Source organism: Martes martes (genome assembly GCF_963455335.1).
Source record: "Martes martes genome assembly, chromosome: 7".
NCBI lineage: Eukaryota > Metazoa > Chordata > Mammalia > Carnivora > Mustelidae > Martes > Martes martes.
The window spans coordinates 43,774,646-43,918,824 of record NC_137894.1 but is presented as its reverse complement, the minus strand read 5'-3'; the positions used below and the strand labels follow the sequence as shown (position 1 = coordinate 43,918,824).

General features: G+C 44.4%; 2 protein-coding genes across 3 annotated transcripts; one reads left to right on the top strand and one right to left on the bottom strand.

Moving 5' to 3' along the window:
* Positions 1-30,284: 30,284 nt before the first annotated feature.
* On the top strand, positions 30,285-83,289 carry CA12 (carbonic anhydrase 12; the record flags this gene model as incomplete). Its single annotated transcript, XM_080807699.1, is given in 12 exon segments — positions 30,285-30,342; positions 30,345-30,554; positions 35,689-35,709; positions 61,984-62,163; positions 63,009-63,151; positions 66,354-66,449; positions 67,321-67,384; positions 67,564-67,721; positions 69,029-69,155; positions 79,009-79,041; positions 79,882-79,969; positions 80,729-83,289. Coding segments are annotated over 12 exon segments (1,248 nt in total). The 3' UTR covers positions 80,799-83,289.
* Positions 73,767-139,575, bottom strand: APH1B (aph-1 homolog B, gamma-secretase subunit). 2 transcript variants are annotated; one of them, XM_080807700.1, is made up of 7 exons: positions 139,450-139,575; positions 137,571-137,741; positions 130,634-130,704; positions 129,434-129,556; positions 110,682-110,809; positions 103,422-103,616; positions 73,767-74,036 (listed from the first exon to the last, which is right to left on the bottom strand). In XM_080807700.1, the coding sequence occupies exons 1-6, from the start codon at positions 139,560-139,562 to the stop codon at positions 103,449-103,451; spliced, it is 774 nt and encodes a 257-aa protein (XP_080663826.1). In that variant the 5' UTR covers positions 139,563-139,575; the 3' UTR covers positions 73,767-74,036; positions 103,422-103,448. The 2 variants fall into 2 exon arrangements, with proteins under 2 accessions (XP_080663826.1, XP_080663827.1); XM_080807701.1 differs by lacking the exon at positions 73,767-74,036 and adding an exon at positions 97,967-99,169.
* Positions 139,576-144,179: the final 4,604 nt, after the last annotated feature.

Below are 144,179 nucleotides of genomic sequence, written 5' to 3'. Positions count from 1 at the left end.
TTTTCTTTCATAGTCAAGAACCTGAGACTCAGAGTTGTTAAGTGACTTAAGTGGCAGGTTTTGAGACCTGTTTCTGCACAATTCCCTCACCCACTAAATCCCAGGTCTGTAAACACCTTTGCCCGGGTACTATCCTCAGGAATAGAAGCAGGGGCCAAGCCCCTATTTTTCTCGTCTGTTCTTCTGTCTGGTCTTTGAGCTGATCTTCTCTCTGGTTAGTTAGTCTTGTCGGTTCTGCATGCTTGGTGGGGCCTCCTGGGTTAAGTCTCTTGCCGTAGCTGCTTTGGGCCTAGATCCTGTTACCTCGGGGAGGTTACTCCGTTATTGGAAACACGCTGGGAGTAAGTTGGGTGCAGTGAGTCGAGGTCAGCTTGAGGAGACTTTTTAGGAGGAGAGGGCATCCAGTCCGTCTCAGTTCCACTCTGGGAACTTCCAGGGGGTCCAGGGATATGCTTATTAGTCCTCTGGGGCCAGGACAGCCGATGCTTCTCCCCTTGTCTCCCAGCTGGGCTGGCATTGGCACGAAGTACTAAATATCACCCTTGGATCAGGCAGTCAGGGTTCCTGTCCTATAGATCTGCTTTACAGGACGATCTGCTCAGGCCTCTCTACGCCTGAGCTCTTCCCCACAGGGTGAGGAGGAGCCAAGGGGGCCGGAAATATTCAAAGAACATACAAGAATCACGCAACTGGGGCGCTTGGGTGGCTCAGTGGGTTAAAGCCTGCCTCTGCCTTCGACTCAGGTCATGATCCCAGGGTCCTGGGATTGGGCTCTCTGCTCATCGGGGAGCCTGCTTCCTCCTCTCTCTCTCTGCCTACTTGTGATCTCTGTCAAATAAATTAAATTTTTTTTAAATCTTAAAAAAAAAAAAAAAGAATCACGCAACCAACACACCTACCAGAACTTGTGTTTTGGAAGAGGGAGAAAGGTATCCCCATGGCTTTCCTAAACGTGGACAGAAAGCTTCATTTATTTTTCATTGTCAAAAACAGATAAAATATGGTTATTCCAAGAGCGGAGATTCATTTGTTTCAAAATGGCAATAATAGGTCCCGCCATTATCGTCAGGATAAAGGGAGAATATAGACAGTATCTAGTCGAGGGGAACACTGAACACATGCTAATGGGATTGTTCTTTTTTAATTTTCCTCCAGCTGGTCCCTAAGATAATGTTCAAAGCTTTACCTTTTCCTTCATTTGTCTTACGCTGTCTGGTGGGATATAGTTAATAGAAAACAGATACTGAGATGTTTTTGAACATCAAGTTAAGACACGTTACTAATTACTCTCCCACAATAGGAGAGCAAACTGTAGGCCAGGATCAAAAGCAACTGTTTTTCTACTTTTCGGAGCTGCCAGAATTCCCTTAGGTGTGTGCGCCAGGTAAGTGGGGGGACAAGCTTGGAATCCGAATGATCTCATCAACGCGGCTTCCGCCAGACCCCAGCTGGGGGCATCTATCCAGAGTGATGAGGATATGATTTAATCTGCCCCATCGGAAAAGAAAGGGAGTGCTGAAAAACCATGCAATCTGCTTAAATATCACAGCCTGCGGCCTGCAGGGAGTCTCCTGAGGTCGGTGAAGCCTTAGGGGCGTGGCTCACACCAGAACATACAGTTGGGATCCCTACACTCGTGTGGCTCCTTGTTGTTCTCACGGCCTTGCCACAGACATGATTTCACACCCTCCTCCAAGACAGACCAGTGCTTGTCCACACAGAGTATCTGGGGCACAGAGCCCTCGGCATTGCCCCTCCTGTTTGGAGAGCACCAGGAGAGAATGACATTGGCTTTGTGGGTTGAACAGAGCACCCTGTGCTATGCAGCCCGTCAGTAACCCCTGAGATTCAGCTGTGCCATGTGCCACAAGACACCTAACCGGTGTGGAAGCCCAGATGCCCTCAGGGAAACCCCCACCTCGGGCCCTTGGGGGCAGCCCCTCCCATCAAGGCCCAGCTAATGGGAGGGTTGTCGCACTTGTGCCCGTGGGCTTGGTTTTGTCTCTTCTCTGCCTGCCCTGAAGAACGGTTACTACTAACATGGGCGGGCATCTGTAGACCCACATTTGACCCACCATGGGTGACTGAAAGGAAGCTCTGGTCTACAGATCTGGTTGAAGGGAATGGCCCCGAGCGAGGGGTATATCCGAGGACTTGAGGCCAGAGGCTTGACAACATCATCAAGGGTGTTGACGCTGGTGCACTCAGAAGAAGCTCAGAGGCAGGCAGCTGACCAAATCAACCCGAATTACTGTGACTACCATTTAGGGAGTGTCTCTAGGCTTTAAGGCCTCTATACACATTAGTCCATATAATCCTCACAAGATCTGGCATTGGTTTTATTAGTCCCATTTCACAGATGTGGAGACTGAAGCTTAGTGGGGTGAAGAAGGTTCCCAGAGGCATGCAGCTGGAAGTCGTGGAACCAAGGGCTTTCTATCAAAAAGACTGCTTACAGAAAGTCAGAAGTGCAAACCTTGGGTCAGAAGGTGCTCCCAGGCCACTGTCTAGGGAGCCTTATTTCACATCTGGGATTTTGCAAACACTATCACATAAGGTTCCACCCGGCACTTGGGTGGCTTAATTGGTTAAGTGTCTGCCTTTCCCTCAGGTCATGGTCTTGGGTCCTGGGATAGAGCCTCACACTGGGCTCCCTGCTGAGCAGGGAGTCTGCTTCTCCCTGTCCCTCTGCTTCTTCCCCTGCTTGCACGCATGCTCTTTCTCTCTCTCGGTCTCAAATAAGTAAATAAAATCTTAAAAAAAAAAATTCCACAAAACTCAGGAACAAAGGCCTAGGTGTTTTTTCAAAGGATGACACTCTCTTTTCCATAGTTCTGTTTCAGGCTGCCCAGTTTTCCTGGTGAAAGACACTGAAGATGCCTTTTTCCCAGTCTGGTGGTTTTTAACCCGCTTGCAGGACAGAGAGACCATGTACCCGAAGGGACCAGGATGGTCGCAGCAGGATTGCAGAACTGGGGACCCAATGCTCAGGACTGATGCTGGCTGCTGGGCTGGGTCAGGTGGATAGAGCCCGCATCAGAAGTAGCTGTGAGCCACGCCCTGCACTAGAGGGAGTGTGGGACTGCCCCGGAGGAGGCCAGGGTTCCCGGAGGGTGAAGCTGGAGGAGGTGAGGCAGGAAGGCCTGAGCAAGGGAACCAGCAGATCCCAGGTGCAAAAAAAGGGAGAGGGCAAGACTTTATTTGACTAGAGGTGACAGGGGCCCATGGAACTGGCTGTTCTGGATGCCAGGCCCATGGAGAGATATCCCAACTGTTTGCTCCTATAAAGTATTTTGTACAAATGAGACTTAAAAACCCCACAGGATTCAAAGGGAACTTTTGCACACGCTGGCCTTCACTTTCCTTTCTAGCCTCACCTCCACCAGTTCTTGTTTTGGTCTACCTTACACCCCCCACAGAACGGTCTGTGCCTTCCTTCTACCTCTGTGCCCGCCTGAGCTGTGTGCTTTCCCCAAGCGGACCCATTCACCCGCTCTCTGCCCGCAGAACCCCTCTCACCAGACCTGAGCAGGAAGTCACTAAGAGATACAACCAGCAAGGATATGAAACAGAGTTATCAAGAAATGTGAATTATAATAACAATGAGGCATCAAGGCATAGCTATGAAATCAGCAGATTAAAAAAAAAAAACAAAAAAACAAATAAAATCACCCAAAGGTTGACACATTGGTGAAACAGGTTGCTGGTGACATTGTAAATGGGTCCACCTTTTATGGGGGAAAGGTGGGGGACAACAGAGCAGTATATTTCCAAGAGAGAGAGAGAAAAACGTTCATGCTCCTTGACCTCCATCAATCCTACTTTGCAGACCTAAGCTTAAGAAAAATGATACCAAAGAAGAAAAAAAGCTACATGCATAAAGATACCCTTTACATCATAAATTTTAACTCTGAATAAAACTGGAAACAGCCCAACTATCCTACAGTGGGGGACGACGGTAAAGGAAATTACTTTCACCAACAGATGGGAATTGTGATGGAAACTATTTAGCAAAAGGAAATGCATATAACTTGATGCTTAGGAGAGCACAAAACTGTTTTGTGAATATATTATAAAAATCACAAAAATGGGTGCCTGGGTGGCTCAGTGGGTTAAGCCGCTGCCTTCGGCTCGGGTCATGATCTCAGGATCCTGGGATCGAGTCCCGAGTCGGGCTCTCTGCTCAGCGGGGAGCCTGCTCCCCTCTCTCTCTCTGCCTGCCTCTCTGCCTACTTGTGATCTCTGTCAAATAAATAAATAAAATCTTAAAAAAAAAAAAGAATTGATAAAAAAAATCACAAAAATGTTTGAATTAAGGATGTGTAAGGGAACACAGAGGAATTCCGGAAAACCACTACTTAATAGGGCATTATTTTTTTTTTAAGATTTTATTTATTTATTTGACAGACAGATCACAAATAGGCGGAGAGGCAGGCAGAGAGAGAGGAGGAAGTAGGCTCCCCGCTGAGCAGAGAGCCTGACCTGGGATCATGACCTGAGCCGAAGGCAGAGGCTTTAACCCACTGAGCCACCCAGGCACCCCAATAGGGCATTATTTTTTATGACAGTGTTGTTCATCTGATAAAAATCTAGAGAAGACGCTACCCTTCCCTCAGAACCCCGGGCTTACCTTGTTCCTATTTGGTAGATGGTCCTTGAGTGTGACTGTGTCCTAGATATAGCTCCCTCAGGACCAGAAACTCTCCAATGACAAGAACTGTGTTCTACTCTTCTTTGTCTCACCTGAGCACTTGTATTTGCCTGCACATAGTAAATGTTCAGTAAGTATTTTTTTTAAGTTTTTTTTTTAAGTTAATTCAAGGATGATAATATGCTTAAAAGTAAAACTCAACATATTGTTTATTTTCTGGTCTTCTGGCAAAAGGCGCTCAGAGAAATAGATAATCTGTATTACTTTTAAAGGTTCCGTGGGAAGGAAAATCCACATTAAAAAAGTTGGCATTTTACATCTGGTGTGACGCAGATGCTGAAACGCAGGCATCAGGTGGAAATCTACTTAGGCTCTCAGGAAGTACTTACCTTTGCCTTTCTTTCTTTCTTTCTTTCTTTCTTTTTTAAAGAGAGGGAGAGGGTGGGGGATGGGCAGAGGGAGAGCAAGAATTTCAAGCAAGCTCCACCCCCAGCCTGGACCCTGAGAAGGTGACCTGAGCGGAAATCAAGAGTTGGACCCTTAACTGAGGGAGCCGCCCAGGAGCCCCAACCTTTGCCTCTTAAAAGGCAATAAGATGTTTAAAAACTGAGGAAGGCGGAGGTTTTCCCCTCTGCAGCCACTGAATCCTGGTCAGAAGAGAATTATTCACCACTCCTGCAGGGTCCCCCTGAGCTGCTGTGCCTGAGTCAAGGCCTGTCTAGAAGGAGCTTAAATGGCGAGGAGGCAGGAAGTGTGACAAAATGGCAGAGCTGAGCCCTCCCCAACCCCCCCCACCCCCAAGAGAATAATGGGAATTTACGGTGGAACAAGTTTCAAGCACCCAGGCTATAATGCGTGCCTGGCACACTAGGCACATCACCTTAGGCTCCGGTTTTTACAGACTAGAACCCTGAAGTTCAGAGACAAGACTCACTCAAGGTCAAATGGCTGCGGGGGTCGGGGGCTCAGGACCCCACAGCTGCCAACATGCTCTAACCAACTTCTCTATCCCGCAGGCCTCTCGGCCTACTCTGAACAGCCCCGTGGTGGCTGTTGGTCCTGGCTGCTGATGTCTTGGGGTCTTCTTTGGCTTCTCTTTCTCCTTTTTCTCATTTTTAGAACGCCAGTTCACATGGTGCAGAATCACGGCGGGGAGGAAGCGAGCAGATTCTTGCACAAACAGCGATCTGGCTTTCCGGGAGCCTTTAACTCAGCCGGTTCTCACCTGCCTCAGGTTTTCTCTCCTGTTTTTTCAGCCCGGCTCCCCGGCCCTTGGTTTTACTCCATACTCTACGAATCGCCCTGGTCACTGGTCATTTCTCCCCAAGAAAATCGCCCACTCCCTTCTGCCAGTGACTTTCCCTGAGGCCTGAGCGTGTAAATCATTTCCGGGACACATTTTAATTAAATTTAACTGAATACAGTCTCCCATATTGAGGGGACGGTTTGGAAAGGAAAACCAGTGTTTTTTCAAAACAGTTTCTTCCAAAGTTAAATTTTCTTTTCTCTTGGAAATAAAGCTTTTTCACAAACTGAACATTTCAACATTTAAGATTCTCCTCTGGCTATGACCCCTTCCCTCTTTTCTTTCCGTACATTTTGCCTATGGGGCAAACCTGATAGCCTCTCTTATGGTAACAACCCATCTCATGAATACCCACCCCTCTACACTCAGGGAGAGGTCAAGCCCCTCCCACCTGCTGCCTCCCCTTTGCTCATTTATATTCCTCTTGGCTTTATTTTGGGCCATTCAAATTGTCTTCCTAGGGCGCCTGAGCGGTTTGATTGGTTAAGAGCCTTTGGTGCTGGGACTTGGGCCTCCCTGCTCAGCGGGGAGCCTGCTTCCCCCTCTGCTGCCGCTGCGCTCTCTCTGTCAAACAAATAAATAAAATCTATCAAGCTGTCTTCCTAAAATACAGAATTCCACATTAACTAAAAACGAGTGTAGCAGATCGACAGTGCTTGGTAAGATCCTTAGTATGAAATCCCACCCATCGTCATTGTCTGGTCTTACACAGTTAAATATTAAGTGGTAGCAGCTGTTCCTACTGGGGACTCAACTTGCAAGCCTGAATTTCATCATCCTCTCTAAAAGACATTCCCTAGCCACCCCCTCCTTTTATTTTTCCACTAAAAAAAGAACATTATTTTTTTTTAAAAAGAATATTATCTAGGTTTAAATAGAACTAAAACTTTTGTGCTTGGATAGTTTTGTGGCAGATGCTTTTTCTTTTAACCAGTAAAGGGAAATGGTGGAAATTCAGCCTATGCTGTCTAGGTGTGCTGCGTAACATGTATATTTCAAAATAGTAAATGAATATTTTAATACAGGTGTGTGGTGATGAAATCCGGCCATAGATCTTTTGCAGCTCCTCCCACCAAGAGGTGGAATCTGTTTTCCTGTCTTTTAACTGGGGCAGTGACTTGATTTGACCAATATTAGCTGGCGTGCTGTGAGTTCAGGGCCTAGACCTCAAAAGGACTTATAGCGTCTGCCTTGTCACTCGGAATGCCCTCAGAATGCCATAAAAGGAAGCCAGTCTGCCCTCCTGGAGGGTGAGAGACCACCTGGAGGGCAGCCCAGCAGCACTGCCAGACATGAGTGAGGCCATTTTGGACCTTCCAAGTTCAGCTGAGCTCCAGCAGAAAGCAGCTGCTTGCATAAGCCCAGGTGAGACCAGTAGAACCCACCAGCTCACAATAGTAGGAGAAATAAATCATTTTGTTTGAAGCCATTAAATTCTGGGTTGGTTTGTTCTGTAGCAATTGATAAGTGAAACACAGTGGCATCCCCACGTCACTGTGGGTGTGTACATAATCCGCATACGTGTACTCTACAGGAAAAGTAGTTTAAAGACAATTGCTTTCTTTGGAAGTTCCCCATGTAAGAAATGGGCTTCTTAGGGAATAAATAGTGGATAGCCTAGGAATTTGCACTAACAACATTAAGCAAATAAAACACATACACACCACAAATATATGTTGCCTCTACCAGTATCTCACTAGTCTGTGAAAAGTATGCACTTTAAGCATTTTTGTTCTGAAATATTTCTGGTCTACACAAAGGATAGAAAATAAATATCAAACAATGCATACCACCACCTGGCTAAAGAAAGACTACTGTAGGTACAATGAAAGCCCCTCCCCAGTCACATTCTCCTTCCTCCCTTCCTAGAGGGACTCACATGGTCCCTAATGGGTATTTATCATTCCCATGCATGTCTATATGTGATATGTTGCTTTGCAGTTTTACAATTTTATGTAAAGGGAATTTAGGCACCTACAACAGTGTCAGATTCTTGAGCTTTATCCCTGTTGGTGCAGGTGGAAAAACACTGGGCTCTATTCTTGGAAAAGTGTCAGGTGCTCACCCAATGGGAGTCAAGCATGGGAACTGGGACCCCAGTGTGACACAAAGTCACCTGCTTTTTTCCCTCTGTCTCTCTTCCTCTAGTGTTAGTATGTTAAATGTGTGTGTACACCAAGTGATTCTACCTGAATATCAAATGAATGCAAAGCAGAAGGCAGGGTCTATATTGTGCAACAGAAATGTAATGTGAACCATGTATGTCATTTTAAATCTTCTAGCAGCCATATTTTAAAGAATAAAAAGAAACACGTCCATAAATTATAATAGCACATTAAATAACACCCAATGTATCTAAAATATTATTTCAATACGTAATCAGTATGAAAAATTACTGAACAGTTTTTTTCATATCAGCTATTGAAACCCTGACGTGCATTTTAGAGTCAGAGCCCATGTTAACTTACAAGAGCTCCATTTCAAGAGCCCAGTAGCCACACGGGGCCAGTTGCTACATTATTAGACAGCACAGATGTATGTTTAAAATCTGACCTGGGGGCGCTTGAGTGGCTCAGTTGGTAGAATATCTGACTCTTGATTTCGGTTCAGGTCATGATCTCAGGGTGGTGGGAACAAGCTCCCATGTCAGGCTCTGTGCTCAGCAGGGAGTCTGCTTGAGCTTCTCTCTCTCTCTCCCTCTGCCCCTCTCTCCTCCCCCGTCCCTGCCGACACATGTGCATGCTCTCTCTCTCTCTTTTGCTCAAATCTTTTAAAAAATAATAATAAATAAAGTAAAATCTGACCTGCAAACACATGCCAAGTAATCCTCAGCGTGTCAATCTTCATATTAAGGAGCAGACACCATGAAGGGTTAATATCTTTCCATGAGGCTAGAGGACATCTTTGCACGGAGGGCTTCAGGGACACTGGAATGGTGCGGGCAAAGCAGACTAAGTGGTTGGGGAGGCCTGGTGGGAGGCTACAGCGCTGTGCTCCCCTTATATAATCTTAGGAAGGTCACTCGACCTTCCCATCTTTTGGGGCCTCAGTTTACAGCTCCATAAAATGAAGGATGGACTGGGAGTGTTTTAAAGGCTTTTGTAGCACTGATGATCTAGAGTTTTCTATTTCCCATGACCAGACTGCCTTGGGATAAGGACCATGCTGGTCCTGCGCTGAAGGGATGGGAGGCTGTCTTTCCTACACAGAGCACCATTAGAAAGGGACTCCTGCATGTCCCACGGAGCCAACACATAAACCTCTGTTCTTTCAGGACGACCACGATTCCACCCCAGGCCAGGCTGGCTCCACAGAAGTCCAGTCAGAAAGAACCACAAACCAGCCCCCCTGAGTGGCACAGGCCAGGCGGCTCTTTATTTAGAGGAGTCCACACAGAGATGTTACAGTTTGGTCTGGGAATATGATTATACGGTTTTGATGTGAGTTGGCTTACGGGAAGTCAAAAGTACTGGCTGCAAATCCCAGCTCACATCGCATTTACTGTGCTCTGCCTCAGTTTCCCTTTTTCTCACATTGCCAGAAGAGCTATTATTTATCTTATAGGTATGCCGGCTGTCCTGCTCCCCAAATCCTTTTTTAAAGAAATACAAGTCTTGAGGCGCCTAGGGGGCTCAGTCGGTTAAGGGCCTGACTCTCGGTTTCGGCTCAGGTCACGATCTGGGGCTCATGGACTCCAGCCCCACGTGGGGCTCTGTGCTCAACATGGAGTCTGCTGGAGACTCTCTCTCTTCCTCTCCCTCTGCCCCTCTCCCTGCTCACGTGTGCTCTCTCTCTCTCTAAATGAATAAATAAAATCTTTAAAAAAAAAAAAAAAAGAGAGAGAGAGAGATACAAGTCTTTACCTAAATCCTACATAAATCCAGGTTTTGAAGTAGTTTCCGGCAGAAGCCAGATGTGAAGTCAGGGAAGATCTCAAGCTTCATCTCCTTTTCTTCCTCGAAATCCAGTGGTTGTAAGGAGGACAGGTGGCCATACCTAGCCAGGGGAGCAGAGGAAAACAAAGACAGATGGTAGCTTTTACTCTGTTCATCAAGCCCTCAGTGAGAGAGGGGTGGGGATCTGAGCGGTTAGCATTTTCCAAGGTCCCTTTTGAGGTGGGTTGCCAAGGGGACCGGCTCTCAGTCCCTCCTCTCTAATTAGGGGCTGGAAGGAAAAGGAAGGCTCTCTTCCTAATGTAAATTTCTATCAACAGTCAAGAGGTCCACCGGTCAGGGCCTTCTGATTCTAGGCGATCTGCCATTAAACAGAAATCTAAAGTTAATGCAGTGTTACATCCCTCCCCACCTTCCTTATTTCTGTAAAGTGGTGCATCACCGTCCAGACATTGCAGGCTCATTCAGAAATCACCTTCTCTCCAAGAGCTCATTTCTCCTGGAAAGTCTCTGGTTTGATCCTCTCAGGCCAGTGACATTTATTTTCAGACATGATTTTTAAATTTCAAAAGTAAGGGGCACCTGGCTTAGTGAGTTAAAGCCTCTGCCTTCGGCTCAGGTCATGATCTCAGGGTCCTGGGATTGAGCCCCGAATCGGGCTCTCTGCTCAGCGAGGAGCCTGCTTCCCTCTCTCTCTCTGCCTGCCTCTCTGCCTGCTTGTGATCTCTGTCTGTCAAATGAATAAATAAAATCTTTAAAAAATTTTTTTCAAGAGTAATCTAGAATTCAATTTAATTTAAAAAGTTATACATGGAAATAAATACATACACAGATACATATATACAAACTCGCATAAAAATCTGGTAAAAATTAAAATATTATAAAAGAGTATTCAACAAAAAGTTTCCTGTGTATTATTTCAAAGCTGTTCTATGCATAAAAAGGTATTTTTTTCAGGGTGCTTGGCTGGCTCAGTTGGTAGAGCACGGGACTCTTGATCTCAGGGTTGTGAGTTCGAGCCCCACACTGGGTATAGAGATTACTTAAAAATAAATTCTTTTTTTAAAAGATTTTATTTATTTATTTGACAGGGAGAGAGAGATCACAAGTAGGCAGAGAGGCAGGCAGAGAGAAAAGGGGAAGAAGGCTCCCCGCTGAGCAGAGAGCCTGATGCGGGACTCGATCCCAGAACCCTGAGATCCTGACCTGAGCTGAAGGCAGAGGCTTTAACCCACTGAGCCACCCAGATGCCCCTAAAAATAAATTACCAAAAAATATTTTTTCAGGCTTAAAAATAAAGATGTCCTGTTTAATTTTAAAGCTTCTTTAGCTCAAGACAAAGTAGAAAGGCAGAAACTGTGGATTTAGAAAACAGAAAAGAAAAAAAAAAAAGCCTGGGCTATAATTGTTTTAAATGATGTGTTGATGTGTTGAGTTTAAAAATATTTTGATGTGTTCCAATGCATGGAAAACAAGATGCTGTGAATCACTGACTGTCCTGAATAAACTATCCAATATGATTATATATTTTTGTGTTCACTTGGCAAGGTCACCTTGACGAGTTTACACAATATTATACAGAAAACAGAAAGCTACCACATAAACTGGAGTGAGCAGGGAGGGAGGAGAAGGAGCAGAATCCTTGCTTGGAGAAGAAGCCTCAAGAATGGAAAGCGATGGCAGATGAGAGAGGTAGGTAAGCAAGCTCCAGGCCCGAGCTTTCCTGTAGGGCTTTCTGCAACAATGGAGAAGCCCACGGTTTGTCTGAATACCATGATCGCTAGAGCTATTGAGCACCTGAAATGCAAGGGACCAAATTTTTCATTTCATTTCGTTTTAATTTGTTGGAATTTAAATAGCCACATGGGTTGGTTATTTTGGCAACGGACAAATAGAAGAAGCAAGGGAAGGAGCTGGGAAAAGAGTAAGACACAAGTGGAAAAGTCGAGAACAATTGTCTTAAGAGACAGTGAGGGAGCCTGGACCCCTGGGAGGGATCTTCCTACCACTCTGGGCTTTATTGTGAGGTCTCTGTGACAGCAGCGCTGGAACGGCCTCTCCAGGGCTAGATTCTGGAACAGTGAGCATCCCACCTGTGCTGACCATGGGAGGCCTTTGGGCCTCAACTGCCTAATCTGTTAATGGAACAGGAGTCTACCATCCCAAATATTCCTCTACTCTAAGGTGTAAAATAAGAGTTTACTCCAAGGAAAATCCACAGTTTTGATGCGCCACTAGGTGTCACCATTAACCAGAATGAATTTTTATTATTTTTTTTTAACCTGCAACATTTGGTTAAAGTTTTTTCTATGAATCTGTATCTGATCTACACAATTTATTTGGCTATTTTCCCACTTTTTCATACAAAAAGCAAAGTGGTTTTTCATTCTGGGACCCCACTAAATAGGGATAGTCATTATAATTTGATTTTTCTTTCCAGTTAAAACTCTGCTAGATGCCACAAACATAATGTGTATGCATGCCACACATGCTCACTTGCTTGCTCATTCATTCACTAAACATTTACTATGTGCCAGGCAGGGGCCTTCTGTACAGCTGTGTATGTTGTTTACTGCACAATCTGGGGGCACCATTCACATAGGTCTCAATGTGAATGGTGCTCCCCAAAGTTATTCGGCTCAGTGGCTCTGCTAGAGTCTGTTTTGTGCCATGTGGACAAAACCATGGCCCTTGCTTTTTCCTTCCTTTCTGTTTTCTTAGGATAGTTAGTCTAAAACCTTCTCTGTACCTGGAAATATCTGTGCCGTATATAAGTTTTGAGAGTCATACACACCACATGTAGCTTTCACCTTCTATCCTCAAAAGAATTCCCTTTCAGAAAAGAAATTCTCTGTAGTGAGCATATTTTATGAATAAAGCAATGCACTTAGCCAACTGGAAAAATAAAGTCATTGCCTTTGCCCTAGAGGAATTCAAGAAGAGGCTTGATCATACCTAAGATACAGCAGTTTTGCATATCTCAATCTGAGCTTTGACTACAAAAGCAGTAACAACAATTAAGCATGAGCCTGGGGACCAAGACTTCTAGATCTTAGCCTGAATAGGGTTTCTTGGGGAATGTATTCATTAGGCTTCCCTGGGTCACGAACCACCTTGAAACTTAGTGGCTTAAAACAACACCATTGATTACTTTTCATGATTCTGTGAGTCATTTGCACAGTTCTGATCCAGCTGATGTGATGGATCTCTGAGGTTGGTAGGCGGCTCCTCTGGGGTGGGGTGACCTTGCTCGCCTACCCTGAGATTGAGAGGCTTGTTTGTTGAGGAGGGTTCTGCTGGGATGGCTTGTCTCAGTTCCGCATGCCCTCTCACCGTCTAGCCCAGGTCTCACATGGCAATCTCATCGTGGCGTTCTCAGGCACCCAAGGGCCACAAGAGAGGGGAAACTTCAATATGCAAGCACTTCAGAATTTCTGCTTGGGTCATATTTGCCCTTTTCTCTAGCCAAAGCAAGTTACATGGCCACACCTGGAGTCAGTGTGACAGGTACCACCCGAGGATGTGGCTCTAGGGAGGTGGGAACAAACTGAGGGCCTCGGCTGCAACAATCCACAGAAGAAAATGACTTTAATTCCTTCTTTCTTCAGCTTTTGTATAATAACAATATTTTTTATGTAATAATGGTATGTGTATTTCTCAGCTTTTATATGTAGATAGATAATAATACCTTCTCTGCCTATTGCCCAGACTTGCAAAAAGAATAAAGACACAGACAAAAGCGCTACATATCACTCAAAGAAAAGCAACAATACAAACATTATTAATTTTACTCCAGTTTCTTCATTTACCTTTGCCATGTCTCCTCGACAACATGACAAATCTCTCCCACTTACTGGAAATTTCTATCGAAAGCAAAGGCCATATTTCAAAAGAAATGCCATTTATTTTACAATCTTCACCTATAAATAGGTACACTTAGGGGCTGTGTGTAATGCACGGTGTAAGTAGGAGTATCATTCAGGAGCAGAGACCCAGGAATGTCTAGCCACATGCCACATTCCACAATTGCCCCGAATGTTGGACTTTACAGGTACAATTTGTTTTTTTGTGTTTTTGTTGTTGTTGTTGTTTTTGAGAGAACGTGCATGAGTGGGGGAAGGGGCAGAGGGAGAGGGAGAGAGAATTTTCAGCAAGTTCCACGCTCAGCATGGAGCCCAACTCAGGGCTCGATCCCATGACTCTGAGATCATGACTTGAGCTGAAATCAAGAGTCGCATGCTTAACCAACTGAGCCACCCTGGTGCCCCAGTGCAATTTGTTCTAAACAGTTGCTTCGCACCGCATAGGCTGAGCACCTGTTACTACAGCACCCAAAGGGTTTATCCCATAATAATGAGAATGACAAGGTGTTGTCCATGTCCGTTCTTGTTCCTATCCGCATATTGCTGAGTGTTACTGCAGATTAACAACATCTCTGCAAATGCACATTCAATCTTGCTGGAACAAAGATTAGGCAAGAGCATTACTTCATCTTTACTAATGACTTATTTTTCCTATAATTTGGATCTCCATCCTTTAATTTGATGAATAAGCATTAACTGAGCATTTACTAGGTGCAAAGAATTGCTGCGGAGATAGGAATAAGACACAGTCCTTGCCCTCCTCAAGGTCTCTATGTAATGGGACAGCGGAGATAACTAAGAACAAATTGTAAGACAAATATGACAGATAAGTGCTCGGGGAAGCATGAGGGAAGGAGTGATTTATGCCAATAAGATAAACTTGGGAGGACATCATAAGACTGACGACTTTTGTTCTGAGACTTGATGAATGATTAGGCTTTCTCATTATGTAAAAAGGGTGGGAGAATTCCATGCCGAGGGAATTGTAAAGTAAACAGATAAGGTGTCATGGACACACATTTCAAAAAAGATCACCCAGTATGGTCTCAGTGTGAGGTATGTTGTGGTAAGTGGAAAAGGAGGTGACTTGTCAAGTCCTTGAATGCTCTCATTAAAGAGTTTACAAGAGGGCCTTCAATGGCCTATGATTAAAGCATTCTCATGATGGTAATTATTTTAGAAATGTCACCCTGGCTTCTGGAAGGCAGCTATGCTCACCACTATGCTACCAACGGCACTCTGGCTTCTGGATCCCGATAAAATGGCAACCCATTTTAGGCTATTGGCTATCTTATGCAACCCAGTGCTGGGAGTGCCTCGGAAAAGGGACAGCTGGTGAATCTGAGTCTCTAATGTAGTAACTCTGAGGAGCTTCTAGAGGACAGCAAATAATTGGGTCCTAGGTTATGTGTGTGTGTGTGTGACTATAGTCTATGGGAGAAGGGGAAAGATGCTACGGGGTGGGGGGAGCTTTTATCTTGAGCCCTTTCTTTCCACCCTTTTTCCATGGACAGATTATGGTTTATTCCAACTCCACTACAAGACAAAACGGAATCACTAGTTCTGCACCACTAGGAAATAGAGCTTGTGGCTACATGAGGGCAGGCTTAATCCCTGGAGATAGGAAGAACCTAACAGGAGCAGGTAGACCCACATTCCCTCTAAGAAGAGGAACTGTCACTACTCTGCAGAGTGCTGGAGGTCTTGGCCAAGGTGTTAAGAAGCAATAGGTAAAAGGATTTGAAAGCAAGTGACAGGTGCCTGGTGGGCTCAGTTGGTAGAGCACGTGGCCCTTGATCTTAGAGTCATGAGGTCAAGCCCCACGTTGTGTGTAAAGCCTACTTAAAAAAGGAAAGGAAAGAAAAAACAAGAAAAGTAGTGACAAAACCGTCATTCTTTAAGGTGATCTGATCATCTATATAGGAAACCCTACAGAATTAATAGAATCCTGGCAAGGATGTCAGGAACAAGATCTGCTTACAAAAATCAGAAGTGTTCTCCTATATCAGCAATATTTAACCAGAAAATGTAATAGAAAATAACATACCTTTCGTGAGAGCAACAAAATTACAAAGTACCTAATAATTAGCTTCATGAAAAGCTAAAAATGATTTTTGGAGAAAAAAATGAAAAACTATTAAAGGACATAGAATAAGACTTGACTAAGCAGGGAGAGAGAGAAAGGTTGTAGTGATGGACAAGACTCCCTAACATGTAAAGATGCCAATGCTCCCAAAGTTAATCTAAAAATGTAAGGCAATTCCAATACATTCCCCTAATTTCTTTGGTGGCATGAAAAGGCATATTCAGACATTTATACAGAAGAATAAAATTGAGGTCCACAATTAGTTACTTTTGAGAAAAGAGCAAAGAGAAGGGACTCACCCCACTACATTTTGATGCCACATGATAAACACCACAGTAGAAAACATGCACATAGACCTAGGACCACAAAGTGCCCAGAAATAGGTACATGTGCATTTGTGCTTCTGGGTGTGATGGATGGGAAACAAGCCACCACAGAGCAATAAGGATAGGGTAACTTGCTTAGTAGACAGTACAGGGAAACTGACCACTACATGGAGGAAAATGAAGTTGAATCTTCGATACCCATCAACAAAGGTGAACTTCAGATGCATTAAAGATATGAACGTGAAAGGCAACCGTACAAAAAAAAATACATAGAAATATATATAGGAGAATATATTTATGATTTTAAAGTGGGGAAGAGTACTTTTAAAAAACAAGACCCTGGTTGGCTGAGTTGGTTAAATATCTGCCTTTGGCTCAGCTCAAGATCCCAGGGTCCTGGGATGGAGCCCTGTGTCAGGCTCCCTGCTTAGCGGGGAGCCTGCTTCTCCCTCTTCCTTAGCCCTTTTCCGTGCTTGTGCTCTCTCTCTCTCAAATAAATAAATAAAATCTCAAAAAAAAAAAAACAAAAAACAAAACAAAACCCACCCCAAAACACAAAAAACCCAAGACCTAAAAAGTACAACCAGAGGCCAAAAAAATGGAGGGATTTCACTATTTCAGAATTAATGGTAATGGTGGATATTGTTACCAGAATTAGCTGACACGTAATAGACCGAGAAAAAAAAATATTTGAGACTTCTAAAACCAACTGGGATTATTACCTAAAATATAAAAGAAAATCCTACCAGTCAGTCAGTAAAAGACAAGAGAACCCAAGAGAAAAACAGACAAAGTATACGAATATATGACTCACACAAGAAAGTCTACTAATTCTGCTCAATTCCACCAGTTACAGATACATGAAAATGAAAACAAGAGCAAGAGAACTTTTTATCCAGAAGGTTGGTAAAAATCAGGAAACCGGATAACACCAACTTGTGCCAAAGTCTGAAACTTCTGCTCGCTGGCTGGCAGAGGACATGGCTAGCACAATGATCAAGGATACACAATGCGGGACACTAGTTCAAGCGTGGCGACAGGTTCTACTCAGTAACTATGTTGCAAGATGGAAAAAGAATCCAGGGAGAACAGGACTCCACTTCCTCAAAACAAAAGGCTGGCAACATTTGAAGGCGGGGAGATACTTAAAGGATGTACAAAAAGGAAAGGTATGCCAGCAGGTATTAAAAAAGGCTCAGTCTATGTGATGAGGCCGTCCTAGATTTGTTCATCAGTGCGTATCTAGAGGAGAAGCAAATTCTCCTGTGTCTGGGACAGGAGCCGGGGCTCCAGGCGGCAATGAGGTGACGGCTCAAGGTGGGCCCGGGAAGCAGAGGAGAGGAAACGGTTTGGGGTGGTAGACTGACATTTCAAAGAGCAGAGAAAGTATTTATCACTGCAAGCTTTCTCAAATCCTTGCTCTAAGAGGACGTGTTCGGGAGCCTACCTGCAAGAACAAAGAGCCATTTCTCCTGGCCACATTGAGCTGCCGCTGCTCGGAAGGCAAACACTTCCCCGGGGCTGAGGTCATTCTAGGGACGACCTTACAGCACCAAAGTGGTGTTAGCGTGCCGTCGAGTCTCTCCGTGGAGCGGTTTGGACGGAGTCTCTAGGAGCCAAGAACTCGTAGTTCTCAGGGGTAACTTGGCAGTACCTTGTCAGGGTCCACTGTCATAGACATCGTAACTCAGCGATTCCCCTCCTGGGCCTCTGCTTCAGAGAAACCCTTGCTCGGGTCCTAAAGGACCATCAGCAGAGACGCTCATCTCACTGGAGGGCTGGCAGCAGGGAGTGGAGGGGATCTGCCAGGGGAACAGTGGGTTCACACACAGCAACCACACACAGCAACATCGTGTATTTTATAAGGTCACATGTGTGTCCAAGAACATGTTATCCAAAATACAAGAGTGAAGGCCTGTGGGAAGGAGGGAAACAGAAGTATCAGGGATGGAGAGAGGAAAAAAGAAAATGAGAAAAAGAAAAGAGCAGTACCTTACCCAGCTGGATGATGAGTGGGACATAAACCGCACGGGCTACACTTAGAGAGAGGCGGGGGTGGGGGTGGGGGGGTTGGTGCGGAGAAAGGCTGTCATTCGCAGGGTGGATGGAGAGCCAGAGGCTGGGGGCAGAGGCTGGCGGAGTCGCTGGGTGGTGCGGAGTTGTGGGTGTGTGTGTGTGAGAGAGCACGGTTAGGAGAGCAGAGGCCATGGCAGTGAAGCCAAACCCTCAGCGTCCATGAAAGACCTGCTGTGTACCAGGCCCTGTCGGGTTCTTCCATCTTGTTTGGGATCCTGGAAGCTCCCCGAAGGAGGGAACCCTTAGAATAGCTGCTGCACGGAGGTGACCCCCGAGGTTTCTAACTTGGACACCTGCGGGGGGAGTGTGGTGTCCTTAACCACACTGAGAAATAAGTGAGGTGGGAAACGCACAAATTCATGGCCTGGGGTGGCCCAATCCATCCATCACTTTGACATCGAGATATAAGAAGGCATTCCTGCTCAGGCGGAAGAGAAGTGACAGTCACCGTGCTCCTCATAGTAATTGGTATTTTCGTAACAACAGAAAATTTGAGTGTTATTGCACATCAGATGCCATGCTTGAGATGTCTGCACCTATTAGCTCGTTCACAACCCTCTAAATACTATTTTTTTAAAAAAGCGTCTATTTGTTTATTTGAAAGAGAGAGACGGAGCAAGAGTGAGTGGGGAGAGGGGTGGAGAGACAGCATCTTTGAGAAGACTCCCTGCTGAGCACGGAGCCCTCTTCGGGGCTCGATCTCAGGATCCCAAGACAATGACCTGAGCCAAAACCAAGAGTCGGACACTCAACTGATTGAGCTACCCAGGCGCTCCTAAAATACTATTTTTATCTCCATTTAATTGATTAGGAAACTGGAGCTCAGAGAATTACATGCCTCTGGTCCCAAGGTCACAACCCACATCTTCTGATTCCTCGGCCCAACCATGTATCAGGTCCCATGCCCCCCACAGGCTTCCTTTTCATATAATTCTCAGCAGTCTCCCATGAGATAGGCTTATCCTCTTCATTTTACAAATGAGGCATGTGAGCCACAGAGCCCTTCAATGATGGGTCCAGCCTCTAATTCAAACCCAAGGGCCATGGTCTTTTCACAGCCACAGCTGCACATCTGCCTGTGCAACTCCTCAAAGCCCTTCATGCTACCGATTCAAACCCTGCCCAGAGGTCAGAGTTGCTGAAGGAGATGCAGGGACCAAGTGCAATGCTTGGACCTTTTGGGAGCACAAATCGCAGAAGTGGTTAGCAGAACCACAGAGAGGACCGCTGAGAAAACATGATGGTGAGGAATTACTCTAGATTCTTGCGAGTGGTAGTAACACTGTGATTATGTTTTCAATAAGGGGGTCCTTTCCAAGAGAGATGTATGCCTAGATGACATCATATAGTGGTTGCCAAAGTGTGGGGCCTGGATCTGCAGCACCAATATCATCCTGGAACTTGTCAGAAAGGCAGATTCTCAGTCTCACCCCAGACCTGCTGAATCAGAAACCCCAGCCGGGGTCTAGCAATCTGTGCTTGAACCAGCACTCTAGGGGGTTTTGATGCTTAGGAAAGATTAAGAACGCTGAGTCTTGAATTTGTTTCAAACCAGTGCCGGGGGAGGGGTGCCGATTGGTGAAGGTGTAGACGGAGCAAGGCTGGACATGAGCTGCTGATTGTTGAAGCTGGGTGATGGGTACATGGGGCTTCATTCTAACTATACTCTCTGGGGTTTTTGTTTGTTTGTTTGTTTTTAAGATTTATTTATTTATTTGAGAAAGAGAAAATGAGATAGAGAGAGCATGACCAGGGGGAAGGGTAGAGAGAGAAGCAGACTTCCCACTGAGCAAGGAGCCCGATGCGGGGCTCGATCCAAAGACCCTGGGATCATGACCCGAGCCAAAGGCAAATGCTTAACTGCCTGAGCCACCCAGGTGCCTGTGCTCTCTGTTTTCATACCTGTTTGGAAGCTTGCCCTAGGACAAAGTTTTCAAAACTCTGAATTGTTTTTCTGCAGTGACCCCTCTCCCCCCCTCCCCCCACAACTGCTCTCTCCTTGCTCCTCTTGGTCCTTTTTCTCCAACTTTCTACTGTCGGGAGTGTTCCCTCTTGGCTTCAGAAATGGTAGCTCCTCTTACTCCCCTTATTTGCCTTAAGTTTTCCAAATCTTAGAGGCTCCGTCTGCTCTGGTGCCGTCTCCTTGTCCTCCCTGCTGACATTTTCAAATGGCCCATCTCTTCTCAGTTGTCATTTCTCTCTTACTTGGCTCACTCTTGTGTTCGCAGAACCGGATTTCTCCGAGGCATGGACCGGGACCGCCTATCGTCCAAGACCTTTTCTCCGCACTTGCCACTTGGGATCTTTCTGCTGCTTTTGTTGGCACTATTGACTCTTCCCTGGGTAGTGTGACAAAGAACCACAGGCTCAACATGGCGTCACTGAGCCCAAGTCTTGAAACAGGGACTTAACACCTAACCTAACTGTAGTTTCAACCTCTCCTAGAAAGATAGTCTTTGGTGGTCCGTCAGGGAGATGCAATCTGTCCCGTGGGTCCTCTCCATCCCCCGCAAGGGAAGATAAAGTACTCGGCAGAGGAAACCCCTGCCCCGGCCCCTGAGGGAAGGTGTTCTTGCCTGGACCAATCCTTTCTTTTTTTAATAACCTCTTTGTCCCACTCTTTTCCCTATAAAAATCTTCCATTTGGTACAACTGCTCTGGGGAGCTCCCTTCCATTTGCAAGAAGGGATGCTGCCAGGTTCTCTAATTGCTTAATGAAGCCACTTAGATCTTCAAATTCGCTCCAGGGAATTTTTGTTCTTTGACACTGGTCTATTGCTTCTTTCATTTAAAAAAAAAGAAAACATTTGCCTCTTGCGATGTTTTTAACATTTAACTTGTGTAACACTCAGTTTGTAACAGATTTGCTTTAAAAAAAAAAAAAAGAATTAACCTCAAACAACACAGAAGTGTAACAAGTAAAATTGTCACCTTGTTTCTTGGGACACTGTTTTCAAAATTTTTACTTCCTGCTGCCCTAGCTAATCCCTCCTCCAGGTCTGAGTTCCTCCCTCCCCTCTCTCTGCCTTAGCTTCCCCAGGACAGCTCGTCATCTATGGAACTGGAAGACCACAGCCCATTGCTTTTTCAGACTGAAAGATGGAGAAAGTTCAAGGGGGAGGAAGAAGTGAAATAGAGAAGAGGAGAGCAAAAGCAGAACCAGTGAGAGGGAGGAGGGTGGTTGGCAGCCTGGAAGTGGGACAAGGAATGAAATGTCTGCCCTGGATGTCTGACTCTGATGACTCCCTGAACTTTTGCCTTCATTGAGTGTCCTTGGGTCTGAGTCTTGTCTCTTGGGTTCTTCTAGGAGCTCTGAGGCCCAGAAGCTTCTTTAGAGGGCCAGGTGATGAAACACTGAGCACCAAGTGAACTTAGAATGAAGACTCATGGTCATGCACCGTGGCAGCTCCTGGCTGTGAACTTGGACCCCTCCTTGTGCGCCCGCTTCCGGGCCAGTGCTAGGTATATAATCACTTCCCCTTGTCCCCAAAGTCATCAAGCCACTGACTTACAATCTACCCATTGTCTTATTTTTCTGAATCCCTCAAACTGTAACTTTGTTGCTCTTCCAGGAATTTCTTGACCCTCTTGAGGAAGTCCCTCAAGAAACCTGACTCCCTGTTTTAAATTGCTAGTCTTCCCAGGTTTCAGGACTTCCTGAAACTCGTCTTAAGATGTTGTCAGTGTAGGGACACCTGGGTGGCTTGGTCAGTTGAGCGTCCGTCCGACTCTTGGTTTCAGCTCAGGTCCTGATCTCAGGGTCATGAGACTGAGTCCCACGTTGGGCTCCATGCTCAGCACACAGTCTGCCTAAGACTCTCTCCCTCTCTCTAACCCTCCCTCCTGCTTGCTCTCTTTCCCTCTATCTGTCTTTAAAAAAACAAATAAATCTTTAAAAAAAAGATATTGTTGATGTAAAAATTATTAAGATCATGTAGAAATGTAGAAAAGGGCTGTGATCCAATGCTAGTTTTTTAATTAAAAAGTTGTATATACAATATGGCATATTTACTTGATGGTAACTGGATAAATATTTTTGTTGTCATGGACAAGAACAAGAATGGAATGTGCAAGAAGTTATCGTCAGCTAGGATAGATTAGTGGACAATTTTTTTTCCTTTTATGAATTCCCTCTAAGCAATTTTTGAAAAGATTTAATTATTTGAGAGAAAGTGAGAGCTAGAGAGAGAGAGAGAGAGCACACACAGAGGGAGAGGGAGAGAGATAAGCAGGCTCCCTGCTGAGTGGGGAGCCCAATGCGGGACTCGATCCTAGGCCCCCCAGGATCATGACCTGATCATGAGGGGATCATGATGACAGAGCCACCCAGGTATCCCCATCCAAATAATTTTGTTTGTAAAAACCATTTGGCCAATATGTTTCCCTGTTCTAGCTTGATGTTGAGAGTTCTGTTTCCTGTCCTGGCGGGGCCTGCTTTCCCCAGCTTTGGACTCTTGACTCTTCACAGAATCACCATGCTGCCCATCCCCCAGGTGGAAGACCACGGAGTTATCTTCTACTTCCCTGGACTTCCCCTTTAGTTGGGACAATGGCTACAAGGTAGCACTGTTCCTTCCCTTACTTTTCTCTGCCTCCTTCTTCCCCACTGCCCTTCTGTGGGGGGCTAGTTATAGATTTATTATGATGGCATTTCTTTTACTCACGATCTCTCAATTGATTTCTTTCCTTTGAACTGTGTTAACATGGCTTTTCTCTCAGAGGTGTAGTGACCTCTGAGATCTTTCTTATCACAGATCAGATGCCTTCGCTAAAGACACACAGCTTTACAGTTGCAAGCATCAATATACTTTGTAATTACAGCATATGGAGTCCTCCCTAAATGTCGCAAAAGAATTTTACAAATTCTCACTGAAATTAAGTGACATAGTCTCTGTTATAAAAGTGGAATGACTGAGGTATCTGAAGTATTTCTCTTTCCTGTGCCCCACCTCCAAGGGAACAGAATTTGAAGGGAGAGAAACCCCAAGTTTCCGGGTTCTAGTTTTCTAATTCTCTGAACATCCTTTAAGGACTCTGTCTCTTGCCATCATTTCTACCCATCACGAAACCCTGTTGAGTAGAGAAAACACAGCTGTGTCTATCAAAAATAACTTTTGCAGGGGTGCCTGGTGGCACAGTCAGTTAAGTGTCTGACACTTGGTTTCGTCTCAGGTCATGATCTCGGGGGTCAGGAGATCGAGCCCTGAGTCCAGCTTCATGCTCAGTGGAGAGTCTGCTTGTCCCTCTCTCTCCCCCTCTGCCCCGCCCTCTGCTCTCTGTCCCTCTTTCTCAAATAAATAAATAAAATATTTGGAAAAAAACTAACATTTGCATATCATTGTTAAAAAACTGAAATGCAGATGTACAGAATCTAGTTATAATTTATTCCACTGCAAAGTGAGCCTCAAACTCTTTTTTTTTTTTCCCCCTAGCTCATCCTTTTATTACAAGAGGGTATAACTCAGGACCAGATGGAAGAACGGCACAGGGTGAGGTTTGTGGAAGGGGTGCCGTGCCTCTCCAGGGCCCACCATCCCCACATCTCCACATGCTCACCAACCCATAAGCTCTCCAAACCCCGTCTTTTTGGTTTTTTAATGGAGGCTTCATTACATGGGCACGAGTGATGAAATCATTTGCGATTGGTGACTGATTCAACCTCCAGCCCCTCTCCTCTCCCCTGAGCCCCACACTCTTAATTTTAAGGATGGGGGATGGGGCAGGCATAAAGGAGTGAGCTCCTTAGGTAAGACTTCTTTACTCTCTGAGGTCACCACGCAGCCTCTCCTCAGGGGAGTCTCTCTAGTTCACTGGCTGTGCTGTCCTGGGTGAGAGAACTCTGATGCCTTGGCTGCCTGTCCACTCTCCTGGCCACTGGGTACACCTGAGCCCTTTCTTGGGGCTTGAGAGGCAGCTGGATCCTTGCCACGGCTGGGCTCTGGCCAGACAAGCAACTCAACTTGAAAGATTTGGAAGGAAGCTCCCTGGCCTCCGCCCGTCCATGCCTCGAAACCAGCAATGTTAACTGCACCAGGGTCCCAGCCCACCCAGCTCTCGGTCAGGCACTGGGGCCAAAGGAAGTTGGGGGCAGCTTGCCAGTTTTCTTTGAAAGGAAAGGAAATGAGGGATCAGGTTATCGATTCCTGCGATTTTACCGAACAAGAGTATCTAAGCAAGGGGAAATTACCAGCTTATTCTAATAGCATGCACTATCTCTGAGCTCAGGAATACCTCCCAACTCCAAGATCCTAGTGTTCAGGCATTTCCTGTGATAAAGTAATTCGGAGTCTACTTGATTAAAAGGCATTATTGCCTCAGTAGGAAGACTGGTTTGTTAGGGCAAAAGTGACATTCTTTGAGAGGCTGATGTGTAGAATTCGGGGAAAAGAGATGTCTGGAAATCATCATTCATTCTTCTCTTAGGGTTCATGGAAGTTGGTGTGGTTGCCCAAATGAGGGAAGTTGATGGGGTTGCCTAACCTAGGAACTATGGGTGAGACAGTCCCCCTTCAGCCATTCGAGGCCTTTCTTTTTTTTTTTTTTCCTAAGATTTTATTTATTTATTTGACAAACAGAGATCACAAGTAGGCAGAGAGAGAGGCGGAGGAGGAAGCAGGCTCCCCGCCAAGCAGAGGGCCCAATGCGGGACTCAATCCCAGGACCCTGAGATCATGACCTGAGCCGAAGGCAGAGGCTTTAACCCACTGAGCCACCCAGGCGCCCCATCGAGACCTTTCTATACCAGAGAACTACCATTAATATCACACTCCTAATGTGCCACTGGGCTAAGTTCTTTACAGGCCTAGCTTATCATATTTATTTCTCCCTATTGCTCTTTGGGGAGTATACTTAGTCTAGGGCCCTCACCTCTTTAAAAAGGAAAATAGGAAATTGAAACTCAGAGAGGTTAAGTGACTTGCCCAATTTCCCAGGAGTAGTGAGTGGTGGGCTAATTTTCACAACCCAGGTTCATGTGACGCCAAACGCTTTCCCCCTTGTCCCTGGTCCTTCCTAACCTCAGGCAGAAGTTGTCAGAATTGCTATCAGGTGGACTCACTGGAGGTTGGCACCATGTGCTTGCTGGGATGTGCTCTATGTCTGTTGGTTTTAAAGACAGCGGTGAGGGAAGACAGTGCTTCACACTGAGAACAAGACCAGGATCTGGACCAAACCCCCAAGGTTAGAGAAGAGTGGATCCAACCAGCAGCAGTGAAAAGAGATGTGAGAAAACTTACGCTATTGTAGTCTCATTACATCTCTTAAAGGGTCTCTTGTCAGCCGACCATGGTCTTCAGAATAGTTGACCTGGAAAGAGGAAACATATTGCACTGATGTTTATTTTCACTTAAAATGCTAAGTGAACTTAGTCCCTGGGCAGAGAATTTTAAATTATTGTCATTTTTTTAATTAATCACGAAGAGGGCTTTATAAAAATCCTGATGGTGAGCCACAATTCCCCACTCAGCGGAAGCAATCGTGACAGGAGTCAGTGGACAAGTGGTTGGACCAGAGTCACAAGCTGCCATGGTACCTGGGGACAGGGGCTGAATAAGAACTTACAGTCTCTTGTTGGAATCTGGCTTTTTGTTTCCTTCGATTGGTAAACCAAGGCTGAGATCAAAACCACCTTTAGTTTTCAGCCCTCTCTCTCAGCAATATCTTGTCTGTGTCAAGTTCTTTCATTTGGTTTTCCAAAGCACTTCCATGTCTACGGTCTCGCCCCACACTCACAACCCAGTGTGGGGTCGGACATTCTTATTTCGACTTAGGGATCAGAAAGCCGAGGCCGATGCTAGCCAGGAGATTTGCTATGGGCCTAGAGATCGCTCCTGGCAGAGTCACAAGTTCAGCATTCTCTCCTGCGGGTCACTTTGCCATGCAGCTGATCCTGCCTGAAACCGAGCAGGGCACCCAGGGTTCACACAGAGGTGATGACTCCAGGCCACGGCTGCACAAGCACAGGAGCGGATATGGATAAAGCTATAAAAGTGACTGCATTTTCAGACCTAGACATTTGCGCTAGGATCAACGGGTCCATGCGAGACCTGTCACTACCTAGTCAAAGGAAATCCCTTGGCTTTTTCCTTCCTTCTTCTTTTCCCTTCCCCTCTACTTCCCTTTCCTTCCTTCCTCCCTCCCTTCCTCCCTCCCCCTCCCTCTCCCTCCCTCTCTGCTTTCCTCCATACCCCCTTTCCTTGGTCAAAGCAGAGTTCACAGACAAAACCAGGAACAATGCAGTCAGGCTCATGTTCTCACTGGCTGAAGAACTGTGCAGAATCAGAGCTCTGTGGTCTCAGGTTCCTAGTCCCACACTTTGGCAGGTGTGCTCTCCATTGATCAGGGGCAGAGGCTTTCAGTCACCCCATGGGGACTGGGGAGGAGGACACAGCCGTGTCCCATGCTGAGCATGATTTCATAGAACTGGTGCACTGTGTCCCTCATCATCAAATAAATGATCTGAGCAACCTCGTCTCAGCAGGTTCCAGAAGCAGAACAGCTCCATCTAAGGTAACTGCTAGGAGAGTTGTGAGAAGAGCTTTCCTGGGCAGCGGAGACAGAGAATCATCTGGTCGAGGACTCAGTCTCTGCCACTCGAAAGCCTCACTCAAGGAAAGGACTGAACTTCTCCAAGCCTCAGATACCTGATCTGTAAAACGGCAAACCTAACACCCTCCCCACAGGTTGTTGGAAGAATGAAGTCGCAAGCACAGTGTCAGAGGTAAACAGCAGGTACTGAATGAATGTTAGTTCTCTTCCTACCAGTCCTTTCTTTAGGATTCCCAATTGAGTGACCCCATTTTGAAGGATTAACTCTTATCCTGAGAAATCGAAGTCTCTCTACGGGCTTTGTTATGTCTGACAGGCCAATGACTAGCCTGAGTGTGGGCAAGTGGGGCCAGCTTTGAGAAAGAGGAGCCCGGTATTAACTGTGCATTTCAAAGGTTTTATGAAGTCACAGAATCGAATTCTTACATGGGTGATGTCTCCCCTCACTGAACCCGGACAGAGGAGATCTCTTCTGGCTATAAATCAACTTTGTATCACACTTAATCTGATCATAATTATATAATTGTTCATGAGACTGTTTTACATCTACAAACTCTCCAAGAGCAAGGATGAAGCCTAGCACAGTGCCTGGCACACCCAGGGTGAATAATGAACAGAAAAGTTCCCACTTCCCTTATCTGCTTCCAGCCAGATCTCAATTCTGTTAGCGACCCAAGGGCTGGGATGACAATCTGCACTTTAGAGATGAGGAAACTGAAGTTTCGAGAGGTGGTACCACTGTCAAGGCCATTCAGTAAGTAGTGGGGGGACAGGCCCTTCGGCCCAGACCTCCAGACACCACATCTTGGGCTCCTTTCCTCTGCACTCCTCTGCCCTTTGAGTCGTCAGCCTTGCCCTCTTGTCGATTCCAGTGGTGACACTGTATAGGAGCTCCTCTCCCTGGAGCCTTCTGTCTGGGCATGTCATTTGGTGGCCAGCTGCCACAGTTTGAGTGCTGAAGGTCTCCTTTCCACCTTAGCCCATTGAGCAATGGCTTAGTTATTGGTTGACGAGCACCCCATCTGATGATGGCAAACCAAGCCCAGACGTGTCTGGCTACACGGGCCTCAGGCAGCAGAGCCTCTGGCAGGAAAGATTCCCAGAGCTGGGAACTTAAGCCGGTTAGGTTTGTGCTGTTTGTTGCGGGGCGAGGGGGGGGGGGTGCTTGACATTCAGCTTCAAGATTGGTCATTCCATCCATTCCTGTTTGCTTTTCCTCCCTTCTGATCCCCTGCAAAAACAAAAAAACAAAACAACAACAACAAAACCAAAGCACTTAGGGCAATTGAATCTCAGTTTATATCCTCAATTTTCTCTTTTTTTCTCAATTCTCTTTTAATTGCTACTCATTCTTTACTAATTAACCACATCTCTGATTCAGACAAGTAGTAAACATCCAACCCTCTCCTTTTCCCCCATCAAACCCAGTTCACAATCTTGCCTTACTGTTCTATTACATCCATTCCCCCCCCCTCCCCTTTTATATACTCTCCCCCCATCCCTGGGGATTCTTTTTTTTTTTTTTTTAAAGATTTTATTTATTTATTTGACAGACAGAGATCACAAGTAGGCAGAGAGGCAGGCAGAGAGAGAGGGGGAAGTGGGCTCCCTGCCGAGCAGAGACCCTGACATGGCGCTCCATCCCAGGACCCTGGGATCATGACCCGAGCTGAAGGCAGAGGCTTAACCCACTGAGCCACCCAGGCGCCCCTCTCTGGGGATTCTTGAAGAACACTTGGAGATGCATGTTCCAGGACAAACTGAACTTAATGTTTACCAGACATAATGGGAAAACACGTGAACTGAGAGTAACCAAATGTGTGTACGTGGCCCAGTTTCCCTGTGTCTTGTCGTGAGCTGGGGGATGAATGATTTCATCTGCTTGGGGTTAGTCTGTGCATCTCCAAAGCCGCAGGGGCTCTTCTCTATCTCTTGTGTCCTTCAAGTACATTTCCTTAAGCCCTTGATGACAAATCAGAGACAGGAATGTCTTAAGAGCCACAAGTGAACAGCTCACTCACTGCTCTGGAGCTCATTCAAGGTTCTTTATCAAGAGTTGCAGGCAGAAAAGGTCATCCTTAAGTCTGCTGTGGTCTGGAAGTGCTGGTAACAAGATTGTCTTTGTAACTACTTCCTTAAAAAGACTTCAGAGCTCTTTATGAACACAAACAATCATTGAGCTGATAGGGACAGAACAGTAGCACCCCTTCTAATGCGGATGGCATGTTCTTCCTGGTGATTCTCTCACGGAAGCTGCTCTATCCCTCCAAAACCTGCTTGGACAAGTGGTTTCCCTGGGCGCTGAGGCCGGCTTGAGAGTCCGAGTAGGCTGAGAGTCAGCACAGATAGGAGAGAGCTGAGGCTGGTCAGGCTGCGGTGGCCAAGAGAATAGGGCAGGATGGGCCAAGTGGCAAAATCAGGGGTCACCTGCCAGGGCTGGGTGAGTACCCTTCCTCAGACCATGTGGTCGAGCAAGTCTATAGGCATGTCTATAGGTCAAGCAAGTCAAGCATGTCTATAGGCAGCAAGGAGCCAAGAGAATAGGCAAGATCGCAGAGCAGGAAGGAAACGGAGCCCAGCATGGGGAGCAGAGCAGACACTGGGAGGCCCAGGGAAGCCAGAAGCACAAGTGACAAGGACAATGGGAACAGTAAGTGGCAGTAGCAGCAGGAGGAAGGTTTGTCAGTAGGTTAATAAAACCTCTGACTTAACAAGTGAACATGGACTGAATACACAGGGGGATCAGAGCCACATGTGTTTGACTCCATGTATGCATACGTATACTTAATACACAAATGTGTGAAAAGCGGGCAGAAATGAGCAACAGGTGATGATAATATGCACTGGAAGCCGAACCCAGACCCCAATGCAAAACGCCTAGCACAGTGCCTGACCCATCCTAGGTACTCAATAAACAGGTATTTTTCTTCCACTGCTAACCCTCAGAAGGGTACCCCTCCCCCATCTTCCTAGAGAACGGACTGATATTGTGAAGCAGCTTATGTGTTACTAGGGTCAGTTTAATTTCTTCGGAAAGCTGTTCACCGCGTACCCACGCTGTGCTATTTACCTATTCTAAATGAATTTCTTTGTGTCCAAAGGAAAATGCAAGACCTTATCAGGCTGCACTGTACCATCTGCAGAGTTTGAGCTGGAACGCACCCTCTCTGCTCTCCTTTCCAGTCCCTAATGTGGGCCTGGCACACGACTGGGGTGGGGGGACTGAAGGAGGCTCTTTTCCACGTGGCATTATACTTAGGGGGCTTGTCAGTAAGGGCTGCGACAGACCAAGGCAGCGACCCCGGGAGCCAGTCTCTAGACGCACCCTTCCTGGGGTGGGGGGTGGGGGAGGATAGGCGGCTCTCCCCCAGCCCTGCCCGCCGCTCCCACGGAGAGACCCGGGTTCCCAGGTGAGCGCGGTCCCGCGGAGCGCGGCTGAAGTCAGGCTACAACTCACCTCGCAACCGGGGCTCGGGACCTGCTGCGGGCAGGGCGTTCTCCACCCACCCTTCCCGCCCCCCGCACACGATGACATCATGTGTTTAGGGCTGAGTAGCTCTATAAAAGCGGCCCGCGCGGCGCCGGGCGCCCAAAGAGCAGACGCGCTCGCACTGCCGGGCTGCGCACAAGGTCTCCTGCGCTGGAACAGACGCAGCGGGAACCCCCGCGACGCGCCGGCCCTGGCCGCGGCCGGGCCCCTGCCCCGCCCCCGCCACGCGCGATGTCCCGCAGCCTGTACGCCGCCGCAGCCGTCCTCCTGCTCCTCTGCTTACGGGAACAGCCGGCCTCCCCGGCCCCGCTCCACGGTAAAGTGTCCGCCTCCTCCTCCCTCGGTCCCGAGCGCGCAACCATACCTGGCCGGAGGACTGCCTGCGGGGCTCACTAATGCTAAAGCAAAATCATCTCGGGGAGGCATACTCTCCAGGGGCGTATTTTTGGACAATTTGGAAAAGGCGTTTTGGAAAATTCGTTTTCCTTGGGCAGGCACGACCTGTTGCGGTGGGCGGAAGCACGTTGTCTTGGGATGAAAGCATGCTCGTGCGTTCTTGGAGCTCTCCCCAGGTCTGGAGGGGTGGTGGGGAGCTCGCTAAAGAGGAAGAGAAAGGGAACCAAGATTTAAAATGTGTCCCATCCACGATCCATGTGCAGGTGGTCGAGGATTGAATGTGGCGTCAGAGCCGCCTGATTAGCCCCAAGGGTTTGCCGTGCCCCAGCTGCAGCAGCTTCCCACAGTGGTGGATGCTTTTCTTTAACATTTTTACCTCCAAGTCAAGGGGATGATGCATCCCATTTTTAATCATTGTTTTTCTCCAGAAGGGCTCTACTATCTTGACCGTGAGTGTGTGTGCACTCAGAAAAGCATACACACCTCACTTCTGAGTGTAATTAGGGCTCTTAACCCTGACAGGCTGGAGGCTGAGGGTGCCCAAGGGGATGGCAGGAGGAGGTGTGGGGACCTGAACCGGAGGCTCCGGTCATGGCAGTGAGTTTGGGTGCGTGGCCAAGGTCAAGGTTAGTTAATCCCAGTGAATTTGGGTGCGTGGCCAAAGTCAAGGGTAGTTAATCCTTAGGAGCAATAAGAGGATGCCAAGCTTTTGCCTGCCTCTCCAACTGCTGGGGGAGCACTTTTCTGGGAGTAGGTAGTGACTTTTGTGGAAACGTCCCGGGTAACTAATGGTAGCTCCTGCCCTTGATGGAGTTTGTTTCAAGCTGTGAGGACATTTGTAGGTTCTGCCATTCCTGGATGGAGGTCCTGGGCCGAGGTTAGGCTGAAACATTTGTAGGAGGGCTGAAAGTGACTGTGACGGCTGGAAAGGGATCTGCCCTTGCTGGACAGTGGTGTGGGAAATTGATCCTGCTCTGTAGCATGAAAACTCAGAGCCTCCTTCTCTGCTGGAGGTCACTGTGTCCACGGGGCTGGGTAGGAGGGAGGTGGGGGAGCTGGCCTGTCGCAGTGTTGGCATTACTCTTAATTCAACTTAAATCCACTGGCTGGCAAGATTTGGTTGATATTATTTCCCTTGTCTGGCCCGGAAGAAAGAGAAGGTTGGGGGACACCTGGGTGGCTCAGTTTGTTAAGCGCCAGACTCTTGATCTCAGCTCAGGTCTTGACCCCAGGATCGTGAGTTCAGACCTTATGCTGGGCTCAATGCTGGCTCCATGCCAGCCAAAAAAAATTGGTGGGAGAAAGTGGTTATATGAAAGTGGAAATTAATTTTTAAAACTGTAGACTTTGACATATATTCCCCTTTTGAGAAAGCTGCACAGGGAGCTGAAGTTTTGCTAGAAATCTCTCTTGTAGTTCCAAGGTGCTCGGAGACTGGAGAGAAACAGCCATTCATTGGCTCTTTCCAGAAAGCCTGTTACTCCCTTCACTCTGGGGCAGCTCCTCCTCCCTTCCCTCTCTACCCCTGCCTTCCCTGCCATTCCCTCCCTCTACTCCTCCCTCTCTCCCTAGGCCCTGCCTTTGCCCCTGCCCTTTCTCATTCCCCCTCCTCCTTTGCCTTCCTTTCCTCCCCATTCTCCAAGTTGGGGTGGGGGACCTTGCAGACAAAAAGCCACTTTCACTCCACACCGTTTTTATTCTGTTATTCCTCCTGTAGTTTTCTTGGCTGCTTAACTGCCTCAGGGGACAAGGTCAAAGCAAAGGTCACCAAGATGTAGAGTGTCAGTATTAACCCAAGGTGGGGAGTGGAGGGGGTTAAGCTAAGTAATGAGGCCAAAGTGTAGTCTGCCCTCCCCGAGCATTTAAACTCCCAACATTTGGCACTGGGGAATGTCTGAAAAAAATGACTGGAGTGGGGAGGAGGGAGCATAAGAAGGTGAGGTCACGTGTCTTCTGGAGAAAACCTTGGAATGCTTAGTTGCTGTGGGAAACATTTCAGTGATTTCTGTGGAGCCTGCTCTGCCTGAACCTGGTTGGAGAGCTGGGCAATCTCTGGCTGCCCCAGTGACGGTTACTCAGAGAAGGTTCTAGCATCCAGAGCAGGAAGCAGGCAGGGCCCTGAACCCCTGGCCTGGATCCTTGTCTGTCCCAACTCCTAAGTGCGCACTCAGGCGTTCTCCCTGCCCGGTACAGAGTAGGCCTGCAGGTTCTAACAGGCATCGAGCTGGGCCTCCCAGGTCTCCCACACAGAAGAGGCAAAATGTACCTCCTGGAAAAGCCTGTTCCCTCAGGAAGCCTCCAAGGTGTAGCCCCAGGGGCCTTGGCCTGGCCTGCCTCCTGCGTGTGGTCAGGACTCCTGCCCTAAACAGGAGGCGGGGAACTGTGAGGCGCTACTTCCAAATAAAACAAACACGCGTGCACGCATATTCCTTAGGGAGTCTTCCTCGGTCAGTTCTGAGCTGAAGAGGGACCAGGCTGGGCCCTGACCTTCATCTGATGACCACCCTCCCCCTTCTTCTCCCCCTGCTTCTCCCCAGCCTCCAGCTCCTGAGTCCTTCCAGACACTGTCATTTATACCCAAAGCACCAAGGCTTGAGGACCAGGTGGGCTTGCTCAGAGAGAGGAAGGCAGGAAAGTTTACGCCAGATGCTGCAACTTTTAAAGAATGCGTTCCCGGTCCTGTTTCAGCACCAGAGGTCTCAGTCCCCGATGTCCACTCTGTGGCCCTGTCCCCGAGCTTCCTGCAGTATCACCTGGATGCCACATCTGAGGATGAGCCAAGACTGACAGGGGAGACAGCTTAGCAAGCTTTGGTAGGGAGAGCTCGGAAGAGGTGGGATCGTAAAGGCGATGATTTGATTTGGAGGCAGGTGCAGTTAAAGTCCTGGCCCAGGCCAGACTGCTGGGAGGCAGCAGCTGTGTTTCTGGTGGCCTCCAGGATCCCGGGAGTGGCCCATCTCTCCAGGTTAGCCGTGAGGATGAACTCCCTGATTACTTGTGAACGTTTGTGTGCTGAGCTTCCAAGTGCTCTGCCCAGCTAAGTGGCAATGGTGTGGATTCTTCTACCTCTGAAATCCAGAACTGTATTTCAGACAAAAATGCCTGGAGAGATTCAGAAAAGACGTTGGAGCTTGGTTCCAAGGCAATGCCTTCTTTGTTCCGTTTCAGCGTCGTTTCAGGCAAAGGGCTGGCAGTTCGTTCGCTGGGGGGTTTGGTTCTGCCTGTCTTCATCTAATTGCTAATTCCAGGGAGGTTAATCTTGGGACTCTTAACTCTCATGGGTCCATAGCAGGTTTTAAGGGGTTCTGTGGACCTCCTGAAATTAATTGTACATGAAATTTTGTGTGTCCAAGCCTGTGGGCACTTTTGTGGGGAAGAGGTCTGGAAGTACTCACAGATATTCTAAGGTGTTTGGACACCAGCCCCCTCACTCCTTGCACTACCCTAAAGACTGAGAAGGAGACTCAGAGAGTTCCCGAGTTTACTGGAGGGCCTGGCAAATGTGCAGAGACACTTCTTAGCAGACACTGATCTTCTACTGCATGGCAGGGGACTTTCATTTCCTTATGGATAAAGCAAGGTGATAGGCTGCAGGTGGCCCCTGGGGACCTCACTGCTTCTCTTCTGGGGAGGAGGTCGGTAATACCTCAATCTACACAAATCATGGAGGAACCATACAGGCCTCTTTTATTGGGATCTGGAGATACTGCCCAAATTGAAAAAGGCTTCAAAATGCTCCACGGACCAGGAAACTAGCGAGGGGTGCCAGGGGACTGCTTTATTAAAAAGCCTTGTAGAACCATCTGATGCTTTAAACCATGTCCAAGTGTAACTGGATGTTACCATTTTCAAAATTACCATTTTGAAAATTAAAAACAAAATTAATTAAAAGCACGGAGGCAAAGAAAGGAACCAGAACTACAGAAAACCATGAGATTAAACTAGCTTTGCAAAAGCAGCAAAATCCTCTTTTCGCTTTTAAAAATCACCATTGACTCGAATAGGAAATGCTCAGTTGTGGTTAAGGTTGCAGGTTGCTGGTTAGGTTTTACTGCAAATCAGTTCCCAGGAGAGAAAGGGGAGGTGAGAACCTTCCACTTCTGACTGTACCCCGTGGGCCAGGCATTGTGGTGGCATCAGGAGAAGCCAGGAGAGGCAATTGGAATTTGAAGAGTCCCTCTCACTGGGTGTGTCCTCTGAGACACCCTGAGTCTCAGGGTCTCTGTGAGGTGAAGAGGGAGGTTTCAGGCAGGGTACCAAGCATGCAACTCTGCAACATTTTTTTTTTTCTAAGTATGTTTGGATGTAGGAACGGGGGACTTCTGTGCGTGAAGGGTGTGGAGTGGGAGGTGGTAGGTGACTTCCGTGATATTCCTGGCAGAACCTCTCCTACACATTCTCTCCACCTCTGGAATTCTAAGTCAGGGGAGGGTGGCAGCTTCCTCAAAGAAAAACTTTCCTTTGAAGGAGAGTTTTCTCCTCTTTAAGGACTGGTGTGAACGGCTCTCCAGGGTGTGGTGTTTGGTGGGAGAACGCAAGAGGCCTAACAGTGTTTCCAGTATGCTGACATCTGTGTGCAGAAATGGGCAGAAAGAATGTGATTATGTACATGTGAGTAGTCACACTGTGAAAATGCTCCCAGCAGCTCATAAAACTGGCTCACTCTCTCGCTCTCCTGGAAGCAGGGAGATTAGGTGGGAGGAAGAGCTTTTACTGTGTACCCTTTGGGAGTTTTTGGGTTTTGCAACTTGCAAATTTTTTTTTTTTTTACATATTCAGAAGATAAAATTTGGCTTCTCTAGGATCTGAAAGGCTTCTAATCAAGAAGCCCCCTCCTTCACCCACGAGTCCCGGCTCCCAGTCGCTGCCCCGTGCCCCCCTCTGGTGCGCAGCGGCTCTGGGAAGCGGCTGATCTGACGCAGACTCTGATAAAGTCTGCCATCTGGGCATCCGCCTCCTTTCCAGCCGCACCCATTTCAAAATCCGATCTATAGTGTTTCTCTCACTGGCTCAAGCTCTGTGGTACTTACTTTACTTTGTTTTGTTCTTTGCAGGATCCAAGTGGAGCTATTTTGGTAAGTAGAGATCTTAAATACTTTTTTCTTTCTTTCTTTCTTTTTTTTTTTTTTTAAAGATTGATTTACTTTAGAGAGCCCGAGCGGGGCGGGGGAGGGGCAGAGAGAAAGAGAATCTCAAGTGGACTCCGCATAGAGCACGTGCCTGACATGGGGTTCGATCTCATGATCCTGAGATCATAACCTGAGTCGAAAATTGAGAGTCGCACCCTTCACCAAATGCGCCAGCCAGGCTTCCCCTTAGATACTTTTTGGAGGAGACCGTTGTATTTAATGAAAAAGCCTGAAATGCTGTGATCTGCGGAGGTTATCGCGGGGGTCGAGAAGAGCAACTCTGGTATCATAAAGAGAGTACGAAGGCTTCTCTAAAGAACTGTTCCGCACGGGCTGTGTGTGGTACTTTCTCCAAGCACAGGAGCCTGCCCTGTGCACTCAGACTGTGAATCCTAGCGTTCCGCTTTCCAGAGTCCTGCAAGGATTTCTACCAAACCTCCCAGGTGACTGTGCCTCAGTTACCTCCAGACTGCAGGGGCCTTGGGTGGGACAGAGACCTTCTCCTCCATAGGACATTTATTTTACAATAAACAAAGAATAAAGGGCTCCTTTCTGGAAGTTTGGCTCAGGCCCCAGAATTTCAGCTGTCCGTGTGTCTAGAATTAACATCTTGTTGCCATGTTTGTCAGTACGTGGAGTTCAGAGGTGGTGCTGGCCTGACCTTACTGGGACATCACGTATGCAGTGGGTTTTGGGGGGATTGGGTCAAGAATGACATTTGCCATCTCCGGCAGGCCGGCCAGATAAGCAGCTTGCAATCAGCTCAGCTGGTGTATGAAATGAACTGGGAATCTGGTCATCAGCTGGGGTGGGAACGGGAGGCGGAGCACCAGGTGCACAGAGAAGTGCGAGGACATTCATGTCTTGTGAAGGGCAGTCAGGAGTACTGGGCAAGACTGACTGTTCCAGAAAGAGGAGGCTGGAACTGGCCTCCTTGGCATGGGAGGAGGGGTGACCAGCAGAGGAGTTGATCCCCGCAGAAGCAGAATCCACAGAAAGGTCTGGCTTAGATTTTCAAAAGCTAGGCTTTGGCTGTTTGTTAGCCCGGGAGGCACAGAAAATTCACTGTGCTAATTCACCAACCACCTACAGGCCAAGGTCTCCTCGGCTCCGGCGTTGCATGGCTTCATCGTTACTAATATCCCTTATGTACTTGTGCAAGAAATGCCACTACGTGGGTGGGTGATGAGAAGGGATGTGCTCTGTAGCTGGAAGAACTTGCAGCTCCCGGTTCAAAGCTGAAAATGGCAGGTAGGGAATAAAGGTTCAGTGCTCTGGATGGTTCCGGGGAAAGAGAGTGCTCGGGCTGGATGGCCAAGGAGGGCTCCCTGGAGGGGGAGGGCTTTCATCTGGACCTTGGAGGATGGAGAGGATTCAGTGGGGGTAGGAAGGAAGTGCTGATGGCCAAGATGATGACGGCATCCCATGAGTCGAGGCAAGAAACAACAAGATGGTATTTCGGGGGTGTGGGGCAACATCCACAGAAAATGTTCCAGGGAAGTGATTAACTCTAAGGTCAGAAAGAGACGTTGGGCCGAAGAGGGGAAGACATGGGCAGTGGGAGGCTAGACCCTTCCCATTTTGTCCCAGGGATGGAGGGGCAGGGCAGGGAGTCATCTGTGTTTTAGGGAGAGTCACGTGGCAGAGAGGAATGGAGAGGGAAGGGTGGGGGGGCAGGAAGAGCCTGGCCTTTGCACAGTTCCTATTTGAAGTCTTCCCATCCAGCTTGGGGATGGCAGGCGGATGGAAGGAGAGGCAGGACAAATACTTGACAAGGGAAGATTCAGCAGAGTCTGGACCATGTCGGGCGTGACAGGAGCAGTGCAGAAGCATTGCTTCGTGACCACCACTCTGGCCGGCCCTCCCTCCCCATGCCCTACACCACTGGAGCCGCGCTCTGCTGAGGAAGCAGAGGGCAGAGTTGAATGGTGTGGGACATGCATAGGCTGAGCGCAGAGAAAATCTGGCTTTTGATGAGTGCACTGAGTACACATGATGTGGGGTCAGCCCTCGGTGGGGCCGGGTGAAGGAGGACAGATGCAGGGAGGGGGAGGCAGACAGGTCCAGGCCGGCAGCTGGCACCAGTGCTCAGAGTCATGCAGGGAAACAGAGGGCCTGGCATAGGTGTTGTGGGGGAAACGGGTTATAAGCTGTGAGGGCGGCACTGGCAAGTCGAGCCAGATGTCACGTGCTGGCTTTCCCAGGGTGCAGACCTCAGCTACTTTGCACGTAGATGCTGCTGAGTCATCCTGATCCAGAGGCCTCCTATGGCCTGGAACACAGGGCAGGACTTCCAGAAGCACATGGAAAGAGAACCCTACTCCCGTTCCCCCTCCACAAGGTCACCAGGCTGACCTGGATGGCCTGCCTGGAGACAGGAGGACCATGTGATGGCCAAGCTGGGGCCCACCCTGCCCCTGTGCACCTCTCTGGGGTGGCTGAAGCAGCAGCTGGCTGTGTCCTGGGTTTAGAATTGCTGAGCAGGCCATCCCCACCGGGAACCAGTTCCAAATCAGTCCTGCTGGGCCCCAGCAGCTCCACCAACCCTGAACCAGGGGGCAGTGGCAAGTCAGGTTGCCCTGTGAGCAAATGATCAACTCCAGCTTGCTGAAGTGAAAGCTCTGCTGTTCGAAGTCAAGGTCGCAGGTGCCCTCCTGCGGTGGGGGTGACAGGAAGGAGGTACGAGGTGGGTGCGAGCTATGTTTTGTTCCTTGGTGTGGGGGCTGTGTTCAGATGGTGAGAAGTCGTCAAGCTGTTCACTGTTCACTGATGACACACTGTTGGGTATGTGTGTTGTAGTCAATAAAAGAGTTAACGGATTCCAGCTGGCAGGGAGAGTCATCCTTACCCTGGAAGGTTTTTTGGCCCTTCCCCACAAAAACCAAAAAAACCCCTAAAAAAGCAAAAAAAAAACCCTAGTGTGTTCAAAACAACAGAGCAACCAAAAAGAATGACTGTGTTGGCACTAAGGACCTAAGAGCACGTCATGTGAGCAGAGAGTGGGCCCCGCGCTCCAACCCTGAGCACACCAGACGTTGCTTTGGGGCTCCCCAGATGTGAGCTCGCTCAGAAGCAGATGTCACTGTCTCTAGAGATCTGGGAGGAATAAGATAAGCCTTCAAAGGAGATGGGATGGATGGGGAACAGGGAAACCAGGCCCTCCTCCTGGAGGCATCCACCTCTCCTGGAGTCCAGGGCACTACCTGCAGGGTATGCTCGGGGCCAGCCCCTCCATCCCCACGCAAGGAACTCAGGAATGATGGTGGCTTGGCCTGGGGATGCCAGACAATGGGCTGCAGCCCCTCACAGGCCCTCCTGCCCAGCTTCTGTGCTGTGGTGGCAAGGTCCTGGGCTCCGGCAGGACTCTGCAGGACCCAGGCACTGCCACTGCGTTCCTCGTGCTGCTCTCTTTCCTTCATTCCAGACCAGAGATTCCCTGTCTTAAAGGATTTCCTTTGAGAATCAGGAAGGGATCCTCCATGGAGCCAAACCCCTCTGGTTCTCCAGGCTCCCGCCTCCACCCACCTTCTGTCCCAAATCTGCTGAAATATTAGGTTGCCACAAACTTTCCCTGGCACGTGACATCTTTCCCAAACCCTTCCCAAACCCTAAGAACTAGACGCGAAATGTGGAGGGAGGCTGGTTGGGGGTGGGGGAACCTCTCTAGTTTCTATTCTGTAGTCGGGATAAAGGTGCCGCGTGGCCTCACACCCAAATGCAGTTCGGAAGGCAGACTCAGAGCTCAAGGGTGAACTTGAGACAGCAGCGAGGGAGCACATGCAATTAAAAGGCTGATTTCATTAAGAACGGGTCTCGGCTTCACCCAAGGTAGAGAGCCTCAGCCAACTCCAATCACCCCCGTGAGCTCTCCCCTGGTCCAGCTGCCATCCTGAGGATGAATGTGAAGAGGCACAGAGCACTCTGAGGAGAGAGGAGAGAAAAGGCCAGAACATGTTTTTCATACCAGGGAACTGAATCCCTATCCCTGTGTGTTGGGGGATTTCCCCTAAGGCTAGCAATCCAACCCACTATCATTTCTGCGATCTGTGCTGTAGTTCCAGTCACTGCTAATTGAAGTTGGGACATCCAGGCTCTGTTAGGATGTGGTGTGGTGTGGTGTGGTCCACCCACTCAGAATTATTTCTCATCTCTTCCGAGCTGCAGAATTGAGGTTTGTGTGTTCTGGGCGCATCTTGGCCTGCATTTCAGTGTTCGCATCTGGCCTTCCCAGCAGGGTCAAACAACAGGGAGGCTAGGATTGATTCCTAGAGGTAGGTATAGAGGCAGGGGAGTGGGGGGAGGCAGACCTGGAGACTGCACAGAGCCCAGAACCAGGCAGACCTCCATGAATATCTGTGAGGCCACTTTCTGGCTGAATGGCCTTAGGAAAGTAACTTAACCTCTCCCCTCTGAACTTCAGGGTTTTCAACTACCAAGTGGAAGTTTGGATCAGCAGCCTCAGTGTCCCCAGGGACTGGGATGCCCTTCCCGAACTCAAAGAACTAGAAGTGAAACAGGTGGGAGGATGCTGGGGAGAAAAGCCCAACCCCTTCACTCCTGTCCTTTAGCAGTCACAAAGGCACCTTGTTTGATTTTGTTAGAAACGCACATTCTTGGGCCCATCCCAGATCTACATACAAATCAAAAACTCTAAGGCTGGGCACCCCTGCAGTCTCTTTGCACAAGCCCAGCAGGGGCTTCTAATGCCCCAGTCCAAGCCTGAGAAGCACCGGGGGCCACTGCAGGGAGGATTAAGTAAGACAACGTAGGCAAAGAGGCTGGTGGTGCTTGGCACAGAGCAAGCACGTAATACAGCTAATCACCGTTTTCTTCCCCCCGCCACACAGTGGGGGATTATAGTAGCTAATATGTGGGAAAATGCCTTGTAAGCTCTGTAGCCCCAGACAAATGTGAGCTGTGTTCAAAAGGGCTGGCTTCTTCATGCTTTGCTGAATTGCCTGAGTTTTTAATAGCAAGGGGGTTACTGAACAAATAGGACATTTCCTTTGTGAGAAAGAAAGGGATTAAGCAAAAAATACAGACTCCTCACAGGCCAGAATGTTCTTTCTAGCCATGTCCTTCAGGCCACAGTGAAGTCAGACCGCATCTTCCTGGTGCTTTTCTGGCCTCTAGGGACCAGTCCCTGAGACATCCTCAGCCTCTAGCCCAGCCCCCGGGGAGCCTCAAGGCTGATCCTTAATTTAGGGAGCCAGGGTAGAGGCCCTGAACCTGGGAAGAAATCGGAGGTTGGACTGTTAGGATTTGGAGCTAAGTAAGCCCAGCCCCAGGCAGGAACCCTCACCCACCAGAGGCAGAGTCAAGCCTTGGGACCGCAGGGTGAGAGCGGGCTGACCAGAGCAAGGAGCGGGTCCTGTCAGCCTCTGGCTCTGCTCAGACTCGTCCCTTCTGCTTTGTGCCCCCAGGCATCCAGGTGAGGGCAGAGCACAGCCCTCCAGGAGCTGGTGAAAGCCCTTGGCAGCCCATCCTTAGCACGTAGAGAGATGAGCTCTGGGGTAAATTAGCTCCAAAGGAAGATTTAAGCCAAAAAGGCTTGACTTCAAAGCAGGTGTGTGAAGGAGGCTCCAGGCAGGGACTGGAAAGTCTGGTTTTCCACGAAGAAGAGACTGGATCAGAGATTGTTCCAGCAATCTCCTGGGGAGGGAGGGAGGGCCCTCTTTCCTGCTCTGCTGCTGTCTTCCTGTGCAGCGGCCACCACAGGGGTGAAGGGTGCAGGCATCACTATGGAGCCCAGAAGCACAGCCAGACTTCTGGGGGCCACACCAGGTGGCCATGGACAAAGATCACAATTCATTGATTCTCAGATACACATTTTTTTCTATATTTTAGCAACTCTGAAATAGGGGTAGATCATCAGTGGTGTCCGGAAGCAATGAAATAGGGTAGTTGATCCACGAATGCTCACTGAGAAGCCCCCTGTCACAGGCCAAGAACACAAGGAAAGGAGCTGAAATGATTAATTTCCACAATTAAGTAGTGAAAACAGTGAGAGCAAAGAGGTCCAAGACTAACGGCCAGTATGTACAGTGTCCAACACAGCACATAGCAATGATGGGGAACCATATTTGATTTTCAACTGTAACTTTTCCCTATTTTCAATTCATGTATATACTTTTGGGTAGTGTTCATTAGTATTACAAGTATATAAACAAAGTGATTTGGGTGCTCTGTGTATGTGTATGTGTGTGTTTCAACAAAAGTACTTCTTTAAGGACCAGGCAAGCTCCCCAATTCCCTGACAAGCACTGGATTTTATGCCAACCAGGAAGGAGCAAATACAAGGACAGCACTTCCTTCTGTCTATAAAGGTTGACTCAGAGCTGGTCTAGCCCTGCACAGTTTGTTAAGCTCCTCTCAACATTTTAAACGATGTTGCAATCATTAACTTGTGACCAGATTCGCGCTGTGACTTCTGGGCAAACTGGATGAGAACCCTCTGGATCTTGGAAGGACACCTGGGCAGTCCGGGCAAAGGGTTCACGCAGTCCCCACTTTCTGGGACAGCTGGCTCAGGAAAGGCTCCTTGGCTATGATGAAAGTGAGATTTACCTAAAGCAGGCAGCGCTGACATTGGCCAGTGGTACAGCAGCCGCTCCCTGGTGGTAGAAAGATTGAGTATCACTCTTCTAAGGTCCCTTAGGAGAAGGGAAGCCCGCGTGTGGAGTGGGGAAGGGAGGAAAGGTGACTGAGGGTTGTAGAACAAAGATACTCTGTAGCAAGTCTGAAAGCAGTCATGCAAGTGCTTGCCTTTTAGTTTTGGCCACCAGGAACCCTGGGGCAAATTGATTAACTGTCTATTGTCCTATGACCCAGAGAGCTAAAGAATCTTCCTCACATTACCCTTCCAGGTTCTAGATTATTGTTCCTGCTCCTGAGCCAAACTGTTAGATCGATTTTGGGAATTTTTAGCTAGAAGGGACCTTAGAAGAGTGATGCTCTGTTTTTCTACCACTCTTTTTTCCACACCCCTCCATGGATACTGTTGTTTCAAAGATTTTCTATAACAAATTAATATGTTAGTGAAATAGTTAATTGTCCCCATTTGTTATTATTCAAAGACAGACACAGAAGCCCATCAAAGTTTTCAGTTACCCCGAGATAATTGGCTCACACTCATGCTACCATACTGATGAATACCGAGGGCCTAGGACTGGACCAGATGCTGAAGAAATGGTGCCTGAGGCATGGCATCTGTCATGCTGGGACTGGGAATCTGGGAGGACACCATGAATTGGATAGGGCCTTCCAGGACAGAGAGAAGTGGCCCGGAAGAGACCCCACCTTGTGTTTGGGGAAAGGACTAGAGAAAACGTCCTAGAGGAGGGGATATCTAAGCTGAGACCTGGAGGACAGATAAAAGCTCACCAGGCGAAGGGCAGGGGGTGGGAGGGCTCTGGGGACCAAGGGACAAATTGTTCCGTGACCACCTAGGTTGGTACGTTCTGGGAACGACCAAGGAACTAGACACGAGGGGCTGGGGCAACAGGCTGGGGCCAGAGTGAGAGGAGCTCCTGAGCCAGCTGAGGAGGTGGGGCCTATTCTGGAGGCAGCTGGGGACTGCTGGAACGTTCCAAGTCGAAACCTGAGGTGATCAGATAAGCATTTTAGAAGGAGGACGTTGGCTGCAGGGTGGAGAGTGAAAGGAGTGTGAAACGCTAGACAGAGTGAGTTCAGAGGGATGTGGGAGAGGGGCTTGGGGGTGCTGAACCAAGGGAGGGGCAATGGGGGTCTTGCCCTGTTGGTAATTCGACTGGAAATGTCGACACCTAATAGAAATGTAGACACAGTGCAGCCTACTTGTGGATGAGTGTCTGTCTGTTCAAACTGGCATCCAGACTGCCGTATTGCCTAGGTGTGACCCTGGGATGTGGGGGTGGGGTTGGGGGACAAAACGGACACAGCCAAATCCCAGCCCTATTTATGAATGAGGCAAGGGAAACTCAGGGTTCCACAGTGGCCCGAACAGAGCATGAGGCGCCGAGCCAGGACCAGAACCTGGGTCTCCAGAGTCCCATCCCACGTGCTTTCCTGGTTGTTCGGCAGATGCTTCTTTCATAGCAGGTGTTGTGTGCCCTACACTACACATCATGACGCTGTGTAAATGCCATTGAGGAAAGACGAGGGTTGTTTTTTTAAAAGTAAATAATTGAATTTGCCAGGAACAAATTATGCCAAATTAACTTGTTTTTCTTCCCCTCATTGGGACAAAAGGCTTAGTGGTTAAGAAAACACAATAGACTTAATACCTTTTGACACAGATAAACATTTGATACGGTTCCTTGTGTCACACTCATGGGAAATATAGATCAAAGACCGGTGTGGTTGCTAGGGGGAAAAAAATTAATAGATTCCAGCCATTGTTACTGTTGGCAACACATGGATGTTACTCTGGTCAGGGTTCCTCTAGGGGCCACCCTGAATCTATTTCCTTCTCAGATTCTTTGGAAGAGGATGGGCGGCTAAAGAAACGTGGGGGTGGGAGTCGGAAGGAACCCCAGTGGATGGGAGAACAGGAAGAAGAGGACAGATGCAGGTGAAGAAGCCGGTCAGACAAGGGGGTCAGAGCGAGCGGGCTGGGCGGCGGGGGCAGAAGGAGCATCCCTGTGAGAATGTGGCCGCTGCGGGGTGAGGGCAGCCTGCAAAGACTGAAGGGATGATGAATGCCAGGCTGCTGTGCTCTGCCGCTCTGGGTGCTGGGGAAGGAGGGCTTGTGTGTCACTCACACACAGACACACACTCGCACACATGCATGCCTGCATCCGTAGTCATGTGCATGGCTACATCCTCAGATACGTCTACACTCGCACACACGCCCACGACCATCCCCTAGCCAGTGAACTGGGCTTCACCTCTCAGCTGGCTTCTGACTTACGGCGTGGGCGTTTCTGTCCGCCTGCTCGGAGAGGTACTCCCCGGGTGAAATCTTCAAGGGACTCCTCAGTCCTTCCTCCTGGCAGCTCCCCAAGAGTCTCCCCGGTTCTCGGCAAACCTTTTGGTGATGCTTCCGCCTGTCCACCAATAAGGATGAGGTAGGGAATGCTCCATCCCTGAGTGAGACTGAGCGTACAAGTCACACTGAGTGTGCAAAGCTGCCTGGTCAGCAAACTTGTTACCCCTTGGAGAAAACTCAACTGTAGGAGCCTAACATTCTTCTCGCACATAACTGCCGCACGAAGCAGATAATTCTTCCGTTAATAGCCAAGGGCTTGCTTCCCAGTGAGGATTAACTTCTCCAGTTACCACTGGAGAAGTTTTTCTCTCAATGGCGGTTTTCCTTTTTGTTTTGTTTTGTTGTGTTGTGAGCATAAGCCCGCTGCAAGCAGGGCAGTGTTCCAGGGCCTCTGCTGGGTACGGGGGGTGAGCAAGGAGCCCTTCCCAGCCTCAGGGTGAGTTATCCAGAAAAAGGATGTAGCCACACGGCGGCTGCTCAGGCAGATGCACAGACCCCAGCCCAGGGAAGGTGATCAGGAAACATTTGTTGAGTGAATGAGGAAGAATGGTTTATCTCTCTGTTTATTTTTGACTCTGGGAGTCAGGGAAGGCACCAGGGAGAGGGTAACACTCGATCTGGGGTGATAAGGTTTCAGAGGTGAAAGCAGGCGGAAAGCAATGCCACATCACCATGCATATCTCATTCCAAGTATAGGGAGACCACAGGGAACCCTGGATCTTTTCCGGTGAGGTGAAGGGGAGGAATTGCTCTAAACGGTTGGCAAACAGCCCTCAAGAGAGAAAGGAAGCATTGAGACAATTTAGCTCAGAAGGACCTGGGGCCCAGCATGCCTTGGGAGCCCTATCACTTCTAGACAGCGATCTGATGCTACCACATGCATTCCTCACTACGGGAATGGGAGGTGGGGGCTGCCACTTTCGTTCTGTGAGCGAAGCTCAAGGCATCTGGGGGATGTACCTGAGGTCGCACAGCTTGTAGGTGGCCGAGCTGTGATGGGCAGCTTGGCCGGACGGCTCCTGAGCCCATGACCTTCCTGCTGTACTTTGTGCCTCTTGGGAGAGGAGATGGGAAGTAGCCTGCAGAAAGATTTCAGGTGAGAGAGACCCATGAAAAAGCCAGTTTTCTCACTAAAAAAAGGAAAACTGGGGGAGTAGCTTTGCAAAAACAGCAAGAGGGCAATAACTCAGCTATTGGAAAGCACTTCCTCCTTGTGAAAGGGGGGAAGTGAAGAACCGAGTCAACACCGGGTCCAGGTTTAGAGGTCAGTCACCCTTCCCTTTAATTCAGGTTCCCCCATGGGTGACTGTACAAAGTTCGAGTCTTTTATCAGATCCCTTTTCTTCATTATTTCCAGACTCCCCAGGGAATACTGACAAGGTCACAGATGCCTCCATCGCTGTTCCTCCCCTCTCGCTCTGGACAGTCACCCAGGGTGTACCTGCGGGTCACCGCTCACCAGCCTGTAACTGCTGCCGCTGCCCGGGCTCCGTGCCCGCTAAGGCACTTTGGGAGCCGCCACAGTGGCCAGTGTGAAGGGCCAGGGTCCGAGGCCAGCCTTGCTGCTTACTGGCACTGTGACTTTGGGCATATCATCCGACCTCTGTGCTCCTGTCATCTCTATTTGTTTATTTGACAGAGAGAGAGAGCACAAGCAAGGAGCAGCAGGGGAGGGGGAGAAGGATCCCCGGGATCATGACCAGAGCCGAAGGCAGACACTTAGCCACCCACTGAGCCAAGAAGGCACCCTCTACCGCCTGTTTTTTTTTTTTAATTTTAATAAACATATAATGTATTTTTATCCCCAGGGGTACAGGTCTGTGAATCGCCAGGTTTACACATTTCACAGCACTCATCATAGCACCTACCCTCCCCAATGTCCGCCTGTTTTTGTAGATAAAATTTTCTTGGCATGCAGCCATACTCACCAGTTCCGTACTCACCCCAGTTCCTGGGAAGCTGTGGTGAAATGAGGCAGGGCTGGCAAGTAGTGACAGAAACTGTACAGCTCACAAATCATAAAATACTGGCGATCTGGCCTTTTGCCAGAACATGGCAGCCAACCTCTGATATAGAATGATGCCTGGCACATAATGAGTGCTCATTACATGGTAGCTTAAAAACCCGAACAAACTCATTCAGCCTTGGAATTGAGCAAAAAAATTCAGTTCAGGCCCTGGGATGACAGACAGTCTAAAAGAAAAATCCTTAACAGATGTCTCTGTGCACAGTACTCCCTGAGGGCAACGATCATCCCTTTGCCCACGGGTCCCCCACCATCACGTAGGCACCAGTCTTGCTCTCCTGGCCCAGAGTCCTCCTGTGTTCCCTCTTCCCTGTCTCCAGGCCTCTATTCCTCTTTCTGGCCCAGGATGATTCACAGTGAGAACACCCAGTCCCTTCAAGAAAAACCTCCACACTGTATGCTCATGCCCAAATGAGGCAGTCCCAACAGTCCAGTCCAGGCCTCCTCAGCCTCCGCACTATGAACATTCTGGGCAGGATAATTCTTTGTTGTGGGGGGCTGTCCTGTGCATGGCAGGATATACAGCCTCATCTCTGGCCTCTACCCCCTAGGTGCCAGTAGCACCTGCCCGCTAGGACTCTAGAATGTCTCTAGACATGGCCAGATGACAATGTTGAGAATACAGACTTGAAGTTTGAAATACCACCACAAGTGGGACAACAACATTCCTGTCTAAGACACCTAAATACATATTTAGAAAAACAGTGTTCTTGGCATGGATGCAGACCTGTTAAAGATGCATCTAGTTTGTACACTGGATCACTAAATAGACACTCAGCATCCCAGCCTGAAGCACCCCGTTTGGATGGTCTCGGCTGGGGCTACGGTTTCAGGGAAACACAGGGTGGGGCCCTGCCTCACGTCCGCGTGGCTGAGAAGGCTGGTCAAAGTGCTCCATCCGACAACATGGGGAGGGCCTCCCCTGAACCCATTTCTGCTTCCTCCCCCAGAATCTGGAAGTTGCTTATGAACCCCATACCTGCCCCACCCCTCGTCCAGGCCAGTTTTTCAGCTTCATCGGTTTGTACATCTGCCTCGACCTCAAGTGACAGGAAGAGAGGGCTGGTGGCTTTAAAAGAAGAGTTTATTCACCAATTCACTTATTCTTTCCACCTGCCCTGCACTTATTCTTGGTGGGCTGGTCCTGGGATTAGAGATAAGCATGATGCAGCCCTTGCCTTCAACGAGTTGATAGCCAAGGGCCCAGCAGACGTGTGAGCCAGCAATTACAGTGGAGCAAATTAAGTGCTGGGACACCAGGGCAAGAGTGGCTGTCAGGCCTGCCTGAGGAGCTGATTCTTGAAAGACAAAGGAGCTAGGCGAGGAGTTTGTGGGAACTACTGTGGATGGGCGGGTGCGGTTAGGGCGGAGCAGGGCTTTCCGTGGTGGACCACAGAGGGCTGAAGAGGGAGTGAGAGCACGTGGCACAGAGACACAATCAGGTGTCAGCTGCCTAGTGTTGGAGGAGTGGAGGTGGGAGACTCTTACTGCTGGGTCTCTGGTGTTTCAGTAAGTCTGTGGGAAGAGGTGCTGATGGCTTTGGTTCCAGACTATCATTTCAAGGATGTTTACGTAGCAGATCATTTTATAGGCTAGAGGGGGTATCTCCCTGTAGGGCAGAGAGCAGATTTGTTTGCTGTCCAGTAAGATAAAGACAAGGTCTCCCTTGGGAGTAAAGTTAGGCAGGCTTGCCAATTGCCTCTCTAGAAGATTGAGATTTCCTAAATGGGGAGTTGCGTGGTCGTGATGCTGAGCAGCTGGCACGTGCAGGTGTCACCCAGCCCTCATCGTGGCGCCCTATGGAACCAGGCTTGGCAAACAGGCGCAAATTTTGCTCCGCTACTGCTGTGAGTAATAAACTGTCCTTTCTCTCCAACTCAGGAGTCTTGTGTCTCTGCAATGAAGCTGTGGCAGCATAACTTGTTGGCTTGGGTGAAATTTTAGCTCTCCCCCCATCCACTCCGCGCGCAGTGACCTCAGATTTTTGACAGGTGGCAGTGGGGAAAGCCAAGGCTGGAGAAGGAGGTGAGATCACGGGGGGCTTGAGGGCTGCACTACAGATCTCGGGATAACTCCTAAAGCCTTGAGGAGCGACTGAAGACCTTTCAGCAAAGTAGTGTGCGAATGTGGTGTGCATGAGTGTGGAGAGGGGAGGGCTGTGGGGTAAGCCCAAAGAAACAAGGCCAGTGAGGGGCACAGATAGGGAGCTGTGGGTCTGAATAAAGGCTGTGCCAGTGGGGACACAGCAACGCCAAGTCTGAAGGAATCTTGATGTGATCCTTGATAGTACTTTTTCTGATGCAGGAGTCAACCCAGATAACTCATTGCATGTTTTTGTGGTGTCTCTTTAGACTTTTCATGCTGTGACGTTTCTGAAGCATATAGGTCAGATAGCTCCTAGTAGGTCCCTCAGTTTGGTTTGTCCAGGGGTTTCTTACGAGATTCAGGTTGTACGTTTTGGCATGAATACCACAGAAGTAATGTGTCCCTGCCTGTGCATTTCCTCAGGAGGCACTCGATGTCATTGTTGGTGATCATTTTGATCATGTGGTTAAGATAATGCCTGGTAGCTTTCTCCATTTTATTGTTACCATTTTCCCCTTTTATAAATCATACATAATCTGTGGGAAGATCCTTTGAGCCTGGATGTACAAAATTTGAATACTGATTGTTTGAATTTGATTTGATTTGATTGATTGAATACTAGATACCAGTATTGTATTAATCGCTAAATTTCCTGACTTGGATAATTGTACTGTGATTATGTAAGAAAGTGTCCTTGTTCTCAGGAGACAGCCATCTAAGTATTTAAGTACCAGAGGGCATGATGTCTAACACTTTTTCTCAAAAGAGAGCCCTGACTTATGATGGTTCAACCTAAATTTTTTCGGTTTTAGGATGGTGTGAAAGTGACACACATTCGGTAGAAACTATACATGGAATTGTGAGTTTGGGTCTTTTCCTTGGCTAGTGATACCTGGTGTGATCCTCTCTGGTGACACTGGGTGGGGGCAGTAACCCCAGCTCCCAGGCAGCCACCCCAACATGAGATAAACAACTGACACACTTATAACCATTCTTTATCCAGACAACCACTCTGTTTTTCACTTTCAGCACAGTACTCAATAGTTTACATGCAATATTCAACAAGCTTTGTGTTAGATGATTTTGCCCAGTTGTAGGCTAGTACGAAGCATGCTTAAGGTAGGCAAGGCTAAGCTGTGATGTTCAGTAGGTTAGATGCATTTTCAAATTACATGGTATTTGCAACTTAGAATAGGTTTATTGGGACATAATCTCATCACAGGCTGAGGAAGAACTGTAATGACAATAATAATGTATGTATAGATGTATATATTGAGAGCGAGTAATAAAGCAGGTGTGACAAAAATGTTAACAGCTAGTGATTAGGTGAAGAGTATATGAGGGGTGCCTGGGTGGCTCAGTGGGTTAAGCCTCTGCCTTCAGCTCAGGTCATGATCTCAGGGTCCTGGGATCGAGTTCCGCATTGGGCTCTCTGCTCAGCAGGGAGTCTGCTTCTCCCTCTCTCTCTCTGCCTGCCTCTCTGCTTAGTTGTGTTCTCTGTCTGTCAAATAAATAAATAAAATCTTTATAAAAAATTTTTAATGGGACACCTGGGTGGCTCAGTGGGTTGGGCCTCTGCCTTCGGCTTGGGTCATGATCCCGGGGTCCTGGGATCGAGCCCCACATCGGGCTCCTTGCTCAGTGGGGAGCCTGCTTCCCCCTCTCTCTGCCTGCCTCTCTGCCTACTTGTGATCTCTCTCTCTGTCGAATAAATAAATAAAATCTTAAAAAAAATTTTTTTTAAAGAGAGTATATGGGAATTGATTGTGCTTTTCTTCTAACTTTTCTGTACATTAAAAAATTTTCAGAATAAGCTTTTCAAAAAGACACATAAAAGGAAAATCATTATTTCCCTGTGCCTAGCAGTGGGATCAAAGGAGAAGATTTGATTCTGGGCTTTGGTGTGGTAAATGGTACCATCCATTCAGACAGATAAACTTGAAGGAAGCGAGAGAAGTTTTGGAAGGAGGACGGTCAGAGAGGAAAAGATGGCAAGTTTGGTTGTTCTTTTTTAATAGTTTGTCTATCTGCCTCCCTCTGCAGCCATGTCTGGTTTCAGGAAGCCAAGGGCATCCAGTAGGGGCATCCAGTGGGCAGCAGGTCTGGAGCTCAGGAGGAAACTGGGTAGGGCAGAGGTGGACAGAACCATGGGAAGGCTGACATCAGGGGCAGGGAGCTACAGATAGTGGGAGAGGAAAGGTTTCAGAAACGGGGTGGTGGCGGGCACTGGGGCCAAGGACTGCAAGAAAAACAAGAACTGAAGAATCTGTTTGAATTCAGTGGGGCGTGGGCCTCAAGTCAGAGTCACAGAGCAGCGAGTCTGAATGGGAAGTAAAGAGGCACAAGCCAGCAGCTTAGGCAATTCTTGGAAGATGCTTGGTTGCAAAACGGAGGCGAGAGATCACAGTGAAAGCGAAAGGGGAGGTACTGGTTCTATTAACAGACGTCAGAAGTCCACAGCTAAATTCCTTGTGGGGATCACATTCAGCTTAGATATCCAGCATTGTCCCTGACCTACTGTCTAACCCCGAATGCAGTCACGGTGGGTTACCCCCAGCCTCACACTTTTAATAAAGACGAGCAACCCTCTGTCAGCTAGAGGAGAAGGCTGTATCAATGATTCAAAGTACCTGAGACATTTCCAGACCTCTTCTTGCCAGGGAAAGAGCCAGGCACAGAGGCAGCTTCTGCCCATGTCATTTGCTCTCCCACCAACTTCCTTCTACTGCCAGAAAACATTGCCACACCACCTTGTATGGAATACGCCTCTATTAGCATTATGACGTGAGGGTTCCCCTTCTCATTTGGGAGCCTGTTACAAATAATAGCCTCGTTGACCCCTAGACCCGTGTTTCCAGGAAACCAGGCTGAGTCTTCATCTTGCCTTCACGCCAGCTCTAGTCACGGACTTTTTCTCTCTTTTTTTAAAAGATTTTATTTATTTGAGAGAGAGAGCGCACACACACACACACACGTGATGGAGGAGCAGAGGGAGAAGCAGGCTCCCCGGTGAGCAGGGAGCCCGATGTGAGCCTTGATCCCAGGATCCTGGAATCATGACCTGAGCTGATGGCAGACGCTTAACCACCTGAGCCTACCAGGCGCCCCATAGTCACAGGCTCTTCTAAAACGCACACAGGTGAAACACTGCTGCTTGATTCCAGTCAACAACTATTTTACAGACTAACAGGGCAATTTAACCAGAGTCAAATATTTAAACTGTAGTAAGAAGCAATGATACAAATGGATAAATGAATGGTGCTATGTCCATACAAGGGGATAAGATTCAGCCATAAAAAGGAAGGAAGTACGGATGAACCATGAAAACACTGTACTATGTGAAAGATGCCGGACACAAAAGCCGCGTATTGATTCCGCTGACATGAAATGTACAGAGCAGGCGAATCCATGGAGACAGAAAGTAGCTGAGTGGTTACCAGAGGTTGAGGGAGGGAGGGGCATGGGGACTGAGGTTGGGGTTTCCCTGTGGGGTGGTGAAAACGTTCTGGAGCTAAAGAGTGGTGATGGTTACCCACCACCGTGAACACACCAAATGTCACTAGTGGTAGATTTATATTATATATATTTGACCACAAGAAAACATTGATTAAAAATTTAAAAAGCAATCTTACCTTGGCGAGGGAGGGTAAAAGCTCTGGCTCTGACGTCAAGGCCTTTGATTTGAGGAGGGGTTTTCAGCAGCTCTTCTCTGGCTGCAGGTTAGAATCACCTGGGCAGCTTTTTTTTTTTTTTTTTTAAGATTTTATTTATTTGACAGACAGAGATCACAAGTAGGCAGAGAGGCAGGCAGAGAGAGAAGAGGAAGCAGGCTCACCGCTGAGCAGAGAGCCCGATGCGGGGCTCGATCCCAGGACCCTGAGATCATGACTTGAGCCGAAGGCAGAGGCTTAACCCACTGAGCCACCCAGGTTCCCGCCTGGGCAGCTTTTTAAAGCTTCCTGTGTGTGGACCCCACCCAAGACCAATTAAACCAGATCTCAGGGGCTGGGCCAGGGGCAAACTTAAAAGCCCTCAGAGATGCCAGAGTAGGTCCAGAGTTAAGAAATACTGCTCTACACCTGCAGTTTTTCAAAGTGTGGGCCCCAGACCAGCAGCATCACCCGGGAACTTGGTAGAAATGCAGAGTCTGGGGCTCCACCCCAAACCTGCTAAATCAGAAGCTGGGGAGGGGGCGCTTGGCAGTCTGTTTAACAAGCCCTCCAGGAGATTCTGATGCTCACTCACATTGGACAGCTGCTCTGAAGTTAGACTCAGGAAGAAATTACGGAGAGCTTTCCTCAACCAGTGAGGGGTTACTGAGCATCTACCGTAATTTTGGTTCTGTGATAAGTGTGCAAATATGGAGACCTACCTCAGCTCTCCTTAAACATCTACTAGGTGGGGTTCTAGGAAAAGAAATTGTACATTAAAATAAGATAAGTTTTTAGGGACAAATTGTATCCCATTATATGTCTGTACAACATTTTGTTTATCTGTTCATGTGCCGGTGAATGGACTTGGGGTATTTCCACCCTTTGGCAACTGGGAATAATGCTGCCGTGAACACTGATGTCCACGTATGTGCTTGAGTCCCTGATTTCAGTTCTTTTGAGTATCTACCTTGGAATAGAATTGCTGATCATATGGTAATTCTAATTGGCCGCATCATTTCACATTCCCACTGGTGACATACACTTGGGGTGATGGAAACAGATCTGGAAACGGATAGTGGCGATGGTTGTAGAGCAGTGTGAATGTACTTAATGGCACGAATTCACTAAAAAAGTGTTAAAATGGTAAACTTTATATTTTACCACAATAAAAAAATTTTAAAAATGAACTGAGCCATAAAAACAGTTTGAGAAAAGGAAGTTATGTTCCTAATAGTCAACATTGAATAATTACCTCAAACACATTATGTTTCCAGAATTACACATCTAATAGTACATTAGAAAGATGATGTCTGCAGGCTTTTATTTATTTTTTTTTAAATATTTTTTATTTATTTGACAGACAGAAAGTAGGCAGAGAGGCAGGCAGAGAGAGAGGGGGAAGCAGGCTCTCTGCTGAGCAGAGAGCCCGATGTAGGGCTCGATCCCAGGACCCTGGGATCATGACCTGAGCCGAAGGCAGAGGCTTAACCCACTGAGCCACCCAGGTGCCCCTGCAGGCTTTTCTATTCAGAGATGCTTGAGCATGGAGAAAGAATATTTTTAATATTCTTTTTAAAGAGGGTGGAGCAGGACATCTGGCTTGACTGTGGACTTCACATTTTTACACCACGATTCATTTGTGAATGAGTCAAGGAAGACCGAAGAGAAGATCGTGGGTTGAGCATTGACCAGTGACCGGGGCCTGCCCAGGTTTCATTACTGGGCTGAGGCTATTCCCAATGTAGCAACTTGTTTAACTTACTGGTTTGTTGCAGCTGTTGCTCAAGAACCATTTGTGGGACACTAGAGTTTGCCAGGCTCTGGGGTAGGAGTCAGGGACCCAAGAGTGAGAAAGGCAAGCTGAAAGCCAAGTGCAGTATTCTCAGGCTCCAGGAGGAGCAGCATCATCTGGGGGCTTGATGACAGCCACTGGGCACCCGCGGAGTGCCTGATTCAGGTGTGGGTTGGGGCCAAGAATCTGCATTGCTAATGAGCTCTTAGGTGACCGGGATGGTGGTAGTGATGATGATGATAATGCTTGCCCAGGGACTACGCTTTGGGAACCGATGGTCTCCTGGGGTAGGAAGATACGGAATATTATCCGTATAATACACAGAGAAATACACAGAGGAGGGGGACAGTTTGTCCTGCCTTAGGGGGTGAGATGGGCAGGGAGAGGTATCTGCCCTTGGACCTCCCCTCTTCCTCACAACCCTAGCATTACTGGGCAGGGGGGTGCCTCCAGATTACTGGAGAGGGGGAAGGGCTTCTGAGGGCTAACAGAGAGGGGAGCTGGTGGCCAGTCTTACAGCTCACCTCTTCCTCACTCCCCCACCCTTCCCCCGAAATGGCTAAACCAGAAATGATCCCCAAACCCTGCTTCACCCCAATGTCAGCCCCTCCTCTCAAGCTGGCCCAAACACAAACTGAAATAACAAAGAGGAGAGTCTCACATAGAGTAAATATGAAAGCATCTTTAGAAAACTTCCCCTTTTGGGGCGCCTGGGTGGCTCAGTTTGTTAAGCGACTGCCTTCAGCTCAGGTCATGATCCCAGGGTCCTGGGATCGAGCCCCACAATGGGCTCCCAGCTCAGCGGGGAGCCTGCTTCTCCCTCTACCATTCTCTTGCTTGTATTCTCTCTCTCTCTCTGTCAAATAAATAAAATCTTAAAAAAAGAAAAAAGAAGAAAACTTTCCCTTTTGTATTAACCTGTAACATAAAATCCAAGAAAGCAGAACGGCCTTCAGCAATCTCCCTTTAAGCTTTGTAAATAACAAGTAACCCTGACTCTCTAGCCCTCCCTCACTGCCCTGTCTCTGACTCATTTGCAACATTAACAAAGGAAAATGTCAGTTTGATTCCTTGGCCTCCACTGGTTTATAATAAAGTCATAAGACCTCTTCCATCAATCATTAACCCACACCCCTGCTAGCCTCCTTTCCTCCTGGGCAGGATCCCGGTCTTTATGGCCATGCCTCTCCACTTGACCGGCAGGAAAAAAGGCAGAATTGGCAGAATGTGGCCTTGTGCAGGGGGGACAGAACCCAGCCAGGTGGACTCTGCGGGAACTCCATACAACTGATAGGCTGAATCCCCTGGACTTCCGTGAGAAGCTGTGTCTTTTAATCAACTTTGGAAGTAAACTGCAGGAGCTATAAAGTATATATTAAACTTTTTTTTAAGACTTTATTTATTTATTTGACACAGAGAGAGAGATGATCACAAGTAGGCAGAGAGGCAGGCAGAGAGAGAGGAGGAAGCAGGCTCCCCACCAAGCAGAGAGCCCAATGCAGGGCTTGATCCCAGGACCCTGAGATCATGACCTGAGCTGAAGGCAGAGGCTTAACCCACCAAACTACCCAGGCGCCCCAGTTCCTGGATTTCTGACTGGATTTTTACTTCATGGGCTTCATTTCCAGGCAGGCTTCAGTGTTCTGCTTGATCCATATGATGAACATTCATCGAGTGCCTCATTTGATAGCCCAGAGTTAATTTCTGCCTCTGCTGGCTGGACCTTCCCCAGCCCGCTGTTTTCTCAGGGCCACACTCCATCCATAGGCTCTTCTTTCTCCTGGATCCAACCCTTCTTCTCTCCTTCCCTTTCCCTTCTGTATGGAAGTATGCTTAAGTCTATCCGTTAAGAACAAATCCCGTCTTGTTACCCTCACCTTCCTATAACCACGTGCACATGTCCACACACACTCTTCTCTCATCTCTTTATGGCTTGATTTCTGAAACTAGCTTAAGAAACCCTCCGAGTCAATTTCTTAAGTGTTGCATAAGGGCCACAATGTCAGCCATGCAGGAGGGATGTGACAAAAAGCTCTAGTCCTCAAAAGGACTTTGAAAGCTGCAGACAGAGTTCTAGTCTGGAGCAGGTTGAGGGGCTGGTCTGGAGACAGCAGTCATGCACTTGGCTTGAAGGAGCATTCCCATCACTGTACCACCGTGCAAACCCCCAGCAGGCTGGCTAAGGAGTCCGGGGCAAGGAGAAAGCACTGGAGTAGCTTTGGCAGGACTTGAGATGGACTTCAAGTGTGGACAAGACTTGGAAAGAAGGGAAAAGAGGGTGGCATTTGAAACCTTAAGAACATTTGTGAAGGTTGAGTTCACAGCATGTTCTGAGGGTGGGGAAGCCGGGCTGACCATGGAGGCTGACTGGGAAGGGTCTAAAGGCCACTGAAGGCCTTCACAGGCTGAGGTGCTTCAGGCCACGAAAGATGGCTACTGCCCCGCTCGGCTTTGTTGGGTGGGGAGGGCATGTCGGAGAAAGGGAGGGGCGGGGTGGGGCTGTGCCTCGAAGCAGGGTGACATCTGGTTAAACTTGGTCTCAACAAGAAAGGAGCCTGGCGGTGAATTTAGGAAAGGCTGAGGCAGGGACTCTGCAGGAAGCCTGCGCAGTGTGACAAGATGAGGGCGGGTCCTGGGGTGGTAGAGATGGTGGTGGTAATGGAAACATGGGACTCCATGACCGAGTGAGGACAACCGGAGCCAACCTGGCTCTGAGATTATGAGCCTTGGAAGAAGGCAGGGGCAGTGGTTCTCTGATGAGGCATCACGCCATCAAACTGAGATCTAGGCTGTAACAGGTCAACTAACTACAATATATGGACCTCACTAGAATCCTGAAGGTTACAAATAAACCATTACAAAGTGATGAGATAATTGGAGAACTGAATTCCGATGAGATTTGATAACCTTAAGGAATTGTTAACCTTTTAAGTGTGGTAATGGTAAGGTGGGTTCACGAGTCCTTATGTTTTAGAGGCACGTACTGAAGTATGTACAGATGGAAATGATTTAGGTTTGTTTCAAGATTATCCAGGGATAAGGGAGAGTGGGTGCGATACAAATGAGGCTGATTTGTTTCTGCCAGTGGTTAGTTGTTGAAACTGGGGGATGTGGCGGTTCATTTTGCTATTCTCTCTGCTGTTGTATGTATTTGAAATTTTCCATGACAAAAATTCTTGTCCTTGGGTAATGCGGATTCTGTACCCGGGGCCTCAGAATTCCCAATCGGAGATCACAAGAGGCATTTTGAGCTGGGCCATGTTAATCTCCTGTCACATTTCAAAACAGAAGTTTGGCCCAACTCTGTTTTGCCTAAAGCAGAAAAACATGAGCTGGAAAGAAGTAATGCTTTGACTTTGTTTGGAAAAACAAACTGGGAGATACACATGATCTCCTTTATCGGGATCATGTGAGGAATCCAATTAACTGAAAAGGCAAAGTCAAAACTGAGAAAAGTGGAGTGTTTACGGTAGCTGGAAATGAATGACTCTTATGGCAGAGTCAGTCCCAAGTGGGGTTTCCTGGCACCAGGGCACTTGGCATAAGTGTGAAAGTTGAGACCAAGTTGAAAAGCCACAGTCTGGGCTGTGGCTGCCTGCAAAAGGTGTCTCCTGACAACACCCCGATACTGCTTCCCCGGTGCCCACCCACACAGCACCACATACCCCTCTCACTCACAAGCCACGAGGATGGGAGGCTGCTCTGACAAGGTCCCCAGCCGTGCAAGAAGGGGACACTGGCCATCATGCTGGGGGTGGAGGGGGGTCCTATGAACTGCTGTGAAGCCCCATACGTGGCAGGTCATCTCCCAGGCCACAGGGCAGTAAACCAGATTTCTTTCTCACTGAATGCTCCCAAGCAGAACACATCCTCATGCAGGTAAATTAGGAAACTAGGAAGGTAAATTTTGAACCTGAGCAAGTGACCTAATTTTTCTTTTATTTATTTATTTATTTGACACAGAGAGAGAGAGAGAGAGAGAGAGAGAGATCACAAGCAGGCGGAGAGGCAGGCAGAGAGAGAGGAAGAAGCAGGCTCCCGGCTGAGCAGAGAGCCCAATGCGGGGCTGGATCCCAGGACCCTGGAATCATGACCTGAGCCGAAGGCAGAGGCTTAACCCACTGAGCCACCCAGGCGCCCCTTTCTTTTCTTTTTTGATGAGAAAAAAATGATATGGGGTGGTAGGGAAGCTAGGGGTATTAATAAAGGGGCATGTGTTCCTGGAGAGGAACAAGCAGAAAATTAGCATCAGAATACGGCCCTGTAAACAGGTAAGGCCCTGCTCTGTGCCAGGCATCATGGGAGAGGCAGGGGTGAAGGTAACATTGCCTTCATGGAGAGCCCGGGAGAGGGAGGACACAGGCATGCCCCAGATCTCCTGGATAAATCCTAACAAAGGAGGCCGTGGAGGTTTTGTGACCCAGGGAAGTTAACTCTGTAACTAAGCCAAGGCCTAATTAGGGCAAATCATTTGATCTCAGTGCTTCATCTATAATGGTGGGGAAGCCAGGCTGACCATGGTGGCTGACTGGGAAGGGTCTGAAGGCCTTTGAAGGCCTTCACAGGCTGAGGTGCTTCAGGCCATGAAAGCCTGAATGCACCATCTATAACGGTGCAATTTTTACCTTGCTATACTATAGAGTTGTAAGGGCCAAAACTACTACAAATAATGATAATAAAGCAGGAGGAGTAGAAAAAGTCTTTTTTTTTTTTTTTAAGATTTTATTTATTTGACAGAGATCACAAGTAGGCAGAGAGGCAGGCAGAAAGAGGGGGCTCCCTGCAGAGCAGAGAGCCCGATGCGGGGCTCGATCCCAGGGCCCTGGGATCATGACCTGAGCCGCAGGCAGAGGCTTTAACCCACTGAGCCACCCAGGTGCCCCTAGAAAAGGCTTTTTAGACCTTGTTGCCCCTAAAGGGCTGTGGCTAGTGATCAAAGACAAGCGCCCCCTGGTGACGGCAGCTAACACTGCGGCAGGTTCCTGAGGTGGGTGGCTTGCCTGCCCTGGGAGCAGCAGTGCCCTGTGCTCTCAGTCCCACAGCCCCTTCCTAGCAGGCACTTTGTCACATGCCCCGGAGCTAGCTGCCTTGGCATGAGCAGCTCTCTCCAAGTCGTTCAAACTTGCCTGATACGGAGGGTGGAGGCGCTTAGTCCTAGTAATCTCCATCCATCTCGGAGCTGAGAGCCAGAACGGAACTTCCCGAACACAGTGTTCAATTCTCTCATTTGAATGAAGGGTAAAGGAGACTCATGCAGGGAATGTGACTTGCTCAAGGTCACTCACTGAGATGGTGGGATGGCTGGTGCTGAAATCTTGTTTTCTGGACTCTTCTGGTCCAACATAGCTGCTTCTCTTTCCGAAGAAGGTTTTGCCAATACTGGCTCTGTTGCCTTTTATATCCCTAGCCTTTCCTGCTCCCAAATACCCAATTTAGTGTCAGTTCCAATAAAGAGTATTTAGGGCACAATGAAAAAGAAAAATTCCTCCTGATAACCTTTTCCTAAGCTCTCTGTTCTGTGGGATTTTTATTCTTTGGCAAAGTGTTTACCAAATGTCTGTTATTCATGTGGCCCTAATCACTATGTGAGCTCACAGGGATCAAAATGAGATGTTCCTATCCCCAAAGAGCTCTTGGTTTAGTTAGCACCAGAATGCTCTCTTCATGAAACCTTTCGGAACCTCTGTTCTGGGAAGGTAAAGTCCTTCTAACCCAGTTCCCTTTAGTCATGCATCCGAGGAGAAATCATTTCATTGTTGTACCTCTTTACTCACCGAGTTTTTCCATTCCTGCATGGCTGGCAGCTTCTGCCACCCTGGCTGTGGGTCCAAATGCCACTGTGAGCAGAAAAAAGGCTGGAGGCCTCACTCTAGAAGGCTTGTTCCTGGTAGCTGTGCTCTTGCTGACCTGAGGGTTTGCATGATACCTCAGGATTGCTCCCTCTCGGCTTCCTGCTGTTCCTAAGGAATTTGGTTTTGTCCTCAGCTGAGTAATGGTCTTACTTTGATGTCCTCCAGGCTCCCTCTCCCTCTGCCACCTTGGTGTAGTTGAACTGCTTTGAATCCAGGGCTCTGAGGTCTTGAAAATTAAAATACAGCTCAGTGAAGTCCCTGACTGACATGAGCAAGTGAGAAAACTGGTGTCCAGTGAAAGGTTGGACAGGACATTTTGAAATCCTTTCAAGTTCTAACATTTCCAAGAAGGTATATCCAAAGGTTGAAAGCCTGAAAAGTTAGTAGGGTTCTACTGTGTATGTCCAGAGCTTGGATCAACTTCTCATACCATTTTAAATGAACCTGGACACCAAGTTTTTCTTCTGACTCTCTTTACTTTCAGATGAAGTCCCCTAGTTAGAGAACAAGGGGTAAGGAGCCAGGATTCTGTGAGGCCAGTGTATTGTGAAATAGTGCTGCTGTCTATGGATGGGTTCCTGAAAGAAGTGGTGTTCATTTCCTCTCTGCTCCAGTTACTGTCCTTCCTGGTGCTTAAAATACTGATGGACCCCAGATGGTAAAACTTGGGCCCCAACTCAGAGAGAGCCCACAGGGCACCATGGTTCTACCCTAACGAGCCATGACATGCCAATTATTTGCTTTTCTGGAGAAATCTCTGCCTGAAAATCCATTTAATTACCACGGGAGATAATCTTTTAAACACAGTTTTACATTCTTTAAAGATTCTTTTCCCTGTGGGAGTGAGAAAGTTTATCTGAACATGGGATTGGATTGTTTATTGCCATTTCCAGAGGAAGAACAATTACCCAGTAGTTAGCAAGAAGCCTGAGCCCTGGAGGATTTATTTTTTAAGTCTCTTCCTGCTCACTGGTAGTTTGGCATTAGTTTGTAGTATTGTCACACTCTCCCAGTATAAACTTTGCGCTTAGCTCTGTGATTCCAGCCATATAATTACTTGACATATTTTTTAAAAGATTTTATTTATTTATTTGACAGAGAGAGATCACAAGTAGGCAGAGAGGCAGGCAGAGGGAGAGGGGAAAGCAGCCCCCCCTCCTCCCCGAGCAGAGAGCCCGATGCGGGACTCAATCCCAGGACCCTGAGATCATGACCTGAGCTGAAGGCAGAGGCTTAACCCAGTGAGCCACCCAGGTGCCCCAATTACTTGATATTTTTCAAGCATCCCTATCAGGTGGGGTTTTATACTTGCTCTAGATGTGGATATGTCAATGTCCTCCAGGGTTTCCTACTAGGAAGATCATACCTGTAACTCCACTGACCCCAGAGACCTCCCTGGAGCTGTGGCCAATTTTTCCAGCCTGAAGCATCCCAGAGGATTCAAGTTTGGGCAAGCAGGGGCCCTGTTGTTGTGTCCAACCTGGCGGCCCCAAGACTGAGTAGTTCCTGCTCCTAATAGGTGTTCCATAAACAGATGCAAAATTGTTGAAAGTCAGTAGGTCTTCATGTGGAGAGGATATGTACTGTGTCAAAATATGAACAATGTAAAATTCAAATGGAGCTTGGTGGGTCCTAGTCCTTGGCATGGGGTCTGCTCTAGTCTTTTCCCCATATCACTTTAAGAGCAAGTGAGCAGTAAGCTGAGATCTCTGGGCCTTGAAGAATATCCCTCTGGGGATGAAGAGGAGAAAAGCAGTGGGTCCTACTGAACACAGGATTAGAAAGGGAGGAAAGAGCGTTTGTGGAAAACCGACTAAACGTTGCACTTGAATCTCCCCTTCTAGGTCCCGATGGGGAAAAGAGCTGGTCCAAGAAGTACCCGGCATGTGGAGGTATGCTACAGTCCCCGATAGACCTGCACAGTGACATTCTCCAGTACGACGCCAGCCTTGTGCCCCTGGGGTTCCAAGGCTACAATGTTTCTGCCAACGAGCAGTTTATCCTGACCAACGATGGCCATTCAGGTGAGAGAGAGATCTCTGAGACCTGCAAGGGGATGTCCGAGCATCCTTGGCTCCTTGGACTGCTCTCTTCCATCGGCAGGGAGGGGGCTCCACGGCAGTATCCAGGAGAAGGGGAGGGGGCAGCGGGTCCGGGGGAGCCCAGGGATGCCTGGACCGTTCAGGGGATGCTGGAGGCTGCTCTGCCAGGCCAGCACCTCTCAGAAGAAGCACATCTCTTGGCGGAGGGAGCAGACAGGCCTGAGCCCATTGGTCCCTTGGCTCAAATACTCCAGGAGCCATGCAATTCATTGTGGGGTCCCCCAGGCTTTGGAGTCAGACAAACAAGGATTTGAATCCTGGCTTGACTCCTAACTTGGAAGTCATGAGACTCTGGGTAAGAATATTAATCTCCTTGAGCTTTTATCTGGAAAATGGGCATATTGATGTGTATTGTGAAGACTAGAGATTACGTATGTTGGGATCTGGAATATGGTAGATGCCTCATAAATAGTCATTTTTATTGTTATTGTTATATTCTATGGCTTGGCAGATACTTCATTAACTTCTATCTTCATAGATGGGTGTGTAATACATGGAGGTGTAAACAAAACACCCACCCGTTGGTCTAGTATTCATGCTCCTGCCATCCTTTCCCCAGGGGAGCCAAGAAGGTGTTGGTGCTGCTAGAATTGGTTTAGGGAAATGGGGCCGTTCTCAGAAGAGCCCAAGTTTCTGATCCTCAGGCTGTCTCTCTCTGCTCGCTGAGTCCACCTGCCTCCTGTCTGGGCCCAGGCGAGTATTGCCTCCCTCACTGCTCTCAGGCAGTGCTCAGCGGGCCAGGGCTCTGAAGGCTCCACTCCCCACAGTGAGGCTGAACCTGACCCCGGACATGCACCTCCAGGGCCTCCGGTCCCGCTACACTGCCACACAGCTGCACCTGCATTGGGGGAACCAGAATGACCCGCATGGCTCCGAGCACACTGTCGGTGGGAAGCACTTTGCCGCAGAGGTGAGTGCGGCCACAGGGCTGGCAGAGGCTGCCTGGCGGTAGGTAGTCTGGCACCCTTCCACCTGGCTGGTGGACAGGTAAGATCGGAGCACAAGCAGGGGCTGCCTTTAGGCTCGCCACACCCACGCCTGGCGCTGTCAGCAGCACAGGAAGGTAGAGCCACTCTGGGCACCCTGCAGCTCATTTGCAGTATCCTGGTCCCCTTCCTCTCCTGAACACACAGAGTTTGTCTCTCTGCCGCTTACTGAATGATGCTGCTCAGAAGGCAACGCTCCCAGGGGGGCAGAGGGACGCACATACCCCTTTTCTAGACATTGCCCTTCTGCTTGCACAGATCAAGATCCCACCAGCTTGTCTGGTTGACGTAGGTCATCCCAGACACATAATAACATCTTGACTATGGCATCTATGTGCTCCAATACCATGGAGCCACCTATGGCCAAGGGCCAAACCTGTTAGAAGTGTGAGGTACAGCAGTCAATGGAAAAACAGTGGATGACCCTGGTTATAAGGGTCTGATCAGTGTAATACAGCTTAGAGATCACAAGATATCATCAACTGGGGCAGCTTCTTACCCTAGACTTGAGTTAGGATCTCAGAATATGCATCAGGAAGCCCATTCTATATACTATTTTGTATGTATCCCACTGCTGGATCATACTGGGCTAATTGCTCCCCCAAACTTCTCAGTCTTTCTTCATATGCCATGATGTTTGCATAGGCCTTCCCCTTCCCATCTTTCCTTTCCCCTGGGCACGGGTGGTGCTTGGAACCTTGGGACCCAGGGCTACTCTTCTACTTGGCTGCAAGCCGAGGGATGCCTGGCATTACAATCCCCTGGACATCAGCGCGGTGACAGACTCGACCAGGATAGTTTGGGAGGTGAGCACAGCACTGTATTATGTCATGTTATCCTGTGGCACTGACCCAAAAGGCCACATGAAAACAGGAGGAGCGGAGCGTTGTGCCTGCCCCACAGGTGTGCAGGGGGGACGCGGGGTGCTTGAGTTGCTCCATTTCAGAGCTCCCACGGGATAGAACTTGGGCGTATGGTTCTGAACGTTTACAGGGCAATAAATACAAGGAGATTAAAGCTACTGATCAGCCAGGTAAATAATGACATGACCATTCTCTCTTCTTTACTGCTAAACTGCTCAATGTCTCAGGCTAATAACAGGTCGAGTTACAAGTGTGGAGGGGCTATAATTCCGGCCCAATAGGATGGCACTCTTGGAGGTGCATGTACTTCAAACCAGACCCATCTCTGACCCTCTAGGACTGCAATTTCTTTCAGGCTAATTGCAATGTGGAGGCTTCTACTTACCTATAGGGAATAAAGAAGAAGTTAGGGTGTAGGCTGGGAGAGTTTGGGCATTTAAAAATATTTCTAGTTATTGTATTTTCTACTCTTTAGCCACATCCGTCACCAAGGGCCTGGTGAAGGTGGACCATACATGTCTATAATAGGGAAAATACATCGAGTTGACCCCAAAGTGGCAGATTCTCTATGGAGTGTCCCTGAAAGTGTAGCAGTTCTTCTGGATTGAGTCCTATAAAGAAGACTCTCTTAATCTCAGCAGGGAATTCTGTTCTGTCTGTGTCCGTCTTCACCTCCTCTTGATTTAATCTGAACACAGTAAGAAAAGTGGTGAAACAGACCACAAGCACAAAGGGCAGCTATAGAAATAAGGGCATAGGACCTTCAGAGGTTTAGCCATATAGAAGTCTCCATTTCTCAAAGCTGGGTCACACTTACGTGGTATGGGCCACATGACAGGCTGCATCCTTCACAGGGAAAGATGGTAAAGTAAGAGCTCCTAAGGAATCTTTAATAGAGGACTATGTAAAAGAAAAAATAATTTTGTATAGTTTTTAAAAATTAGAAAGGGTCATTTAAATTGGAAGAACATCGAGCTGTAGTCAATAAAATGTGCTTGAATCCTATTTATAAACACAGAAGACAGAAAAAGAGAAGAAGAAAAGGAAAAGAGAGAAAATCTCAATGTGTTATAGTCCCAAGAGGCAAAGAATCAACAAAAATGTGTATCATATATATAGACCTATCTACTAATACGATTTTTTGGAGGACAGGTGACACCGCCTTTTGGATTAAAAATTAGGTTAAACATCATCAGAATATGTTATAACAATGTCTTAATACTTAGACTTTTAAATTCAAGATTTCTCGGGAAGTTCTCTTTTCCTCACTTTAATAATGACAAGTAATTCCTGCTTTGAAAAAAATGAGCTTAGAATTTCATTTTTTAAAGGTAAGAATCTATATTCAGGGAGTAACATTCTTGTTTCCTGCTATCTTAAAATACGGCTGATTAAATCTGTATAAAAGCCATGCTGTGATTTTTTTTTTTCCACCTGTGGGATAAATACGAGTCCTACTCTGGATACAGTTATAATAAGTTACCACTGGAGGTTTCCTGCCTCAGCCACTACTACTTCCAGATCAAATGCAGAGAGGCCAGGCTGAGGCTGGACAGGCTACATAAGAACATTTTCCCATAGGCTCCAGAATAAGTTAAAAAAAAAAAAAAATCAGAGGCGGTGCCTGAGTGGCTCAGTTGGTTAAATGTCTGACTCTTGATTTCAGCCTAAGGTCATGACCTCAGGGTCTAGAGATTGAGCCCCATATCGGGCTCTGCGCTGGGTGTGGAGCCTGCTGAAGATTCTCTCTTTCCCTCTCTCTTCCCCCTCCTCCCCATCTCTCCCACTCTAAAAAAAAAAAAGAGAAAGAGAGAGAAAAGGAAGGGAGGGAGGGAAAAAGGGAGGGAGGGAGAGGGAAGAAAGGAAGGAAGGGAGGGAGGGAGGGAGGGAAGGGGGAAAGGTAGAAAGAAAAGATTGAGAAGAGAGAAGTCCTCCAAAGAACCCAAGCTTTTTTGTGGCTAGAAAAACCCATTCATTCATTCATTCAATATCTGTTGTTTACCTGGTACTTCCCGAGCATGTATCAGACACGAATACAATGAGTGAATAAGATGGACAGTGTGCCCTGGTAGAGTTTTCGGTCTGGAGGACTAAGGGAAAAGGGAAAACTGGGGAGGCCATGAAGGAAAGGGTCTGAGAGGCTTAATCTACCTGGGGCAGGGGGAGAGGGGTTCTGTCCTCCCCACTGGATTTGAGTGTCCTGTAAAGTCAAGGGTTCCCAGGAGCTGTCCATCCCCTGTGAGCAGCTTTTCTTCCACTGCAGCTGCATATCGTCCACTATAACTCGGACCTGTACCCCAACGCCAGCAGCGCCAGTAACAAGTCAGAGGGCCTCGCCGTCCTAGCTGTTCTCATAGAGGTAAGATGTTTAAAAGGATTTTATGTGAAATTTGAAGCCGGGAGGATATCAGACTCAGCATCTGGTCCATGAATTCCTGTCTGTTGGATGTATATGGCCCACTCTTGTTGGCTGTGTCTTGCCTCTAGAGATGGAGGTAGTCCCCCATAGGGTACATTCTCTTTTGGCCTAGAGGCGGCACTTTCTGTAGCTGGGCAGCGGAAATGGGCATGTCCTTTGGAACACTGGAAAAAATGAGCCCTCGTTCCTAGCCCTGTTGCATAAAGCTCAGAATTGCCCATTGGATAGGACCTGAGTGTAGGGGTTGGGGGTGGGGATCATGCAGTGCTGCCTCATCAGGTATCTGAATCCCTTATACAACTCCTGATATCCAAGTTCCATTCTTTACATGGACCCTAGAGTGAGCTACTTCCTTAGTCCCAGAAAATGGGAATGTTTCCTGATTTGCTTGCATGTTTCTCCCTAATAAGACAACATGTACCTCATTTCTCAACATGCTTACTTCCCTGACTTGGCTTGTGTGAACTCAAGCTCCCTTAAGTTCTGGTTAGAGAACATGCTAGTTGTGGCTTTCTGGCTCACAGCCTGATGATCAGGAACGCAAGCCACATTCCTTGCCCTGGGACACACAAGCCCCAGTGCCTTGAATGCTCAGTACCTTGGATCCTGGGAAGCAAGAGGACAGAACCATCACCCTGAATCCCTAACAGCCCAGGGATCCTTCATAATTGTCCTGGTAAAGTGCATCCTCCAGAGAGGATCTTGGCAATGGTAACTATAAGCCCCTAGCTGAGCCCTTCCCTGAGCAACAGTTGAACCAGGCTCAGCCAACAGAATTGTCCTAGTTCAGCCTGCCTCATCTCTGTTGCAGATGGGCTCCTTCAATCCATCTTATGACAAGATCTTCAAGCACCTTCAAGATGTAAGATACAAAGGTAAGGGGTCTTTGGATGCATATTCGCCCTCTCTTGGAGAAGGAGGGAGTCACTCCCATGTGACCTGAAGAAAAATGAATGCAGGGAGCAGGTTCATATTCTAGGTTCGGTCATGGGCGCAGCAGCACCTCGGCCATGGGGAGAAAGGCTGACACCATTTCTCCACCATGTCTCTCCAGGCCAAGAGGTGCTCATTCCGGGTTTCAGCATTGAAGAGCTGCTCCCTGAGAGGCCTGATGAGTACTACCGCTACAAAGGGTCCCTGACCACACCCCCTTGCCACCCCACAGTGCTCTGGACAGTTTTCCGGAACCCTGTGCAAATTTCCCAGGAGCAGGTAACTGTCGTGCCCTTCGGAGTCACAGACCACGTGGTACCTTGGTCCCTGCCGTCACCCAGATCATCATCAATAACTTGGTTTCCTCACTTAGAGCTTCATTGACAGCTATGCGAAACCTCTCCAAATATCACAGGCACCTGGCAGCATGGCAGAAAGGACAGGCTGAGTTGCAGAGTGGAGTTATTGAGTCAAGCTAGGAAAATGAACCCGGGTCCACAGTTCCTTACAAATGAGTTGTTGAGCTGCACTTCCTAACATTTCCCTCAGTGGCTGGATGGTGTTTCCTCTGTGGCGGGAGAGAGCACAGTTCCTTTATAGGGCGGAACAAAGACGGAGCCAGTTAGATGGTTTAACAAACCAGAGGGCTGAGGTTGCAGGAGTAAGCAAGCGACAGTCTCTGCCCTCAGGAAGCTCAAGGTCTAGTGCAAAACTGGGGGCACAGAGTCCTCAGCAATCATCTCTGACCCTCTCATCTTACAGATGATAAAAGTGAGGGGTAAACAGATGAGGGAGCTTGTGGGATCGCTCACTGATTGGCCACAAAGCTAAGCCCCAACGGCAGACCGGAGTTTCTGGTCACTGTCCATCCCTCTGCTCCCCAGAAATTCATCAAGAAGAAAACTGGCTGTCCAGGAGACATGGCCCAGGCAGTGCCACACATGGGCTCCTGGCCCACCCCGCCCCCCTGGCCCTCTCCCTGAGTCCAGGAAGGCCCTCACTGTTGCTCCTTCTTTTTTTACTATGAGCTACTGATCTGAGTAATGTAGATAAATGGCAACAGGTAGGCGGACAGGAATAAAGATGTGATGAGTCAAGAGATGAAATGTTCGGGGAAACGGTAATATCCTAACCTAGAAACTGCCTTGGAAACCAATTATATAATCTATGTGGGTGTATGAAAATTCTGTGGAGCCAGTCATCAGAGGGCCTGTGAAACTCTTGCCTCCTTCTTTTTGTTCCTTTGGATGAGACCATCAGAATAAGCGTTAAGTCCCTCTAATTTAGAGCTGGGTTCCAAATCAGGCCCATGAGAGGAACACTATTTCTGTGGGAGGTTGAGGAGTCCCTCTGCCACCCAGCAGCTAATAGCACTAACCTTCCTCCAAGCATTGGGAGGAGGGGAAAGACCAGCTCACCCAGTGCCCAGTCAACCAGATACCTGCTGGTGAGGGGCACGGTTCTCTGGCTTTCCCACGGCTTTCTAATGTGCCTCCTGCCAAGCCCCAGAGATCTCTTCACCATTGAGGTCAGGCAAGAGAGCATCACTCTGCCCTCGGGGTATGTTTCTGCTGCTCCCTTTGTAGCTGCTGGCTTTGGAGACTGCTCTGTACTACACATACGTGGATGACCCATCCCCCAGAGAAATGGTCAACAACTTCCGACGGGTCCAGGAGTTTGAGGAGAGGCAGGTGTACATCTCTTTCCGACAAGGTGAGAAGATGCGGTGTGTGTGTGGGGAGTGTGGTGCCGAGACACCCATCTTATATGAAGTTGGGTGGCTACCCTCGGGCTTTGTCACCGATGCCCTTAGGAATTGGGTTAAGAGCACTCTGGCTACCAAGGGAACAAGAGTGTGTAAGAAGCTACTGTGTGTGGGTTTACTGAGGCTGCCCTTCTGCTCTTGACTTCCCTGAGCCTTTGTGGGGAAACACTAGCCAGAGATTCTAGGTGTCTAGACCAGAGCCCTCATTAAATCTGGAGTCTCCCACAGATGGGGACGAGAGGATGCTCTGGAGGACCTCTCTGCTCTGGAGAACTACCCTTCTTTTAAGACACGCGATAGGACTGTTTTCATGAGATCAAACTCCTGACTTCTTACCCTAGGCTTTCTTGGCATGAAGGCCCATCTTTAGCCTGGCTGGGTGATTCATAGCACCACCAGCATCACTAATGTCCGGGAAGGTCATTTGTAAGGATTCACAGAGGGGCATAATCCACATTTGCAGCCACAGCAGCTCACAGCCTAATATAGCAGGACCCGTCAGGCAAGAAAGTGTCTGCGTTCACTGCCCTTTGGTCTCATCTCCTTAAGCACAGGCACACAGGAGCTACACTGAATGAAGTGTGAAGTTTGGTTTAGTCCTAATGCTAAGAAAGCTCAGTTCTTCTTTTACATCTGTAACCCTAACTCCCCAGAAGGACATTGAACATCTTTATCTGTTCAGTATCTGTGTCGATACTGTTGGAAGCCGGGGGTCCAGGGAAACAGGTGGAGAACACTGTTGGGACCCACACTCTTCTTTGAACCTCCAAGTTCACTTTCTCACTGTAGATTCTTGAGCCACTCTCGAGAAGGGAACCAACCGCAAGTGGTCAGAAGCAGGGTAGGTCTGTGGAAGTTCCACTTTATCCTTGTACATCACTTGTCACTGAACTGGGCCAGGTGACCATATCTAAACATGACCCCACTGACCCACCTGGTCAGCTCTCACCAGGTCTCCTCTGGTGTGCCTCTTTTGTTGTTGTTCCTTTCTTATTGTGTGAGATTATAATTACCACTGACTAAGCTTAGTTAAACATAGGAAGATTGTATTTCGAAGCCCTTGCCAGAAAACTTTAGAAACGTGCCCTTCTGAACGGACCCATACCTATGGTTAGAATTAGGTTCTTCTGTCAGTTACAGAATCGAGAACTGCCCAAGAATTTATCTTTTGTGCTCTCCTCTCCAGATGCCACTGGTTAAGGTAATTTCTCTCTTTTCCTCAGTTTCCTGGTCTGAAAACTGAATCCATGAACAATGACCCTTCCTAAAAATCGAGAATCTATATGATGATAACTGTCAACTTCTTTTCTAGGAAATGCCTCAAATGTACAGAATTACCCCTTTATGATCTCTTTTGGATATAAATTTCTCTTTTCCTGTTCTTCAAAATGGAATATGTAGTAGTCAAGGGTTAAATGGAAAATACTTCAACTCTTAGATAAAATAAAAACATAAAAACTCTACCTGGAGATAAAGGACTGGGCCCACATAGATAAGGTAGAATTTTGTTTGTGATTCAAAGATTGTAATCAGATCTCCTCTCTGGGCTGGTCTGTACAAGTCACTGGGGATACACTGGGGATACGGTGATAAATATTCCCCCTCCTATTGTCAAAAGACCTAGGTTCAAGGCCTCTGTTTATTTCCTCCTGGCTGTATGATGTAAGCCAATCATGTCCCTTCTTTGGCTTGGTTTCTTCAGCCATAAAATGATAGGCTGGGCTAGGTGAGCTAATATCCTTTCAGTACTAACATGTTATATGATTCTAAGTGGACACTAACAACTGCCATCCTCACTTTACGTTGCAGGGACAGTGTATGAGGACAGTTACAGAGGATCAGAAGAAACCATGCAGGAACTTGAGCCTGACATCCCAAAGTAACCTCCTCTTGTAACAATGGATTGTGGCACTGGGAATAATTAGCCATCTTCTTAGACTGTCTCAGGTCTAAGCTGGCGCTCATGGAGGGGGCAGTGTGGTCAGGTGTAGCAGAGCTATTTCAGTAGACTCTCCTAGTCTAGCTGGGGAGCTTGAGGGGCCTCTCAGCAAAAGCCTGGAGACTGACTCCAAGCTAAGGACATCAGGATCAAAGCCCAAACGCAGCTTTGCCACTGCCTTTCCTGAACGGTTCACCCAGAACTGCTGTTTCATGGAACCCAGGCTGCGCCCAGCTCTCCCCTTGGAGTGAGACAGCACGGCAGTCAAAGGCAAACCTGTTCATTTGGAGGCTGATTATAGAAACTTGGCCAGAAATGTCCCCTCCTGCTCACTTCTCAGAGATACAGGCAGCTAACAGGGCTGTTTCCCAAGGAGCAATTGCGGGGGGGCAGCCCCAAAGGAGTGAAGACCCAAATCTCACCCCTCAGGGGCATCTGCATTCATGAGGGGCCTCTCGCACCAACTTAGAGGGGCCTCAGACTATAATATGCCATTTCAGGTTTATGGGATGAGCCCATTTGTCAGTGTGGACCTTGAGCAATTCAGACTCAAGTATTTATACACTCTTCCACTGAGGCAGGCTTGTAATTAGGGTCTGATTTATTCAGGGTTTTCTCTGGAAGTTAATAGGAACTACAGAGTTGGACTATTTTGCCAGGAGAAAAGTAATGTCAAGGAAATCCTCTAGGAGAGAAAGTGCAAGGACTTTGAGATTAGGCTTTGAGGTTAGCCAAATTGTAACAATTAGGACTGAATCATTTAGCTTGACCATGCTCTTTCCTCAACTGTGCTTAGAAAAGGCATAAAGAACCTGGTTTCTGTCCTTAGGGGTAGTAGCCTGTCCTTCAGCCACCCAAAGGAATGAAATCTTGCCGTTTCATTGCCATTTGCAACAACATGGATGGAACTAAAGAGTATTTTGCTAAGAGAAATAATTCAGAGAAAGACAAATACGATATGATTTCACTCATGTGGAGTTTAAGAAACAAAATAGTTGAACATAGGGGAAGGGAAGGAGAAATAAAATAAGATAAAAATAGAGAAGGAAGCAAACTGTAAGAGACTCTTCACTATAGGAAACAAATGGAGGGTTGATGGAGAGGAGGTGGGTGGGTGACGGGGTAGTTGGAGGATGAGCATTAAGGAGGGCACATGATGTAATGAGCACTGGGTGTTCTATGCAACTGATGAATCACTAGATTCTATCCCTGAAAGTGATACTACACTATATGTTAACTAAATTGAATTTAAATAAAACATTTCTAAAAATAATAACTAAAATGCTGAAAAAAAGAAAAAGAAAGAAGTAGTAGTCTGTCCTTAAGGACAGACTTAAGTAGTCTATACTATGATTTGGCCCTAGGGCAGGGATTCTCAACCTTGGTGCTACTGACCTTTTGGGCTGGATTATTCTCACTGGGGGGCTGTACATTGTACGATGTACACTGTGTACATAATATACATTACTGTGGCATCAGCAGCATCCCTAGCCTCTCCCCACCAGATGTCCATAATATACCCCCAATGCTGACTGCCAAAAATGTCTCCAGACATTGCCAATGTCTCCAGGGCAGGAGAGGCAAAATTGAGAACCACTGCCCAGGGATTACACAAAGGCTTTGCTAGGCTCAGACTGATTTTTTTCCCCCACTCATATCACAGGATTCTGGCGTTTTCTATCAAATGCCCTGGTCTTTATTATAACATGACATTTTCTTTTTTCTTTTTTTTTTCTTTGCCTTTTAAAAGATTATTTATTTACTTATTTGAGAGAGAGACAGGAGAGAGCACAAGCCAGGGAGGAGCAGAGGGACAGGGACAAGCAGACTCTGTGCTAAACACGGAGCCCCACACGGGTCTCAATCCCATGACCCAGACATCATGACCAGAGCTAAAATCAAGATTCGGACACTCAACCAACTGAGCTACCCAGGTACCCCTACAGCATGACCTTCTCAGTCTGGTGATGGTTACCCCTGGTTAAGGGGTAAGGTTGTTGGGTTATTAAGGAGAATGACCAAACCCAAGAAAAACCCTGTTCCCCATCTTCCTTTAGAATTTGAATATACCTTCTTTTTATACAATTGGGTACATCCAAGGCTAAGAGAAGTGGATGGCAGAGAACTATCCACCCTAAGGAGAACTATACAAACCACTTTATCAGGGGTCCAGATGCCTCTGAGGAAGCAACTTGCTTTATAATTTCCTTATCATTTTTCTCCTTTGCTTTTGTACCATTTTTCTCCCTCATATGTGTTGTGTTTCTTGTCTCCTTTGGTTAAAATGCCCACTCTTTGTAGAGAGGTGAAACTCACGTGAGGCACTTTTTTTGAGCTCTTAGAGAGTGCCTCTTCCAAGGGGCACAAATAGAAGGCTTGAGCTAACAAGAGGACACAAGACTCATTGTTCTCAAGGAGGGATCCCAGAGAGGGGAACACAACTGTGAGCAGACCAGACCTCACAGAAGTCCGATCCCTCTGGGAGATGGCAGAGGAAGATTTACAGACCAGGGGCCCGATTCTTGGTTCCTTCAAGTTGACCTCTTCCTGGCTAAACATACCAGTCCTGAGTCCTGATGGTGATGGGTCATAAAGGAAGAGCCTAGCAAACCGAAATGTTCATGTTACCTAGCCCTATTTTTAATATGCCAGGGCAAGGGAAACTTGAGAGACAAGGGGAAGCCAGAGAGTTTCTATAATCATGTCTGTAGTGGGCTTGCTCTGAGCAACTGCATGTCACCGCTGCAGAGCCTGGAGCCAGCAGAGGCACACTTAGGAGCGCTGGACAGCAGACGGTGGGCCGGGGGGTGGCTTTCGCCCATGGTACTTCTGCGGAGTAGCACAATGAGAAGCTGCTCGATGCTGCGGGACCTGGGTAGTTTTATAAAACCTTTACAAAAGAGAAAAGAAATCTTAGAAAGCTAAGATGGCTAATTATCTACTTTCTGAGACTAGAATGTATGCTTTGTGGTTACTGACCTTGTGTTTCTAAAAGTTCCTATTTCTAAATAAAATCTATTAGATGGAAAGTATCAAGTCTACCAAGGCATCCAAATGAAAGACGGGAGGAGTTTCCACCTTCAACTTCCCCTGGATATGGGGGGTGAACAGTCGGAAGCAACCAACAAATGTGCTAACAAGTCCCTAGTCCCTTCATCTAATGCAGTGTAATAGGCCATGTGTTTCCAGAGCACACCCCAAGTCAGGCACTCTGGGGAACAGAAAACCCCAGCATGGATGTTCTCTGGCTCCTAAGCAAGCCTCTGGCACAGAGCAGACCAGGCAGGAAGTCAGCAAGCCGGACCCCCTTGGCGAGGTGGCCCCGGATGTCTTCCCAGTGCTTTCCGCCCAGTCCCCGTCCGTCGTGCCCTGTAGGGCCTCCCTTAGCATATAGCACCGCTTTCACCCGTGCACACTCGATTCCCTGCCCCTGGGATGCCCCTCACCTCTTCCACCTGAAAAGTTCTTTCAAGACCCAACTCTAATAATAACATTCCAGAAATCTTCCCTGTTTCCCTGAAGGTGCCTTAGAGTTCCCTTCAGTGCAGCTGGAACAACTCGTTCATCTCTGTGACTGTTCTCAGCCTACCACAGGGTCATGACTTATTGCCACGCAGAAAACTAGAATAAGTATGTCTAGATTATCCACACACGCTACCAGCCCCCCAAGGACAGGGATGGTTGGCATCTTACTCTTGTGACAGACATTGTGCCTGGTGCTCATGACAAGTTTGAAAGAATGTAAACCCTCCCACCCCCCACCTCCACCCCCACTCCCTGCCCCTCCTCTCCCCAGGGTCTTCTCTGGAGAATGATTTGAACGTAAGCCTGGCCAGTTGGCACATTTTAGTTGTAGGTCTCATTTTGCTTTGTTTTCAGTTTGCCAGCAGCATTCAAATCAATCCATTTGCCTAAGAATCATTAAAGATCAGAGCTTAGCTGTCAAGTTTTAAAGTCCTGGGAGAGAGTTGCCTAGGGAAGTTGGGAAGCCTTTTTTCTGTTGCTCTGGCCTGAAAGGAATAAAAAGTGCCAGTCCTGGCAACTACCATTCCTTTAGCAAGACAGCCTGAGCCTGGCCACGAAAGGGACCTGAGAGTACTAAGCATTAGTACCTAAGCTCAGTAATCCATGCCTACTGCTCCAGGATTTAGGCCCCTCAGAGCAATGTGGCTTTCTGTCCTGGGCCTGCAATCCTGCATTCTGGAAGGCAAAGTCCAAACCAGCTCCCTCATGTAATGTGATGGTATCTCTTTGGCAGATTTATTTGTAGAGATTATTTCTTTTTGGGTTCCCTAGTGTCAATAAGAAAAGCTCCCCAGTGAGGTATGTTCTCCAAAGACAGTTCTGTTCTGTGGTCACGGAGGGCAGCCTCCCTGCTTTTCTTACCAAAGCCTCATCCAAAGATGGGACTAGCATCTCAGTTACTTCAGTCCACAACTTGTATTAAGCAGAATAATGGGAGTTTTTATCATCCAAAAGGGGATTTTATGTATTTAAATGATCAAATCCCTGCTAAACCAAAACTCCACTTGTCTCTTTTATAAGACTGGAGACAGCTAAGGCATACACATATACATAAGATATATACATACGTATGTGTGACTACGTAAGACATCACAACAAAACAATCCATACTTGAAAATAATATTTAGAAAGGAAAAGGATTATTTTCTGTTTGAATAAACAGAACTGCAAAAGACCTAAAAAATGCCAGGATTGTTCCAGAAGGGGCAAGCGGTATAAGTGGGGTGCTTATTCCTTCCTCTGGGCTGTTCTGTGGGTGCACGTGAGGCTTCAGAAGACCGTGGAAACAGCTAACTGGCATCCCTGAGTCCAGCCACACAGCAGTGGAAGAGGCAGCTCCCGAGCCATCCAGAACAGGTAGCAAGGCCCCTGTGGCAAGCAGCTTTTCTGTCTTCTTTGGGGGTGTGCCTTCCTGGAAGAGGCCTCTGATAATCAAGGTCTTCTGTATCTGCGTGGCTTCCTTCTTTGTGTCAGACTGCCCTGTCTTTGTTCACTCTGGCCCGTACTGGAGGGCCTGATGGACTGCAGGGAGCTCTCCCACGTCTGTGGGCCGTGCAGCCCTTACCAACCAGCTCAGAAGCCGCTTCACTATGTTCTCATGCAGTAGCTCTTGTGGGCCATTGCAGTCAGTCAGCCTGTCTCGGTCTCTCCTGTCTCAGTGTTCTTCAGTGGGTACTACTTGTCTTATTTGCCGATTAGAAACAAACCATTGCTTTTTTAATCTGCAGATGAATGTCCCTGGCTGTGTGTCCCTCCCTCCATCATCCTTGTTGCCTATGCTCTTTCTACATCCCCGAGGCTCGGCTGTGATGCAGGCTTAGGGCTCTACTTCTTCAGTTGCCCCACCATCTATCCCTGTGCTCCCCAAGGTCTCACTGACTTTCCCTCTCCTATTAGTTAGTAGAATGGGACCCAAGCCCTGTGCACTGCATCGCTCTCTGCAGGACAGTCCTGCTTCCTTGATGGTTGGTGCCATCTCAGTTGGCACGGGGCAGCATCCTGACATCCTCCTGTCCTGGGCTTCTTTAGGGGGAGAATTCTGATGAGGTGATACCCTCACTGCCACTCCTCTTCCATGTTCTTCGTTTGCTCAGTCAAGCTGCTTTGTTTTTGCAGCATCAAAGTCTTAGCTGACAAGCATCTGTCCCAGGCTCTGGGGCTTTCCTTTTCTTTGTGGCTGCTTGCTTATTTCATTATTTCCACAGAGAGGCAACTTAGGCCCTCACAAGTAGTCATCTATGAGCCAGGAACTCTGCTTAGAGCCCTGGATTAAATTAGGCTGTTGTTTATAGCGCCTAATACAGCCAAAGGCATCCAGATTTCCCTCCAGATGAGCCACCAGCCTGGGCCATGGGCTCTTGGGAAAAGTCCCATCCCTGCGGCCTTGCTTCCGTAGACTTGGCTATGCCCCCTGAGCTCCCTGGAGGCAGCGCCTCCAGCCTGAAGTGCGGCTGCTCAGCTGTCTGGGGGTCTGTGTGGCTCTCTGGATGTTTGAGGTGACCATAAAACTGACAACTTTAGAAACTGTCCAGGTTGGATGGCTTAGCCAAGTGGTTAGGCTTACTAGTGGTCTTATATGGCGAGAACTAGTTTGGTACCACCAGCATCTGGAGCTTTAGGAACAAAGAACAAAAGAGTATTTCATCAAAAGGCTTGGAAAAGAAACCACAATGAATTGCGGGGTTTTGGTTGTTGTTTTTAAGATCTTAGAAGCCTTGGTGCCTCTAGGTACCTTAAAAAACCCCAAAATACCAAATTACAGTGTGCAGAGGCCACAGGCTATGCAGAGAACACAGCATATGCTATGCAAACACCGGACGCTCTCCCCAGGGGAGACTCCTATCCTGAGAGTCTCCCTAAGCCACACACTGGTCCTTGTGTTCAGGTTAGAAGAAGAGACCTGGGGCAGGAAATCAGGCCACGGGAACCACTCTCTCTACCACTTGGGAGGCCATGGGCTGCTGATGGTGGCCAGCAAGAGCCAAGAGAACAGGCCACCCTGTACTCTGTGGATAGCTCCTCTCCACAGCTGCTCTGCTTATCCTTACAACAGCCTGGGGCCCCCTGGGGAAGCCAGACCAGAGACTCCTCAAGCCAGCCTCGAGTGAGGGAGGCTGCATACTCCATATGAGATTGTGGAAGAGGACAGTAGGGAAATGACACAGGACTGATGGCTCCAGGGGACCCAACTAGACTCTGGTCATGCAGCAGGAAAAGGGGGTGAGCATAAACCTCATTCCCGAAGTCTTGGGTCTGATTCCCCAGGGGGTCAAGTGCCTCCAGGTATGAGTCCCTGGCCCTCTGCTGGTGTCTCACAACTGGTCAGGGCTCTCCCAGGGTCTGAGTCATCACAGTGGGCTCTGTGGGCACAGGCTCTCTGGAGTGTCAGGCTGGGTGGCCACTATCTGCACAACCCTGGCTTCCAACATGAACTGGAACAAGCACCCACACTACACAGGCACATACGTGCTAGACGTTTCTACTGACGTCAGAAAACTACCAGACAAGAGGGGATGTGTAACCGAGGCTTTCTTTAGATGGAGGACCTGCCTGGAAGAATGGGGAGTAGTTCTAAGAACCTGGAAGAAGTATGCTGGGGTTACCCAGGGGGAGCCTCATGACTGGGCTCCTCTGTCTTACTCAAGAAGATAGGCTTACCCGTGACCTTCCCCCAGGTAGGTCCTAGGAGGCTGACTATGGGATTTTACCTCAGATATCTGGGCACTAGTTCAGCCCCACTGAGGACTCCTTACTCATCCCAATAATAACTCTCTGAGAGAAGCACAATCTTCTGGTTCCACAAAGCAGAGAAGGGAGGCGGGTATTGGGGAAGGGTTTCTCCAGTTTGCCCCTTGGGGCCAAAGCAAAAACAGAACCAAATATGACCACAAGACTGGATAGGGATGGCGCAGAAGTCTAGTGACAGGCTCCAACTAAGCCCTGCCAGGCCCAGCCAGCCAGAACCTGGCCAATTCCCTACTGATGAAGAGGGGTAGGGATCCGAGAGGCACTTAACAGCCTGCCCAAAGTAGACTCTGATCCTTACCCTTCCTCAGCTTCCACTTTAGTCATGCTGTACTAAAAACTGAAGTCTTGCCCTAGCAAAGAGACTGCTGTGATAAAGAAGAACTGGAGAGGGAGATCACAGTGTGAATTCCCAAGGTGTGCAATTCCTTCTGTACCATCAGGCACCTGAGTCAAGAGTGAAATACTCCCAGAAAGTCTACATAAGCCCTGTACTTCCAACCAAACAAAAGGTGGGGCTTCCTTCAACACACTGGGCAAATCCACCATGGTTTGACTCGGTTAATTTTCAACCTTTTCCTCTCCCTTTGAAGTGCAAGACCTTACGTATGCAGGACTGAGTCTGGGTATGTGGCCTGCCGGCCTTGCATGCTGCAGCTGGGTGACTGCTGTGATTCTTGGTGTGATCTGGGCCTGTGATATTTCCAAGCCCAGCCTCTCTGCTATCGCTCTGGCTACTGGCCCTTTTCCTTGCTGTGGGTCCTACCTTCAAATCACTCAATGATTCAAAGATGAAATGCCAATCAAATGCTTCCATAACGAAAGACCTAATCACTGTACAGCATGTGTACATTCAATGACCCTAAACAACACCTCTGTTGGCCATGCTGGGAAGCCGTTGCCTAAGAACAGGCCTACGCCCAGTGTGGAGGTTGGGTGACTGTTTAGGTGAGCTTGGCAGTGGGCTCCTGGTTGTTTTGGATTACTTAGGACTGTGCAATGGAGCTTGGGAGCAAAGTCGATAGAGGCTTCCCAGTGGGCCTTAACTCCAGCAGGCCAAGACAGAGTAAGTTCTCATTCTGTAACCTAGGATTTCTCCAAGTATGGTTTATGAACCACGTACGTCAGCATCAGCTACAGCTGTTTCATAAAAATGCAGATTCCTGGGCTCTGTTCTAGACTGAATCAGTCTCTGATGCTCAGGCTCAAAAAATCATCTTCAGGTGATCCTGGTGCCAGTTTGCAAACCCTTGCTGGGGTATCACTACAGTCTGAAAATGGCTCTAAGTACTCCAGCCAGTTCTACTAAGCCAAAGACCAGAACCTGAGAACAGAAATGGGGAAATTACATCCTTCTGTGGCAGGTTACACAGCTGTCACTTGACTTCACATCCAAGTGCCATGGGATGAGACAGCCACAGGGGAGGGGGGGGTCATGTAATGCCTGTTCACTGCCTCTTCCCCAGGCATCATCCTTTCAGTGGTCCTGGCTGGCGTTCTGGGCATCTGTGTTGTCCTGGCAGTGTCCATTTGGCTTTTCAGAAGAAAGAAGAGGTGAGCTGGTTTGGGTTCAAAATGGGAGCTGGGTAGCTTATTTGTCCACAAGGACTGATCTGTCTGGGAAGGCAGTCTGCAGAATGAAAAGCCCCCATCACCTGTACCAACGCTGATCCTAGGAGTGCTCTCTCCCAAACACCATCGCCCCCAGCCTCCTTTGCATGAGACCCTGGGCCATTAGGCTCAGAAGTAGAGATGTGCCTCTGGCTGTGGCTAACACCTGAAGACAAGTCTCTTGATTTGGGGGTAGGGAGGTCCCATTTGCCTGAACACAAGCAGCAAGGCTGTCTTCTTTCTAACATCTTTATATCTGTTTTTTTTTGTTGTTGTTGTTGTTTTGCCTCTGAGTCCAAAAAGGAAAATGAAGGGAAACTTGATGTATCACTTCCATTAGCTATTATTGCCCATTGCTCATGTTTTTATTGATGTTTTGTTTTTCTAAAACCAATTTATTTTTCTGGAGTGTATAAAAAAAAGTTTCCAGGAATCCTGTTATGGAATCAAAGGTTTAAAGTTGGGGTGGTAATGAGACCTTCTTCAAAATGCAAGTCTATTATCGTCAGCTGTTATAAGAGAACAGTTGGAAAATGACCAGGTTCCCTTTCGGTTAATATTTTATTTTGGGGGCATTCCTCCCAAGACCAACAGAACAGGCGAAAAGTCCTCATGAGAGGAATATGACCCCATACCTAAGTCTGGCTGCTCTCTGCTTATCTCTCCTCTTTAACTGAGACTCGTGTGTTCTTGTTCCAGTAGCAAAAAAAGTGACAACAAAGGAGTCATTTACAAACCAGCCATCAAGAAGGAGACTGAAGCCCATGCCTGAGGCCCCAGGCACATCCAAGGAACTCCCAGGCACATCCAAGGAAGAACTTTGCTTTGGACACTACACACTGTGGCTCCCTAAACATTTGAAATACCTAAGGGTTCTCTGAAGCCCAACCCACAAATGCCCCAGACCCATGCGGGTCCTCTAGGTGGGTGCCCTGCCATCCTGATGCCATGGCCACAGCACGATCTGTGGATGGGAAGAACTGGCTAAAGAGGCAGGAGCTCTGAGCTGTCTGCTTCATCTGTGTGAGACCATTAAGTTGTCTAGATTCTGGGGGGCACAAACCAAGTCACCCACTGGGGCTGTGATTGGTCAGAAAACACTTTCATCCAGGGATTCACTTGAGTGTGGTTTCAAGGATCTTGGAAATTCTGCTTGTCCAAGCTTTCAGACCAGAATGTGCACTCTTTGCTTAGATTTTGCTTTTGAGACTCAGTTTCTTTCCTCAGGGAAGGGGTTGTTGTCTTCCTCTGATTCCTTCTGCTATGACAAAACTTTTGGTCTGACCTTACAATTGGGAGGAAGAATGATACAGGAGGGTTCAAGGTATCAGAGACAAAAAGAAAACAAAAGATATTCTTTGAAATACAATAGAGGCATATCCAAAGTCCTGTCCTTTGGATCAAAAGCACTGAATGGACCTGAGATAGAGAGACTGAGAAGACACATAAGGTCTGGAGGAACTCACTTTGGAGTCAGAACTGGAGTCAGAAGTTGTCTGTCAAGTCGCAAGCGTGAGGACGACAGAATACTAAGCCCAAGCCCAACCTCCCATCAGCAGCGCAATTATGCTTTGTACTTTACAGACTTGATAGATGATCAGGCTATTCCTTGAAAAGTGTTGTTGATTTCTCTCTCCTAGAGTAGACATGAGTTCTGAGATGACTCAAACCGCTTTTGAATCTAGAGGAAATAGGCAGAAGCATAATGACTGAAGAGCTTTGTCTCCTGCCCAGATTTCATTTCGGCCACTTCTGTGGTGTCCCTACTGCCCATGTGTAATTGGGACATCCCTACTTTCCTGACTTGGAGGATGCTGAGTCACGGATTGGTTGAAATCTGTTTCAAGCTATGAAAGCAGGAAGTTATCTGTGCAGGGTGGGGGCATCATGGTATTTAGGGACATTTAATAACGGAATGTTACAAAGATACTTCATGGTCTTTTACCTGAGTCACAGTTTCTAAGAAGACTTAACTCTTTCATCGATGCAAGGGCCCCATGAAGACCAGTTAGTTCCATGACTGAGAAGGAGCCTCCACTACCAACTTCCAAACTCTTATGGCCGGCACTTTGTAGTTCACAGAGAACTTTCTGATTCCTGGTCTCATTTTGACAGCACGGAATGTCCTATCAAAGCACAAGTTTCTTTATAACATCTTTTTCCTTCTACTCCTCCCTCTCACTCTGAGAACAGTTTTCTCCCTTCTCTACCATCATGACTTTTTGTAGCAGTGGCAAGCCCCATGGCTTTGTAGTGAGTTTGCTAAACCGAGTTACAGAAGACCTAATGAACACTCAAGACGTGTGTGTGCACGAGATCTTTGACAGCCTGGGAGTCTGGGTGGCATCCTCACCTTGCCTTTAGCATGGCTGATGCTGACCAAATGACAGCAGGGAGAAGCCTCATGACAGAGCGACATGAATTAGATGATGCTTCCTTGGACTTGGCCCAAAGTTGCCCATCAGAAACCAACATAAATCACTTCAGAGCCCTGGGACTATCTACCTTTTATGGGCAATCCTTGCAAGAGAACAAAGAGATCATTGTACCTGACACTATGGCTATTCATAAGAAGGGAGACTGACTAGGCCATGAAAACAGTGGCATTTTCTCCTGCCCTGTGGCTGAGATAAAGCAAAAAGCAGGGAGGCAGACAGAAGGCTCCAAGAATCAACAGGGCTCCTGGGGACCAAGCTTAGGACATGGGGAGCTTTTCCTCAGCTTCTCACTCATTCCACTGACACCAGTCACCACTGAAGGAAACCAGCACTGTGGTGTGTGAATTTCCTGTCTCACTCGAATCCCCTGGAGGGCCCAGGTGCTGTGCTGGGTGCACTACAGGTAGAGATCACAAAGACAAGGCCTGTGTGGGAAAAGGACAGGGAAGGCTCTGGTATCTTTGTTTCTTACTAATGGGACAGCTTGAGTCTCTTTGTTCTGTTTCTTTAGGATCATTTGATAAAAATAGTAAAACTTACACCTATTTCCTTAATAGATATCCTAGGATTTTGCTGCATTGACTATTAATCCCATTTCAAGTTCAGACCTTTAGTTCTTCTCCCCTTCACTAAACTCTCTGAAGGCCTCCTGAGCACCACTGGGAAGCACTGGGGTCTGCAGCAGTCCTCTGTCCCTGTGCCTTGGATGGACCACAGGCCACTGTGATGATGGTCTCTTTAGCACTTCTATATTTATTGTAAGAATGATTGTAATGAAGACATAAACTGTAAATATGAGAAATTATAAATAAAATGTTTTTCACAACAGACTGTTTTTTTGGGAGGTGAGGTTAAAGCATTGTTGGCAAAGCACTTTGTAGTTCCTGGTCTATGGTGACAGGTAACTGATTAGAGCAAATAATATAACTTGTCTATAATGTCTTAGAACCTGGCTCCAAAGGAAAACACACTGATGTACTTAATCATTTTATTGAGGATGGAGGCCTATGGGGTATGCAGCCCTGGGGTCACATAAATGCTTAGTGAGCAGAGCTAAGAAGTCTAGAATAATCAGGGAAAGGCTCAGAGAGAAGGGGTTATCTAAGCTGGGCCTCAAAGAAGTCAGATTTGAACAGAAGGATAGAAGGAGGGAGGCATTTCTAACAAGGGGGCATGAATATAAAGAATGGGTCTTATGTCTCTCTACTTCACTAGGTATTGCATTTAGTAGGTTGAAGCCTCTTCTGGTTGCCTGTTACCTACTTTGGATTTTTTTTTCCCCAAAACCTGCTACCATCTTCCATAGAATTTTGTAAATCCAAATCCAGATTTCACCTTCTGGTTTGGTAAAAAAGGCAATCCTGTAGAGGTTATAAACAGGTACCATCATTGTTTGTTTATTTAGGAAAGCTTCCAATTTCAATTCAGTTGCCTAAGGATGGAAACAGATGAACTGTCCAAAGGTAATTTTGCTCCAGCAGATGATAAAGCAGTGGGCCCAGCTTCAGAACAGAAACATTATAAACCCTCCAGGTTCTGACAGTCTCTTCAGTGAGGACGCAGGTATTTTTCAGCTCACCCCATTTAGCATCCTTCAGAGGTGAAGACAGGTGGAGCAAGGCATCCCCAGAGTGCCTGTGCGACTCTCATTCCTTTACACCTGCTCCCATCCCACTGGGGCTGGGGCGGCAGGGAGTGAGTCTGGACTGAGCAACAGAAGTCATCTCCCTCTCCTCTCTCCATAGCCTTGCTCCCCATTCCTTGAACTCAAGATTCTTTGGGGTTGATGACCAGGGACATGTGATGGCAAGAGCCATGGATTGGCGGGGGAGACTCAAGTCCTTCTTCAGGTTGGCCATTACCTCCTCATGTGAATCAAGCTATATGGACAATCTAGAGCATACAGTTCAATAGGATATACGATAATACAATGCGAGACACGTGAAAATTTAAAGGTATGGTAGCCACACACCCCAAAAAGGAAAAAATAATAGTGACATCAATTTTAGTAATATTTTATAAAGCCCAGTAGATCCAAAATACTATAATTTCAACATGTAGTCAATATTTTGATATGAGATCGTTTCATTCCTTTTTCTGTAGTAAGTCTCTGAAACCTAGTGTGTATTTTACATTAACAGCACTGCTTGATTCAGATGCTAAATTTTCTTTGAAAATATTTGATCTGTATTTAGATTTCACAAAATTACAGTGGAAAAATCAGATTCACATGCCTGAGTGGCTCCAAACACACTTAAAAGTTTTCCAAAACCTGAAGCAATTATCAGCTTTTAAATTTAAATTGATTAAAGTAAAATAAATCAAATGTTCTCTCACTTTCATTAGACACAAGTGCTCAGTAGCCACATGTGGCCAGAAGCCAACACAGCCACTGTGCAGATATGGACCGCTAACCTCCTCCTTTGACATACCCTTTGGTAGGGTTAAACCTAGAGAACCTTCATGCAAAATCCACCTGAGAAGAAAGCTTTGGGGACTGAGAGATGGGGGTGAGAGAGAGAGGATGGGGGAATCCAGGCAGGTAGATATGGAGGCTGGAAGAAGAAAACGCAGACAGAAAATGAGGCCAAGGTGAACAGACCAGCAGACCTTAGGCACAGCTCCCCTTCTCTTTATACCTTTTCTTGTAGCTCTATGGGGGTTCCCTAGCCCTCCTTGCCCCGGCTATGTCTCTTGGCCATGTCCTGGGGTCCAGGTGCTCAGTAGTGACTCGACCGAGAGCATTCTGGTGCCTTTGCAGGAGCATGAGCTAAAGGCACGAGGATGCCTGGTTAACTTATTGGGGGACCTCGCTACAGGACCCTGGCCAAGTGCCAGGTTCTAACTGTCCCCCTAACACCTCCTTCCTGATATCCTCAGAGTCCAAACATTCCCGCTTTGTCTCCACTCTTCTGGAGCTAGGCAGCTGGAAGGGAGCAAATGCCTGAAACCTGAGTCTCTTGAACTGTCAGCTATGCTTAGTCCCTCAGTTTGGAAGGAGTTGCAAGTTGCCTTCCATCAGGGTGTGGGGAAAAGTTTTGAGACAAGAGGAAAGGAGACCTCTGCGGCTGCCAGCTGAGCTGCAGCGGGCACCTGGCATCCATTCCACACTACATACAGCCTGGCAGATGTGCATGAACTACTCTGGTCCTCTGGCTCAGACTCAACTATGACAGGGTAGGGGAGAAGGTGTGAGGCCCAGACAGTGCTAGAAAGGAGGGGCCCTATGCTCTGCCTGTGCCCTGTCATTTCAGAATGACTGGGCAGGGATAAGGACCTAAGTGCTTTGTGATACAGAATTATTCACCATAAAAACAAATTATTATGACCAGGTCAGCATAATGTTATGATTGCAGATCAATCAGGGATTCAGTAAGCCTCCCACTTGTATGTTCTAGACTGCACCTTCACTCCATTATCCCAAAACCCAGGGAAAGAGGAAACACTGCCTTTTTAAGTGGGATACCAAAGGCTCTTGCCTGGGGCTAAGTGAAGGTCACACACGCTGTAGCTCACTGATTCTCAGTGACAGGATGGGGTCTGCCCTTCGCAGCTCCAGTGACATGGAAATATCTTCATGTAATAGAATTTACCATGCTTATCTCAATCATGCCACCACCTTATGAAGCCCCCAAGGCTAAAGAGACACTCAAGGCATTGTGCCACTGATTTCTAGAAAGTCAACAACAACCTTCTGCCTCCAATCTGCCTGGTAATATTAAACCCTGGCCTCTGTTCAGAAGTTTGACTGAAGATTGTCAACTGCAAGTAGACAAAGGAGTCGGCTCTGCTCCTGGGATGTTATCCTCACCTCTTACTTCAGCAAACCAAATATGTCCCAAGGATACATTCATTGAACTTCTCTGTATTCCTAAGGCTGAACTGGGGAGCAGGAATAAATACACACATGCACATATTCTATAAATCCCTTTGTATAAAATTCTAAAAAGTGCAAAATAAGCTACAGTGATAGAAAGCATACTGGTGGTTGCCTAGGGATGAGGTGGTGGTGGAAGGTGGGGGTACCACAAATTGGCAAGGTCAGGTATATGTTCATTATCCTGTTTGTGGTGATGGTTTCCCCACATAGGTCAACATGGTTCAAATTTTACACCTTAAATACATATCATTTATCTTACAACAATTATCCCTCAATAAAACTGTAAAAAAAAAAAAAAGAAGAAGAAGAAAAAGAAGAAAAAGAAAACCTCCTATTACACAACCAAATGACAACTTGCCCTGTCCTGGCATTTCCATTGAGAGCTTATCCTCCTGATCCATCTAGAAGAAGTCTGCCAGAACTGGCACCTTCCCTGGGACCCACCCTGTGGGTGGGAGCCCAGGAAGGAGTGTGATGTCTATTCACGTGGCCAGCTATGATCTCTTGATACTGTAAGTCAAAGTCATTATTTCTGCTTGAGTACACTAGTTTCAAATATTAACTTTTAATTACCTGCAACGAAGACAACAAACACAGGGCTATGGGTTCAAGGACAGACTAAGACCTCTATAGGAACTCTGTGTCAGTAATGAGAGTCTACTCGCTTCTCTGCAAGAGGCAAAGACTCTTCTGGTGAGGCAGGTAACATAACCAGTTAGTTCATCTGCTGAAACTAGTTTCCCAAGCTACCTAGACATCCAACAACAGACCTCATGCATCTTAGTTTCTTTCCTTCCCAAACACCCAACAAATAACCACTTGAAAAGTTTTCCTTAATAAAGTACAATCTTTCCATGGAGAATAAGCATGGTCAGGAGCTTATCACTTCCTCTTAGTCACTGGGTGAAATCAGAATTAATCTTCTGTGATACTCTGATGTAGTAAGAAATATGTGTTTGGTATTTGCACCCAGTTCCTGGACAGAGCTCCCAAATGTTATTCATAATAAGCCCCTTTAAGCCATACCTAAGTTTATGCTAAAAGGTGATATTTGGAGGATAGGGGGCTGGATGCCACAGGGAACAGCCATGTGATTAGAGGGCTGGAACTTTCAGCCCTACACCCTGGCCTCCAGGAGAAGACTGGGAACTGAGGTCAATAGCCAATAACTTAATCAATCATGCCTATATAACAGGACCCCCATGGAAACCCTAAACAATGGGGTTTGGAGAGCTTCCAATAAATGGAGGTACTGAGAGGTTGATGCACCCAGAGAGGGCATGGAATCTCTGTGCCCCTTTCTCATACCTTGACCTATGTACCTCTTTAGCTGGCTGTTCATCTGTATTCTTTACAATATCCTGTATAATAAGCCAGTAAATATAAGTAAATGTTTCCCTGGGTTTTGTGAACTGTTCTAGCAAATCATCAGTCATGGGAACCCACAATTTATAGCTGGTTGGTCAGAAGTGGAGGTGACGACCTGGAACTTGCAATTGGTATCTGAAGTGGGGGTAGTCTTGTGGGATTGAGCCCTTAACTTGCGGGGTCTGTACTAACTTCGGGCAGTCAGTGCCAGAAATGAGTTAAATCTACTATGTGTAGAACACATAGTAGAACACATATCCACAGAGAACTGAATTACGTGGTGTGGAAAAGCTCACACAACTGGTGTCAGAACAGCATTTTCCTTTCTCTCTCTTCTATCATTCAAAGTAATTTCCAGTTGACCTCCTTTCTCATAACTCCTTATTCAAAAGCAAAAATTTAATGAATAACTACTGTCTGCTGAGCGCAGATTAAGTGATGGGGAGTCAAGCCTGATGCAGAGAGTCCCTATATTCCATGATAATTGGTATCACAATCTCGCTTGGGGAAGGAAGCAGAAACCACTAAGCACAGTATACAGAAGAGCAGCCGGCAAAGAATACTACATGCCTATCCACAGAAGAACGGCTAAACAAACTGTACATCCAAAAGATGGAATGCTTTTCATCAAGTAGCAGCAAATTACTGATATACAAAAATATGGATGAATCTCAGAAAATTATGTTGGATGAAACAAATCAGACACAAAAGAGTACATTTAGTGTTATTCCATTTATATAAAGTTCAAAACAAGGAAATTAATCTATGGTGACAGAAGCAGTTGCCTCTGTGGAAGGTGGGCTGGATTGACTAGAACGGAGCACAAGGGACCCAGCTGGAGAAAGGTGGCGTTCTGTATCTTGATAGGGTTGGCGGTTACGTATGTGTATCCATTTGTCAAAACTCATCCCATGGTATACTTTAAATCTGTCCATTTTATTGTATGTAAATTATTCCTTGATTTATAAACAAATATGCTAAAGGGTAATAGTGGACAAAGCGACTTGCTTTGAGTCTAATCAGGAACGATTTCACAAAGGGTAACATTTGAGCAGGACCTTGAAGGAGGAATAGGATGCTTTCTTTCTGGTTGGAACTAACAAAAGCAAGTATGTGGAGGTATGAAAGTCCACTGTGTGTCATAATAGAGATCTCAGGGATGTGCTTGAGAATGTCTGGAGAGGGAAGATAGGGAATGGTGGGAGGCAGGAAAAAGTGGCTGCGATCGGATTGTGAAAGGCCTTGAACGATGTGTACTTTCTAATAAGGACAACAGAAGTCATGGTGCCTAGAGTATAGTTTTATCTGATTATATAAACAATGTATGCTCATTAAAAAAATTAATATATATAGAGAGCCGAAAGTCCCCCATAATCCCAACTCCCAAAATAAGCATTGCTAACAATTCAGTTTCATCTTTCAGCCTTTATGTACCTGTGTGTATATTTTAATATTCATTTTTCATCAAATGGACCAATAGGATACATATTCTAAGTTCTACAAGGGCTAGGAACATGCCTACCTACTTTTACTCTCACATTCTCAGTATCTAGCACAGTGTCTGGCCTAAGAAATATTTGGTGAATGAAAGAATGATCTTGCTTTTGTTTTCTAACGTGTTCCAAACATCCTAATTCTTTTTTTTTTTTTTTAAAGATTTTATTTATTTGTCAGAGAGAGTGAGTTCACACAAGCAGGGAGAGGGGCAGGCAGAGGGAGAAGAAAGCTCTCTGCTAAGCAAGGAACCCGATATGGGACTCAATTCCAGGACCCCAGGATCATGACCTGAGCTGAAGGCAGACGCTTAACCAACTGAGCCACCCAGGCATCCTCATCCTCATTCTTTTTAATGGCTGTAAAGTATTCTGCTCTTCAAGGTCTATCATGTCCTGACAGACATTGTTGAAAATTTCTTACCCTTACAATACTACTGCAAGATGCTGTTGCACTTGAATATATTTCAATAGGATAAATTCCTGGAAAAGAAATTCCTGGTTCAAAATATACATATCTCAAAATGTTGTAGATATAATGAATTATGCTAAATCTCCACCCAAAGGGCTGTACTAATTTGCTTTCTCACAACATGTTGCTTCTACCATATGTTCAACAATCCTTGATAATATCGATATTTTTCATCTTTGACAATCTGATGATTTAAAAATTATTTGCTTGTTTTGTATTTCTTTTATTAATAATTTAGCATTTTATCTTATATTTATTGGCTATTACATTTTATCTGTGAATTATCTATTTATGTCCATGTATCACTTCACTAAATCATCTTTTTTCATTTATAGAAGTTTCTTACATATTATAGGTGGCAACTCTTTGTAATATAAGCCAAAAATATTTCTCCCAGTCCTCTTTGTTTAGGGTATTTTTTGCTGTTTTGAATTTTATGCAGTCAAATCTGTCCATTTTTTTCCCTTTGTGATTTATAATGAAGTGCTCAGAAATACTCTATCCACCTTAAGATTATGAAACTACAGTTGACCCCCGAGCAACACAAGTTTGAACTGGGCTGGTCCACTTATAGGCAGACTTTTTTCAGTAAGCATATTGAAAAAGTTTTGAGGACTTGCAACAATTTGAAAAAACTTGTAGACAAACTGCATAGATGAGAACTATCAAAAAAATTAAGAAAATGTTGGGTGTGTCATGCATAAAATAGATATAGATGCTAGTCTACTTTATCATTTACTTCCATAAAACATATACACATCTATTGTAAAAAGTTAAAATTTATCACAATTTATGCAGAGATTGTACATGGCACCATTCAGTCAAGAGAAAGGTAAACAAATAAAGATGCAGTATTAAACCTTCACTGCATGAAATTTACTGCAGTACATATTGTACTACCAACTACCATAATAATTTCACAGCCACCTCCTGCTGCTATTTAGGTGAACTGAAGTGTGGCAAGTATCCGCTTAAAATGCTGTGTGATGGTAATCATCACCGCACGACCAATTCACCTCTCCAGTAAACTTGTATCCAGTAAACTTGCATCTCACAGTAAAAGGTGAGCTCTCCTGTTCTCACATATTTTCCATTATGCTCAGTGCAATACTATATACTTTGAATAACACTAGGGGACCCTTACGGAGTGCCACTAGTGATGCTGGAAGTGCTCCCAAGAAACAGAAAAAAGTCATGACATTACGAGGAAAAATTGCATTGCTCAATATGTACCATAGTTTGAGATTGCAGCTGTGGTTGCCTGCCATTTCAAGGTAAATTAATCCAGTTAAGGACCATTGTGGGGGCGGGAATTCACAAAGCTGTCACTGTGGCTATGCTAGCAGGTGCAAAATCCTTGCAGTTTTTTGCAAAATACCTTTATTTTGTATTGAAAATGCAGCTTTTATGTGAGCGCAGCATTGCTATACGAAAGACATTCCTATAGATTCTAAAATGATTTGAGAAAAAGCAGTCATTATATGATAACTCAGAGCAAAACGAAGGTGAAGGATCTAAAGGCTGGAGAATTTAATGCCAGCAAAGAGAGGCTTGATAATTTTAGGAAGAGGTTTGGCTGAAAAAGTGTCAAGATAACAAGAGAAGCAACAGATGAGCTCCCACTCACCATTAAGAAAATCACTATTGAGAAAGAATACTTGCCTGAACGGGTTTGTAATGCAGACAAAAGTGCCCGATCCTAGAAAAAAAAAGCCCCAAAGGACATTTCTTTCTTTCTTTTTTTAAGATTTTATTTATTTATTTGAGAGAGAGAGAGGGCAAGCACAAGGGGGGTTGGGCAGAGGGAGAGGGGAAAGCAGACTCCCCGCTGGGCAGGGAGCCCAACATGGGACTGGATTGCAGGACCCAGAGATCATGACCTGAGCCGAAGGGAGCTGCTTGACTGACTGAGCCACCCAGGCGTGCCCCCAAAGACATTCCTTAATAAAGAATTGAGCACCAGGACTTAAGGCAAAAAGTAATAGGTTAACTACTGTTTTGTCCAAATGCAATCAGGTTTATGGATCAGGACAGTCCTTATCTATAATGCTTCTCAGCCCCAAGCTTTGAAAGGAAAAGATAAATACCAGCTGCCAGTCGCTTGGTTGTATAAGAAGGCTTGGACAATGAGAACTCTTTTTCTGGATTGGTTCCATCAATGCCTCTGAAGTCAGAAAGTACCTTGCCAGTGATTGCCTTTTTTCTTTTTTTTTAAAGTTTGTTTGTTTGTTTATTTATTTTCGGTAATCTCTAGACCCAACATGGAGCTTGAATTTATGACCCCAAGATAGAGATTTGTATGTTCTTCCGACTGAGCCAGCCAGGTGCCCCAGTAAGTGACTGCCTTTTAAAGTTCTTTTTTTGGGGTGGGGGGGAATGGGAGGGACAGAGGGAGAGAGAGAATTTTAAGCAGGCTCCATGCCCAACACAGAGCCTGATGAGGGGCTCAATCTCAAGACCCTGAGATCATGACCTGAGCCAAAATCAAGAGTCAGACACTTAACTGACCAAGCCATCCAGGTGCCCCTAAAGTTCTTTTGATAGTGGACAATTTTTCCGGCCACCCAGAACCCCATGAGTTCAACACAGAAGGTGTCAAAGTGGATTACTTACCCCCAAACACAAACAACATCTCTAATTCAGTCTCTAGATCAGGGGGTCATAAAACCTTTAAGGCTCGTGACACATGGTATCTTATGGAAAGTACCGTCAACACTGTAGAAAAAAGCCCTGACAGGGAAAACATCATGAAAGTCTGGAAGGATCATACCATCAAAGATGCCATCATTGTTTAGGAAAAGCCATGCAAGCACCAAGCCAGAAACAATAAATTCCTCCTAGAGAAAACTGCCCAGATGTTGTGCATGACTTCACAGGATTTATGACAGAACCAATCAAGGAAATCATGAAGGAGGTTGTGGATATGGCAATAAAGGTGAGAGTTTCAAGATATGGATCTTGAAGAAACTCAGGAGCTCATACACATCACATCAGAGGAATGAACGGAAGATGACTTGACGGAGATGAGTGCCAGACAATGAGGAAGGAGACATGGAAGAAGTAGTGCCAGAAAACAAGTTGATGTTAGACAATCTGGCAAAAGGGTTCTGATTATTCAAGATTGCTTTGACTTCTACAACACGGACCCTTCTATGATTCAGGCACTGAAACTAAAGCAAATGGTGAAAGAAGAATTGGTACCATATAGAAACATTTTTAGAGAAATGGAAAAAAAATTCAGACAGAACTTATGATGTATTTGCATAAAGTGCCACCAAGTGTGTCTGCCTCTCCTGCCTCCTTCATGTCTTCCCCCTCTGCCACCCCAGATACAGCAAGACCAACCCTTCCTCTTCCTTCTCCTCCTCAGCCCACTCAGTGTGAAGATGATGAGGATGAAGACCTTTATGATGATTCACTTCCACTTAATAAATAGTACTAATCATCATGCCTTACAGTCGATAAACTTTTCTGTTGCGTATGTGTCTTCATATGAAAACCTAATAAACGCAGGACAAGAACTGTATGAGACACTTCCGTGTCACCATTGCCAGCATCACTCGGGTTCATCACATAGAACATCGCCTATGGGGGCGCCTGGGTGGCTCAGTTGGTTGAGCGGCTGCCTTCGGCTCAGGTCATGATCCCAGCGTCCTGGGATCGAGTCCCACATCGGGCTCCTTGCTTGGCGGGGAGCCTGCTTCTCCCTCTGCCTCTGCCTACCACTCTGTCTGCCTATGCTCGCTCGCGCTCTCTAACAAATAAATAAATTAAAAAAAAAAAAAAAGAACATCGCCTATGAAACTGGGAGGCAGTAGACAGTCCATCCTCACAAAGGCATAAGGTGAGTGATAGTTAATATAAAATTAACAATGTTTTAGTTCCCTTTTTTAGAACTTGGCTTTCAAGAATTAAAGTATGCCTCTCATAATTGCAGCAACTGCACATCAGCCTATCATCACAAATGGCTTTTTTAAAAAATGTAACAATGTTTCCAATACTGTATTATGAATAGGACTATAATACTATATGTCATAAAAATTTTACAACAGTTCATTCATTAGTGTGTAGGCTAAGCTGCCATGAAGCAATCTTATTGCTGCTTCTTCATTATCAAGGAATTGTTACTCATTATCCGTGAGTTGTTATACCTTAAATACAAATTTCTTTTTCACATTATCTTTTCAGTTTTGATGTCTAGTGTTAGTAATACATATAACATCTACAGTGTTTTGTATACGAGAATATTGATGTAGGTACTGACAAGACTATTCATCTTGTAAACTCACAATATAAACTTAGCGTTAATAAATATAGTACAGTACTATAAGTGTATTTTCTCTTATGATTTTTTTGAAGATTTTTTTTTTTTTTTAAATTTGAGAGAGAGAGCTCGAGTCAGGGAGGAGGCGCAAGAGGGAGAAGGAGAAGCAGACTCCCCACTGAGCAGGGAGCCTGATGAGAGGCTCAATCCCAGGCCCCCAAGATCATGATCTGAGTGAAAGACAGATGGTTAACCAACTAAGCCACCCAAGGCATCTCTCTTATGATTTTTTAAATAACATTTTCTTTAGCTTACTTTAAGAAAACAGTATGTGATACATATAACATATAAAATATGTGATAATCATCTATTTATATCAGTAAGGCTTCCAGTCAACAGGAGGCGAGTGGTAGTTGAGTTTTTAGAGAATCAAAAGTTATGCATAGGGGGCACCTGGGTGGCTCGGTGGGTTAAGCCTCTGCCTTCGGCTCGGGTCGTGATCCCAGGGTCCTGGGATCGAGCCCCACATCGGGCTCTCTGCTCAGCAGGGAGCCTGCTTCTCCCTTCCTATCTGCCTGCCTCTCTGCCTACTTGTGATTTCTCTGTCAAATAAAAAAAAATTAAATAATTAAAAAAAAAAGTTATGGATAGATTTTCAACTACATGCGGAGTGGATGGGAGGGTCAACAGCTCTAATTCCTGCATTGTTTAAGATTGACTATACTCTAATTTTTTTTTTAGTTATTTTATAGTTTTTAGTTATTTTATAGTTTCACTGCATTTGAATTTTTAATCTTTACATTTTGTTTTATAGTAAAAATATAATCAAATAAAACATCAAATAGCCCATTTATTGAAAAACTGATTCTTCTTCTGTTAATTTGGAATGCCAATTATGTTATATACTGGATTTTCATATATATATGAGCCTGCTCTGGAATCTTCTATCCACTTCCATTATTGTAGACTTATGGTATATTTTGGTATCTATTAGGATAAACAGATTAAGATTTTAAATGTGCTTTATTCTCTGAAAGTAGCATTGTTATCAATACATCTAGACTAGGTAAATTACAAACAAGACTAAGTTTATTTATCATGTTAAAAAGTTTAAATATTGATATACTGAGTGTTCTTTCAGAGTGTGTTAAACAGACATTTAATACAGAGAATTGCCTTTTCTTTCATGACAGTTCAGTTATTACAGAATAAAACGTTTTGTGTAGAATACTGATTCTATATTAATTGCTTATAAGCGCATTGGCAATAAACGTGTACAAATTGCAATTCTTTTTTCCCCCCATGTTTGCCTTGGTTTTATTTGAGTGTATTTTATATCTGTGGACTCTAGTTAAGAACAATTTTGGGTTTATAATTTGAATGTCTGTTTAATCACATTTCACAATAATTCATTTTTTTATTTTCAAAAGTATTGATCTGTGATGGATTAGAAAGTTGTTTTCCTTAAATGGCCCCTCACTACAGAGTTTGAGAAGCAAACTGGTTCTAGAGAACCAACCAATTTCAATTTCCGATTGTTTGCTGCTATAGAGAAACATGATTAATTTTTGATCAAAAATTGAGCCTTCTATTTCATAACCCTGCTAAATTCACTAAGTAGTTTCAGTCACCTTTTCATAGCTTCCTTAGGACTTTCTACAGCAATTAATTTATATTATCTGAAAATAGAGAATTTTATTTCTTCCTTTCCAATCTGATGGCTTATTTCCTTTTCTTTTCTTTTTGTACAGGCTAGGACCTCCAGTACAATGTTGAATCAAAGTGGGGAGAGTGGACATCCTTGTCTTGTTTCCAATCTTAGTGGAGAAAGCATTCAGTCTTTTATCACTAGGTATGGCCTTAGATATAGGTTTTCATTTCATTAGGGAAATTTCTTTCTAGTCCTAGCTTGCCAAGAGTTGTTGTCGTTTAATAAAAAAAAATTAGAGGTTAGATTTTGTCAGGAGCTTTTTTTCTATCTATTGATATAATCATGTTTGTTTTAGTCTGTTGTTATGGTGAACTCATGATATTTATATGTTAAACTAATCTTATATTATGGGGATAAACTCCATTTGGTCACATGTATTACTGAACTCAATTTCCTAAAATATTGTTGAAGATTTTTACACGTATATACATGAGAGATACTGGTCTGTAGTTTTGTTTTTATTTTTATTTTCATTTATAATAAAATACCTTTGCCTGATTTTGTTACCAAGTAATATTTGGTAACACTCATAGAATGAATTGAAAAGTGTACCATCTCTTCTATTTTCTAGAATAGTTTGTGTAGAATTGGTATTGTTTCTTTCTCTTTGGTAGAATTCTCTGATGAAGGCTTCTAGGAATTTCCCTCATGAAACTACAAATTCAATTTCTTTGATAGATACAGGGGATTTCTAGTTTAGCTCCCACATGTAAAGAGCTCAGAAGCTGTCACTCCCATCCTTACAAGAAAACACTAAACAAAATAAAAATCAATAATGTCTTGTACCTGTTAGAGAACTGAGTCCTCAGGACAAGCCATAACCCTGAAATCTGGAGACATAAGTGAATCTAGAGTCACAACTGAAATTTGGTTGCCTAGAGCAGAAGCCACTAGAGCCATAAATTGGTAGGGACACTTAAATGTTAATTTTGACAAGCTGCTGGAGTCTGATTGTGGAATAGCATAACAGTCAGAAATTCCCAAGACTAGCACACAGTCTCAGGAGGCTCACATTTTTGTGGGTTTTACCTCCAACACTACCAGAATCTCATAGTCAAACTTCCATGGCTCTGGCAGGGTAAGGGTAAGAGCAATCATTGTAAAATATGTCCCGTGTTCTCCATAACAAAGACCTACTGTCCAGAGAAAAAGACCTTCTAAGAGCCTTAGCCTATCTAGGGGAAAGGGCATTTCTCCTACTCCAGCCTTCTTCGTCTTTCCTGTCTTTTCTGTGGGGGTAAAAAGCCAAGAGACATTTAGTCTAAGGATGCAAGCCCACTAAAAAAATTGATAATTTTTTTTAAGAGATAGAGAAAGAGAGAAAATCCCAAGCAGGCCCCATGCTCAGCGAGGAGCCCATTGTGGGGCTTCATCTCAAAACACCAAGACCATGACCTGAGCTGAAATCAAAGAATCAGACATCCAAAGGACTAAGCCACTCAGGTGCTCCTAGGAAACTGAAATTAATCTTAAGATTATAGGACACATACTTTCTCTTACATCTTACTGCCACACCAACAGATTTCCAATATAATAACCAGGGATTATAGCTGAAAGACCTGTAAGACACAGACTTTCTTTGATGAAGAGCATATAGGGAAGCCCAAAGTCCAGGTGGCAGACAAAACAAGGCCATTAGAGGAATCTGAAGCGTCTGGTACTGAAAGCTGCAACAAACATTAAATACAGTCCAACTCTTGCCCAGATTAACATAAAACTTATACTAAAAACCTATTTCAGTTCTTGTTACTCAATATATGATGCTCAGCTTCTAATAAATAATTACAAGGCATGTTAATAAGAAAAAACATGCCTTACTGAGTATCTGAATATCTGAAGGATATTTAGGTTTTCAATTTCTTCTTTTTTTTTTTTTAAGATTTTATTTATTTGACACACACAGAGAGAGATCACAAGTAGGCAGAGAGAGAGGGGGAAGCAGACTCTCTGCCGAGCAGAGAGCCTGATGCGGGGATTGATCCCAGGACCTTGAGATCATGACCTGAGCCAAAAGCAGAGGCTTAACTCACTGAGCCACCCAGGCGCCCCTTCAATTTCTTCTTGAGTGAGCTTTTTTTTTTTTTTTTAAGTGATATGTCCATTTCATCTAAGTTTTAAATTTATTGGCATTAAGTTGTTTATAATATTCCATTTTTATTTAATAAATGTAGAATCTGTAATGCTAGTCATAATTTATGTGTTCTTTTTTCCCTTACCAATCTGGCCAGAGCTTTATCAATTTTATTAATTTTCTCAGAGAACCAGATTTTTGTTTTATTGAAATTCTCCATTGTTTTTTTGCTTTTTGGTTTTTGCTCTTCTCTTCGTTACTTCCTTTCTTTTACTTATTTTTAGCTTTAGTTTGTTTTTTTTTTCTAATGTCTTAATGAGAAGCTTACATCATTGATTTTAAATATTTTGATGTATCTAATATAAACATTTAATGCTAAAAATTTCACTCTACTCCTTCTTCAGGTACTTTGCTTTGGCAACTATCCCCCCATCTCCTGCATCATCAATTTTTCCCTTTCCACTGAGTGATTCTCATCTTTATACAAACATGCTGTTATAATGATGTATTACTTGGGAGCTAGGGAGAAAAACACTTCTGTTTCCCCCTCATCCTCCTCAGGCTATCATCCCATTCCCCTACCGTATTTATAATGGTTCTCTGTACTTGATATGCTATGTCTATGTCCTTATAATCCACTCCATTTAGGTGTTCACCCCTACACTGAAATTCTACTTCTCCATATGTAATGATCAATTCTTACTCCTCATCGTACTCATTATCAACAGCATTTGGCATCCTTTCCCCTCTCAGGCCACCACACTCTCCTGATATTCCTTCGTTCCTCAGTGGCAACTCCACTTCCCCATTCCAACCTCTCAATTGGAGAGCCCCAGTGTTCAGTCCTCAGTCCCAACTTTTCCTCTGGATCTACATCCATTACCCAGGGGCGTTTCATCTACTGCTAAAATTTCAGGTATCATGCACTCCAGCTAGTCTATAGTATTTCATAATTGGTAACATATTAGGTAATATTTATGTATTTTAATCCAGGCAGTCAGATTATATGTTCCCAGAGGATAAAGACCTCTACCATCTCATTCTTTTCCATCCTTTTAAAGTATCTAATGCAGTGTTCTGTGCATGGTAGGCCCTGATTAAACACTACAAACCCCATCTCTGATTCTGCTCAAACACTGAAAAATGAATGGTTTCATCACTAGGTAGAAGAAGGATTTATAGCGATCCACACTTACACAACAAGTACCTCCTATTACTGAGTCTTAAAGCCAGGACTTGCTCAGGGCTCATCAACTATTATGGTCACCTTAGAAGGTCTCAAATCCTTAAAAATTCTTCTGCTGAGACTGAATCCATAAGCCAGTTGAGTGTTTGAGTGGTTCATCTATTCAGCATTTTCAATGAGGTGAGGATAAAATATATACTTCTTTCCACTGGAGGTTTCTCATGTGTTGAGGCTGGACACGGGGGAAGTCCTTGTTCCAACTAAATACCAAACAAACAATTAAACTAGAGCCACAGTTTCAGTGGGGAAGAGCCAAAGAAGTTGTACACAAATCTGGCCTGTTACCTAAGAAATACACAACTCTTCCACTGGCTTACAAGTGAGGACTAAAAAGCTCTTGGTCCCTGAGGATATTTCATCTAATAACACAGTCAAGATAAATCTAGAGCAGCCTCATTTCAAACCAGAGTGAACAGGCATCACATGGTTTGAGTTTCAGGCCATAATAATTGTCTATACAACCTGTCTGATGGTGAAAGACAAGCTTAACCCCTTCACTGCACTGTCTACACACCAAGGGGAGAAAAAACAAAAGGATTCTATAGGTTGTTCAGGATCACTGGGTAAAAACTAAACTCTACTCTCCTTGTCAACCAACTGCCATCTCTAGCGACTATTATGTGATATTTTATAAATTCCCTGTTTTACAATTACTTAGAACAGATTTTTCAAGATGAGTTTCCAGGATCTTTGAGAATAATCTTCCACTTGGTTTGAGCCTCAAAGAACTTCTCTGCACTGTTTCTGAACACACAGAAATGAAATAGGCCTTATGAATTTTGAGGTAACAAAGATTTCTCTTTAAAAAATCTCAGGGCTGACCAGTCATAAACAACAGAATATGCAGTCAAGTTTTGTAGGAGACAAAAAGTGTAACAACAGATACTGAAGAATACACTGCTCCAAAGAAGAGGACACATGGGAGATGAGTAGTGCCAGACAACACTTTTATTGTTCACTGAAAAACACAGGTCTGGAAAGAGTCTATTGCATTGTGCACTGAATGCAAGGCCTGATATTACAAGTATATACGACACAACAGCATAACTTATATAAAACAATACATATTGTATACTTATATAAAATGATACATATAGTAGCCATCTCTCTAAACACTAGAATTTAATAGAAGTAACGCCTTTTATTATAGAAGAACTGTAAACACTGCAATCTTAAACAAAATGCTCTAAGCAAAGCACTTTAAAATTGTTTTGTTGTGATATCTACTTTTTCCACCTGGAGTTAGGACCCTGTAGGACTCCAGAAAAAGTTAAAAGTTAACTAATGAGAGCTAGCACTTTCAAAAGAAGTCTTCCCAGGGAGCCGGGGGCTGCTGCCTAAGACAGGCCGCTACCACCCGGGCCTCCCTGGAGCCCTCAGGCCCACAGTGACTGCTAACCCCTACCTCCGGGCTAGTCTGAGGTGATGCAAAGTAGGAGGAGTACACGTAGGAGGAAGCTCCTGTCACAACTACTTATCCTGCACCCAACTCTATGGACAAGAACACCTAATACTTTTTATGTGAATTTGCCAATCTCAGCAAACACTGAAATGTGCTTTAAGAAAAAAAATATATAACAACGAGAACAAAAGCCATTCTCTATGCAATCTGCGGTTACCATCGTTTCTTCCTTTCAGCCACATTTTCAATAGATGCTCTAAAACAGGCTGCTACTATTATATTATGAGCCAGGCAGGCCAGGATTGAGGTAACTAAACTTCTCCAGTTACAACAACTAACTGAAATGATTAAAAAAATAAATACAAATTTATTAGAGAGCAACAAAATCAATCTCTACTAATCACATGGCAAAATATTCAAGCACTGCAGCAACATTCACATTCCAGGTCAACTCTAACTTTACCCACATTTCCTTCCAAAATGAGAAAGCACTATGTGGAGGAGAGCATAAACTATCAACACCACCTGCTGTCCAAATACTATCAGGGCTCAGAAGGATCCTCATAGATAAAAAATGCAGAGGGAAAAAAAAAAAGGCATCTCAGTTTATACACAGCAACAGAAGAAAACTATACTCTCCCTCTGGGCACCACTGACACCAGGCAAAGCAGGGTTATTTGTAAAAATAGTGCCTAAACTGACTATGGCAATGCTCACATTTTAACAGAAATCAGCAGTACAAAGTTCCTTTATGTATAGGGAGTCAAAGATTATTAAATAATTTCCTCAGACAAGAGTCTCACCAAAAGAAAATTTTCCTCTTGCCTGATGTTTTTATAAATGAGATTTTACAGTATCCCAGCTTCTTTACTTAATATTAAGTACAGAGGACATCCTCAGATAGCAGTAATGAGTAATATTAATATTCTCATATTTTTCAGTACTTTACAGATCAAATATTTTATCAGACTATCCATTTAAGAGATTTGTACGTCAACAGTGATAACCAACTATATATTTTTCTTGTTCTGTCCACCAAAGAACACCACGTTCCAACAGGAATACAGCCCAGTTCCACAGGTATTTCGTTCCCCTGCACAGTTAATTTCACTGGTCAGTCTCTCTGTCCTTGACTCTTTCTATGACTCTTCTAGTCTAAGGAAAATTTTGTATAATGGTAGAAAACCACAAACTCTGGTGGAAGCATTGGTATCAGTGTTGTGAAGTAAACTTTAGGAGAATAACTGTAATTGCTGGGGACTATTTACAGCCTTGCTGGAAATCCTACTTCTCTTGAATCACTAGATTAAGAAATTCTAGTTATTTAACCATGAGAAGGGATTTCACAGATAAAGGTCTAGTTCACATGAGAGGTTCTGGCCCCTGAAATGATGTGTGGCTAGCTGAAAATACTGGCCACCTTTCCATTTTAAACATGTTCATTATTCCTCTCCACCACTGTAGTGTGAAGTTCTTCCATCTGTCATGGCACTGGTGAGCCCTCTCATTGCTGCTCCTATTTCTTTTGGATGTTCTACTGTACATGTGGGATCCATTGAGCTTATCACCTAAATGTGTAGGGAATTTTCATTTCACACCATCCGTTCTCTAAAAGCCATCAACGGGGAACAATTTCTAGTTAGTAAAGGCACAATTCATTGGCATTTCCTCTTTATAAAGGAAATCAAAAGGTTCCCTAGAAGCTGAACAAACGCCTTGGGTATTCCTATAAAGGGAAGGTTATATCTGCTACTAAAGCCCAGAGACATTTGCTAAATCTAAAGATTATATGGATTTTGTAAAAGCACGAATTTGGCAGTTTCAGACATTTCCAATTTTATACTATATCACTTGTTGGTGGGGGGTGGGGAGTGCTGGCTAGTATCACAGGAGCAAATTAAAAGTGTCAACATCACTCTACTGGCTTATTTTCCTCATGCTTCTGATTCTGTCACCGCTCTAGTGAAGTCTGTCCCAGGGCACATCACTCAGCAATCAGCAGAACTGCTCAGAGATAGAACAGGCTTCACCTCAACGTGCCCTGCTATCCACACTCGGCTGGTAAACACTGCATTGGGACAGAGCTCGTGAAAAGCCTTAAACCCAGGAAAGACTTACAGAAGTTGCACAAAAATTCCTGGTTTATAATACCTATCCAGGAATCAGAAAATAATTGGTTTTTGGTAAAACAAACTGAATCTATGCTCAAAAACAATATAATGTCTCAAAAAGCAAAATCCAGAGTAAAAACCACAGAAAAAATGCAGCTTGTTAATCAATAGCTTACTCTAGCTAAATCATCATAGAAAGTCAGTGCGATTTACTATTGCATGTAGAAGCACAACCTGCCATGTTCTCATAAAATAGGGTGCTAGTAAAGAACATGAAACAGTTCATAGGGATGAAAGCCCTTTAGCCTTTTGTAACTTCATGACTTAAAAAGACAAACACCAAGCAGGATTTGACATTCAAAGATTTACCTGCTCAGCACAAGCTGAGTTGAGAGACAGCTGAACACCTGACTTTTATTCATTTACGGTGTTCTCAGGAAGTTCCTATTTGGACACTGATGGTTCTTAAATTGGCTGCATTTCAGAGTCATCTGGGAAGCTTTTAAAAAATTACCAAATGCCCAGAGGCACCTGGGTGGCTCAGTCGGTTTGGCGTCGGACTTTTAGTTTCAGCTCAGGTCAGGATCTCAGGGTCCTGGGACTGAGCCCCACATCAGGCTCCACGCTCAGCGCAGAGTCTGCCTGTCCCTCTCCCTCTGCTCCTCCTTCTCCTCAAATAAATAAAATCTTAAAAATTACCAAATGCCCAGACCAATTAAATGTGGAAGGTGGAGCCCAGGTATCAGTATTCATTATGCCTCTCCAGGTGACAGTCTAATGTGTGGCCAGGACATGCACACTCACTAATGTATCCCTTTCAGAGAGCTGTGGCATGAACGTCATATTTTATCTAGATGGTTTTGTTTTTTCTAAATTCCACCAGGAAAAGGAATTTTTAGAAAAAGGCACAGTTGTGCTTCCTCTAAAGATGCAGCTTACTGTTTGACAGGTGCTGGTTTTCAGAGGTTATCTGGAGCGCTGGTTGAAAAGGAGGAAGTCCTTGTCTTGGCAGAGTAGGCAGAGCTTCAGGCTTCGGCAGCTGCCTCCAGCAACAAAGAATGCCCAGATGCCCATGAGTACCATGATTAAATATGTGGATACCAGATTTATTCCGTAATGAGGACTTATGAAGGTCTGCAAAAACAACAACAACAAAAAATCAGCTTGTATAATAACAGTAAGCTTATTAAACATGTAGAGTAAAGATTAAGGAAAATACAGGATACTTTCAATAGCTGGGCTGTGTTTCACCAAACATATGATGTTTGTCACACACTGAGTACCACAAAGACACACAGAACTAACCTTGTCAACAGACACTAGCCCATAGATGTGTGCTTTGCTATATTCAAATGGCAAGGCTAGAGGGTAACTAGAAGTCAGAATCAAATGAAAGACCCAATAGAAGATATATGTTATACAACCTGGGCCCAGTTCATAACAATTTCTGTGTTAACCAGCTCTTAATTTTCAAGAAAGTAAGACAAGTTACTTCAGGATGAATCCTTAGTATTCAAGGGAACAGCATCTCTTTTTCACCTGCACAGCTGAAGAGGGTTCCAAAAGTGCACTTAAAAAACTCTGAAGGAGGGCCAAGAGGTATTATGCTATGTAACACTGAAGACCAGAGTATCTATCCTAATGGAGCTTATATGCTAGTAAAAGAAACAAGTAAGGAATGAAGCAGCAAATAAATGAATCAAATAATGACACATTATGATGAATGCTAGACAGAATAATTATAATCAGGATGGTGCTAGATAAGTAAGAACAAGGTGGTCTACTTAGGTTGCTCAGGGCTAGTGCTGAGGAAGTGGCATTTAAACTGACATATAGTTGGAGAGAGCCAGCCTTGTGTAGACTGAAGGTGGGAACCACAGGAGGGCAAAGAGCTTGGTGCAGCTCAGAACCTGGGAAGAGTGATATTAGTCATGTGTAGAGATAGAGGGGCAGCACATGAGATGAGGCCAAGAGAGGAAGGCAGGAACCAGTTATGCAGCATGTTGGTAAGGGGTGTGGACTTCATCCCCAGTGCAATGGAGGGTCACAGAAGGGGTCAAGGTAGGGGAGCTGAGTGACTTAATTTAGATGTTTAAAACTGTACAAAATGGATTAAAGGAGGCAATTGTGAAAGCAGGGAGACTCATTAAGAAGGCTGACACTGCACTGACAAACCATAAGAGACTCTTAATGTCAGGAAACTAACTGAGGGTTGATGGAGTGGAAGGTGGTACGAGGGATAGAGCGGCTGGGTGACGGACATTGGGGAGGGTATGTGTTGTGGTGAGAGCTGGGTATTGTGTAAAACTGATGAATCACAGACCTATACCCATGAAACAAATAATATATTATATATTAATAATAAAAAAGAAGAAGAAGATTTTACACTGGTTGAGGAGAGTACAGGATGGTGACTTAGATCAGGGCGGTGGTAGTAGAGATGGAGAGAGTGGGTGATATGAATGGACAGGACTTGCTGATGGAAGGAATGTGAGGGAAAGAGGGAGGCCAAAGTGGCTTCCGTGTTTCTGGCTTTTGGTAAACGGTAGTGCTACTTAATGGGATGACAAAGACTTGGGGAAAGATGACGCTCAGAGTAATGGGTGAGAATCAAGTCCAATGAGGATAAGCTAGGAGTAACATGCCTATGAGATTTCAAAGGACAGACGTCAGGAAAGCATTAGGCATATGAATACGGGGCTGCGAGGAGAGACTTGTGCTAGGAAAGAAAGAGACTTATGCTAGAAGCACAGCCTATAGACAGTATTTAAAGCCATGACTCTGAATGCAGTTACCCAGGGAGCTATTACAGACAGAGGAGAAGTCAGGACAAAGCCATGAGAACATTTATAAATTTTTTGTGCTGTGTAGTATCGCAGAAGCAAATTAAAAGTATCGACAACATTCTATTCTCTTGACTCTTACTTAAAAAGAGTCAGCAAAGGGGTCTGAGAAGAGCAAACAGTGAGGTAAAAGGAAAAGCAGGACATGTGTTATAGAAGTCAAAAGAGGAACATGTTCCACAGAGAGAGTGGTCAACTCTTTTAAAGGCTGCTGAGATGAAAACAAAAACCCCAATGTGTTTTTGAGAAATGGAGATTTCCTTTGATCTTGACAAGTGCAATTTTAGAAGGGTGGTTGAGCAGAACCAAGACTGGACTAGAAGTATGAGAGGTGAAGAAGTAGAGACAAAATTAGTGGAGGTAACTCTGAGAAATTTTGCTGTGAAGGGGAACAGAAAAAAAGGGAATGATGGCTAGATGGAGGAAAGGCAATAGTGGAGAGTTTTAAGATGCGTCTATACGCTAATGACGAGAAGGAAAGCTGGTGATGTGGGATCAAGGACACAATCACAGTGAGGTCCTTGTGGGAAAGAAGTGGATATAGAGCCCAGGTAGAGGGACTGGCCTTAGAGAGAAGGAGAAACACTTCCTTTCCTGGGCCAGTGTAGGGGGGGAAGATGGGTTCCCAACTAGCCCAGAACTTAGACTTAACAAAGGAGAGGAACCAACTGGGTCAATCTGTCACCATAGACCTCTGCCTATAAAAGCCTTCAAGGGGAGTACTTCCATGGCTCATCACTGTTCTTACCCTCACCCTACGTGCACATGCTCCTGGTTAAGAAACCAACCCTGCTTATCAGCTCTGACCAGGAAAATGGGCTGATTTTGCAGATGGCACCTTATGCAGAAAAAGTGCTTTTCTCAAGAGGCATCTGTGGACATTGAGCACACTGAGGCAGGCGTTGAGCACTTTCTGGATTCTTTGGAAATCCACTGAATTTTAACTTACTTTATAGGGTGCTAAGTTCTTTTGTATTTCTCTTTAGTTTCTTTAAAATTTTTTCTTCCTTAAACAATTACAGAAACAATATATGATTGTTGTAGAAAATTAAAATACACAGATGAGTAAAATAAATTCTAAAATTGAAATTCAGATAGGTTAATATTCATTGAACAGAAAACAAAAACTATAAATGATAAAGCAAAATTGATTAAACTACATCAAAATAAAGAATTTTTGCTCATAAAAAAGACAACATAAAGAGGATGTAAAGTTAAACCACACTATAGGAGAAGCTATTTACAACAGGTACATCTGACAAAGACCTTTTTTAGAGAATACAGAAAGAACTCCTAGAAATCAAAAAGACAATCCAATAGGATTATAGGCAAAAGATTTGAACAGGCACTTCATAAAAGAATTATCCAAATGGCCAATAAATATGAAGACATGCATAATCTCATTAATCATTAGGGAAATGCAAAGTAAAACCACAATGTGCAGGCACGTGGGTGGCTCAGTTGGTTAAGTGACTGCCTTTGGCTTAGGTCATGATCCTGGAGTCTGGGAATCAAGTCCGACATCGGGCTCCCTGCTCAGCAGGGAGCTGCTGCTCCCTCTGCCCCTGCCCATCTATCATGTGTGCTCTCTCTCTCTGTCTCAAATAAATAAAATCTTAAAATAAAACCACAATGTGATACTACGATACACCCAGCAGGATGTGTAACAATAGAGAGAGTGACATACTAACTGTTGGTGATGAGGGTAAGGAACTGCCACTCACAAATTAATGGTACGGATGTAAACTGATACAATTACTCTGAAAAACTGGGTGGTATGAACAGTTGACGTATATACACCACATGACCAGCAATTCCATTCCTAGGCATTTATCACATATATCCAAAAGAAATGTGTACATACATTCAAAAGAGACATATAGTAGAATGCTCAAAGCATTACTATTCACAACAGTTAGAAGCTGGAGACACCAGTTCTGCTGTAGAATGGATAAAGCAAGGTACAGTTACAAAGTAGAATACTATACTGCAAAAAATGAACAATAGCTAGCTAGCTATACATACAGATGAATCTCACAAACATGATGTTGAGTGAAAGGAGTCAGACACAAGAGCAAAGACTAAATGGTCCTGTTTATATAAGATACCAAAAGCAAGACAAGCTGCACGTTAGAAGTCAGGATCGTGGTGGGAGGTTCGTGAGAGCTGATAATGTTTTCGTTTTCATTTGGGTTCAAGTTACATAGGTTACATTCATCAAGATGGATGCTTCTGATCTGTATACTTTTCTGTAGGTATATTTAAATAAAACAATTACTTAAACATTCTCTGAAACCTGCTATTCAGAGATAACCACTGTAAACATTTTGGTATATCATCTTTCAAATTTCCTAGGTTCTTCTTATTTTAGCTTATTTTCCTGGGTTCTTTTAATCATTAGAGAGAGTATCAACTATTCAACATTCAACATTTATTGGATTGAAGAAACAAAGATTGATTAAGATAAGGTCCCATCCTTGATGATCGAACTCTAGTTGGAGAGATATAAGAACTATATTAAAGATAACAACACTCTCTGAGGATAAGTGTTATAACACAGCTATGTATTAAGGTCTAGTGACTGTGCTGAGTCTGGAATATGCACCTTTGCCAGGGAGGCTTCACAGTGAACTAGCACTTTTCCAAACTGACTTAGGTTAAGGGGAGATAAGTCACTGCAAATAAAACAGCATGCACAAGGCATGCTGTTGGGTAGCCACAACGGATCAGTTTCAATGAAGTACATGATGTGAACTGTGGGGAGCAGCAACAGGTAAGTTTTGCACCAGTATGGATGAAAAGAGGCTTGGATCAAACAAAGAATTCTGGGTTTTATTCCACAGGCATCTGCTATAGCTGATCATTTTTACCTCAATACATTTGGCTCCCAGGACACCTGGCTCCTGGTTTTCCTCCAGCCTCACTAGTGGCTCCCTCTCAGTCACCTTTGCTGGCTCCTCTTTCCCCAGTCTCAAGGTGGGAGTGTCCCAGGGCTCAGTCCTTGGGCCTCTTTTCTTGTCTGCTTGAACCTACTCCTTATAATCACTTTTTCTGCCCTGGGTTGTCCTCCCAAACTCCAGACATTTTCATCCAACTGCCTAATAAACATTTCCATTTGGATGTCCAGTAGGCATCTCTATTACATTTATAATGTGCCCAGATAAACTCCTGATCTCCCCTCACAAGCTTCCTCATCCCAACTGATGGTAACTCCATCCTTCTTACTGCCCAGGCCAAAACCCTGGAGGCACCCTTGGCTCGCTCCTCTTCTTTCTCTCCTGTGCCTTATCCAGTCTGTCAGGAAATACTGTTGGCTATACTTTGAAATATATGTACTCAATCTGATCATTTCTCATTATATCCATTGCTATTTCACCCAAATTATCACCATCCTCCCTTTGATGACTGTAATCTTTTCCCCTGCTACAGTTTACTCTTAACACAGTAAAGTCATCCTTTTAAAATCATGTCCCTCTCCTTAAACACCCTACGCTGACTTCCATTTCACTGAGAGTAAATGTCAAAGTCCTACATTACCTAGATGTGGTTCTCACTTTCAACCTCTACTTCTCTTCCACCTTCAACTCTGTGACAGTATCTCCTACTAACTTTCCCCTGGCTCACTCTGCTCTGGCCATCCTCACTTCCAAAAAATATGCCAAGCAAGTTCTTTGATCTTAGGACTTTGCTACTGGCTATGCAGTCCAAGATGTTCTTTCTCCAGAGAGCTACATGACCATCTTCTTCCCTTCTTTCTTAAATGTCACCTTCACAATGAAGCCTGCTCCGACCATTTAATTCAAAAATTTGACATCTCCTGCCTCCCTACATGCTGGATTTCTTTTGGCCTGTGCTACTGGCCACAGCACCTATCACTATAAAATTTATTATGCCTACTGCTTAAAGCCTTCTCTCCCCACTAAACTGTAAAAACAAATCTTTGCTTTGTTCACTAAACTGCTTTGTTTACCTTGACCAGTACCTGTAACACAGAAGGCCTCAGTAAATATTTATTAAATGAATCAATAGCCAATTGGATCTTTAAAAAGGACATCTGCTTTTTCATGTAATTTCCTTTCTGATTATAAAAGTATACATCATAGAAAATCTGGAACATGCCAAAAACTATAAAGAAAAAAAGAATCCACTCAGGGAGAAACACTATTAATATTTTAATGCAGTCTCTTTCTAGTCTTTTTTCCAATGAAGACTTGGCTTCACATAGTTGCCATCATATCAAAGGTAACTTTAACATCCTGTGCCACTGAAAAGTTTTAGGTAGGGGAAGCAGTGAGATTGCATTTCTTCCTATCTATCTATCTATCTATCTATCTATCTAATCTTTTAAGTAATCTCTGTGCCCAGCGTGAGACTCCAACTCATGATCCTGAGATCAAGAGTCACATGCTCTGCTGACTGAGCCAGCCAGGCACCCCTGTAAGATGGCACTTCAGATGGATCAGAGGTCAAGGAGCCCAGTATGAGAAAACCTGATATAAATTCTAAATGGATGGAGAAGAGAGAAACATGAGGCAGGACACCACCAGAAAGAACCTTTTCAATACTTTGAAGTGAGAAATCATAAGGGTCTGGACAAGGCAGTGGTAGGGATAATTCTGATGTAAATATATGACAAATTACAATAAAAGTCAGACCCAAAGCATTAAATAGTTCTTAAAAAGCATATTTAGTCACACTTTCTTTTTAAATTTTATTTAGAAAACTGGCATAATTTCACTGTGGAGGGAGTAACTGGGCACTCCTGTTATTGATCAGAATGAGCAAAAATGGTACAACCTTTGTGGAGAGTATTTTAGCAATGGACATCAAGGACTTCAAAAATACTCATACCATTTAATATTTTCATTCCTTGGAAGCTAAATATTGTATTGAAAAACTTCCATGTACAAAGATGTTCAAGATAGCATTATAAGAAGCAAAAGTAGAAAAATATATGATCAATCAGTTAAGCAAACTGTAATATAATTTTTATGTAATAATATAAGGCTATTAAAATTTATATATTGAAAGGGTTTATAATATCATGGAAATTGTTTAAGATGTATTACCTAACATAAGCATAATACAAGACTACTTCAGGTTTGACTATACCCATAAAAGAAAGATACAAAGAAAGAAATCTTTCATGAAATCAACCAACAAATTAATAGTTGTTTCCTTCTGTAGGAAGACAGATGATTTATTTATCTACCTTTCACTCATTCACTCAGTCACCAACTTTTTGGAATTTCTTCATTTGACATTGAGTTTGTATTTCATTTAGTATAGAACCTATCATTTTAGATATGGGGACTTGAGTTCCAAAAAACAATGTGAGGACGGTGGCAATACTCACCAGGGCGGACACCAGCAGATGGGTCAGCAGAACTACAAGAAGGGCAGACCACTTTTTCTTCTCACAGCCATCAAAAAATATGATACCCCAAAACACGTGCAGCAATATGATAACCAGTGTCATGAAAGCTGAAAGATAGTCATCCATTAATGTCCAGTCATATAGACAACACAAGCCAAAGCCCACTGACCACCCGCTCATGATACACAAGCTCTTGGGGTACACCACACCACTGTGAGAGTTCAAACACCACCTCCCAGAACCAGGACACTGACACACATTTGCTCAAATAGTAACTTGGAAAGCAACACTTCTGAACACAGGGTCAGCTCTGCAGCAGCTTGTCATCGAGAATGTGAATCTGTTAAACCAAAGGCAGCTTGGACTGACTTCCAAGAAGTTTCGCTGAGGAAGGGAATAAAACTAGCATAGTATCTAGTCAAATCTTTCCAAATTAGCCTTCTGCACTTCCCTGAATTAAATGGATTATCTTCAATTTAAACAAATCTTCACTAAAGTGAAATTTCTCCTGTGTTCTTTCTTTAAAAAAAAATGTCAATGGAAGTATAAAAATATTAAAAATTGCAATAATTATCTTAGATTCTTCTTAGGCAATCCAAACTGAATCTGATCAGCACACCCAGGTTTTTCTGTGGAATAGAGTGTGTGTGTGTGTGTGTGTGTGTGCACGCACATGCGTATGTCCCTTATACCCTGGAAACATTATTTAAAATGGGCAAATTCCACATATTCTGAAAGCTTTAATATGAAAAAAAGGGCATATCAATTTTCCTTTTCAGTCACATATTAAGATACAATTAACACCCACCAATCTGGCAAAAATTCAAGTCTGACAATTCTCTTTCACACTGCAGATAGTAAAACAATCTAGCATTACCTAGTAAAGTTGAGAATATGTATTCTCTATTTCATTCCAGTAATTCCACAGCTAGATCTATACTCTGAAGAAATTGGTTCTTACATCAAAAGATCACTAGTACCTGAGAACTTGTGAGGAATGCAAATTCTTGGGAGCCATCCCAGACATCCTGAATCAAACAACGAGCTTAACAACTAGTGTTTAAACAGCGCTGCGAGACTTACCAAGGACTTACCAAGGAGAACAGTGGAATTCCAGAGGAGGAGAAAGCAAAGCAAGGAATTCATGGCTTTCTCCCCATGATTCTTTAGTCTTGCAGTTAATTTTTTTTTTCTTTTATCTTCTGGTAAATATTTTTTTAACTTTTACCCTTTCCTCTTTTAACTTTTTTTTTAACTAGTTTATCTTAACAATACCTTACCAAATAAATAAATAAATAATAATAACCTTTTTTGAACCTTCATTATTATAGTCATATTTTACCCTCCATTGTATCTAACTATATTTTTTGTATATACATATATTTTCTTTTTTTAATATTTTTTCCTTATTTGTTTTCTTTTCTTTTCCTTTCTTTCTTTTTTTTCTTTTTTTCTCTTGTTTATCCCCTTTCTCCCTCCCACAATTTGGGGTTCCTTCTGATTTGGTTAAAGCACATTTCCCTGGGGTCTTTGCCACCCTTTTAACATTTTATTTGCTCCTTTATATCTTCTTACCTGGACAAAATGACAAGGCGGAAAAACTCACCACAAAAAAAAGAACAAGAGGCAGTAGCGAAGGCTGGAGACCTAATCAATACAGGCATTGGTAATACGACAGACCTAGAGTTCAGAATGACGATTCTCAAGGTTCTAGCCGGGCTCGAAAAAGGCATGGAAGATATTAGAGAAACCCTCTCCAGAGAGACAAAAGCCCTTTCTGGAGAAATAAAAGAACTAAAATCTAACCAAGTTGAAATAAAAGAAGCTATTAATGGTGCAATCAAAAATGGAAGCTCTTATTGCTCGGATAAATGAGGCAGAAGAAAGAATTAGTGGCATAGAAGACCAAATGACAGAGAATAAAGAAGCTGAGCAAAAGAGAGACAAACAAATACTGGACCATGAGAGAGAATTTGAGAGATAAGCGACACCATAAGACGACACAACATTAGAATAATTGGGATTCCAGAAGAAGAAGAAAGAGAGAGGGGAGCAGAAGGTATATTGGAGACAATTATTGGAGAGAATTTCCCTAATATGGCAAAGGGAACAAACATCAAAATCCAGGAGATGCAAAGAACACCCCTCAAAATCAATAAAAATAGGTCCACACTCCGTCACCTGATAGTAAAATTTACAAGTCTTAGCGACAAACAGAATATCCTGAAAGCAGCCCAGGAAAAGAGGTCTGTAACATACAAGGGTAAAAACATTAGATTGGCAGCAGACTTATCCAGAGTCCTGGCAGGCCAGAAAGAACTGACATGATATATTCAGAGCACTAAACGAGAAAAACATGCAGCCAAGAATACTATATCCAGCTAGGCTATCACTGAAAATAGAAGGAGAGATAAAAATCTTCCACAACAAACAAAAACTGAAAGAATTTGCAAACACCAAACCAGCTCTACAGGAAATATTGAAAGGGGTCCTCTAAGCAAAGAGAGACCCTAAAAGTAGTAGATCAGAAAGGAACAGAGACAATATACAGTAACAGTCACCTTACAGGCAATACAATGGCACTAAATTCATATCTCTCAATAGTTACCCTGAATGTTAATGGGCTAAATGCCCCAATCAGAAGACACACGGTATCAGATTGGATAAAAAAACAAAACCCATCAATATGCTGCCTACAAGAAACCCATTTTAGACCCGAAGAAACCTCCAGATTTAAAGTGAGGGGGTGGAAAACAATGTACCATGCTAATGGACATCAGAAGAAAGCTGGGGTGGCAATCCTTTTATCAGATCAATTAGATTTTAAGCCAAAGACTATAATAAGAGATGAGGAAGGACACTATATCATACTCAAAGGGTCTGTCCAACAAGAAGACCTAACAATCTTAAATATCTATGCCCCTAACATGGGAGCAGCCAACTATATAAACCAATTAATAACAAAATCAAAGAAATACATCGACAATAATACAATAATAGTAGGGGACTTTAACACTCCCCTCACTGAAATGGACAGATCATCCAAGCAAAAGATCAACAAGGAAATAAAGGCCTTGAATGACACATTGGACCAGATGGACATCACAGATATATTCAGAACATTCCATCCCAAGGCAACAGAATACACATTCTTCTCTAGTGCACATGGAACATTCTCCAGAATAGACCACATCCTGGGTCATAAATCAGGTCTCAACCGGTATCAAAAGATTGGGATCATTCCCTGCATATTTTCAGACCACAATGCTCTGAAGCTAGAACTCAATCACAAGAGGAAATTTGGAAAGAACCCAAATACATGGAGACTAAACAGCATCCTTCTAAAAAATGAATGGGTCAACCAGGAAATTAAAGAAGAATTGAAAAAATTCATGGAAACAAATGATAATGAAAACACAACGGTTCAAAATCTGTGGGACACAACAAAGGCAGTCCTGAGAGGAAAATATATAGCGGTACAAGCCTTTCTCAAGAAACAAGAAAGGTCTCAAGCACACAACCTAACCCTACACCTAAAGGAGCTGGAGAAAGAACAACAAAGAAAGCCTAAACCCAGCAGGAGAAGAGAAATCATAAAGATCAGAGCAGAAATCAATGAAATAGAAACTAAAAAAACAATAGAACAAATCAACAAAACTAGGAGCTGGTTCTTTGAAAGAATTAATAAGATTGACAAACCCCTGGCGAGACTTACCAAAAAGAAAAGAGAAAGGACCCAAATAAATAAAATCATGAATGAAAGAGGAGAGATCACAACCAACACCAAAGAAATATAAACAATTATAAGAACATACTATGAGCAACTCTACGCCAACAAATTCGACAATCTGGAAGAAATGTATCCATTTCTAGAGACATATAAACTACCACAACTGAATCAGGAAGAAACAGAAAACCCGAACAGACCCATAACCAGTAAGGAGATTGAAACAGTCATAAAAAATCTCCAAACAAACAAAAGTCCAGGACCAGATGGCTTCCCAGGGGAATTCTACCAAACATTTAAAGAAGAATTAATTCCTATTCTCCTGAAACTGTTTTAAAAAAAAATAGAAATGGAAGGAAAACTTCCAAACTCATTTTATGAGGCCAGCATCACCTTGATCCCCAAACCAGACAAGGATTCCATCAAAAAAGAGAATTACAGACCAACATCCTTGATGAACACAGATGTGAAAATTCTCACCAAAATACTAGCCAATAGGATCCAACAGTACATTAAAAGGATTATTCGCCACGACCCAGTGGGATTTATTCCAGGGCTGCAAGTTTGGTTCAACATCTGCAAATCAACCAACAGGATACATTAATAAAAGAAAGAACAAGAACCATATGATACTCTCAATAGATGCTGAAAAAGCATTTGACAAAGTGCAGCATCCCTTCCTGATTAAAACTCTTCAAAGTGTAGAGATAGAGGGCACATACCTCAATATTATCAAAGCCATCTATGAAAAACCCACCACAAATATCATTCTCAATGGAGAAAAACTGAAAGCTTGTCCACTAAGGTCAGGAACACGGCAGGGATGTCTGTTATCACCACTGCTCTTCAACATAGTACTAGAAGTCCTAGCCTCAGCAATCAGACAACAAAAAGAAATTAAAGGCATCCAAATTGGCAAAGAAGTCGTCAAACTATCACTCTTCACAGATGATATGATACTATATGTGGAAAACCCAAAAGGCTCCACTCCAAAACTGCTAGAACTTGTACAGGAATTCAGTAAAGTGTCAGGATATAAAGTCAGTGCACAGAAATCAGTTGCATTTCTTTACACTAACAACAAGACATAAGAAAGAGAAATTAAGGAGTCAATCCCATTTACAACTGCACCCAAAACCATAAGATACCTAGGAATAAACCTAACCAAAGAGGCAAAGAATCTATATTCAGAAAACTATAAAGTACTCATGAAAGAAACTGAGGAAGACACAAAAATGGAAAAATGTTCCATGCTCATGGATTGGAAGAACAAATATTGTGAAAATGTCTATTCTACCTAAAGCAATCTACACATTTAATGCAATCCCTATCAAAATCCCATCCATTTTTTTCAAATAAAACAAATAATCCTAAAATTTATATGGAACCAGAAAAGACCTCGAATAGCCAAAGGAATATTGAAAAAGAAAGCCAAAGTTGGTGGCATCACAATTTCAGACTTCAAGCTCTATTACAAAGCTGTCATCATCAAGAGAGTATGGTACTGGCACAAAAACAGACACATAGATCAATGGAACAGAATAGAGAGCCCAGAAATAGACCCTCAACTCTAAGGTCAACTAATCTTGAACAAAGCAGGAAGGAATGTCCAATGGAAAAAAGACAGCCTCTTCAACAAATGGTTCTGGGAAAACTGGACAGCCACATGCAGAAAAATGAAATTGGACCACTTCCTTACACCACACACGAAAACAGACTCAAAATGGATGAAGGACCTCAATGAGAGAAAGGAATCCATCAAAATCCTTGAGGAGAACACAGGCAGCAACCTCTTGGACCTCAACCGCAGCAACTTCTTCCAAGGAACATCACCAAAGGCAACAGAAGCAAGGGAAGCAAGGGCAAAAATGAACTACTGGGACTTCATCAAGATCAAAAGCTTTTGCACAGCAAAGAAAACAGTTAACAAAACCAAAAGACTACTGACAGAATGGGAGAAGATATTTGCAAACGACCTATCAGATAAAGGGCTAGTATCCAAAATCTAGAAAGAGCTTAGCAAACTCAACACCCAAAGAACAAATAATCCAGTCAAGAAATGGGCAGAGGACATGAACAGACATTTCTGCAAAGAAGACATCCAGATGGCCAACAGACACATGAAAAAATGCTCCACATCACTCAGCATCAGGGAAATACAAATCAAAACCACAATGAGATACCACCTCACACCAGTCAGAACGGCTAAAATTAACAAGTCAGGAAATGACAGATGCTGGCGAGGATGTGGAGAAAGGGGAACCCTCCTACACTGCTGGTGGGAATGCAAGCTGGTGCAACCACTCTGGAAAACAGTGTGGAGGTTCCTTAAAAAACTGAAAATAGAGCTACCCTATGACCCAGCAATTGCACTACTGGGTATATATCCTGAAGATACAAATGTGGTGCTCCGAAGGGGCACGTGCACCCAAATGTTTATAGCAGCAATGTCCACAATAGCCAAACTATGGAAAGAACCTAGATGTCCATCAACAGATGAATGGATAAAGAAGATGTGATATATATACACAATGGAATACTATGCAGCCATCAAAAGAAATGAAATCTTGCCATTTGCGATGACATGGATGGAACTAGAGGGTATTATGCTTAGCGAAATAAGTCAATTAGAGAAAGACAACTATCATATGATCTCTTTGATATGAGGAAGTGGAGATGCAATGTGGGGGGTTTGGGGGGAGGTAGGAAAAGAAAAAATGAAAGAAGATGGGATCGGGAGGGAGACAAACCATAAAAGACTCAATCTCAAAAAACAGACTGAGGGTTGCTGGGGGGAGGGGGGACAGGAGAGGGTGGTGGGGATATGGACATTGGGGAGGGTATGTGCTATGATGAGTGCTGTAAAACATGTAAACCTGGCGATTCACAGACCTGTACCCCTGGGGATAAAAACACATTATATGTTTATTAAAAAATTTAGAAATGAAAAAAAAATAAACAGCCCTGCAAGTGATTCCAAAGTAGTCAAATTTGAGAACTACTGCTCTGGAAAAACTAACATATTTGCACAATGAGAATATATACAAGAATATTTACATCAGCATTGTTTGTAATAACATAAAATTTTCATCATTACCAAGAATGGATGACTTGTGGTATATTCACACAAAGGTATACTATATGAACTATAATATAAATGATCTCAAGAATATAATGCATCTTCCCATATTGTGGGAAGATGCCCATTATTTATACAAAGTCAAAAACATCCAAAAACAATATTAAAAGGACATAACTACTCTGATTGGAGGAAAGCGAGTTGTTCTATCTAGTGACAGAGTGCCATCATTTCAGTCAGTGGTAGTAAATACTTTAAGTAGAGGAGGGATTTTAAAATATATAACTTTGGGATGAGGGTAGACTAAAATTCAAATGACCTAAGGCACCTTCCTGCTAATAAACATTTTGGATGACTTGATACTGTATCCAAAGTAAAGTCCAAATGTCTCAGATTACCATCCAAGGCCCTCTACAACCTAGAACCAAATTATTATTCTTTACTAATCTTCAAATACAGCCTACATGGCAGAAAGCCAGAAATCTTATACTCTATGTCTCTGTGCTTTTACTTATTTTTTTAACTGACTGTCCTTTTGCCTGAATATTTATCATCCCCCTGCCATCTCACGATATCCAAATCTTACTTTAAGATCTAGCTTAATGCCATCTCCTTAGTGAGTTCTTTCTGACACCCACTCTTCACTTTTTTAAGAACCCTCGGCACACATTTGCTGAGCACCTGGATAGTCTGGCCTGAAGATTTTGTACTAGGGCTCAGGAGTTACACAATCTTGAGATGGGATGCAGGCTCCACAGTGTGGCTTTAGGCAAATTATGTAACCTCCTTCACCTTCTGTTTCATTTATTTCTAAAACAGGGACAATAATACCTCAAAGGGCGGTTGCAGGGAAGAACAGTGTTTTGTAAACCTCAGGTTTTCAATAAATACTACTACTATGTGCCACAGTCTCTGGATTCAAAGATGAGTATGGCAGGGCCTTTAGCGAGCTGTACCGTCAGGCGGGAAAATGAGGCAGAGCAGCAGTAGTAGTGTGGGTAGTGTGCATTGTTTGAAAATGCACTCTTCTTCACTCTTACAGATTATTTCTTTCTCCGATCTTGTGTTACTTTTATATTTATTTTCTTCCTCCTCTCTTTCCTTATTGCATACAACAAGTACTTATTTGGTGTCCACTATGGTAGACACTCTTTGGGGGCACTGGGGCTATCACTGTGCACAAAACACAATCTCATGGAACTCTGCCTCATCCTTTCAGTTTACTGTTTTATTAACACAGTATCCAAAGGGGATCTCCCAGACATTTATTGAAACATTGTAAGTTCTTACTTGACTGCTTATTTATTCCGCTGGCATTAATTTCTGGCTGGCTGCCATATTGTCATAAGACTTTACTACTACAACATGCCATTTAAAATATTAGGATTCATTCTTTATTCCCTCTGCAACTGGTCAGAGGTCCAACAGAAACAGAGACCTGAAGATCTATTCTGCCACATACAGGCAGCTAGAGGTACATATAATTTTGTTACTTTTCTCTAGTAAATGGAATTAATTCCAATTAGAAATGAAGATTTGCTAATAGTATCCCTAGGAAACTATCTTTTAATTACTAAAACTTTCTCATCTCATGTTCCTAACTATAAAATTCTAAAAGTCCTTCAGTAAATCTAACTCTATAAAATTTGCTTTGTTCTAATATTTGTAAAAGTAGAAAAAACCCTCTCCAAATTAATTATAAAAAATCACAATTCATTTATAATCCAGATTAATAAAAGGAGCTTCCCTAATTTCTAGTGTTTTGGAACATTAATCAGAAATCTGAACAAATCTGGGTTGCCTAGGTGCCTCAGTCAGTTAAACGTTTGACTTGATTTCAGCTCAGGTCATGATCTCAGGGTTGTGGGATCGAGCTCTGTGACAGGCTCTGTGCATGTAGGACCTGGTTAAGATTCTCCCTCCCTCACCCCATGCACTCTCTCTAAAAGAGAAGAAAGAACGAAAGAGAGAAAGGGAGAAAGAAAGACAAGAAAGAAAGGAGGGGAGGGAGGGAGGAAGGAAGGGAAGGGAAGGAAGGAGGGTGGAAGAGAGTTAAGAAAGAAATCTGAACAGAAAAAAAAAAGAAATCTGAACGATTCTAACAAGTATTGTACATGTGTTTGTGAAATTGTAGCTGCCAGTTTGATAATGAACTTCTAAAAATCTTTTAAGTCAAATCCTCTTGGTAAAGAATTTTTTTTGTTTTTTGTTTTTTGTTTTTTTTTAGATTTTTTTAATTTATTTTTTTCAACAGAGAGAGACCACAAGTAGGCAGAGAGGCAGACAGAGAGAGAGAGGAGGAAGCAGGCTCCCTGCCAAGGAGAGAGCCCGATGCGGGGCTTGATCCCAGGACCTTGGGATCATGACCAGAGCTGAAGGCAGAGGCTTTAACCCTCTGAGCCACCCAGGGGCCCCAAGAATGTTTTATTTTAACCTATTTCTAAGCAAAATGTTTCAGAGTTATCTTTAAGAAGCTATAGTTAGGAGCACCTGTGTGGTTCAGTCGAGCACCTGACTCTTGATTTCGAATTCAGATTCCTGGAATCAGAGTCCTGGGATACAGCCCCATATTGGCCTCTGCACTCAGCAGGGAGTCTGCAGTTAGGATTCTATCTCCCTCCCCTTCTGCCCCTCCCACTCCTGCTCTCTCTCTCTCTCAAATCAATAAGTCTTTAAACTAATAATAATAAATAAATAAGTCTTTAAAAAAATAAGTCTTTAAAATAAGTCTTTAAAAAAAAAAAAAGAGCCTACATTTATGATTTGGTTCTTTTCTCCTTGAATATACTCCAAATGTTTTAACACAGAGACTGACAAACATCGTCATTTTCATGCTTGTCCCTTTCTCTCTTATTCCTAATACTTACTTTGCTGTCCTTGCAAAGATAATGGCCTAAGACAGCTACTGATTCTAACACCGGATCCTACCAGCAGGCTGATTACCTACCACCTGGCTTCTTCTGACAACTTCATAGAATCTCTTAACTATGCCAGAGAGAGTCAAGGGCGGCTGCTAGGTGGTAGCAACAACAGGCAGAGGAAGACTTTGCAAAGCCAACGGTTAGCCTCAACAGCCTAGAGACAGGATATGATTACTAATGAGCTTCTGGCTTCTTTTTCTGAGAAGAGTCTGGGGTGTCAAGGTTCTATGCAGTGAAGGACTCTCCTCCATACCTCTTGGTTATAGAAACTCTGGATTCTTAAGGGGTCTCCAATGACCTAGCTCAAGCAGAAGTCAAACCACAGAACTAAATATTTTTGACAATGCCTTTCCCATAACAGGGATTTAACTTAAAAATTTTGCTTTAAAAAGCATGACAATTTTGTGACCTTGTTATTCTAATATAGAAGTATATATGTTACTAATCCAATAACATTGTCCAAGATTTAAAAAGACATCTTGAAAACCATCTCATACTACATAGCAATAAGAAAGGTGTAATACTGTCTTCCAATACCAGTCAGATCATAAAGGAGGTGTTCTGAAAGCAATCTGAATAATTACTGGTGTGTAAATACCATTTATCATCTCCTATTTATGAAAGTGCTTCTAAAGTATGTTCATGAGCTGAACAGACTGCCAAAAATATGATTTTGTTTAAAGTCTCCCTAGCATATGTTAAGGAATGATAAAATTCTCTCTTCAGATTAGTTCATCAGTGTGGAGAGTCAGCACTGGGAGGCATATTAGATGGTTTCTGATCTAATCCCTATGCAATGAAAAAGTAAATCCCACAGGATCCACTTCAAATCCAGTTTAGAAGTTTACTTGATTACAACAGTCACTGTGGGAAAGTTCCTTCTCAAACTGAACCCAAATCTGCCTTCTAACTCAATGATTCATAAGTGAGGCAATTTTGCCCCCAGAGAGCATTTGTCAATATCTGTAGACATTTTTGGTTGCCACAACTGGGGGTGGGGTACTTCTGGCATCTAAAAGATAGAGGCCAGGGATGCTGTCAAATACCCTACACTACACAAAACACCCCTCCATCTCCTGCCAACAAAGAATTATCTGACCCCAAATGTCAAAAGTGCCAAAGACAAGCCCTGCTCCAACTGCTGCTTGTTGATCCTAGGAAGGCTTTTTGAAGAAACACAAGTCAACTCTTTTTTTCCCACATGTGGCACATTAAAAAAAAAAAAAAAATTGAGAGCTACCCTATGACCCAGCAATTGCACTACTGGATATTTACCCTAAAGATACAAACATAGTGATCCAAAGAGGCACGTGCACCCGAATATTTATAGCAGCAATGTCTACAATAGCCAAACTATAGAAAGAACCTAGATGTCCATCAACAGATGAATGGATAAAGAAGATGTGGTATATTATGCAGCCATCAAAAGAAATGAAATCTTGCCATTTGCAATGATGTGGATGGAACTAGAGGGTATTATGCTGAGCGAAATAAGTCAATCAGAGAAAGACAACTATCATATGATCTCCCTGATATGAGGAAGGGGAGATGCAACGTGGGGAGTTTGGGGTAGGAAAAGAATAAATGAAACAAGATGGGATCGGGAGGGAGACAAACCATAAGAGACTCTTGATCTCACAAAACAAACTGAGGGTTCCTGGGGGGGAGGGGGGAGGGAGAGGTTGGTGGGGTTATGGACATTGGGGAGGGTATGTGCTATGGTGAGTGCTGGGAAGTGTGTAAACCTGGCGATTCACAGACCTGTACCCCTGGGGCTAATAATACATTATATGTTAATAAAAAAATAAAAAAAATGAAAACTCTCTGTATTACTCAGCTATTGTCACTATTGTTACACACCATTAGGATGGTGTGTAACAAACCATGCCAACAGTTACATTCACTGTAGCATGGGGTACCTGGCTGGCTCACTCAGTGGAGCATGTGACTCTTGATCTTGGGGTTATGAGTTTGAGCCCCACATTGGGTGTAAAGTTTACTTAAAAATCAAATCTTTAAAAAGAAAAAAAAGTTATTGGCTATTGCTGCCATTGGGAGCATTGGTGGTCTAAGGCAGTTACCCACCAGAACCTAGGGTATAAATCTCTAATGGGGAACCCATCTTCTAGCAGTGTGCAGGGAGTGTGGGCTCTCAGGATCCTATTGCTTTGTATTAATGCTGTGTTGGCTTTATGAAATTAACTAGGATGTTTCCATGTTTGTTTCTGGCCTGGAATAGTTTCATCTCCACCAGATTTATCTTTCCTTTAAGTGTTTGCTCCAAACAAGATCTCAAACCATGATGCCAATATAAAACAAAACCAAGCACAAAAGAACCTGGATGGAGATTAAATGAAAACTGGAGATAAGATCTGCAGTTGGATTGGATGTGAGTTATAAGAAAAAGGGAAGAATCAGGAACTGCTCCAAAGTTTTTGGCCTATGCAACAGGAAGGGCGTCAACTGAAAGGAGGAAGATTTCAGAGGTACATCACTTAAGGATGTTGTTCCACTATCTTCTGTCTGCCAGAATTTCTGAAGAGAAGTCAACAGTTTTTCAAATCATTATTTCACTGAATATAAGGAGAAAAAAATCCCCCTAGATATGGAAAAACAGCCTCCCATCTGAAACCAGGACTTTAATCTCAAGATTGAAATATTCAATAATCAAAGTTAATATCTAAGTAATTCTTTGTAAATCAAAATATTCAACTTAATTTGTGGTGAAGAACTTTAGCATAATGAAAAAGCTGATAAAACCAAATAGATCTATCCTTTAAAATAAACTTTAAGGTTGATTGATTCCTTTAAAAAGAACCATAAAGATTTCCAAACATTTATGTATACAATACAAAAAGTCTGGTTTCAGGAACTTGGCTAAAACATCCTCCAGGAATAGCAATGGAAAACCTCAGAGTACCTCAATGAAACACATTACAATGTGAATGATTCCCCCAGGAATTGTGCAATGCAGCAGCCCTGATGTGAACATTCTAATTCTCTTTGGAAGAACTGAGGGGAGGTAGAGGAGTCAACTGGTACAAGTGATCTCAGCAGTGAAGAGCATCCTTGCTGATGAGACGTAGGCACAGAACAGATGCAAATGCTCCCAAAAGAGCCACGGAGCTTCATAGCATCAAGCTGGGGTGGTTGAGGAAGGCCAGACTAATCAATAAAGTTGAAAACAAGGTAGTTTTTCTCTCCCTTTCAAACTGTAAATATTAGATATAATGGATAAAATATATATTCCTATGGGACTGAATGAAAGAAGAAACAATGCTAGATGATATTCCAAAAATGTTACTTCTATCCAATGCAAATCATCCATAACACAGTATCCTACCCCTCACTACTATGAAAAATATCTCTGGGAGTTTCTCTAGGAAGAAAAAAAAAATTAAACCCAAAAACAAAAAAATTAAAGGCAGCAGTAGATGAAGAAAATAAGGACTGACTCACACATGAAGAAGAAATGAGAAGCAGAAGCCATCAGACTGCCTGAGCTGCACAGGGGCTGGCCACTCAGCCATGTGATGAGAGAGACAGCAGTGTTTCAGAGAGTGGCCGGGAACAAATCTCAAGGAGCCACAGCCTGCGTCATTCCTTTAGCCAAACCCTGTGAAGCAATCCACTGAGCTGCCTGTTTGCACACTGCATGAAGGCAGCTACCTGCGCTTTGCACACATAGGAACGTATCCCAGGCTGCTGGTCTCTAACAAGCCAAGATTTAGAGAAAGTACAAATCAAAAGCATAATTTTCCATTCCCAGTTACTGACAGAATGAAAACACATAATGAGAAAATATATTTTATGACAACACTGATGACATACTACAGCATATGGAATATCCCTGTGTCATAAGCAGTGGCAGTTAGTTATGATAATTTATTATAAGAAATTAAGATTCTAATACATTCCAGAAAGAGTAAGAATTGCAGATTAAGCTCTATTGTTAAAAATTTTCTTTGTATCATTAATAGATGTTATATTTTTTCCTACCACTTTGGAATCGTTGATGTAGTTATCAAAGAAACTTACAAAGAGCCTTCATTTAAAAGTCTAAACATGTAACAAACTTAACATACTACAAAGATTATACTTAAAATATTGTAGCAAAAAAAATGAATGAATGAAAAAAGTAACTCACTGGGTTATAACACCAAGAATTTATTCTCATGCTCATTGGTCAGAAGGTTGACTGCGCTTTGGCTGAATATGACTGGGCTCAGCCGGGCTGCACTGCTGTAGGCTGCTCGTACAGCTGGGTTTGACTCCTCACTGCTGCTGCACACAGGTCTGCCCTATATATGTTCCTTCTAGGGTCAAGGTCAAGTGGGCATTAACTATGTAGGACACGTTCACATGAGTCCAAAAACACAGGCACATCCATTCAAGTAGTAATTGAGCTTCTGATTTCCTTACATTCCCTAACTAACCAACTGAAGCCACATAACTGAGTTCAACCTCAGGGGCAGGGAAGTACATCCTGGCCACCATGAGGCCATACAAGGGTGTGGATGTATAATTCTATAAAAGGGAATGACAAATTGGGACAAAAATAGAATCTCCTATATTCCCCTTACTTTTATTTTCCCTCAAGTTCAACATTCCTCTTACTTCGATCAATCACCATAAGATGCTGCTTCTAGGTCTGTCACCACACTCACACTGCTTTTCTGTACCAATTTTAGTCCTTCAGTATTCCTGTTAAATCACATTGCTCAGAACTGAATATGATACTCCACATGGGGTCTGACCTGTATTGATTTCTCCTAGTGAATGGCTAAAGAATTTAAAACCTTACCTAGACAGGAGCACTGCCAAGAAAATATAAACGAATGATTTGGGAAAGTTTTGGTTTTTCTTAAAGATTTGTTTTAGAGAAAGAGATGTGCACCATGTTCGAGCACATCACAGACAGGAGCAGGGTGAGGGGCAGAAGGAGCGGGAGAGAACCTCAAGCAGACTCCCTGCTGACCACGAAGCCCAACAACATGGGGCTTGATCTCCTGACCCTGAGATCATGACCTGCACTGAAATCAAGAGTCAGACAGTCAATCGACTGAGCCATCCCAGTGCCCTGATTTGGGGAAGTTTTAAAAATAAATACTAGCTTCCCTTCCCTACTGAGTAGTAGTTAAAGACAATTTTCTTCTAAAGCATAAGAGAGAGAGGGGATGCCTGGTGGCTCAGTTGGTAAGGTATTTGCCTTCGGCTCAGGTCATGATCCCAGGGGCCTGGGATTGAGCACCACATCGGGCTCCTTATTCAGTGAGGAGCCTGTATCTCCCTCTGCCTCTGCTGTTCCCCCTACTTGTGCTCTCTCTCTCTCTCTGACAAATAAATAAAAACTCTTTAAAAAAAAAAAGTGGGGGGTAGGAGTCAAGATGGTGGAGAAGTAGCAGGTTGAGATGACATCAGGTAGCAGGAGATCAGCTAGATAGCTTATCTAACCATGAGGGTGGTGGGGATACGGGCAGTGGGGAGGGTGTGTGCTATGATGAGTGCTGTGAAATGTGTAAACCTGGCGATTCACAGACCTATACCCCTGGGGATAAAAATACATTATATGTTTATTAAAAAATTTAAAAATTAAAAAAAAAGCATGAGAGGCAATTTAGAGTGATAAACCCAGATTCCACATAAAGAAATTATCCTCTAAATTCTGTTTTTTAATTTCAAGAACCAAATTCTCTACCCTGTTAAGAACCACATTCTCTATCTTTAGGCCATTTTAAAGTTTATTAGATCACTTAAATATATACTCTCTAAATTAATTTCAGTTAATTCATTACAATTCTGAGCTAGGTATTATTTTTGTTCTTCCTGAAAGATGAGGAAATTGAGGGTTAGACAGAAGTCCAGTGAACAATGTCTTTGTTACCTCTAGGCCAGTAGGAAAGACACCTCTACCCTCCACCAGGAACATTCCTCCCTGACAACCTTCTTCTTTTGCTGGCCTAGCTATTATTCATCCTTTCAATTTCTAGTCAAGTAGCACTTCCTCCATAAGCTGTGCCTAGCTTTCATTTTTTCAATCAATATTTGAGTCCATCTAGCAGTAAAGGACTCTACAAGGTGCTGGGGTAAACAAAACACACACAGTCCTTGCACTTAAAAGGCTTAGCATCTGGCTGGAAAAACTTAAATAACTACACAGTTGAACAATTAATTACAAGCGCAGGAAGCACTACAGAACAGAAGCACATTACCATCTGAGTGTGAGTTAGAGCTTGACTTCTGTGTGCTCACGGCTCTTCCTCCTCACAGCATTTAGCACACTTAATTATAATTAGTTGTTTGTCTTTAACCCCCCCTCACTTTATTCCCCACTATGAGTGGAAAGTACAGACATTAACTAAACTGTATTGTCATAGCTTGGTATAACTTCTGTTTAACACAAATACTTAATATTAATGTGTGGAATGAGTGATTAAATGATCAAATGAACTTGACCAAAATACTAAAATTAATGAGCCAGAATACGACTTGAACTTAGGACTCCACAATTTCCATACTTTTGCCTTTATATAGCATTACTAAGAAATGGTAATGATTCTAAGAAAAGTTAATATTACCCTGCTACACAACTACAAATAAAAAATAATTAACTTACACATACATATTATTGATAAACTATGCCTACCTGTAACATGAAAATCTATGTACACACAAGTATCATACAGTGTCTCTCTGATACTAACATAAATATACTATAAGTAACCCCACAGACCTTATTTATTCTGATAACTAGTTAGGCATTTGTAATGAAATATGCTAAACATATAAACTCGTAGATTTAACTGACAAGTTAAAAATGAGCTCATGCCTAAATAAGTTGTAACAACATTAGCTATAAATCATATAATAAACACAAATATATACAAATTTGGGATTATTATTTTAAAATGCAATGAAAAGTAACTTCTTAAATGTATAATTCAAAGTTCATGCTCCAAAGAATAATGCTATAATAAACTTTTGCATATAATAAAACAATTGTTCTTTCACTCTATAAGTATATATTCATAGCATGATCAGCTGGCTATCCTACTAGCTAAAGACATTAAAACATTTTATTTTCTTCTGAATATTGCATTTTCCCTTGAATTTATAGAAATTGTAAATACAACCCTTTCTTTCTTTCCTTTCCTTTCCTTTCTTTCTTTCACTTTCCTCCAAATCACTTTAAGTTAGTCTTATGAAGGGGATTAGCACCATCTAGTGAAAGAAGCTAGCAGAAAAATTAATTCCATTAGGAGAATGCTACTTGAACCAAATGAAAATTGTGTATGTAGCAGTATAATAGACCAATTTCAGAAATTATAGAAAACTGTAGCAGTAATACCCCCTCCTGATTATTGTTCTATTTATTTATATTGGACTCTAACAGATGTTAGCTATTAACATTACATTTGTTCTAAAAACCTAACACTCATTATTATAATTCATCAAAAAACTGTCAGAAATGTTCTAATTATGGAATGCTTAAAATGAAGAAAATTTGCTTTGTTGGAGGCACCACTAAATAAGCCCAACCCATGAACTTGTAGCCAGATGTAATGGGCTGTGACTCAGTCCTTACAAAGAATAGTCCTTGGAAAGTCATTATACATTTTTGTACAAGGAAGATCATTTTGGTGGCTGTGTACAAGCCAGATTCACATGAAAGTATGTTAAGGAAAGACTAACCGGTTGGGGGTTGACGGAAGTAATGTAGACAGGAGATACCAAGGCCTAGACTAAAATGAGGAACACGAGTCCAAGGGGGTTAGGGGTCACTGTAACAGCAGGATGACTGTAAACTAATGCAGCAGTTTTTAAAATCTGGGCACACTTTCTTTACCTGATTCTATTATCATCTTAAACTATACTAAAATAGTTACTCACTTGTGTTTAGTCTTATTTTCTCTATTAGAGGGTAAGCTCCTTGAGGACAGAAATTCCTTTAGTATAGATGTTAAATAAATAATATTTAATTAATAGGATATGTGCATGGGGGGGTCACTTAATTTAATAATATAAATTGTGGAGATAACAAGAAACACAGAATTTTCTTAAAACTATTTTTAAAAGAATCCTCTCAGAAATTTAAGAGAAATTTTATGTCAGTTATGTACATTACAACTGTCAAATGCATGATCATTGCCTCATGATGATAATTTTTACTTGGTGGATGAAAAGCAGTTTGAAACAAGTTGATCCTTTCCTACATTTTTGGATAGAAAGGTCATTTCATGTATTATCATTTTTTCCTCTCAACATATTTTTTCAAAGAATACAGCATGATTTATTCTTAAATGTTCAAAAGCAGGAAAACTATTAATTTTTTTCAGATATATACATGAAGGTAAAAGTTTCATGTTTTACCTTCAAAACAAAACATGTATATATGTTAAAATCCTAGCTTTCAAACCTGGTTAACCTAAGGTATTAATAACACAAAATCAGGGCAATAGTTACCTGTGGGGGAAAAACAATGAGAAACAAGGGACTGTTCTAGTTTTTAAGAAAAAGGGAAGATCAGTTGTTAAATGACACAGATATGTTTAAATGTACATTTTAGATGCATAACATTACTTTACATTAAATAAGAAACATTTTTCCCCTTCTCAATTTCAAAATTCAGTTATACTGCCTATCCCAAAAATGGGCCAAGATGACTAAAGACTAAGGCTTTTACTGAAGATAGAAGCAAACCAATAAAAACAAAAAGGCATATAACCTATAAAAATCCACTTATAATACATCAACTACACATCCAACATTATTAGTATAGCAAAATAAAAATAAATTTTATATATGCTAAATTCCACCCTAAAATTCTAAAATACTCTAACCAAAATTTTTATTTTCCTACATCCTTTACTTCTGCTATCTAACAGTATTTTGCCTTTACAAGTCATCATATAAATTTAAATTGTGAATTCCTAAGCCAGAGAACTCAAATAAGGATGATTATTTAGACCAGAAGATTGAATATTCACATCTAATTGGCACATACCTGAATTTAGGAAGAACTGGGGAGAGTCTCCATGAATGCCCACTGTGCCTGGTCCCAAGGAGTCAGAAAGGGTATTTACAAAGGCAAATACTCCACTCATGATTCCAAAGCCTAAGCCAGAAACTAAAGAGGAAGAAACACGTTAGACCCTTTTCATGCCAAGATTTCTCTTCAAATCAAGTTTCCAAGGACTAGAGAACACTATTTTGACAGGCAAACGGTACATGTGCTGCTGGAGAAACAGCAGAAGGATGGCTCAGGAAAGATTGTGCTTGGCTAAATGATAAACAGAAAAGGGTGTAAATAGGGAAGGGAAGGGAAATGAACAGTGGAATATAGCAGAGAAATGAAAAAAGAAAAAGATCTAAAAAGGCACAGAAACAATAAGTGAGAGAGGACACAATGCTGCAGTTCTGGCTTTGGTTTATGATAACAGTTTGTAGAATTAAGTATGAGGGCTTGAAACTGGAACCAAGCTTGAGGGATGACTGCCTATAGTAGAAAGTAATTTCTCGGTCAAACTAGGTTGACTCAACTTAGGGATCTAGAACCAATCTTTAAAACATAATTCTAAAAGAAAACCCTGCAGAGGTATTAACTATATTAACATGGAAAGTCCTCCTATCAGAGTCAAAGTTAGGGTAACAACCCAACGGAGATAATAGTAACATTACTTAAAAACGTAACTAGAGTATATGCATATTAAAAGCCCAACTTTCAAACCTGGTCAACTATTTAATAAACATACAGGTCACCTATAATTACTTTGCTTTACATAACGGTCCTGGAAAGCTAGAAAAATAAACAATGTACACCAAAAGGTCAAGGCAATAATAAAATACTATTTAAAATCTACAAAGATGTGCCTAGGGGGCTCAGTCTGTTAAGTCTTCGACTCTTGATTTTGGCTCAGGTCATGATCTCAGGGTCATGGGATTGGATCAAGCCCCACATTGTACTCCATGCTCAGTGGGGAGTCTGCTAGAGATTTTCTCTCTCCCTCTTCCTCTCCCTCTGCTCCTCTCCCATGTCTGCCCTTGTGCAAGCACTCTCTCTCTCAAATGGGTAAATCTTTCTCCTAAAAAAACAAACAAACCAAAAAAACCCCCCAAAACACAAAACTACAAAGATATAAAAAATAAAAATGGCTTTTATGTCAAATCTGGCTTCTCTTAATGACACCATGCAGTTCCAACTTACCATAGGCCAGCAATCGCATAGAAGGTGCTGTCTCATCTGGGTTTATAGTCTTCAAACCCTCGCTGGCTTTTCTAAAATAAAACCGCACAATTTTTTAAAAGGAAAAGCAGTATATCAGGAAAATACACAAGGTATTTCAAAATCCACTTATTGAAGCTCCTGCTCAGGTTATACCTTAAATCTAAAATTCATTTAAACAGTCTTAACTATAGAGAATAGATGGTTACCCCAGGGGAAGTACCTGGGGGGATGGGCTAAATAGGTGATGGGGATTAAGGAGTACACTTGTGATGAGCACTGGTGATGTATGAAGTGTTGAATCACTGCGTTGTAGAAATGAAACTAATATTACCCTGTATGGTAACTGGAATAAAAGTAAAACGTAAAAATAGTAAACAAAATAAAACAAAATCCATTTAAACTTAACCCAGCAAATTTTCAATTAACTAATATCAACCAAAATTTCCAACCAATTTGCCTTTTATCTGACTTTTCACAAAGAAGGGAAAAAAATAAGAAAAATATAAGTAAACAAGCCATCAGGGATTGAACTAGTAAGAAAAAAAAGCAATGGTTCTATTTTCTGAGCTCAGTAAATATTTAATTCAATGTCCTATCTACCACTCTGAATTTTTCCCCTCTTACGAAGTACTTAGACCTTCAATCCCACCTGGGTTATAGCTATTTTGCTACCCTCCCTTTTACCTTCCACTTCGTAGAACCTAAATTATACTCATCTTCCAAAGTCTCATTTAGTCAGTAGTTTGTCAAAGAAGTCATCTCTACCAGTGACTGATAATCACTAATCTCTCCTTACTCTTAAATCCTAGAATGCCCATGATCTGAGGTCTCATAGGGGTACTTAATCATATGATTTCAGATGATAAAATATTCTACATATTTGTTTCATATCCCAATCAGGCTTCAGGGGAGAATTAGAGAAGATGCTAGAAAGAAAATAAATGAATACCTAAATGAAACATTAGAATACTGGTCACTAAGAAATAATCTTCAGAGTGATCATATCTGTGCTTCTGTTGGGAACAATTCTCAAACTTATCTTGAGTCCCTACTTCCATGCAGATGTATTAGGTAGGAATGCAAGCTGTAGCTGTCAGTTCTATTACTGTCACGATTACTAACATTTGTTGGCTAGAAACTCTGCAACAATGATCCTGACTCAAAGGATATTTACATTGTATTTACAAGAAGGTATATTTGTTAAAACAATAAAGAAACCAAACATTTTAGATTGATTTTTCACCAAGTACTGAAACAAAATGAGTTAGGTTAACTCTAAGAGTAGAAAATTTAATTAACCAAAAGATATGCATACTCTGGGCATTGTGTTAATTTAAATTTCAAGGTATTCGTATTCAATATAGCAGGCCTACTCATTACATAAATACAAATACCACTGGTTACTTTAAATTAAGGCAATGTAGAATTCAACCATAGTAGTAATAAGAAAAATGAAAAGGATCTTTTTCTTTTCTAGACTCAAAAGAAACAATTTGCCATTTCAGGGCTCTCCATTTAGAAGCATTATTTGGTAGCAAGGACATTAATCAAAACTTAAGTGGCTGTATCATCTTTCTCTAGAGCAGTAACCAACCAAAATGTTCCATTTTCCTAAATAAAATAACCTGTCACAGGAATGTTGTTAAAGGCTAATTAAAGGGCACCTGGGTGGCTCAGTGGGTTAAAGCTTCTGCCTTCGGCTCAGATCCCAGGGTCCTGGAATCCAGTCCTGCATGGCATCGCATCGGTCTATCTGCTCAGTGGGGAGCCTGCTTCCCTTCCTCTCTCTGCCTGCCTCTCTGCCTACTTGTGATCTGTCTGTCAAATAAATAAATAAAATCTTAAAAAAAAAAAAGGCTAATTAAAGCTGAGAGACATATATTATAGTAATCTCTATCAACAAGTAGACATAATGGCACAACAGAATCAAATTTTAGAGGATTTGTTTTATATAAATTGCTTAATAATGAATAAAACATTTTTGCTATCTGGTATAGCAAGGCATCACAAATATATTAAATATATAAATTCGAAAGTCTAATAAACTTCCTCATTCTATGTTCCAAGTTTATGAGAGGAAAGGTTTATGGAAACAGTTCTCAACGCTAACATTAGGAAATGGAAAAGTAGAAAACACCATTCGTTTCCATGGTCCTGATGGATAGAACACATGATTGATGATGTAAGGGACAGTGTTTTTCTTCTTATTTAAAAAAAATATATATATAGTGTATTATTTGTTTCAGGGGTACAGGTCTGTGATTCATCAGTCTTACTCAATTCACTGCATTCACCATAGCACATACCCTCACCAATGTCCATCACCCAGCGACCTCATCTCTCCCACCCACCTCCACTCCAGCAACTGTTTGTTTCCTGAGATTAAGAGTCTCTTAAGGGGTGTCTGGGTGGCTCAGTGGGTTAAAGCCTCTGCCTTCGGCTCAGGTCATGATTCTGGGTCCTGGGATTGAGCCCCACATTGGGCTCTCTGCTCAGCGGGGAGCCTCCTTCTCTCTCTCCCTCTGACTCTCTGCCTACTTGTGATCTCTGTCAAATAAATAAATAAAATCTTAAAAAAAAAAAAAAGAGTCTCTTAAGATTTGTCTCCCTCTCTGGTTTTGTCTTGTTTGATTTTTCCCTCCCTTCCCCGATGATCCTCTGTTTTGTTTCTCAAATTCCTTGTATCAGTGAGATCATATGATAATTGCCTTTCTCTGATTGACTTATTTCACTTAGAGTAATACTCTCTAGTTCCATCCATGTGGTTGCTAATGGCAAGATTTCCTTTTTTCATGGCTGCATAATATTCATATATATATGTATATATATATGTATATATATATATACATACACATCTTCTTTATTCATTCATCTGTTGATGGACATCTATGCTCTTTCCATAGTTGGGCTATTGGGACAATGTTTTTAATTTGACCATTTTACTGAAGTGGAAAATTCTGTTTACATTTATTACTATTTCCAAGAACAAAAAAGACAAAGTCCAATTTTTGAAATATAAACTTTGTGGGGGCACCTGGGTGGTTCAGTTGGCTAAGCATCTGCCTTTGCTTAGGTTGTGCTTTCAGGGTCCTGGGACAGAGCCCCACCTTAGGCTCCCTGCTCAGCAGGGAGTCTGCTTCTGTTTCTCCCTCCCCCTTGGCCCTTCCCTACCTCTGACTCATGCTATAATAAATAAATAAAATCTTTAAAAAAAAAAAGAAATTGTAGTAATGATTATCTTAACATTTTTTCTATAAATGGAAGATGTTCTAAAATTAGGAAATATTTATGGTATCAGCATTATAAGACAAAACTGGATTAAATTACAAAAGCTTCAAGTCAAAAAATGTTTAATGTATGTTTTAGGCAACATATGCAACCATAATTTGGATCTTTTTAAAGAAACTACTATAGGAAGAACTATCACTTGTGGCCACATGCCAGTTTCTCACAGTACCGCTCTTAGCTATGCTGAAAGTTACAATTCATTTATTCATTCTTCAAGATGAAGTACTTGTTCCCAAGGCCTGACCCATGAAATAAATCTATATGAGACTGCAGTGATAAATATTTTGATTCAATTTCATATATATATAAAACTGGTGCAAACCTTTCATATTATAATCTTGGCACCAAATTCAGATAGCAAAAATGTGATTGGAGCAATACCTTTTTATTTTTTTAATAAACATATAATGTATTATTAGCCTCAGGGGTACAGGTCTGTGAATCGCCAGGTTTACACACTTCACAGCACTCATCATAGCACATACCCTCCCCAATGTCCATAACCCTACCACCCTCTCCCTCCTCACCCCTCCGCCCCTCTCAGTTTTTTTTGTGACATTAAGAGTCTCTTACGGTTTGACTTGGAGCAGTACTTTTTTTTTTTTTTTTAAGATTTATTTATTTGACAGAGATCACAAGTAGAGAGAGGCAGGCAGAGAGAGAGGAGGAAGCAGGCTTCCTGCTGGGCAGAGAGCCTGATGTGGGGCTCGATCCCAGGACCCTGGGATCATGACCTAAGCCGAAGGCAGAGGCTTTAACCCACTGAGCCACCCAGGTGCCCTGGAGCAGTACTTTAAAGTTGAAAACCTACTTTGGAAGTGGAGATAGCTAATATATTAATTAAACCAAAGTTCCTATATTTGAATGTAGTACAGCACGAGAGCAAGTTAAACATATTTATATGTTAGTCATGAATAAAGTATCATAGTAATTCTCAAACTTGTTTTAACATATAACTACATGACAGCCACCATTTCTAAAATTTGCTAGAAAAATAATGTACAATAATGCAAAGGCTTGGTGAAGATGCATTTTGCAATGGGAAGTAAAGTCACCTATTAATACAGGTTTGTCCTATTTTCTGTTTGTTAATTTCCAAAGGCTCTTTCAGAGGAATAATCATGGTTTCCGTAGAAGGCCAAAGAGGCTTCTCTCAACTTGGTGGCATGGGAGGCTTGAGGGACCTATAATTCCTTTCCAGTATGTCCCCACTCCCTCACTGTCCTCATTAAAAAGAGCAAGCTACGTTCAGCTTGTAGTCCTTTAGAACCATAGGACAGTGGCAATAAAAGTTGCATGCCAGGTATAATCCATGAAGAAATAAGGTGGTAAAGACCAGCAGATTTAGTCATTCCAGGTAAGTCGGATTTTAAAACCTAATATCCTAGGGTGTTGTTAAACCCATGCCCCTAAACTATGAAAATCTATTCAAAATTAGGTCTGCTCCAAAAGTAGGATGAACATATGTGAAAATGCAAAACCAACATGAGCCAGTGATACTGCTGACAGGAAAAAAACAGGGTAATCTGAGACTGATTTCAGAGTACAGTGCCCAAGCAAGGGTGGGAAAGACCACTGCTCTCTGTACGACTTCGACCACAGAAGGGTACTGTGCTGGGTCCTAAGCACAGGTAAACTCCAGGCACTAACAAAAACAGGTGTCTATTGACAAAAAAGAGATGGAAAAGTTTGGAAGCCATATCTATGTCTTCTGAGGGCCAGGTAAAGGAATGAGGTATTTGTAGCCTTGAAAGAGACAAGATGACAACCATGGAACAGAGATTTCTTTTGGCTATGTGGGGCAGAGGTCAGAAAGAGGGAATTTTGATTACCTGAATATATTGTACAGTTAAAAATAATTTTGGAATTAAAGTAATTGCTGCATATCACAAAACATTCAACCACAGCTGAATAGATGTTTCATCTATTAAGGATTATATTCTTGTGGAAGCTTAAATTGTTCCTACTTGGTTGTTGCTCTTTGATAGTTCCAGAAACGAATGGAAATTTCATTTTTAAACCTTTTCTAAGAATTTTACTTCTAAGCAATAGCTTCCTGGCTTGCTATTTGTAATTAAAAGTGCTTCATTATTAAATTTCACTATTACTAAAAGCAACTAGTAAGGGGGCGCCTGAGTGGCTCAGTTGGTTGAGCATCCAACTCTTGATTTTAGCTCAGGTCATGATCTCAGGGTCATGAGATCGAGTCTCATGAGATCTCTGCTCAATGTGGATTCCCTTTGAGATTCCCCCTCTCCCTCCACCACCCTCTTCTCTAAAATAAAGAAATGAATCTTTAAAAAAAGAAAAAGGCAACAAGTAGGGGCAGCTGGTAGCTCAGTCGTTTAAGCCTCTGACTCTTGATTTCAGCTCAGGTCATGAGCTTAGGGCTGTGAGATGGAGCCCCACATGAAACTCCACATTGAGCATGGAGCCTGCTTAAGATTCTCTCTCTTCCTCTGCCCCTCCCCAACCCCATACTTTAAATAAATAAATATATATATAAAATATTTCAAAGCAACAAGTAAAAAGTACAAAAGGCCTGGTATATTGGCAAGAACAAATTATCAGAAGCCTATTACAAGAGATACTTTTGAGACTCTGTCTTGATTGCATACATGAAATTTGTGGAATGCCTTAATTATCTCATTTGCAGAAATAAAAAGAGCACACTCATCACTTTATTAAGGCTTACTATATAATCAAAGCCAACCTCATGACTGCCTGAAAGAAAATATGGTTCTAAGTTCAAGCTGTGCTTTAAATTCGTGGTTTCATGTGAGGTCCTCATGGATCCTACAGATGGCCTACTTCCTGGCCTTAAAAAAGAACTCATAACCATGGTTTTTTAAACATATTTTTCTATTATAGACATGAAATCACATGAAACATCACAAAATAAACCCCTGTTTTCCCCTAATACAGCCAAAATAGTAGTAGACACAATCTCCATAGGAATTATTTATTTTCAGTGGTGGCAAAGAGAAGCACACATTAATTCTAGGCTGGAACAGTTTTTCTTGTTATTTCAGTGACTATTTCTCTAGCTTATTTTCCTGCAAGGCACTTATTATCTTCTAACATACAGTGTATTTTCTTGTTCATTCAGTATTGTCTCCTTCCACCATAACCTCCATGAAGACAGAGATGGTCTTTTAATCATCCTGTATCCCCAGTGCCTAGGACAGTGCCTGGCACTGAGTAAATTCTCAAGAAATATTTTTTTGAATGAGTGAAGGAAGAAATGTCCACAAGTTAAAATACTCAGTATTTGCAGGGCACCTGGGTGGTTCAGTCGGTTGGGCGTCCAACCCTTGATTTCAGCTCCAGTAAGGCTTGTGGGATCAAGCCCCAAGATGAGTGGGCTCCACCCTCGGCAGGGAGTCTGCCTGAGATTCTCCCTCCCCCCCCTCCTTCTGCCCCTCCCTACCACGCAAATGCACTCTCTAAAATAAATAGATCTTTAAAAAAATACTCAATATTTTCAGGCTGGAAATGTACAACCCCTTGACTTACAACTCTGTAGGAAGGCACAGACCCTCAATACTACACCATATTAAGGTTTCAAACTATTAAATCATAATTCAAATATAAATGGAAAAAAAAGTAAAGCAAATATTTAACTTACTTTAAGAGTTTATAATACACAAACCGAAACATTTCTTGGATAAGGACTGAGACCAACACTCCCAAGATCAGCAGATATTTCTGTATTGGTCCATCTTTGTTGTCAGTGATGGTTCTTGCCATGAACCAAAAAAGGGAGGAAAACAGCAGAGACACCAACCAGAAAAAAGCTCTGAAAAACAGAAAGGTGTAAGTGAACAGGATTCATAACGATTTAAAAGTCAGAAAACCCTACTTGAGAAGGAACAGATTTCCTGACTCTTTTAGAGGGGGAAAAAAGTCTTCATAAATTGATGCCCTGGATCACTTGTTCTTTTTTTTTTTTTTTAAACATTTATTTATTCATAAAAAAAAATTTCTTTTTAATTTATTTGACAGATCACAAGTAGGCAGAGAGGCAGGCAGAGAGAGGAGGAAGCAGGCTCCCTGCTGAGCAGAGAGCCTGATGCAGGGCTCCGTGGGGCTCGAGCGCAGGACCCTGAGACCATGACCTGAGCGGAAGGCAGAGGCTTTAACCCACTGAGCCACTGACGCGCCCCCTGGGTCACTTTTTCTTAATCAATGGTTCATTTTCCCTGGCGAGATGAACATGCAGTTCAAGAGGAATGTGAGATTTTTTTCCTAACAATCATTTTTTTCCAGTGGCCCTGCTCCTTCTAAAGTACATCTGCAAACTATCTGTCAAGGACTATCTAGCTTAAAACCTGGTTATTTGCTACTCTTCCTAATTAGTGCTTTGCCATTCATATGCAAATACGTATCTTTCTCTCCCCCACCACCCCGTCCCCAAAAAAGTCTACATCTCTATTAACGGAGTGATTGGTATAAAATTCAGAGGTTGAAAACCTGTTGAAATCTAAGTCAGCTTTCCAGGTTTGGCTTCAACAACACACCTGAGGATTTTAATGATTATAACAAGCTTTAACAAACCTTTTGCTCAAATCTCCATTGTTTTTAAAATGACCCATCTGATGCGGCACTTTCAATACAGTTGTGAACGGCCCTCTTAGCGCAGTGGGCAGCGCGTCAGTCTCATAATCAATACAGTTGTGAGAGGTGAAGCAGCTCAGAAAAGGTGGTTATCACTGGCCTACCATGGCTGTTTCTCGAGGTACTAAGTGAAACTCAAAGGTGGAGGGGGAGATGCGGGGCCCCCGGAAGAGCTGCCAGACAGGTGAAAACCGGGATTATGACCACATTCGCCGCAAGAGTTCAGTATTTACCAAGCTCCTGCAAAGAGATGCACTGAAAGGTGCTTCGGTGTTTTCACGGGTTTCCACGGGTTGCCACCCTTTGGCTCTACACCTGAATCACCTGGGGAGCTTTAAAAAAAAAAAAAAAAATCCGTAGCCCGAATCCTACCCCCTAGACATCACGATTTGGCTGATCTGCGGTAGGGGTCGGGCACGGGTATGCTTTAAAGCACCTAAGCTCCGGGGGCTAATGTACTCTTAACCCATTTGGGATTGATTACAGATGTCTGTGAGAATCTGAGGGCAACTAGGGACCCCCTCCAGTAAAATAAAAGATGAAAAATTTGAACTTACCCACAATTTTTTCATACAATTTTAATGGCTGCACAACTCACCAGAACCCACCCACAGACACTCGGCAAAAACTCAGGAGCCATACATCAGGGTTTTCTGAGCTCCTTCCCTAAAGCACGGCCTGTGGGGTCCTGGGGCTCTTTTTCTTTTCCCCCCGACCCTCGGAGGACGAAGAGTACCAGAGGAGCGGGATCTCGGCTCTCCCCTTCCCAACCCTTCTCCCCTCCAAAGCCCAACAAGGTCGAGCCCCTTGGCGGGGACGCCGGGGGTCGCCGCTACCTCCCGCAGGGGAGGAGAGCCCCAAGTCCGGGCTTCCCGGAGCAACCGCCTCACCCGATGATGAGGAAGATGACGCGCAACGGCTCGGTGGCGATGGTGAAGATGTAGAGGGCCAGCGCAGGCCCGAAGGCAATGAAGGCGCAGCCAAAGAACACGGCCGCCGTCATGGCGACGGCGGAAGCCGGCCGGGAGGCCTAACAGGGACGCAAGGTGCGCCGGGCGCTGACAGAGCTGAGCGCTGCGCGGGGGTGCGAGCAGGGAGCGACGGAGGGGGCTGGAGGAGAAGTGGAGGAGGCGGGGCAAGGCGGAGGAGGCGGGACAAGACGGAGGAGTTTGGAGGCGGGGCAGAGGAGGCTGGAGTGGGCGGGGCGGAGCGCCGCAGAGGGGGCGTGGGGCGGGGCAGAGGGGGTTGGAGGCGGGGCGGAGCGCGGCGGAGGGGCAGGGAGTGGGAGGGGCGGAGCGCTGCCGAGGGGGCTGGAGGCGGGGCGAAGGGAGCAAGGCGAAGGAGGCTGGAACCCGGGTGTGGAGAGGCGGGACCGCGGGGCGGAGCGGAGCGCAGAGCCTCGGAGGGAGTGGGAGGAGGAGCGGGGCGCGGTGGAGGAGGTTGGAGTGGGGGCGGGAGCCATGGGGAGGGTTAGGGCGGAGCGAAGGTACGGGTTGGGACGCAGCGGAAGGGGTTGGAAGCTGGGCGGAGCGGGGCGGAGGGCGCCGGGGGCTGGGCGGCGAGCCTCCGCGGGGCTGGGGCCGGGCGGTGAGGGGGTGTAACGACTGAGGCTGGGAGGCGGGGCGGGGGCGGGCCTCAGCGCCAAGCTTTCCACCCCACTTGGCATCTGGGGCAGCCCTGATGCAGAGGCTCTGTTCACTGGCGACTGTAGCTGAGGGCCACGATCCCCGCCATTACCAACACCACTCACTGGTGCACATTGATCAGGCCATCGGTGCCGGCTGGGAGGTCACTAGGAAGAGAGGAGGTTCCTCAGCCCGCTTTGGAGCCAGAACGGGGAAGATTCCAGATCCAATGAAGAAAAGCAGCTGCAGACAGAAGCAGGATTCCTGTTCTAAATAAAGTTGTCTTTTCTGCTTTTTAAGTTTTTTTCCTAAATAAACTTGTCTTTTTTAAGGCACATTTTGCTACTGGCACAGTTAGGGGGACTTCCTGCTCTGTCATATAATACCCATATAGCGGTAACCCAGTAGATAACTCATAACAGTATAAGTATGAAATAGCAGTAAGGGAAGCTGTCCTCAGGGTTGTTTTTGTGTGTGTTTTGTCCGCACACCCCCAAGTCTTTGGGAAAGTTGTGCTTTTTTTAGAGAGGGGGAGCAGAGGAGAGGGAGAGAGAATTGCAAGCAGTCTCCAGGCCCACTGAGGGGCCCCATCTTGCAACCTGACTTCACTCCACAAAATCCTTCTTCATTTTGAAATGTGTTATACAGCACCAACTGAAACTCAGGCTGAGACAACAGTGCAAAATGATAGACTCACCATTATGTAGATTCTTTTGGTTCTATCCTGAATCAAAGTTATCAAATGCAGTTCCATCACTTCAGCTCCATGCAGAAATACCTTCACAGAAGCATGATATACTCAGGTCCTTAGCTTAAGTTAAGATTTTTATCCAACAAACAGCCATCTACATTTTTCCTGCACTTTTTATAAAACTTTAATTTTGGGGTGCCTGGGTGGCTCAGTAGGTTAAGCGTCTGCTTTCAGCTCAGGTCATGATCCCAGGGTCCTAGGATCAAGTTCCACATGGGGCTCCCCACTCAGCAGGGAATCTGCTTCTTTCTCTCCCTCTGCCCTTCTCTGCGGATGCACATGTGCTCATGCTCACTCTCTAATAAATAAGTAAAATCTTTTTTAAAAAAACTTAATTATCATTATTGAATATTTTTAATAGATCCATGCTTTATTATTTGAGTTCGAAGCTAGAAAAAAAATTGTTTCTCCTGACAAATGCATACACTCAGCTCTGAGTGCTAACTCATCATATTCAGGCCTTATCTTGACTCCCAAGAAGCTAGAAGCTAAATATATCTTCTGGGTTTCTGTTATTATAATTACTGCAATGACTTCAGAAAATCAGTTACTCTTTTATCCTTATTTTAATGACTTGATTACCCCAACTGTAACTAGATCCATGTGTCTTGGTTAAAGCTGCTTCAAATATTTTGGAAGTAGGCAACTCAACACGCAGAACTATAAGTTGAGGGAATTTGTATTCATAGTATCTTGACCATATATCAATTCAATCTTAGTCCTCAAACCTAGTTTTTAAAAATGGGCAGGTAAAGACATCTTTAATGATGTCCTCTGGAATAGAAAAGAAGAAAGCAACTAGACCAAACTGACAAAGTCACCAGTAAAATAGTCATCTTCAGCATTCATGGTTATTTACTAGAAAAACTAATTTCAAGTCTTCTCCGAATAATAGTACCTTACACTTATATAGGGCATTGCTGTTCAAAAAGCCCTTTTACATGGACTTCAACAATGCTGTTTGTAAGAGAAGAGTTTGAGGCTAAGTAGCAGTGCCATTGACTCCTCAAGTAGCTTTTGTTTGTTTGCTTGATTTTTTTTTTAAGATTTTATTTATTTCAGAGAGAGAGCACAAGCAAGGGGAGCGGCAGGCAGAGGGAGAAGCAGGCTCCCTGCTGAGCAGGGAGCCCAACTTGGGGCTCAATCCCAGGACCCTGGGATCATGACCTGAGCCAAAGGCAGACACTTAACCAACTGAGCCACCAAGGCATCCCTACTCCTCAAGTTTTCAATTAAGAAGTAAATGGAAAACAAAAAAGTTCCAAAATGACATAGCTTTCTTCAACATGTTAATTTTGACGATTGCTGAAGCTCACTGATTCTCTTCCAACACTTATTAAACACCTACTATGTGCCAGACTCCTTCCTGGATACTATGGATACAAAGCTAAAGACTGGTCCCCATGCTTACAGGAACTTAGAGTCTAGTGGGAAGGGAATAAGCAGACAGTTAGAATCCAGTGCATTGAAACTCTGGGCACACATGGGAGGGGGATCCTAACCTGGATGGGTTGTGCCCAAAGTCTTCCCAGAGAAACCCTTACTGAGTCCTGAAAGACAAGGAAGAGTTAGCCAGAAAAAGGGTTGGAAGTCAGTAAAAGGTGCAGCATAAGCAAAGGAATGAGAAAGCACGGTGTGCTCGGGAAATTGCAGTTACTGGTGATGTTCAAAATGTGTATGAGTTAGGGTCTGACAAGATCCCAGGCCGGAGAGAAAAGATGTGGGGGTAGTAAAGCTCTTTGTTTGCCAGGCTAAAGAGTTTAGCTTCTACCCCAAGGTTGTGAGGTACCACTGAAGGATTAAATTTGGCAGTGACAGAAGATTCCTGTTGGTGCTATGAAAATTGACTTGGAGGAAACTAAGAGTAGAGACTGGGCAACTGGTTAGGAGAGGTTGCAGAGATCTAGGCAAAAGATGGGGAGGCCTGAACACAGACAGGGGCAGAAACAATGGACAAGTGGATGGATGAGGAAGAGATAAAGGTGTTTGATCTATAAGACTTGGAGGGTGGTAAACCATGTGTGGACCTAAGTAGATGATTGTGCTAATATCTATCATGAGGGAGAAAAGAGGAAAGAGAACAGCTTTCTCCTCTTACGTTTAAGGATTGTTGGTGGGAACTGCTGGGGAGCAGGAAAGATGGAGAGCAGAGTTAAGACTCAGACATGTTGTTTGATGTACCTGTAGCAGATCCCAGGGGAGATGTCCAATAGGCAGATCAATTTGGAAATCTTCCTGTCTGCAAAGAGGGCGGGGCTAGAGATATAAACTTGAAAGCCGTATTAGTTTCCTATTGTTGCTGTAGCAAATAATCACAAATGTAGTGGCTTAAAGAAACACAAAGTTATTCTCTTAGAGTTCTGGAGGCCAGAATTATGAAATGAGTTTTACCAGTCTAAAGCCAAGGTGTCAGGGCCAAGCTGGTTCCTTCTGGAGGCCTTAGGAGAGAATCTCTTCCCTTCCCTTTTCCAGATCCCAGAGGCTACTTACCTTCCTTGGCTCACAGGCCTGCATGATCACACCTTTACTCCCTTTCTGTCATCTCATAGTTTCCTTCTGATTCCAACTCCTCCTGTGTCCCTCCCATAAAGACCTTTGGGATTACACACACTCCACCCCAATATACCCCCCTTTCAAAAGCCTTACCTTGACCACATCTGTGAAGTCCTCTTTGCTATGTAGAGTGACATTCACAGGTTCCAGGGATCAGGACATGAACATCCTTGGGGGCCATTATTCCCCCGATCACAGAAGTTACGAGCATTTAAGAGCCATGAAAAAGGATGAAATTATTTTTGGAAAAGTGGAGAATCAGGAGAATACTGTCACAGAAGCTATGAGAACATTTCTGGGAGGAAGAGATATACTGGTCAAATGCCGCCAAGAGGTTAACCAAGATAAGGACCAAAAATTGTCTGCGACTTGAGCAACTAGGCCACTGTAAGACCAATGTCAGTGAAGTGGCTGGTGAAGAAGCCAAACTGGAGTAGGCTGAGGAATAAAGGAAAAATGAAAAAGTGAAGATGGTAACTGTAGGCAACTCTCTGAAGAAGCTTAGCTACAACAGGAAGAAGAGAAAAAAGGGCAGTAGGGGAGAGAGACACGAGGCCAACATCTGTGGCGTTAGGGTGCTTAGATGATGAGGGGCCAGGTGTAACACGGGATAAGAGTGTGAAGGTGGAAGAGAAAGAGCTTAGCGTTCTCTGAAGGGCAGAGGTGGGAGGACGAGTGCAGAAAAGAGGCA

Bases quoted from the DNA above. Each gene is read 5' to 3' on its own strand.
- APH1B (XM_080807700.1), bottom strand. From the start codon at position 139,562: ATGACGGCGGCCGTGTTCTTTGGCTGCGCCTTCATTGCCTTCGGGCCT. The intron at 129,557-130,633 runs GTAAGTTGGAAC...CTTCCTCTTTAG, and splicing joins TATGCGATTGCTGGCCTATG to TTTCTGGCTTAGGCTTTGGA. The intron at 103,617-110,681 runs GTGAGTATTGCC...TTGTTTTTGCAG, and splicing joins ATCTGCTGGTGTCCGCCCTG to ACCTTCATAAGTCCTCATTA.